Source organism: Rhinolophus hipposideros (assembly GCF_964194185.1).
Source record: "Rhinolophus hipposideros genome assembly, chromosome: 1".
Lineage (NCBI taxonomy): Eukaryota > Metazoa > Chordata > Mammalia > Chiroptera > Rhinolophidae > Rhinolophus > Rhinolophus hipposideros.
The window spans coordinates 94428529-94549891 of record NC_138047.1 but is presented as its reverse complement, the minus strand read 5'-3'; the positions used below and the strand labels follow the sequence as shown (position 1 = coordinate 94549891).

The following is a 121363-nucleotide window of genomic DNA, read 5'->3' as shown; positions in this document are numbered from 1 at the left end:
TTCTGCATCCTAATTAAGAGGCTGGCTGAGAGAAACTCAGTGATCCCAGTTCTTGCGGGGAGGGGACTTCAGATGAAGAAAAGATTGTGGACCATAAAGGCAGGCATCTGGTTCTTGGCACGGAAGAACCTGATGTGTGCCCCCAAATGTGCCTTTGGACCCCACTTGGCCCCTGGAGGCTATTTTTACCCCTCTCCTCTTACAAATCTATTTTGTTAATCTCTTTACACTTGCTGTTTTGAGTTCCCAGCCAGCTTGCTAATCAGTTTGCCTATTTGACTCACAGGGTTTGCATTTGTCACTGAGACTTAAACACACACTTGTTTTGATTTCTTTTTGTAAAATTAGAAGCATTTGATGTAATGACTCTACCTAGACGCAGCTGGTAAAGTGAGAATAATGCTCAAGTTTGCACAGTTTAAACACAATGTAGACAATAATTAGAAATGCTATCTTTAGATGTTTAGGATAAGCTTTTTCTCAGAATTGCAGTGAATTTTTTCCGAGTGGGGCTTTTCAGTGCATATATATACAGAAACACTAAAAACATAAGAAAATAGAGCAAATCAGTGAATGCTTTGGTCAACTTGAAAGACTGCAGGAAATAAACCAACTGATTTTAGATCTGGTGCTTTTGACTAAATGCATAAAATCTTTACATTCTCCATAATTTTCATGACTAGCATATGATCTAATAATTTTAGGTAACAGATTGTAACTGTTAAGTTGCTACAATATGCTAGAAGGAATGCTCAACCTATGCTTGGCCTTCAGTGATGGTGGAGAGAGAGAATGACCCAAATAATAAAGATAATTAATTGTCTCTATCAGGAAAATACCACATTTTTATGTCAGGTAGCTAAAATGATATAGTTATGATGTATGATGATTGTAGACTCCAGTAAAACAAGGTCTACAAAGGAATAGAAGTTACTTCTTTCTTTATACTAAAAAATAGCAGCTGGCTTGCTCTTTTTTTTTTTCCAGCCAATTGTTTTAAATTTAATAGGCTATCACTGGCCTCAGCTAAGTTCCCAAAATATATTCCTAGGCTCACATAGATTCCAGAAAGTCAAATTTGTCAGTATTATGCAAACATTCCCCATGTATCTTAAAAAAAAAATTCTCATTTAGTAAAAAGGTGGAATGAAATGTAAGGCAGCATATCAATATCTATCATTTTAAATTGCCTTCATGCTGTATCAACTTGTTTTATTTTTGTGAGCAATCATAATATTGAGAGACGGGTCCTTCTTAGTTTTTCTGCTTCTCATTTTTAATTAGATTGACTCCTGAGCTCTCTACTGCATCTCTCTGATCTTCAAATTTTTCTCTGTTCAGAAAGACATCTGGAAAAAAGGGAATATATTAAAGTAGGGAGTTAAGGGGAATCCTTCAGCTTTTTGATATCTTAAGTTACCCTCAATATCATTAAGAAGGAAGATTGTTCTAAATGCAGGCTTCCAGAATGAAAGTGGAGGGAAGAGGGAGAAGGTACTCAAATAGAGAACACTTTCAAAGAGAAGTAGGGTACCAAGCCATACACGGGGTTCCAGGAAAATGATCAAGCCAGGAGAAAGTCCCATTTTTGGGAGGAGCAGAAAATCAAAAGGGGCAAAGGCATGCTGTCATTTTAAAGAGCGGAGATCACTCCAAGGAACAAGTAGCTGGTCTTTGAAATTCCTTACAGAGGAGACTGAATCTTTTATGTCGCGTGGTGAATTGGGGTGCAAATGCTCCAGTAGGAAAAACACATCCGAAAATGCACTCTAACATGTGAACAACTGATACCAGAACCCCACTTTAGAACTTCACATCATGATGGTGGTGTGTGTGTGGGAGGAAGGACACAGAAGGGGAACAATGATGGGAAAACGCATTTAGCTTACTTAAGATGGCCAGCTGGGAGGAGGTTCCAGCTCAGATTAAGCTGGATGCTCTCAGGAGCCTCTCTGCTAGAGACGTTTGGGGACTGGCTGTGCAAGGGAAGAAGAAAGGGGGATGGGGAGAAGAAGGTGGGCAGCAGAGGCTTGGAAAGAAAAGGAGTTAGGGATGAGAAATGCCTGGTTTACAAAAACCAATCCATTTCCACAGTCCTTAATTAAAAGAACGACAAACACTCATATGTAAAAATACTCACCTAAAGGCTCTCAGGTACGGAGCAATCACAAGAAATGCAGTGTGTGCAAACAAGCTTTCATTAAGAGACCTGTCAGCTCTGTTTCATTTATCCAGACTGTTCTGCATTCTGCTGGCAACCGAGCTGGAAAAATAATGGAAGGACAGACACACTTGAAGAGGTAAACAAAGGTGGGAATGTTCCAGCTACAAAATAGGACAGATGATAAAGAAGCCAGCGAAGAGGAGATGAGCTAGCGTTTTTCTTAACTAACAAACCAACAAACAGCGACGACCACCCCTCCCCCCAACTCCCCACTCATCAGTAACATAATATTCTGGCTTTTTAAGGGGAAATAAATTAAACAAAAACGGACGTGGAGTTCAGAGACAATGCTGTTGGTGGCCTACTCAAGTCTATTCCCACCCCTCCTATACTTCTCAAGACCTGATTTTGTTTTCATGTTCACCCTCTTAGAGTCTGCATGTCTACGGACAGGGCCCCTCCCCAGTTCAGTGTAATCTCGATGAACCTCAATCTGTCACATAATTTCATCACCGTTGCCAGAGATTGGTTTAGACCTCGGCATGTGACAATTCTTCCCGGGGAAATGTGGCAAGAACTGGGTATTTTGCACTGACACACACACTCACACACACACACGTATGCCCGTGCACACACACACGGGGAGAAATTTCCTTCTGCTCTGAACACGTGTGTGAGAAGGTGATGCCTGGAACTGCTGCAGCCATCTTGTTAGCTTGAGGAAGTAGCCAACACTGAGGCGGGCAGAGCAGAAAGATGGGAACCCAGATTCTTCATGGATTTCTTGAATGAACCAGTCCTGGCTGGAACGCCCTACTTCTGAAGTTCTTGTTCTGCAATATGATTCATTTCGCTATTGCTTAAGTTTCTTAAACTGTGAATTATAGCTGAGAATACCTGACACAGTGCTATCTGGTGAAGGAAGGAAGAGACTGCTGCACACTTTTCACAATGACGCTTAGCACGACAAAAGAAAACCGTAAGTGATTGCTGAAACTCTCTTTAATGTCTGTGGACCAGAAGAACCATGTTGGGTTGGGATAGCAGAAGTGGGACAGTGTCACATGCATGAATGTGACAGAATCAATTCATTGGCTGCAATGCCATCTAATAACTCAAAACCCTCCCAGGCCGACTGCACACAGTTGAGGTTATTGCTCCCAACCACCTCCCTGCCCCCAGGCTCTCTGGCGCTCACGGCAGCTTTCCTGTTCATGATGGAAGAACGTGTTGGAGTTTATTATAAGCCCTGCTTGCCAGGAGGTGATGAACGGGCCCTAAAGTGTGCAGCTGGCCGACTGTGTGTCAAAGCCAGAGCTTCTGAGGGGAGAGAGTTTTCTTTTTATTATTACTATATTAAATCTGGCTGTGTTTTCCTTTGGTGGCTCTGGCGTCCTATGCAGCAGTGTTGAACATGTGCAGACAGTTAAGGCCTAGTGCAGCAGGAACGTTATTTCTGTGGCTGCTGGGCTGTGCACACTGTGCAGCTGCAAAAGTGGCCTCCCTGGAGCTGAGGGCATGAACCTGGCGAGGGGGCAGAGGCTGGAGCACAGAGGGAGGAAGGGGGCCTTGGGGCCGGGCAGGCAGGGGCAGGTGGCACTGGGGCAGGTCGGGCATCAGGACGCGGGCATGCTCCCATTCCTCCAGTGGGACTGGCCTCAGGAGAGTGGCAAGAAAGCCGCTGGAGTGTGCCTGTGGTAAAGGACTAGCCTTCTTGTCTGCACTTCCCCTTCGTTCAGCGGGAGCCAGCGCTCCTACTCGGCTGGCAGAGCGATGCCAGGAGATGCAATGTGGCAGGGAAGGTGAGGGTGAGCTGGCCACCCATGTGCATGTTGCACACCTGGGTTCACAAGCCCGGTATAAACAGCCGACGTTGAGGATGAATTTTCAACCCTTCCCACCTTGGGAGCCTCTCTTTCTCCTGCAGGAGAGTCCCTCGAGGGAATGATTCTGGTTCTCAGGGGTGTTCTGAGCGTTGGGATCGGGGATCAGGTGTCTCGGGGAAATGAACTGAGCTCAGCTCAAAGCAAGTTCTGTCATTTGATGAGCCTTCAACTTTCTGTGGTGCCAGAAGCTGCTGAGAAAAGCTAATTTTATTCCTAAGGAAAGGACCAGGTAGGGTTGACCCTCCCTCCTTTCCTACCCTTGAAGCTAGTACTTGGTTCCACAGTTCCCCTTACCAGGCTGTAACAAAGTTATTTGTGTCTTGTCTTTAAAATCTCTGCTCCTGGCTGCACAGAGGACGCAGCCTTACCATTCTGTTGGAGAAGTGAAGGGTTCAAGGTTTCAGGCGGTATGGGAAATTGGATTGGCCTTAAGCGGCTATATCTTGCCCCAACTGCACACGGCCATTGAACCTTATATGCAGCACAGGTTGAATGAGAGAAGCAGCATTTCCAGGTTCTGGCCCTCATCTCATCTCAGAAACAAAAACCAAAACACCCCTGGAGTCCCCTTCCTCCCTTCTTATCCCCCCATCAATCCAGGTCGATTAATCCTCCAGAATTACAGGCTGGAAAACTCAGCTCCAGCAGTCAGCACACAGGTCTCCACAGGGGCCATGGATTTCAAACCGGAAGCCCAACCTTCTGAGCCTGCTTAAGCCCCTTTCCACCTGCCAGTCGGTGCCATGACAGACAGTACCACACGCAGGCAGGATGCCAAGAACACCCATGATGGGAGGTCCTAGCAGGCCCTGACATGATGAAGTGGAGCGGTGGGCCCTCTGGACCCATTACGCTCAATTACACCTTTCTCTCCCGCCGCCTAACCGTTACAAAGACAGAGATCTGATTAAAAATCCCATTCGTTTCAAGCTCTTCCCATAATTTTGATCGACAACATTAAACGCTAATAGAATAACATCTTCTCTCTAATAAAACAAATGCTGACAGAAAGACGGATGCCGAAAACCAGCCAGATGGCGGACACAATTCTGTGCCTGGCCATGCTCACAGCAGTGCATCTTCGGCAGAAAGAGATGACACTGAGAAGCTTGAGGACCCGCATTTAATAAATCAAACTGTGCTGGCCTCATCAGAATATTCACAGTTTGCAACAGGATCTGTGTCTTTTCTCACTTGCAGACTTAGAGGTGTTTTAGGAGAAAGCGACTTCTGCGATCTGTTCTGATCGTAGTTCTTTATTGTCCCCAGGGCATTCCTCGTGTCAACATGCCAGGTCCCTTTCCCCTTCATGTTTTCAGAGCGCTTTGTGGGCCTCCACCCTCTGGGGTCTCCTTGCCACTTTCCATGATGGAAGCTTTGGCTTCTGGCTGGCTGGACTCAAAGGAGTCTTGGCAAGATTTGGGGAGCTCCCCCTTGGAGGCCAGGCCCAGCCGAGACAGCCCTATCTCATTCCTGTGACCCACCACAGGACTCTCTCTCCCGTCCCCTTCGGGTTCTGCAGCTGCCTGTTCCTCTGTCAGTTTCATTATTTCCCTTCCGAGCCTGTTTACTTCTTCTTCCTCAGAAGGTAACTGGGGTAATGAAGGATGAAAGTGCTTGTGTTGGTTCCCGTGGCTCTGATTTGCTGGGGAGTTGACAGCGGGCCTCCCAGCATCCTCTGGTGCTGTCAACACGTCGGCAGCGGCACAACTTTCATCTCCTTCTTGCGTCTGAACCTCCCCTGGAACAGACGGAGGACAGCATCAAACCTCTGGCTGGAAGTCAGCCCTCGCTTCCCTCTCCTCCCAACCTCCTGCCCACTGTCCGGGCCTCTGAGCTTGCAATGCGTTGGGGCCTCCTCCCCCATCCCCCCTTGCTGAAGGGGAACACAGGACTCAAGTTCAAAAAGAAAGCCGCAGGTACTTTTGTGATTACTGTGTCATTAAGGGAGGAAAAGGGAGCACCTGGGCCAGGCTCAGAATCCACCCTTTCCAGGCCCCTGGTTTCCTCCTGCCTCCCTCTCTCCAGCGGTGGCTCCTTGTGCCCATTAAATATTTAAACAGAGGACAAAGGTTTTGTACTGTCTGTAGATCAGCAAAGACCTGGGGATCTTTAGAAATGAAAAGAGGTTCTGTTTGCCTTCAGGGTGGAAAACGGAAGCAGCAGATAGGGAGGAATTTAGTGTCCCCCATTCTCCCCATTCTCCTTCAGCACCTCATTTTTTAAAAAATAGGAACTTTTAGGGCCCCTCTCTAATCTCTGGGCCCAGGGAATCTGCATTTGATTTTAAGGGGCCCAGGATTTCTTTTTCTTTTCTTTTTTTAAAATTTTTTATTGGGGAGTATTGGGGAACAGTGTGTTTCTCCAGGGCCCATCAGCTCCAAGTCGTTGTCCTTCAATCTAGTTGTGGAGGGCGCAGCTCAGCTCCAAGTCCAGTTGCCGTTTTCAGTCTTTAGTTGCAGGGGGCGCAGCCCACCATCCCATGCGGGAATTGAACCGGCAACCTGGTTGTTGAGAGCTCGCACTCTAACCCACTGAGCCATCCGGCCGCCCCAGCACCTCATTTCTTTGACACACACTGATGTTTCCTCAATTTCAAATAAAACTATATGCAAAAGCAGCTTTAAGCTCCCTCTGCTCCCAACTAAATTGGTGTCCCTAAACCCCTTCTCTATGCAATGGAAATTCTCGAGCTATAACTAGAAGGGGACAGGAGAGAATGCAGACCTGGGAGCCAGTGTCTAGGTCTCCTTTTCCTACTCCCTTGCTTTGTGATCAGGGGGACATGTGTGGCCTCCTTTTCTCAGAAACAGAGTAAAGGGCAGGACTCCCTGATGTCCCTTCCAGACCTAACAAGCAACAGTGAGTGGCTCTGCATGACTGAGAAGCATTTGGTGAGCAGACGTTTAGCACCTGGACATCTGCATTCAATATCAGACTCTGAGGTTCCCAGAGTCAAGATTTTCTTAGCCCTCAGGACACAGAGTGATGGAATATGTGGAAGAGGCTCACAGGCTAATTTCAGCTTGGGTGGAGGCCTCCAGGGGTCAGGGACACAGGAGCACTTCCTGTCCCCCCCTCCACCATAGAATCAGAGAGAAACCCCACTACCATGGGGCTTGCAGGTGTGCTTCGGGGCTGACAGCTGGAACTTGGGGGGGGGGCGCTGAGGGCGAACTGTAGGAGGGTTAGAAAGGAAGTTGACCTGTTCTGACCATGCATTTTCCTGCTCAAAACCTTTACTGGAACTTTGTCACTTGTAGGAGAAATTTCGATTTCTTTCACTTAGGTCCTTCACAAGGTCCTGCCTGCTCTGCTCCCGCTTTGCTGTGCCGCCTCATTTTCTACGGTTCTCTCACCTGTACGTGTCCTGCGACCAGTCTACACTGTCTTTCAGTGGGCCTGCACCACTCGGTTTCTGCCCTTTCTAAACTGAATCATACCACTTATTAGGTGCTTTTCTTATTAGGCTTGGCGCTCAGCATTTTACACGTTTACCTTATTCTAGAAGGTAAGCAGAGGCCTCACCTGACTCGTTCACAGTGCTTGGCCCATTCTAATTATTCAAGAATGTTTAGAAAAGTAGTTCCTCACTTCTCCATTTTTTCTGATGGAAGTATAACATACACGGAAATGCACAAATCCTAAGTCTAGAGCTCCGTGAATTTTCCCAACATGAACATATCTTGTAACCAGTGGCCAGGACAAGAAATAAAATACTACCACCACTGCCCCCTACAAACATCCAGTCTAGGCCCCCAGACTAGTCCCTTTCCCAAGTCACTTCTCTTCTGCCAGTGGTGACCACTTTCCTACTTTAGACATGAAAGATGAATTTTGCCTGATCTTTGAACTTCATATACTGAGATCATACTGTCTGTGCTGGTTTGTGTCTGTACTGATTTGTGTTTATGAGGCTGATCCACGTTATTGTGGTTTGAATGAGTTCATTTGAATGCACCGCAATTTTCAAAAAGTATTTAAGTACTGAGCGAAAGCAGGCAATTCACAAAGAAATACAAATGGATGGAAAAACACATGAAATGATCCATAACTGTTCAAAATTAAAGAAATCTAAATCGCAATGAGATGCAATTTTTCATCTACTGGACTGGCAAAAATTTAAAAGTTTGATAAAGCTCAGTGTCACTGAGCATGTGGGGAAACAGGTACAACCATGTATGAGTTGAGAATAAAAATTAGCAAAACTCTTTGGAAGGGCATTTAGGCAATATTTATGGCAATCCTAAATGCATTTACCCTTTAACCCAGTAATTCCATTACGAGGAACCTACCTATTGCTATTAGCCCAAATGTTTCAAGACTTACGTGGCAGATGCTCACTACAACATTGCTTTAAATAGCAGAAACCTGGACAGAATCTCATCTTCCACAGGGGATTCTGGATATGCTTGATGAGCTACAAAATTTTTCCTGCTGGTACACACCAAAAATTGTAGGTTGCCTCCGGGGAGCAGACTGAGGGTCAAGGCAGGAGCAGGGTAGAGAAAGGCTTTAAATTTAATTTTATATCTTTTTTTGTGCTGTTTAAATTTTTAAACATGTGCTTGCATTACTAGTTTAACAAAATAAGACACGCAACTTTCTCTCTCTCTCTGTCTCTGTCTCTCTCTCTCTGTCTCTCTGTCTCTGTCTCTGTCTCTGTCTCTGTCTCTGTCTCTCTCTCTCTCTCTCTCTCTCTCTCGGTTTCTCTCTGCCTCTCAGCCATGATATGAGGATACAGCAAAAAGGTGGTCATCTGCAAGCCAGGAAGAAGACCCTCACCAGACACTGAATCTGTCAGTATCAGCATGTTGATCTTGGACTTCCCAGCCTCCAGAACTGTGAGAAATAAATATTTGTTGTATAAGCCACTTAATTTATGACATTTTGTTATAGCAGCCTGAGCCAACACACTCAGAAATGTTTCCCGCATCTGCCCACTTTTCTTTCCCAGTGCAGACTCTCCCCATTCATGGCTTAGATTTCTAAAGCCTCTCCATATAAATCGCTTTAGGAATATTTCCCCAATAGGACTTACCATCAATCACCTCAGCCAATGAACACGTGAGCATTCAGAAAACAAGTGCAACCACTCCTGGTATTTCATAAACCCAGACCCTGGCAGGTGATAGGTATGTGGTGACTGTTCATAATTATTAGATGAATTTTTGAGGATTATTGATATACTTTAGAAAGATTGCGTACTTAAAAGTGCATAAATCTAAGTAGATACAACCTAAAACATCGACATCACCCAAATAGTTGGAATTAAAATGCAGCTTAAAATTTCTGCAATATGTAACACTATTATTATACATGTGATCCACTTTAATACAATGCCTGAAAGTATTTCTTAATAAGAATAGGACATGTTTTGAGCATCTGTTTAGTTAAATAACTGGATGTGTTTTTTGAGCATTTAGTTACTTAAAATAGTGTTTAAAGTGTTAAGAAACTTAAAAATGGCCAACCCCCGGGAACAACTCTGAGAAACTCTAGAAGAAATGAAATATTAGTGAGATCAGCTGGATGCTAAGACTGAAATGGAACTACTGAGATGAAGAAGGGTAGTAGACGTTGCAGCTCTGGTAGGCGGCAGGCTGGAATCACTGCGGAAGGAACAGTGGGTCTCAATTCTGCCAGGCAGGCTATGCCTGCTGTCCACAGCCCATACCTCTCCAGTCCTGACATGCATTTGTTTCTCACCTTCAACACAAGTCATTTTCTCTCTCTTTATCCTTTGCGATATCCATAGACAAAATCTCCGAGACAGAAGTTCAACCAAATCTACATTATACTTTCTAAAGCCTCTACGTTGTCATGGACAACAATGTATTACTCTCCTGAGAACTGTCTCATCTCAGTAAATATTGTACCTGAAAAGAAGACCATTAGTTGTACTCACAATGAAATTCATAATGTATAAATGAGTGAATAAAGCAAGCCTTGATTTAAAGAAAAAGAAATAATAACTATTCAGATCTGTTCAGCTAGGATAACGTAATTCCTAATACATTTCTTTGTTTCTAGTCTCCTGCTCTAATCCTGTTGAAAGACCTTGCCTAAAGCTTTGCTACTCACAGTGGGTTCCATGGACCAGCAGTGGTGGCACCATCTGGGAGCTTGTTAGACATGCAGGGTCCTACCCCAGACCTACTGGTCCAGCGTCTGCATTTTAAATAAGATCCCAGGTGATGTGGGTGCCCATTACAGTTCAAGAAGCACTGTAAACTTGAAACGCAAACTGACCACGCCCTTCCCCAGCTGTAAAACCTACAAAGTCTGCCACTACCTCAGAAACAAAGCCCACGCTCTCAGCCTGACACTGAATGCCTTCAATGACCCAACATCCAATGACCTTTCTACCTGACATCTCAACTCTTCTCCTAGTATCCGTACACTCCAGCCACACGGAACCTTCATGGCGTCCCAGCCCTGCACTCTACACCTTTGCTTAGGTGGTTGATTCCTCCATGACCATCATTCTTTTATGTACCCAGATGACTAACTTCAAGAGTCTTCTCTCTACTTCCACCTCCTCCATGAAGCCTATCTGATTAAATCTGCCAGAAGTAATCTCCCCAGTGTCCTAATCCCCACAAGGCTGTGTGTGGACCGCCAAGGGCAGTTAGTACTTTTTATTTTTTTACCCTTAAATTGTTACTTATTTGAGTTGGCTTATAAAAACCACCTGAAGTATAAAGTCTTACTTGGTTAATTTTTTAACTTTTCCAATGTTCTATAGGGGAGGCTCAATCAATAGCTTATTAAATGTTCCTATCTATGGACATATACATGAATCATAAATGAACATGTTAGTACATATATTTAAATACCGTGCCTTAATAAATAAAAGCAATCCTTGAATTTATGGTATTTGTTTTAGGTTGTATTGAGGCGTTTACTCTATAAGTTCTTAAAATGGCACTTTCAGTAAAAAGATTTGTAACTCGCACAAACATTTAGCTACATCTACAGTAGCTCAGAGAAGCCATCACATAATTTTCATACTAACAAATGAAAATTTTTCTAGTGCTTGTGGAGGGGACAGGGGAAACACTGAGTCAAAATGAGCAAGTTTCCAGCATAGTGCAAGGAGCTTGGTTCAAAAGGAGTAAATGATGGTCTTTTCTGCAGCTAAAGTTTTCACTGGTATCAGATGAATAAAACTCCTTCTGGAAAATACTCTTATAATATTACTTCTTCCAGGACACTTAATAGTATATTCTGGTGCCTGAAAAATTAATTAACCTTACCAGTAACCACCTAACCCCTAGACCATTTGTAGTGTTCTTATTGTGGGTCAGGTTAATCTCTACCTAATGTACATCTCAGTGAGGCTGTGGTCTAAATTACACTGGGGGCTTTTGGTTGCTGGTGCTTTGCTTGGTGCCATTTCTTTAGGTGACATTCCGCTCATGTCCAAATGTGAATTTTTTAAAATTAAAAAAAAAATTTTTTAATGGCAAGGCTCTGAGATTAGCAGGGAGAACTTTTAAGCTTTTCTTTTTGGGTATTGGGAGGGCGGAGCAATACTGTTGTCATCATTATAGGTCCAAACACAGCTATAATAAGGGGATGGACAAGGCTATAATTCTATTGTTTAGTTCTATCAAGGATATTTTTTTCTGAGAAAGGCTAGCTTTTCAAGAGCCTCAGAACCATAAAGATAGAGGGGCTAGGCTCCAGGGTTGATTATGGGTCAACAGCAGGATTTACTAACACACTTTCCCCTTTTGTTTATCCAAAAGCTATCTAAAATGCCTACCCACGTCATTACCAGGAGACAAAGAAAAATTACCGAAAATGCCACAACTGTTGAGTTATAACTAGGTCCTCTGGTTACTTGCAGTAACCAGAGGAGCAAAGTTCTGGGATGTTAACTCTTAAGCGTTAGGAATTTTATTTTCCCTTTGAGAATAGACACATAGCATTGCCATTTCCATAAAAAAAAAAAAAAAAAGATTTCTGAACTAGCCCAGAGTAGGAAAATATTACTATAAATAATAGTAATTATTCTGTGCTGTTTTAGCAAACACAATTAGTATCATTAATACTTATTATTAAAAACCATACACATATTAATGATGAGGCAATCGACTGATACAAATGCATTATGACACAAACAGCGTGGAAAGACAAATATTTTCTCTAAAACATGAAGAAACAGGAGCTCTTTGAACGAAAGATTGCTAGTTCTCTAAAAATGTGTTTCCCCCCTGCCACCCATTGGCCCAAAGGGGACATTTGTCTTCTTTTGTTAACTCGTCTCTGATGGGCTTTGTCCTCCCAAGTGTGAGCTGCTTTCAGTTGGAATTAATCAGAGATGCAGTGGTGATGAGCCCACCCCAGACTGACAGCAGCTACATAAATGCTTCCTTATTCCCACCCGGGCTCGGTGAAGGACGGTGTTGGAACAATGGGAGCTAATGATGGTACTTTAGAAGCTATCATTTTGAATCAGGCCATTACTATGCCGCTCTTGTGAAAATCAAGCCAGGCTCATGCTCCTTTTCAGTTTTGCAGGCCCGGGCCCACTTGGGGGCCCAGCAAGCCCAGAGCAGATAGAGGGCTTTGGATCTCCATGTGGACACTGGCTGCTGGCATGGGATAACCACTAGCTAAGACATGTTCCAGACCGCATCGTGGGCCGCAGTGTGTTACAGGCCAGCCTTGCAAACAGCCATGTGCTGCAGGTTGGGGAGACCCAACCTTGCCTTCTGGCCAGTGTGTGACCCACCCAAGTCAGGGGCTCTCTCCAGGAATTCTTACCGCTTGTGCTGGGGGAACCTTTCTGTTGAAATCCCAGACCTGTCCCGCCTTCGATTCTTACCATTCCATGCACTCTGATGAGTGATTCGCACAGGCTTCAAAGCACAGTTGTCCAGATGTGAGTGAGCCTCGCCAAGCCCAGATCAGATCAGTAGACCCACCCATCTGACCCAAAGACACGTGATAAACAATAATACGTAGTTGTCTGCTTTAAGTTTTAAACTTCGAGGTGGTTTGTTACACAGTAACAGCTGACTGATTCCGCTGCCTAGTACAGTTTGATAAAGACACAGTTTTCATGTCAGATAATCATAAGGGTAGAAAGGCAGGCTAGGGCAAGTCTCGGAATTGTGATTTTAAGTAGAAGACAGTTGGGAGCCACTTGAGTGTTTTGAGCAGGGTACAAATAGGATGGAAAGCAGAGCTCCAGAAGCTTCTTCTTACAGCAGCAGGATGAAGATGGGAATGAAGTAAGGAGAGTCTGGGAGGCAGGTAAATCAGGATGGAAGTCCTTCCAACGAGGTAAAGTGAACTTGAATCAAATCAGAGGTGGTAGGAATGGAGGTACAAGAAGGTCTGAAGAAAGAATTTGGCTAAAGACCAGATGTGGATGGGGAAGGAAAGCTGACAGTGTTCAATGATAGCTCTAAGGTTTCAAGCCTGGGTAGCTGAGAAGGTGACAAAAAAGGAAGGAAGCAGGGAGAGTTGGTGAGGTCATACTTGAGAAGTCCATAAAATATTTAGGTGGGAAAATTTTAGCTTTGGGAAATGTGGGACTGCAACTCTGCAAATGGACTTCGTGACGGGGGAAATATTTCGAGAATATCTTCATAGAGGTAATGGTGGAAGGCATGACTCTGAGCAAGAGAAGAGGGAAAGGTGCAGATGTTCAAGGAAAGAACAGTATTACCCGCATGCTGGGTGTATTATTAATAGTTATCTACCACTGTGTAAAAATTACCTCAAAACTTAGCCCCTTAAGACTCAGGAGTCTGGGAGCAGTTTATCTGGGTGGTTCTGGCTAATGATCTCTCATGAGGTTGTATTCAAAATGTTGACCAGGGCTGCTGTCATCGGAAGGTTTGACTGGGGCTGGAGAATCTGCTTCCAAGATGGTCCCCTCAGACAGCTGATGACTGGAAACCTCAGTTCCATACATGAGTAGCATGTAGGGCTGCTTGAGTATCCTCATGACATGGCAGCCAGCCTCCTCCAGAGTGAGAGATCCAAGACAGAGAGAGCAAGGCAGATGGCACATGCCTTTTATGACCTAGCCTTAGAAGTCACATACCATCACTTCTGCTGTATTCTGTAAGTCACACAGACCAACCCTGACACACAAGAGAAGACGACACAAGGGCATGAATACCAGGAGGTGGGGGATCGTTTGGGGCCATTTTGGATGCTGGCAACCACACTGGGGATGGAGGAAGAAGACAAGCCAAACTTAGAAAGATGGGTAGGATAGTTTAGTTGGGGAAATAAGACTGCCACGTGGGGAGATCTGGATCTCACACCTGTTGGTTCACCTGGCACCCTAAGTGGGCCTTTGATCGCTTTCGGAACACTGCCCTCCAGAAAGTATGCCTGGTAGAGAGGAAGCATTTTTCTCCATGCAACTGATTCCCAGGCCACTTACCATGTGCCATGCAATGTGCCAAGATTTCCCTGAGGTTGGCACCATCACTTATCAATAAGGAAACTGAGGCTGAATTTACTAGCTGAAGTTCTCACAGCCATTACGATGTGGGGCTGGAAAATGAACCCAAGTTGTTCACCAACTGAGCCCTCACTCAACCTCTGAGCCACCGTGCAGGGCACGCAGGGGCCATGGTTCTTCTGCCAGAAGTTCCAAACAAAGATGAACCCACGTAAGAAACACGAGGCATGACCCAACAGGGCCACAGAAGCTGTGAGAAGGGGAAGGGACTGCTGTCCAGTGAGCCCCTCCTCTGTGCCAAGCACACGCCAGGTAAAGATGGAGAAATCGAGGTGTGCTTACCATCCTTGGGGTTTGCTTTGCCCTCAGTGGGCTGCTCAACGAACTTCAGCAGTGGGGATCGCGACCTCTGTACAGTGGGGAGAGTGGGGTCGCTGAAGAGTATGGTGTCCTTGCCCCCTGTCGTGGAGAAGGGAAAATGGACGTGTTAGGTCCTCCATGGAGTTGTGGCTACCTACCCCACACAATGGACTGGCTGTTCAGTCAACAAAGCACCTTTTTCAGTCGGAGGTAACACTGTGGAAGGGAAATGGCCAGCAGGCCCTTTCTGTAGTGGGAGAACAGGAGAGTGAGGTCCAGGCCAGCTGTGTATGACCTGAGAGTCTGCTAAGGACATGGCTGCTCTCCAATGCCACTATTAAGGGGAAGCCTGACACTCATAGGGGTGAGACAATAACAATAATAACAACAACAGAGTGCCTAGGAGTGCAGGCTTTGGAGCCACACCACAGTGTCTGTGTTCTGAACTTGTTAGCTGGGTGACTTCGGGTAAGTCATTTAACTTCCCTGAGCCTCACAGCCCTCATCTGTAACATGAGGACAAATGACAGCAACCATCTCACTGGGTGGTTTTGATGAACTGATCCAGGGAAAGCACTTAGGCCTTTAGTCAGCACTCCATAAATGTCATGTTGAAATTATTGATTTAGAAGGCAACTTCCGTAACACTGCCATATATACCACATCTAATTTAATTCAATTTGGTCATTAAGATTGAATAACTCTGTCATAAGTCAGGTAGTATCAGGTCCCCCAAATTATCACAGCTAAGCTTTCCCTTAGAACATAGAGTCCCAGACCAACCACACTCTTTTACCTAACTCCCTAACTGGACTGAGAAAGTTGGAGGCCATGAGGAAATTCCATTATAACCCTAGTTGTAAGGTCATGGTGAGTTATGGAGGTGAGGAGCAGGGAAGCATGGCTTGGGGACTTGAGCCTCATGCACGCAGACACACAGACACAAAACACGTGGACGTAAAGGGATGCTGCCACGGCAGTTAGGAAAGCCTAACAGGCAGGACTGGATCCCAAACTTGGTTCCGTGCGGCCTTGGGACTCTCTTGGTGGGAATCACTGTGCAAAACCCACAAGCCCCACGGGCCACGACTCAGCCTCTGCTCCAGACTTAGCCGTCTGACTCTATGCAAAACTTGTTCTAAAGCCAAGTCGCTAAATGTCTCTGGGGCTCAAGGCTAAGGCTCTCGAGTTCTCTGACCCAAGTTTCAGTGTCAACAGAGCACAGAGTGGTATTTGTGTGATGACATCTGCCCACTCCTTTGGAGAACCAGGTGAACCTTGGACGCTTCCTCAATTTGTTTGTAACACTGTCTTCCCATTGGCCATATCTTTTTGACTTGATTTCCAAGGCTGTAGTAGAGAGTTTGCACACGTGCTTAATAAATATCTGATAAATGTCTGAATAAATGGCTGATGCATTCTGGGAATGCTGACGTCTTGCAGGGCAAGGGTGCTTGCTGCTGCCTTTGGCAGACAGAAGATGTTATCTGCAGCCATAGCACTCTGGTTTCTCTGCTATCTGAGGGTCATTCCAGAACAATAGAAATCTGAAAGGAGCTGACACTGAAGTTCTCCACCAGCATGCCATTATTGTCTCATGTGGAAAAAAATCTAGAAATCTTCAGGGCTACAGTCCGGAGAGGTTTCCCAAAGACCATCATTGGGATATTGTTAAGAGACTCACACAATGATATCAACGCAGCCAGGTCTCCCTTCGGTTGCGGAGACTCAATATGGAAATACCTTGAGGGCTTAATGGCTTCTGAGAACCCGTAGCAGATACCTCCGGGTGGACTTCTTCTGTTTCTCTTCACCAAGGCAACGGTTACTGTCCTCAAGTCTGGGATAGGACTGCATTTCTTGACCCATTGTTCTCTAGCGAAAAGGCTGGCAGCTCTCTAGCCTTAAGGGGACTCAGTAAGAGACATATTCTGCCCCTCTGTGTCCCAATTAGCCTTCCAAGACCCATGGCCTTGATGGCCACAGCATCAGAATTATGGGCAGAGTTGGCAGCTGGCTGAGATCCTCAGCCCTGCCTGTCCTGAGGACTTCTCCAGGGCGGAATGTCTGATGCCTCTCTCCAGCCACAGGGCATTATCATTTTACCATGCCTCTTCAAAAATGCTGGGACCAGCAACATCAAACCTCTCCAAGAAGCTGGGCAACAAGCATGCAGTGAAGGGAAATAGAAGCCACCACTCATCCATGTCCAATCAAAGTGAGGATTGGGGCAAAAATAAATACCTCCTGAAATGCCTGCCCGGAGAGATCATTTCCTAATCTCAAGGCAAAATGCCAAGATTTGGTTATTCTTGCAAAATATTTGAAGGATTCAAAGATCTTTTGTAGAAGGCTCCCCATTCTATTGTTTCTCACTTAGTCCAGATTCCATCTATATTGACTTACATTGAGCTCTAATCTGATGGTCTGCTGTTTCATAGTTTCACTTTGGCTTACAGGACTGGAAGATGAAGAGTGGGGTAAGGGGGTTCCATAACCCAGAGTCAAACCACAACTCATGTGTTATAGAAGGTCACACAGGCCTTTCCATTCAACTGGTGTTTGGCTTTCTGGAAGCCCTCCTGATTCCTTATAACAACACCCTTCAGCCCCTTCTTCAAAATGTATCAAGTACTTTCAACACACACATTTTCCTCCTCAGGCTGGTGCTTAGCGTGGAGAAGAGAGAAAATTAAAATAAAAAGCCCAAAGAGCCAGGCTCTGCTCTTGCCAGAATTTTTTTTTTTTCTGGCTTTCTCTTTAGAGCAGGAGCGCATCCAGGACACCTCCCTTCAGAGCTCCCCAAGCACGATTCTCCCTACAGAGGCCAGCAAAGGGCTGGGAGAATGAGGCTGACAGGTAGGGGCTGGAGAAGGTGGAGGGTTATTCCTTCCTGAGGGGTGTGGTCCATCGGCCTGCTCTCTGGCTTCCTTGACAGTGCCCCATAGCTTTTCCACCTCTTTGGCACTGGTTAAACAGTGTGGAAGCTGCTTTGCTATCCAGATGATTTCTCCATGCAGGCGGGGATATTTGTTAAATGTGTCTACTTCCCAGCCAGATCACACGTTTGCCCCAACTCTACAAACAACATCAAGCACTATGTACTGTTGCAGAGAGGGAGGAGGGCTGGAGAAGAGAGTCAAAGAAAAATCATAGTATGCTCAAAGCCCAGCTTTGTAATAATGAGGGGTTGGCTTCTTTACCCCTGCTTTTACAGTCTCAGAAGAGATTGTTTTGGCTTCTGTATTCCTCTTCTCCAGTCCAACTGGCTTTACTAACCAGTCCCCAGCTGATCTGATCTACCCCATTTCCCTCTTCCCTGAATTGTAGGACCCCTTTACAAGTGGAGTACTAAAATGAAGATCTGAACACCTGGGTTCTAATACCAGCCTCTGGGGCCTCAGGTATCATTTAACTTCCTGGGCTTCTGTATCTAAAATGAAGGGATCAGACTATATCAGGAAATGTTTTCTCTGATATATCAACTCAGACCAGGGGGTCATTTCCTGGAAAGCCATAGTGGAAAACTGTTCTGGGGACCACATGTTAGATCATCAAAGAAGAGCCACGTGATTGATTAGCAATGTCTGCCACCGTCGTGGGAAACGGCGCTGTGTAATACACACCAAGTATTTGCCATCCTTGAATGTTTTGCTGTCAACTGTCCCTTCCAAGTCTAGTATTCAACGACACTTCACATACTAACATCTTTATTACTCAACACTTAATTATGTGCCATTTTCTGCTTTCCGCTCACTGCTTGATGCATATTCACTTTGTTTCCCTAATGGCACTGTGGATTCTTGGAGGGGGCAAGGGGCATGTCTAGAATGCTTGGCACAAAACTAAATTCACAAAGTTGATGCTCACAAAGGTATCAACATATAAATGCACTGACTTATTGGAGGAGACACTCATGCTTTGAAGATGATGGTAAATAAGAAAGCTAGCAATTCTCTAAAACTACTGAGGCTCGATTCCCTCCAGTTGGCGGAAACACTCGGATTTGGCTTCTACTTAGGGAGGGAAAGAGGAAGAGAAAGAAGAGGAAGGAGGGTAAAATGGAAAAAGAAGAGGAAGAACAGTAGGAGGAGGAAAAGTGGAAGAGGAGGAAAAGAACATATTGCTTTTTGTTCCACTATTTAGTAGGTTAAATGGAGCCACAAAACAAGGAGCAGACAGAGGGACTGGTCTGATTTATACCAGAAGAAGCCCTTCCCCCTATTTTCACTGGGTTTGAAGACGATCCTAAGATGATGCTTCATTATAACATCCTGGCACCAGGGACATGTTATTGTTACATAAACTGTGTCATATCTGGGAAATCGCCACTCTTTTCCCTGTCCTCCCACTTTGTGTCTATGTGGAGGCCAGAGATTAGAACAAACATGACGATGGCATAAAATCCACTCAGCCGGGTGCCTCAGAGCTAATTTTACCATTTAATATTTGCTTAGTACTAATTGAATTCTCTATTTCGATTGACTGTTCTAATCAGGAAAGTGCAAGGCTACATAGAGAATGCATTTCTGTTTATTGCCATGCAGGGATGATATTAATGCACTGTTGATATAAGCCACAAACACAGATATTTCAAATAGAACATACTCCCAAATCCTACTGAAACATTGTAGCTCAGGCCTTCAGGCAGCAAAAGGAAGGAAAAAAAAATGTTATTGCACAAAGCCATGCTAACCTAGACCAAACAACACCAGAGACAGAAAATTGTAAGCATTCGTTCAGTTATTCAACTTCCAGCTTTTTACGTAAGTTGTAGAAATAAAACATTATGAAATTTCACTAAGTCATTGGAGAGGGGAAAAAAAGCATCAAAACTCCAGTACATGCACAGAAATAGCAATCTGCACAAATAACCAATAAATTTGCCCGACTGTGTTGAAATTCAATGCAATAAAAGAAAGGCCTTCAAAGAAGATAAGGTTTTAACTGCATCAAAAGATTCTTGTTCAAAATGGCTCATTCAAATCCCCAGGATGGCATTCGCCACTAATTAGTTCTGTTAGGTCTTTTGACAACAAGTTCAAGGAATCTCTTCTAAAAATACCAATTTATGAAACACACTTCCAGGCAACCTTAGGCGGCTAGTCAGATTTACATTAAGAAAACGTGCTGTTGTCCACGTCCCTATGGCAATTTTCATTTCTCATCCGTTACAGGGAAGCAACTGATAAGAGTCAAGGGTAGAATAGACTAATTTGTGCAGAAAGGTTAAGTAACTAAAATATGTATGTACAACGTTGCTTCCAGGGGAAGTGGAGGCAGTGGGAAATGATATATACAAGTTTCTGGAGAGTGTAAAGAAAAAGGGAATACTTAACGGGGGTGGGGTGGCGATGGGGTGATGGTGGGGTGTCTTATGAAGGGGTATTTTATCAAGACAAATGGGATGAATATAGTTAATTAAAGTAAAACAACAGTTTCCTCACACAGTGTAAAACTGTGAAAAAAATCTCCACAGGAAATTTTGATTTTCAAGCTACGTAAAAAATGGGATGGGGAAGAGTGTAGAAGGAGGTTGTAAAGGGCATTTGCATTAGAAGTGCACTTACTTTTTCTTATTTTCATTGTTAGGGCTGACAATTACATTGAACAAATGTTTGTATATTCTTACACTCATTTTTAGGACTGATGATTAAATTGAACAACTCTTTATAAGATACCTATTATGGGTAACAAAAATGAAACAATTTGCCATATTCATTAAGTTTTCTAGAAAACCGCATACAAACACACACAATGACAATTTCAGAACGTAGATTAGCAAAACTTCATAGTTAAGTAGATGAGAACTGGCATGTTTACTGTATTTTTCTGATTTCCTCCCAAAATGATGGTTTCCAAAATGATGATTTCTACGTTTAAGACACTTGTGGATTTCTCAGCAACAATCTTCAAATAAAACGACATTGAAAAGGTACACTCTTCTTTGGAAATTATGTGAGAGCTTTCTTTTTTTAGAAAAAAAAAAAAAGGAAAACGATTTTCATGAAGTTCTGCTTACCTGGAAGACTCCACAAACCAGAAACTTCCAGAGTTCTTAATTTTTTCTCCAATTCAGCCACCCGATTCCCTAGGATTCTGGAGAAGAGGACAAAACAGCAGCACAGATTAATGAGAAACCCACTAGTGCCCTAGTAGAAAGAAAATGTTTTGAGATTTAGGATATATGTGAAAAATGGAGACTGTGTGTGTGTGTGTGTGTGTGAATAATATATGCACATATATACTCTATTGAAAGTACATACGAGAATATAAAGTGAATAATTAAAAAAAATAAATGCTGCCATTCAAGTGTGTCCTCTCCTGCAAAAGTAGCTCCCCTGGAAAGCTAACCAATTATTCCACCACTGCCCAAATGTCTTACAGAATTCCTATTTGGGAATCGCTCATTGCTAAAAATGACAATTAATTGTGAATACGTTTAGTAGTACCACACCTTGATTCTTTGAGAGTGAGTCTGAGTTTAGAAAACAACCAAGTCTAACAAATAGGATGGGTGAACATACTTGGTAATATTGCTTTGAGTCAATAAAACAATAAGATCTGCCATTTCAGCTCTAACCTATGTCGTACTGATAGACATTCTTCCTTGATATCTAGCATAATGCCTGGTAGAGGTTCAAAAATGTATATGATTAAATAAATGCTTTTCTTTTCACATGGCTTCTAATTATCAACGGAGAGAATTAAAAACACACACTACACAGACATTTCAAAAGAACTCTCAGTAATTGCAAAATCACTAGAGTAAGGACATTGCTTTCCGAGGTGACCATTCTGACTCGTTGAAATATAAGTTGGAAGGTGTATTTAGAAAGATTACACTGTCCACTTGGGAGTCAAACTTTGTCTATTTGCAAAGACAGAAATGTGGAAACAGGTCTCACCTCCGTTACTCTACACAAAATTAAATATATTGGGAAATGATTTTCATAGTCATCTAAAACTTCAATCACTTTCCATTGGCCTGGAAATTGGAAAAACAGTCTTTATATTATTTGGGGGATTTTCTTGGCACTGTTGATGCTAAAATGATGCGGAAATATCCTTAACAGCAGTTTCAATCCCTTTCATCAGGAGAAATCGGAACACCAGAATTGTTCTCCTGGCTCTCTTTATATTCCAGAGATAGCTGCACACACCCACATATATGCAGAGACATGAATATGTATATATCTGCAATATATATGTGTATATAATATACATATATATATATATATATATATATATATATCTTTGAATTCATCCTTATTTTGCCTGAATTGACTTGCAGCATCTTAATTAATATTCCCTTTGAGTTCACAAAAAAATTCTTTGACCTTATTACATGTGGTTTTCTTCATCTAGGTACTTAGAGCTTTTCTTTGCTTCGTTTCCCTAAGTCTTAAATTCTGCATAGTCTTTATCAATTATTTTCAATTTTCACTCCATTTGTTGGGTCTATTTTGCTTTCATGTCTCTGACCCTTTAATAAACACCATTCTTCGTAATCTCGCTTTCAATATTTCCCTCAGACCTCCTGATCCAAGCTCCCTTTTCACCAGCTGATGGGTTTGAGATGCAATCACAGCAGTGCTCGAGTTGACGCCTGTTTTTTTAACGAGATCAGATCATCGGTATGTGGCTGCCTCTCGGAAACAAAAGATAAGGCTGAATTCTTCTGTGGGCGCTGAAGGATGCCGTCAGGGCAATGTGTGAACGCGTGGTGAAGAGACATTTGGTTGTGTTTTTACTGATGTTCTCTGATAACACAGCTATGTGTCCCAGAAGTGGGGTGAAGTGAATTTGCTGGTGTCCCCAGCAATCTACTTTCAGAGGCCCTGCCTGTTTGTCAGTGGTGACTGCTTTCTTCTTTGGCCTGACAGAGGCATCTGATGCAGGGCTGCAGGCAGTTAAATGGACCCAGTAGAACCTGTGGTCGTAGGAATCGTATCAATAACCATGGCAACTACACTACTGTTAACCCAAACAGTAAAACCAATCTTTCCTAAGTCCTGGATATGAGTCAGAGTCCACACTGAACACCTAGCAGACTAGCTCATTATCTCGTCAGACCTGACAAAAGCCCTGCAGTGTACATTGTATTAGTATTTTCCTTTTATACCCATGTATTCTAAGGAACAGAGACGTTAAGCAACTTGCCCAAGGACACATAGTTCATCTCAAAATTCTGTCTATTCCCAACGTCCAGTGCTCTGACCGACCCTACCCTACTCCTCCCATCAGAAAACAGAGGCATGAAAGTTAGGTAGTTAACTTGGCCAAAATCACATGCAGGTCTCAGCTGGTGATGAGTGTGGATTTAAAGCGAAGCCTCAGTTTGCCTCCGAAGTGCATATTCTTAACCAGTTCCCAGTAATTGACAGCACTGTGAAGCGGGCTTCTCATGCCTCGAGCAAATTCTCGTTAAAAACTGTTCATATTGAAATACGGATGTAGGCACAGCTGACTTGCAAAATATAGCTCAAGATGCTTCAGATGACAAAGAGTGACCTCCTGATGGGCTTCACACTGAAAGAAGATGGCAGGTGGTCCACGGAACATGGTGCGATGCAGCCCAGTGAGAGAAGGGCTATTTGAGTCTTAATAGCTGGCTGTGTTCACAGATGGAGATGGTAGAAGTAAGAACAGGGTCCGTTCAATTCAGTTTGACCGATTCCACAAACAAGGTTGTTGGGGATAATGAAGAGAAGCAGACCCTGTTCCTATATTTAAGGGACATAAAGCCTGGTAGGAGACAGACACATACGATGCCAGTGGAAAGCTTTAATAACCGTCTATGCTTATCTATCACTTGTTCTGTATCAGACATTACTCTAAGCATAACATAGTTATCATATCCCTTAGTCTCTTGCCACAATCAATGAGGCAGCTCTTACCATCCTAATTTTGTAGATGACGGAACTGAGACCCAAAAAGGTCAACTAATTTGCCCAGCGTGACACAGCTCGTAAGTGGAGGGGCCAGAATCAGCACCTGGGCCTGGAAATACACAAGGAGAACTGAAGAGCAGAAATGAGGAGTAAATGAACGATGAATCCAGAGAGGCTGGTAGGGACCCAGATCACAAAGCTCTTGTTGCCATATTGAGAATGTTGCGACTTATACATTGGCAATGGGGAAATATTGAAGTGTTTTAAGCAGAGAAGCAGCACAATGAAGTTTAGGAAAAGCATTCTTAATGCGGAGTTGAGAAGGGACCGGAAAGAATACGAATAGAAACAGAAAGGCCAGTTACAAGGGTATTGTTCAGGTCAGAGATGATGGTGGCCGAGAACAAGCCAGGGGGATGTAGGGAAGCCAAAAGCATGGGGAAAGAGACAATAAGGAGGTAGTGAGTTGTTTGAGGTGTTTGTAGGATATCCATCTGGACATATGGGAGAAAGGAACAATCTGGGAGTGCGAAGATGAGAGAGTAGCCTTGGGGGAGTGAATCTACTCATCAACAGAGTGGCAGGGATCAGAAGAACAGGGAACTGGAGTACCTCCTGTGTAAGGCAAGAAAGGATAGGAGAAACATAGCCGGTGTTGGAGCAGGAGAGCCAGGGCAATGTGGGGCCGTGGGCGCCAAGGGGAAAGGGCGTTCCAGGTGTGACAGCATGGTCAGTATTGTCTTCTGCTAGAAGTGGTCATACTTCTAGATGAAACTTTAGAAGAGACCACTTAGAAGATGTGCCCAGCACTTGAGAGAAATGTATCAAGACAGTGGAGGTGGTAAAATCCGGAATTCTAGCGACAAGCTTGCGACAAAAGCAGACTATGAGAAGGTTGAGGCAGTGAATTAGATGCCCTTCAAGTACTGTAGGGAATAGGAGGAGACAAGCTAGGGCAGTAGCTTGAGGCATAAACAGGCTAGAGAGGGGATTTTTTTTTTTTTTAGGATAGGGGAGATTTTAAATAAAATTTTTATTTAGCTAGAGTTTGTTTTAAGATAAGGGAGATTTCAGCATATGTCCACCGAGTAGTCTAGGAAAATCCTGAAGACGTCAGGTCTCTAAATGGATTTTCAGTAGCAGTTTCTAATAAGAACAACATCAGAGGGGATCTGCAAAGACAGAAGTAACTCTGGAACTGGCCACCACTGTGCCTCTGTCCTTGCTTTCTGGACAACACAGGGAGCAGGGATCCCTGTGTGAGGGTGCTCTGGAGAGCCAGGGCCTGAAGAAGCAGGTGGTTGTGGCTCTACACTGACCTGAAGATAATTCTGCCCCCCACCTCTACCCAGGTGGCCTTCTTTTGAATCTCTGCTCTGATCGTGACAGTTCATGCTGCCACCAAGATCTTGAATTTCCAAGGTATTTACCATTGGCCATGGGAGGGGAAGAGGAAGGCGTAGCAGGAAGGGTAACAAAAGGCCATCATGTCCTCATAAATCCACCCCCAACACTACCCCACCACTGGCAAAGTGATGGTTTGCTGGGAAGAACTGGAGAACTAAGTGTGGTGTTTAGTGAAACAGCATTTTAATATCTGCCTCATCTAGAAATGCTTTGCCATCTGTTTACAAGACAAGTGAACCTCATCTCTTCTTTAGCAATAATCAGACAACTGCCAACTCTCTGGTAACGAGTACCTCAAGCAAAATGCCTTTTAATTGAACATCTTCTTAAAATGTAAAGGCCTAGGTTTACTCATCAATTCTTCAAGATGGCTTCCATTGAACCTTCTTAAGAGGTGGGCGGTAACTGTCAGGCAGTGGAAAACACACTTACAGAACAGAATGTCTTTATTCCTACTTATCATGCTCCACCAAAACAGATCTATTTTATCAATTTTGTTATAGAAGCCTGAATCATGGGGGATAACAGCAACCAGACGAAACACAGACTCTATTCTTAACCCCCACTCCATTTATTGTATAATTAGTTTCTTTACACGCTCCTAAATAAAATATGCATTGAAAATATGAAACTTAAGACCCTCTAAGTATTAAAAACGGTATTTTAGGTACTTTATGTGCTGATATGAAGCAGTCTTCAAGAACTACTGTTGCAGGGAAAGTACAGAACAATGAAAAAATTTTTTGTGTGTATATTAGCTACTATTTGTAAAAAGCAAAAAACAAAGAAAAACCCCATAGAATATCTATATTTATTTAAATATGTATTTATGTCTATATAAGTATATGTATGTAATGCATTTGTGTATACATGCATCTTGGGAAGGATCTGTAAGAAATGAGGAATGGTGGTTTCTTCCAGGAAGGAGAATCGGGTGACTGAGAACGAGTAACAGTTTGAGACACAATAAGTCCTTACCTAACATCCTCAATAAGTTCTTTGACTTCAAGTGAAACAACATAAAACGAAGCCAGTTTTACCATAGCATAACTGACATAAACAAGAGTTAAGTTCTTACACAAGTCATCAACCTTACAACGAAATGGTGAACAAAATGACATTATTCAAGGACCTGCTGTCTATTGTCTAACCTTTTAAAGTCTGAACCACGAGATGGTTCTCAAGTATTAAATAATTGTTAAAAATGAAAAAATGCATTGAAACTAAAATAAACCTGGCAACATGAAAACGTCAATCTTTCTCAAAAGAGGTGAGAGCCCATGGAACGTGGGTTGTAGCGGGACATATTAGGGACGCATCAGGAAATCAACCCGTTAGAGAGGTGGGAATGTCAGGTCAACAGCAGTGTGGATACGGCGTCTGGCAGAGAGTGGGGACTCAGCCTGGATTTTCAGCAGAGACTTAGGTGTAGCTAAGTCTTGCAGGGAGGTGTGGGAGTGCTTAGGCGGGTGGTGGGGGAGGCTGCAGTCTGAGGCTGCAGGGTGGATGGAAGGGTCTTCCCAAGGAAGAGGTGGTGGTCTGATGGGAAGAAAGCAGAGGGGGCAGGTAGGAGATGTACAGTGAAGGCCCATGGTTAACACTCAGGAAATATATATTGAGTAAATGAATGCATGAGAACCATACAGCTTCACGACCATTTGGATGTTTGTATTATGGGAACAGGAACAAAAGGATAGGAGATAATTCAATCATCCATTCATCAAATAGTCATGAGCACCCACTGTGGGCCCAGCATTGTCCTACATACCAGGAGAGAACAGTGAGTGAGATGGACAAACATTCTGGCCCTGGGACAGCTTAAACTGAAGTGCTATAGAGATTTGTCACACTGGGTATTAGGATGGTGGGCAGAGCCCACTGAATATTCTTCAAATCATGCTATAAATGGCTACATAGCATTCTATCTGTTGGAATTACTATAATCTTAATCATTCTCCAATTAAACAACATTGGGTTGTTTCCATTTTTGTTATAAATGAATCCACAATGAACCACCTATGTGTAAATTTTAGGGTATTATTCTGATTTTTTTCATTACAATAAATTCCTAGAAGCAGACCATCTGGGTGAAAGGGTACAAGCAGTTTCAAGTGTCTTAAAACATACTAAGGAATAGATGGTCCAGTTGGAAATGTGGGTCTTTCACTTGATGGGGAGGTGGGGACAAGAGTTCTGAGAAGAGTCTGCAGCAAATGAGAGGCAAAGACAGCGGGGGGAATGTGGTCCTCCAGGTGGGCTAAGAAAAACTGAGACCTGACATCAAAGAAAAGTGGAGGAAGGTGCCTGGGGTAGAGGGAAGGGGAAAAAGGGGAGGAGAGAGGAGGGATTGAGACAGCAGAGAAAGTTGGAGCAATCCAAAAAAATGGGTTTCAAGATGGGAATGTGGATATAGAGAAATTATAGAAGAAAGAGACTCAGAAGGTGAGGTTTGGGGGTACTGGTGACCTTCTAAGGAAGACTACAGTAGAAAATGCCAGAAGAGGTCTTGGGAGGTATTAAAGCCGAACTGATCTTTCTTTCCTGTGCATAGAATCACCCGGGCTTGCTAAAGTCCAGAATTCCTACATTCCCTCTTGAACCCCCTGAATTTGTATTTCTCAATAGGCATCCCCTCCACATAATTCTAACACAGGTGCTCCCAGAATATACTTTGAGGGGGCAGCTATTGACGAAGTAGAGGTGGACTCCTTGTTCACAAGGCTTCGAATTGAGAGGAATGCATGGGCAGCTGCAGAATTGAGGAAAGGCTTTGGGGGTTCAGGAAGAGCTGTGAGTTTCTAGGTGACAGGCAGAAGCCAGAGGGGGGACAGAGGTAGAAGAGGTTGAAAGAAGAGGTCACGGGGGAGCCAGGCAGGCTCCAGAGGAGGGAAGATGGCCTGGAATAACAGGGCTGCTGGCAGGCGTGTTTCCCTGACAGGAGAAGGTGAGGGTGTGTGTGCGTGTGCGTGTGCGTGTGTGTGTGTGTAGGGGGGAGACATTGGTTTCGGGGGGGGGCAGCAAGCCTTGGGGCTCATGATGAACAGCCTCTGTTTTCTCAGTAAAAGTAAAAGAGGGGCTCAGGTCACCCACTGAGAACAGATTAGCCTTTAGAAGATCCAAGAAGGTCTGGAAGAGCCCTGCGAGGTACTTTGTAGGGTGAGGACAAAGACGGGAACGCTGAGGTTGCAGGGATTCTGCCTGAATAAAATAGATCTCATCCCTATTCTGGGGAGATTTCCCACTCCTCACCCCTCCCCTCAGACACATCGGCATTTCAGCCTCTGGCTGTTTCATTCCTTGGTTAAGATTTCTTTTAAAAGAATTTTTGAAACTTCTTCTGTCAATAAATTACCCTTGTCATCCCTTTGAGATTGCCCAGACTCCCTCCACTGCTCTCTGCCTTCTTTTATATATATCTTAATCTCCTGCGCGATCTTCCCTTCACTCCTGTCTTCTCGTTTTCCTATTTTGTTTTTATAATACTCTCAATCATTTTCCAGTTGCCTCACCAGGCCCCTGGATTCCTGATTCCTCCCTTTCTTGTGGGAAGCCCAAGCTTTCGTTGCCCGCCTCACTTCTTCCACACTTTCATTTGGGTTCCGCCTGTAGATGGTATAAGCAGGACCAGCAACATAATTTGCAGGGCCCTGTGCAAAATAAAAATGTGGGGCCCCCTTGCTCACAAATACTGAAGAATTTCAAGATGGTGGCAGCAGCATTAGACTAAGTGCAGGGCCCTTCTGAGCATGGGGCCCTGAGCAACTGAAGCCACCCCTGTTTGCAGTGTTTGCTGCTTTAAGTTATTGTTTATTTGCCATTCTCTGAACACTTTCGATTTTGCTTCTGCATTCTCTAATGGCTACTTTTACTTGAACTTGCTTGATTTTGCCCAACATAGTCAATATGTTTATAATAACCAAATAAGACATTGTGTTTTAATTATTGCTCCTTTCCACCATCTTTTTTGCTGATTTTGAAGAGTGACATGAGACTCCCTTGTAGGCCCAGCTGCCTTTGAGTTGATGCTTGGCATTCAGAGCCCTTCAAGGTCATGCTGTAAGTTCAAATGGCACTCAGGAGTTATCTTCCCTAAAGGAGACCTGGGGAGAAGTAGGCTAAGTGACCCAGGGAAGTATACTATTGAAATCACCCATGTAATATGCACGACTCAGTGAGTGGCTCAGAGGAAGCATTCAATACACAGTGACTGGCATTATTTGTTTGCCTGACTCCAGCTGATAACCAAGGTGCTGTCATAATGCAGAAATATAGTCCTACTTTAATAAGTTTCCCTCCAGAGTTGAGAGCTCTCACCCCCCTCCCTTAAAGCCTGTAGTCCCACCCAGTTGCCATCACCCCACACCTCTCCGGCCCACCCTCCACCCAAGGGTCCGGTCACCTACTTGTTGGTCTGCCTCTGGTGCTGGATAACCATGTTTTTCTCATGGATCGTCTCCAACAGAGCTGTTGCCAGAGATTTCAGGTCAGAAATGGACTGTGGAGTTGCTGGGAGACTACATCCGTGATCCTCAGATAACAGATCCTGAACTAGGTGGGATATAAAATTTACAATTCAGTCTTAAATTCATCTGGAAGGAAAACCAGTGTCAGTTCTTCCTGGATAATGATAGATACCCTGCTTCTTAATGCTACTATGTTGTATTGAAGAATCCACTTCTAGTGTCAAAAATAAAACAAAACAAAGATCAGTGTGCAGGTTAAATTGGAAATCTCATGGATTCTATCAACAATTTTTAAAAGGATGATAATCTGTTGCATGTGTCCAGTATTTTACAATTTGAAAACACTTTCATATTGACTAACACATTTGAGACTAAAAATTAACAACAATAACAAAAATCCACCTGGGGAGCAGTATTTATTTTTTCTCATTTCATGCACAGGGAAGCAAGGTGCAGATGGATTAAAAACACTGGCTGAACATCCCACAGCCCTGCTAATGACCAAGACTCTCGTCCTGCTTTATGTCAGAGTTTCTCAGAGTGTGGTGCCCTCAGTGGATAGCAAGATAAGTACAGAGATTATCCAAACTATAAAATATATTTTGTATTTGCACGTTTTTAAAAAGGGTAGATAAACTAAGAGGGAAGACCAAAAGACGACCACTTGTACTCCCACCAGACAGAAAAAAAAGAAACAGTATAAATCACTGTATATTTCTGAACACCATTTCCTATATGACTGTATGTAGTTATACAAATTTTTTCAAAACTGGGGAAAGCTCTGCTTTTTTCCACTTAACCGGATGCCTTATCATGAATAGCTCCTACAACATAAAATGTACTGGCTGCTTGGTAGCTCATGTATAGGTATATAATAATTAATCACTTCTGGACATTTCTGTTGTTTCCAGTGTTTTCTGTTATAACTGATATAGGAAGAAATTTCTTGAAGCAAAATGTTTGCACACGTGTAAAATTGTTTCTTGTTGGCTCAAAGGGGATCAGTTTAAGGCATTTCATAATAGGTTGCCAAATGGTTATCTAGAAAGGTTGTGTCAGATTTACTGGTCTGTCACGATGTTGGAGAATGGCTAACATTCCACATGGCAGTGGTAAGACTGGGTCTCGTCATTCAAACATGCTCGGTTGTCAAGGGTGTCCAAAGCTAAACTTAGATGGGCTACTTCACATTTCTATAGAGTATTGTAGTTTTCTTGTTAAAAACAATTCTAGGGTGTTCTTTTCTAGTGGAATGAAAAACAGAAGTTGCTTGGGAAAGTGCCTGGTTATTAGGCAGGCTGCAGATACAGAATTTTTTTTTTTTAAGCCACTCTAGCTCTGATTAAGATTGCCGTCTGACTGTTGCTGGTCTGCATTGCCAACAACCCAAAAGTGGGCCAGTTGAGCATGTTCAAATTGAGGCTTATGTTTAAAACTGAATTCTCAAATATTAAGTGTCAAAAGCAAGCTTTCAGCTATTTATTCCCCCAGACTGTTCTTGGAAGATCATTATTTTTCATCGGAATCGACAAGAAGGAGGAACAAAATTGCAATCAATAAATGCTTCTTTGAAAAAGGCACATGTTCCATGATAAAATGACTCAGCAGCTATGAGACTTTTCTGTTCTGATCATAGAGGCCAGGAAAAAGAGACATTCAATGAGGCTGAAACATGTGCTTGGAGATACTAAACTGGTGATCAGAGAAGGGAAAACCTTCTGGGGAGAAGAGCACAGTGCAGGGGAAGGGGTGTAAATGAGGACCAGGCATTAGGAAAATCTCGAAGGCAGTGGTTCTCAGAGGAGGGTCCCCAAACCAGCATCCGCATCACCTGGGAACTTTGTAGAAACACAGATTCTCTGGGCCGAACAGATCAATGAAATCAGAAACTCTGGGTAGTGGGGAGCCCAGGGATCTGAGTTTTTACAAGTCCTCCAGGCAACTCTGATGCAGGCAGATGTTTCTAAGAATCATCTCAGCTCCCAATCCACAAAATGCAATGTAGATTGTCAGCTCTAGCATTCTGTGATGTAAGTGGTCCCTCCCGGAGAACGAACCCTACCTTGTTTTGCAGAGAGGACGCCAGTCAGAGCACTGCTGCTGGATTTACCCTGGCCTTTGGAGTTTTTCCGTCTCTCAAGAGCATTCTAAAGCAGCATTGGGAGAAAAATAAAAACCTCTGTCAAAAAGCCAATCATGGAAAAACACCTATTTTTTAGATGCGTCCTCCAATCCAGCACAGAAAATCCCTTTGCAAACTCCAAATGCTGGCCCACCTTTGAAAATTCGGAGTCCCTGCAAAAGAGCTAGGAGGATTTTTATGGGCTTGGTAAAGAGTTTTTTGTGTTTTTCTGTTCTTTTTTATTCAAAGTTGGTGTCCAGCAGAACGACAGCAATGCGTTTGTCATATATGTAAAAGGCACTCAATGCATGTTTGTTAAATTATCAAATCTGAAGCAAGAACTCAGTCTAATATGCAAAGTCACTAGTTATAAAACCCCTTTCAAACAGACATGAGATAGAGAACAGGTTTGCTTTCACATACCAATGCTGAAAGATCGTTAGTGGCATCCAAAAGATCATTCTGTGGCTGGACTGGAAAAAGAGCCACAGTCGATTAGTGATATCTGCCATGGACACACGAAACGGAAGTGCATGTGTGCCACCTAAGTGTCCTTCCTAGAAGAGACTCTTACATTGAAATTGGTATGTACTGTATAGCCCAAGCGTGGCACACAGAACTGAATAAATGTTAAATGAACGCATATGCACATATTTCAAAATGATGTATTAATTATACATTTTTAAAAGCTGTATTCTTCTTTGGCTGCATTATATATATATATATATATATATATATATATATATATATATATATATATATATATATATATATATATATGCTGGTATAAACAAAAGTGTGGCCCCCACTGAATGGAAAGGAGGAACAGCATGGAGACTTCTGAGAAAAAAGCCAACGTCGGAAGCCAGAAAAATGAAAAGTCTCTCCCAAGCATCTAGACTGCTGTAAAACTTCACCCTCAGGAAGAGAAATCAATCTATTTTCAAAGCAGAGAAACCCAGGAGATTTTTCTAATTATAACATTTACAAGTAACATCTGCAGAAATAGATATTATCAAACTAATGGTGCTGGAATTAGACTAAATAACAGTGGGGAGAATTTAAACACTGTGTCTTTTCAGTGTGACGTGAACATTATTGTTTAGATTGTGATTTCCCAATCATTGTTTCTTCATCGCTCGGAACCATTTTCTTACGGATGATTATGAGATAAACAGCATCTGATGATAGAACGTTTTATAGACAAGCAGGGTAAGAAGCCTAATTTCATCTGGACCGAGGCTGTCAAGTGGCCACATGCAGATTCTGGGGGTCTCGGTGTGCCCTGTCCTGATAACAGCAACAGAAGGAGATCTTGCAAAAGCTGTTTTGTTGTGTTTGTTGTTGGGGATTTAACTCTTACCAGTTACCCTCATGGATTTCTTACTGGCCTCTCTCAGGGAGGGCAGGGAAACACTAAAATATCTTTGGCATATAAAAGAGAATTAAAATAGAATGACATTTAGAGGTATAATAGTGAATCATTATGGTTGTCTTCATGATTCCACTACCTTGTATTTGGCAATGTTAGATTTCAAGAGGTTGACCTCTTCATGAAGTTGCTTTAATCTCTCTTGAAGGTACCTAGAAAAAAACAGACACAACTAGAAAGTGTTTGGAGACACAGTAAAAAACATATACTCAGATAGGAGAGAAGAAAGGAAAACCACATGCCTGAAGAGCCATCTTTTACACATGATGCGTTCTCACCACCTAAAGGGAGGCAGAGAAAAGTGCGTCTTTGTGACCTCTGCTTAAATGGATGCGATCAAGGTCAAATATGCCCAAATCACAGAAACCCCACTTCAGAAGTACTCTCTGCAGAGATCCCCCAAGGGATATCAACACAGTTTTCATATAATTCTCATTAAGATGATTCCACTGGGAAAGAAGGCGGGAAGAGGCGACACCAGACATAACATTCAGTCAGACACATACACACACTGGAATTTGCCTCGGGGAAAAGAAACAGCTAAGGGAATTTCTCAATTTATTTTCTTATTCTTTTCTCTCTCCTTGATCGCAATAACAAGCAGCTTTCACTGGTTCCCTACCCTTCTCGCCCAACTAGGGAGAGAGAGAAAAGGGTACACATGTAGGCGTGTAGGTGTGTGGTACTTCTTTTCTGACTTTTACAACTAATACGTGACATTAATGTCATGTTTTTGGGGTTGTGACTTTCCTATCATTGTAAGGCAATTTTCTCAAAGGTGAATAGGGCTGCAAATAACTCCCAGCCTGCAGGCCTGTGGAGAGCTAGCATTCTGCCCGAGGGCAGGCCTGGGCTTGGCCACTTGCCTGTTCTCCATGCACAGGGCATCCACGTCAATGATACGGTTCTCATGCCCGCCCAGGATGTGGTTTAGCTCCTGGTTGAGCCTCTCCACTTTGTCCTGGTAGGAAGACCGTTCTTCTTTCACATCCTGAAGCTCATCCACAGAGGCCTGTAGGTCATGCTCCAGAGACTCAATCTGAAACCAAAGGAAGTGCCCTTACTCCAGGTATTCTACAGATGCCAGCTTTATGGCCGAAGATAGAGCCTTCCACTTGGTTGACTGGCTTTTAGAGAGCTTATTAATACCACCCGCATGCTATAAAATCACAAGCACCACACCCCGGAATACGATAAAAGCTAAAAGGACAGGGACAACTTCCTGCCAGACACTTACTATATCTAAGATAGGATGCATGCGGCAGCTTGCAGAACCAGAACCGATCCCTCACAATGGCAGCGTGCCCTAAAGCCAGAGCTCGGAAAGGGCAAATCCAGACAGTGGGAACAGCTAGTGCCTTACAAATACATGCTTTTGCAAACCACTCTAGACCCAGAAATCTTGTTCAGCTCTTCAAAAGGAATTAGCAACAGAAGGATAGTGAAGTCTTCTAGGCTCTTGTAGCTGTTCCTTAACTAGGGCTCTGTACCCATTGAGGTTTTGCCTGAAAAGCATTGCTCAGCAGTTCAGCTGAAACTTGCAAATTAAGGCCAGTTTGTCACGTTTTTTTGCCTCCTTGTCTATCCTGGGTAAGGGCAAGGGTGGTGGTGAGGGTAGAGCGGTGGGTGGGGGGTGTCTTGTTGTGTTCAGAACAAGGGCACCAAAAGTAAGAGGGCAGACCTGCTGGAAGCCAGAAACACAAGAATCAGCTTGGGAACATAGTGAAGTACCTAAGAAGGAAAAGCATTCAGTTTGTATCTCTCCTCCTCTGATTCTCATCCCAGGCAGCCCCTACTCTCTGAGCCACAGGGACACAGTCTACTCTTCTCTATTGCATCCAGTTGTGCAGACCCATGCCTCACTCCTAACAGATGTTAGCAATAACCTGTTCCTTTGCTCTCTCCAGCTGCTGCACCAAGTCTTCACGCTCATGAGCTGCAAAGTGCCGCACACCAATTTCTTCATCTCCGAGCCTCTGTTTGGCAATTGTCATCCTCAAGAGCTGCATTTTCCATTAGAGAGAGACAGAGACAGAGAGCGAGAGAGAGAGAGAGAGACAGAGAGAGAGAGAGAGAGACAGAGAGAGAGAGAGAGAGAGAGAGAGAGAGAGAGAGAGAGAAACGAGAGATATTTAAAATGAATAGATCCAAACAAAACCCCAAGCATACCTTTAGGAGATTTTTCAAGAAATGCTAGAGAAACGGACAAGACAAAGACATTTCTTGCCAACATCATGAATTAAAAAAAATTATACCATAGTTTGTACATGCCTGCACATACACACGTGTGCATGCATACAGGGTATAAGGCAATAAGGAACACAGGCCTGGGCATTTGAAGGTAGATGACCTATGCAGCATAGCCATGGTGAGAAAACAAACTGGGTTTCTTTTAAGCTTAGCAGATATTAAAAAATAACACATGCTGAGATGGGCATGCTTCCATACTCTTAACAAATGGGGCTATATTATCAAGGGCCTTAAAAATGTGCCTCCTCAATGATCCAGTAACTTTACTTCTGACAATCTGGGCTAAGAATAATCCCACACAGGGACTAGTTTTAGGAGAAAAAAGGAAAGTAGATTCCACTGTTATTTGTAGAAATAGTGGGGGAGGGGGGAAACAAACCTAGAAACAATGCTTGAAAGAGTGGAATTGTTAGCAAACTATAATTCAATGAATCAATGGTCTAGTTTGTAGCTGTTTGAAATGGGGGTGATGTGAACTATGTAATACCACAGACGTTCAGGATGACATGTTAGGTGGGGGAAAAAGCAGAGTAGTAACTTTTATATGCAGTATGATTAAAATTATACTCAGAAGCCACGTGCAAAAGAAAATAAAAAATGACCAAATACCCCAGATATGCAAATGTGTATGTTTAGGTAATGGTGAAACTGTGGATGCTATCAGTTCTTTTCTCTGTTTTATAACTTTTAAAATAAGTATGCATGGCTTTCATAACATACGTTTATTTATATGTTTTCTTTTAGTTAAAGTTTATTGGGGTGACAATTGTTAGTAAAGTTACATAGGATTCAGGTGTACAATTCTGTAGTACATCATCTATATGTCACATTCTGTGTTCACCACCCAGAGTCAGTTCTCTTTCCATCACCATATATTAGACCCCGTTTACCCTCTTCTAGAATCCCTCCTTTTTGTTTACCCTCTGGTAACCCCTAAACTATTGTCTGTGTCTATGAGTTTTTGTTCCTTCATTTGTTTGTCTTGTTCTTTTGTTGTTTTTGGTTTATATACCACATATCAGTGAAATCATAGGGTTCTCTGCTTTTTCTATCTGACTTATTTCCCTTAGCATTATACTCTCAAGATCCATCCATGTTGTCACAAATGGTACTATTTTATCTTTTCTTACCGCCAAATAGTATTCCATTGTGTAATTATACAACAACTTCTTTATCCATTCATCTATCAAAGGACATTTTGGTTGTTTCCATGTCTTGGCCACCGTAAACAAAGCTGCAATGAACATTGGAACACACGTGTCTTTATGTATAAATGTTTTCAGATTTTTTTGGTAGATACCCAGGAGAGGGATTGCTGGGTCATATGGTAATTCTATTTGTAATTTTTTGAGGAACCTCCACACTGCCTTCCATAATGGCTGCACCAGTCTGCATTCCCACCAACAGTGTATGAGGGTTCCTTTTTCTCCACAGCCTCTCCAACACATGTTACTATTTGTCCTGTTGATGACAGCCATTCTGACTGGGGTGAGATGATATCTCATCGTGGTTTTCATTTACATTTCTCTGATGATTAGTGATGTTGAACATTTTATCATATGTCTATTTGCCATTTGTATGTCCTCTTTGGAGAAATGTCACTTCAGGTCCTCTGCCCACTTTTCAATTGGGTTGTTTGCTTTTTTGTTGTTGAGTTGTATGAGTTCCTTGTATATTTTGTATATTAGCCCCTTATCGGAGGCACTGTTTGCAAAAATCTTCTCCCATTCAGTTGGTTGCCTCTTTATATTGTCGATGGTTTCTTCTGCTGTGCAGAGCTTCTAAGTTTGATATAGTCCCATTGATTTATTTTAGCTTTTATTTCCCTTGCCTTTGGAGTCAAATTCATAAAATGCTCTTTGAACCCAAGGTCCATAAGTTTAGTACCTATGTTTTCTTCTATGCGGTTTATTGTTTTAGGTCTTATGCTTAGGTCTTTGATCCATTTTGAAAAATTTTGGTACATGATGACAGATAGCAGTCCAGTTTCATTCTTTTGCATGTGGCTTTCCAATTCTCCCAGCACCATTTATTGAAGAGTCTGTCTTTTCTCCATTGTATGTTTTTTGCTTCTTTGTCAAAAATTATCTGTCCATGTTTATGTGGATTTATTTCTGGGTTCTCAATTCTATTCCATTGGTCTATGTGTCTGTTTTTCTGCTAATACCATACTGTTTTGATTATTGTAGCCCTGTAGTACAAGCTAAAGTCAGGGAGTGTGATACCTCCAGTATTGTTCTTTTTTCTTAGGATTGCTTTGGCTATTTGGGGTCTTTTTTGGTTCCATACAAATCTTATGATTTTTTTGTTCTATTTTTTTAAAAACACCATTGGGATTTGATGGGGATTGCATTAAGTCTGTATATTGCTTTGGGTAATAGGGGCATTTTAACTATGTTGATTCTTCCAATCCATGAGCACGGAATGTCTTTCCATTTCTTTGTGTCTTCTTCAATTTCTTTCAAAAATGTTTTATAGTTCTCAGTATATAGTTCTTTCACATCCTTGGTTAAGTTTATTCCTATGTATTTTATTCTTTTTATTGAAATTACAAAAGAAATTGTTTTTTCTTTTATTTCTTTTTCTGAGATTTCATTGTTAGTATATAGGAATGCAATGGACTTTTGTACGCTGATTTTGTAGCCGGCAACTTTACTGTATTCGTTTGCTGTTTCTAATAGCTTTTTGGTGGAGTCTTTAGGGTTTTCTATAGATAGCATCATGTCATCTGCAAAGAGTGACAATTTAACTTCTTCATTCCCAATTTGGATGCCTTTTATTTCTTTCTCTTGCCTGATTGCTCTGGCGTGGACTTCCAACACTATGTTGAAAAGCAGAGTTGATAGGGGACAGCCCTGTCGTGTTCCTGAACGTAGAGCAAAGGGCTTCAGATTTTCACCATTAATTATGATATTAGCTGACGGTTTGTCATATATGGCCTTTATTATGTTAAGATATTTTCCTTCTATACCTATTTTATTAAGTGTTTTAATCATAAATGGATGTTGTATCTCATCAAACACTTTTTCTGCATCAATTGATATAATCATATGATTTTTGTCCTTTATTTTGTTTATGTGATGTATCACATGGATGGATTTGCGTACGTTGAACCATCCTTGTGCCCCTGGGATGAACCCCACTTGGTTGTGATGAAAAATCTTTTTAATGCATTGTTGTATTCGATTTGCTAGAATTTTGTTTAGGACTTTTGCATCTGTATTTGTCAGAGATATTGGTCTGTAGTTTTCTTTTTTTGTGTTATCCTTAGCAGGTTTTGGTATCAGAGTAATGTTGGCCTCATACAATGAATTAGGGAGTATTGTCTCTTCTTCAATTTTCTGGAAGAGTTTGAGTAGGACAGGTGTTAGATCCTCTTGAAGGTTTGGTAGAATTCACTAGTGAAGCCATCTGGTCCTGGACTTTTGATTTTGGGAAGGTTTCAGGTGACTGATTCAATTTCCTTACTAGTGATCGGTCAATTTAGATTTTCCAGTTCTTTGTGATTCAGCCTAGGAAGGCTATATGTTTCTAAGAACTTGTCCATTTCTTCTAGGTTATTGAATTTGGTGGCATATAGTCCTTCATAGTATTCTTGGATGATCCTTTGTATTTCTGTGTCATACGTGATAACTTCCCCTCTTTCATTTCTGATTTTGTTTATTAGTGTCTTTTCTCTTTTTATCTTAGTGAGTCTAGACAAGGGTTTGTCAATTTTATTAATCTTTTCAAAGAACCAGCTCTTTGTCACATTAATTTTTTCTATTGTCTTTTTGTTCTCTATTCATTTAGTTCTGCTCTGATTTTTATTATTTCCTTTCTTCTGCTGACCTTGGGTCTTATTTGTTCTTCTTTTTCTAGTTCGTTAAGGTGTAATGTGAGGTTATTTATCTGGGATTTTTCTTGTTTCTTGAGATAGGCCTGTAACGATATAAATTTCCCTTTTAAAACTGCTTTCGCTGCATCCCCGAAATTTTGGTAGGATGTATTTTCATTCTCATTTGTGTCTATGTATATTTTGATCTTGCCTCTTATTTCTTCTTTGACTTGGTGATTCTTTGAAAGTATGTTGTTTAATCTCCACATATTTGTGGTTTTCCCTGTTTTATTTTTGCAGTTGATATCCAATTTCAAAGCCTTGTGATCAGAGAATATGCTTGTTATGATTTCAATCTTCTTAAATTTGCTGAGGCTGATTTTATGTCCCAATATATGGTCTATGCTTGAGAATGTTCCATGTAAACTAGAAAAAAATGTATAGTCTGATGTTCTAGGATGAAGTACTCTATAAATGTCAATTACGTCCATTTCATCTAATGTGTCATTTAGGGCTGTTATTTATTTATTTTCTGTTTGGGATGATCTATCTATAGCTGTCAATGATGTATTTAAGTCCCCTAGTATAATTGTGTTTTGGTCAATTTCTCCCTTTAGTTCTGTTACTAGTTGCTTGGTATATTTCAGTGCTCCCTGATTGAGGGCATAAATATTGATTACTATTCTGTCTTCTTGTTGTATAGTCAACTTTACCATTATGAAATGTCCATCTTTGTCTCTTGTTGCCTTTTTGATCCTGAAGTCTTTCATCTGATATCAGTATGACTACACCTGATTTTCTCTGGATACCGTTTGCTTGGAGTGTCAATTTCCACCCTTGCACTTTGAGCCTCTGTTTGTTCTTGTAGCTGAGATGTGTCTCTTGGAGGCAGCATATGATTGAGTTTAGTTTTTTGATCCAATCTGCTACTCTGTGTCTTTTTATTGGTGAATTCATTACATTTACATTTAGGGTGATTATTGATATGTGAGGATTTCCTATCATTCTATCTTTGGTTTTCTGGTAAGACTGTGTCTTCATTGTTTCTTTGCCTTTTTGTTGTTGTTTATTATTTCTGCGTGGTGATATTCTATGATTTTTCCCTCTGTTTCTTTTATTATGTTATATATTTCAGTTCTGGATTTTTTTGAGTGGTTACCATTAAATTTATGTAAAAGAAAGTTTCATGTTTAGAGTATTCCATTTTCTTCAGCATGCTTACTATCTACATTCCCATATTCTGGTTCAGGCCTTTATTCTCCCCACTTTGTGTTTTGGTTGTCACAAATTATCCCTATTTATGCTGGTCAAATAGCCTCCTTCAGTATTTCTTGCAGTGCAGGTCGTGTATTAGAAAATTCCTTCAGCTTCTGTATGTCTAGAAACGTCTTTATTCCTCCTTCATATCTAAAGGGTATCTTTGCTGGATATATTATTCTTGGCTCATAATTTCTCTTTCAATAGTTTGAATATTTGATTCCACTCCCTCCTGGATTGTAGAGTTTCTGCTGAAAAAATCTGATGATAATCTAATGGACTTTCCTTTGTAGGTTACCATTTGCTTTTCCCTGGGTGCCTTGAGGATTCTTTCTTTGTTGTCAATTTTTGACAGCTTCAACACAATGTGCCTTGTAGAAGGCCTGTTGGGATTGAGGTAATTAGGTGTTCTATTTGCTTCTTGGATTCGAGGATCCAGTTCTTTCCGCAAGTTTGGGAAGTTCTCATTGACTATTTGTTTGAATATGCTCTCTGTTCCCTTCTCTCTTTCTTCTCCTTCTGGTATGCCCATTATTCTTACATTGCTCTTTCTGATGTATTCAGAAAGTTCTTGTAGAGTTCTTTCATTTCTTTTAAGTCTCACATCTCTTTCTTCTTCCGTCATTTCCAGATTTCTATCTTCGATGTCACTGATTCTTTCCTCCATCTGGTAAACTCTATTTGGTTCAAAACTTCAATCTTTTTGATAAATGTTCATTTTGTTCTTTGATTGTGTTTCTGCACTCATTAAACTGCCTGTCTGTGTTTTCTAGCATCTCATTGAGTTTTTTAAGAACTGCAATCTTTAGTTCTCTGTCATTTAAGTCACATATTTCCATGTCTTTAGGTTCATTTTCTGCTCGGCAGTGAAGGCTTAAACCACTATTTTCAGCCCTCTTCCCTCAGTCTTTGCTCTGAGGTCTCTGCCGTGATCATTGGGTTCAGCTGTGTTATATGCTGCCCCCTCAGCCCTATGGGCCATAAACAGAATCCTACCAGTCCGAGTTCTTCCCTCTCCTGCAGCTGCGGCAGTTCCGGGATGCAGCGAGCTTGGAGCACTGACCTGAGTCTGTATCCTGCGCCCACGCAGCCCTGTCTCCGCACTTCTTCCTTCCCTCCTCCCCTGCTTATGCAATTTGCCCACCTTTAGGTGATTTCAGTATCGCGCCTCTTTGTCTTGCCTGTCTACTATGCAGGGAGTCATTTGTTGAGTTACAGTTGTTCAGTTTGTTGTAAATTCCAGGATAGATTTCAAGAGGCTCATTTCACAGCGTCATTTTTATGATGTCATATATATTTATATGTTTTTAAATCCTCAGGGATAAGATTCCAGTCTTCAGAAATGGAATTTTCCAAAGGATCCCCACAGAATCCCTAACTTGCCCAAACTCCAGGGCAAGCCGCATATGCAGCTCCAAACCTTCCAGGTAAGACCACGATGGGAACTATGCAAGATCCTAGGAAGATCCAGTGGTCCCAGAGGATCCCTTCTGTGCCCATTAGTGCCAAGCAGGTTGCTATTAGAGCAACTTTTTACGGTTACAGCACTGATTCCAGATACTTCTTCTAAAGAGGATATAAGCCTGATTCCCCTGCCTCCCTGTAGGGTGTGTGTGGATGGGCTTCATATATAGATGAGATCCTGGGGACAATTTTTTGCTGTCACACAAATCCATCTCAGCCCGCAGAGCCTGCCTGAGGCACCCTCTTCCTTGTTGCTGCATAAATTTTGAGGGATTTGTTGCCAGTAGAGAAAATGGCTTTATTTTCAATTCTCTGAAGGATTTAGGGGCAGGTGAGAGATAGAAAGTTAAAGGCCACGGTAGACTATTAACTAGATTGAAATAATAAATAACAGCAATGAACTTTGAAAGAGATGATGATTAAAGAAAAGTAAAGAGCATTTCAAGCAGCATCAAGTTTGGGTACTTATTTGCAAACTACTCAGTTGAACAGGACCAAATACTTATTGTACACCTTCTATTCGCTAAAGCATCAGTGGGATTAGGCAGACAATGTTCCAGGCAGCAGACAAGCTTATATGACGTCTTGACAGAGGATGTATACAGACGGCTGTACTTCATGGAAACTGATTACAGTTGAGCCACATTACTCAGGGATTCTGTATTTGAGAATTGGCACAAATTTATTTGCAATCTCAAAATCAACACTCACAGTACCTTTGAATCATGGGCAAACATGTGAGGACAAGCGCAGAGTTGCAAAAAATGTGACTCGTCCATCAGCCAGGTTCCTGAGGTTGAGCAAGATGATGCTCTGCCTCTTGTTTTAGCTCTCTACTGTACACAGGCGTCCTTTTTGTGGCCCCATTTTTTTTCTCACATTTTTGAGCTTTTTTGTTGGTGTTGTGCTGTTTAAGACGGCCCCCATGGGTAGTGCTGAAGTGCTGTCTAGTGTTCCTAAACACTAGAAAGCTGTGATGTATGGTAGAGAAAATGCACGTGTTAGGTAAGCTTCATTCAGGTGAGTTACAGTGCTAGTAAGCTCAATGTTAATGAATCAACAATATACATTAAATACTCTGACTTTAAGCAGAAACAAGACACACACAAAACACCGTTACACATTGATCCGTTGACAAAAACTTTGTGACCAGAGGCTCAGAAGAACCTCTCAATCAATGGTTGTTGGCGTTAATTCAACACCAACAGGAATCCCTAATTTGGAGCGCAGTGACGAAGGAAACTTTAGTGCAAATATCTCAATTGTGACACAGCATGGCTGCGAGAACAGCTCAGTAGTGTTACCAATCAATTATGAATCAGCACTGCTGTGGAACAGCACAGCTGTGAGGCGGACCTGGGGTGAGGCAGAACTGGGGTGAGGCAGAACTGGGGTGAGGCAACTCCACTCTGCCCTGCTCCAGGGAGACGTCTTCGGTGTTTCAGCTCCAGCCATGAAACTCAATCTTCAACCTTCGGTGGAAAAGGAAAGTGCACTCTCTGATTCAGAGGGGAGCTGACTTTAATATTGAGAGAAGTCCCCGCCCCTGGACCCTGACAGGTCCATCCTCATGCAAATGAAGTGTCCAAATCCTCACAGTTTGATTAGTCCAAAAAGCACTGTCCTGTTAATCAGAATAGAGCTGCTGTGATTGATTGGTGAAGATTCTCATGGGGGATATGGCTGCACAGCTTCAATTGGATGGGGAAATTCTCAATCCTATTGGTTGAAATATGATTCCAGGAACTCCTCTATAAGGGTTGGTTGGGATGGCAAGAACACAGTGCAGGCAGGCAACTCAGTGCAGGCCTCTCCCGGAATTGTGGCTTGCATGAGAGGCCCATTTAGAAACAGCTGCTAGGCTCTGCTTTTAAATTTGAGCCCAGTTAGCCACAAGAGCCCTTCGTCTTCGGTAGGCATCTTCTTTCTCAAGGTCGACAAATCTAATCCTGTATTTCCCCAAGGAACAGTGGTTCATTATTTGCTAATTCAGTGTTCGCAGTGAGAGTAGAGAATATAACTACAGTAAATAATGAGAATTGACTGTATTGGGGGTGGCAGGTGTGTGTGTGTTTGGGGGGCTGGTGGCAGCACTCGTTAATTCAACCGAAAGCTGAAAATTGCGTGAAAATTCTTCCATGTTGCACAATTTCTTGGTTCAGGACTCTCAGAACCCCAGGTTGGTATACAGAGAGACAAATAGCTAACCAAATAAGAAATATTTCTCAAATCAAAGGTCTAGGAACAGGTAGTCTCCTGCTTTTTTTGGAATGAGGCAACAGGAGGCCTGCAACATGGCTTTGAAAGTACGGCTCTTTTCTTGATATATGAAAAGCCAGACCGACAGCCTGAACTTTAAGTAATAAAACACCACTGTGGTTTTCCATTCACAATATGCTTCACTGAACACTTAATTTAGAATCACACAATTATGTTTTCTTAATGCCAATTAATTATTAAACATGTTTATTGAGGTCTGACAGTCATATAAGAGAGTCATCTTTTATATACTGGATGCCTGTTAAGCTTCAATAAATATGTTAACAATCATTTGGTGTTTAATGTGCATACAATATCGGCTATTAAATCTCAGACTAGTTGAAACACTTATTTTAAAAAGTGAGGCCCAAGTTGGTAATAGCTGGATCATTAGTTGGGTCTGACACTCCAGTGCAATTATCTGCAGGGGCCCAAGGAGGCCATGGCAACAGGAATGGCAGCCCCCAGGGAGAGTTCTCCTGCCTTCCCAACTAGCAGCTCGCAGGCTCTGAAGTCCCCAGCCTAGGGGTTCATGTTCTGGCTCCACAGTCTGTGAACTCTGCAACCTCAAGCATGTGCCTAAATGTCTCTGAGACTTAGGAAAATTATGACAGTAATAGTACAGCATTTGACTGCTAAGGCTTGCTGTAAGGATGAAGTGAGAGACAGTGGAGTTACATTAAATGTGCATTTAACTTAGGGGAATTCAAATACTGGGGATGCCAAAAACATGTATACAAGTAGACACTTTGGTCAACGTTGCTCAAGCAGTAGTTCGCCATAATCAGAAGTGTCTGGACTCTGATGGTAACCACTTTGAGCACCTCTTGTAATTGCAGAAGTCAAATGTGACTTGTATTCATCTTTTGTTATCGGTATATATTATTACAATTTTAATACAGTTTTCCTTTCTTAGAATGTGTATATATGTTTCTGGCACTCTGTATGTGTGTTTGGCAAAAAGATGAGGGGGTGGAAAAAGATGAGGGAGAGCGAGATGGAGAAGAGAGGAAGAGAAATAAAAATTTTAAACATTGGGTGAATCTACCCACCCCTGCTTTCAATGTCCCAGACCCAGAGGTGGGAGAATGACTGATAATTCCTTTAGGCAAAGTTATACTGTTCATATTTATACATAATATCACTGTTCGGGACCATATATCACCATGTGCCCTGAACTTTATGGACAATTTAAGGTATTATCAAGGGGAATTTGGGATAGACATAACTATTTGTCTCTTAGGTGCTCCCTTCAGAACTTAATCCTAAGGGAGAGAAGATGGGATTTCTCTACCACACCCAGCATGGCCCCTGGAACATAAAAAGCGCTCAGTAAATGTTAGCTGCTATTAGATTATTGTTACGATGACCATTACTGTCATCCTCCACATGACTTTCCCCACAAAGAACCCCACTGGGAAAGTACCACCTCTCTAAGCTGGAGCAAGCAGAGCTCCCAAGCCAACCTTATCTGTAGACTGCAGGCGATGATGTTGATTTCCCATCTTGGAAAGCCTTAGGAAGCAACTGCTCAGGGCACTTAATTCCCTCCACCACGGCCATCAAAACTCCACGGCCAGCCTCCCTGTGCCAATCCTTGAAGTGGATCAGTGCCCTGCGAGGCGCGCACACTGCCACCCATAGATGCATTCGTTTGGTGGTTCAGATGGAAATAAATGTTTATGAATGAATTATGGGTGTGCGCTGTCAGCTTATGGATGAAGCACAGCTGCGGCTGGGATGTGGCTGAGGAACACGCCTCTGAAAGGATGGGGCCAAACGGCTCTGGGGTGCCCCTCCCCTGCCCTGCCCATTGAGTCCAACTCCTCTGCCAATGTCCTGCTCAAACTCTGGTCTTGGTCAAGGCCCCCAGGTCGGAATGACTTGCTCCTTCCTTCATCTCTTCTCAGGCGTCACCCCTCGCAGCCCTCAACATTCTCTCCCCCATCTTGTTTTCCTTCGCCTGAATCCATTTTCCCCACTAGAAGCCAGGGGCAGGAGCAGCCATTATTCTCTAGGTGTTATCTGTGTTTAGATTCTGTTTCTGCTAATCCTAGTCATGTGTCTTTGGCAGCCATGTACCCTTACTGGGGCCTCAAGTGACATGTTGTTTTTTTAATTGAAAATGGAAATTATCTTAGTCCATTCAGGCTGCTATTATAGAATACCACAGGCTGGGCAGTTTACAAACAATGGAAGTTTATTTTCTATAGTTCTGGAGGCTAGGAAATCCAAGATCAAGGTGCCAGTAGATTTGGTGTCCGGGGAGAGCCTGCTTCCTGATTCATAGATGCTCTCTTCTAATGTGGCGGAAAGGGCACAAAAGCTCACTGAGTTTTCTTTCATGGGGGCACTAGTCCCATTCGTGACAGCTCTGCTGTCATCCCCTAATCAGCTCCCAAAGGCCTCACCTCCAATACTGTCACATCAGGGGTTGGATTTCAACAGATGAAGCTTACGGGGACACATTCAGGCTACAGTCAAGATACAAGCTTTCTTGTAGACAGGACAGCTATGTATGCAGCCTGTGTACTGCATGATTCCAACTCCGGGGTCTCCGTCCTCATGATGTGAAGATACAATGCAAGATTACTGTCGATGTACCTCTCCCTTTTGATGGAGAGCTTTAAAAGTGCAATCCCCAGTCACAGTTGGTATGCTTACAGTTCTTACACTGTGACTCTCCATTTGCCAGGGTTACTGGGAGGATCGGATGAAAGAATTATTAACCGTAAGGAGATGCTGGCCCTTCGTCACCCCCAATCCTTGTGTACTGATGCAAATAGCACCCCTAGGAAGAGGTCGGCACCAAAAGGCATTTATTAAACATCCATTAGCGCCGTGCAGGGCAACTTGATAAACAAGACCCTGACTATCTTTTCTTTTACTTTTCCGGTTGGTGCCCGCCACATCCTCTCCAAGTGCCCCCTGACCTTTAAAATACATTCGATACAATTGAACACAAGAGTTTAGAACGGCTCCAAGTGGGCAATTCTATTGTGTATACCAGAGTGCAAATTCCTAACCTATATAACAATAGAGTTCCAGCTTTAAACAAAAGAATTTGTCACAGACACAAAAAGAAAACCCAGCAGTCTTTATTTTCTTCCTCCCCAGGCTCTGGAGATCACCAGGCACGTGCTCCTAAGTGCGTATTGATGTTTCCCAGTTAATGAGCACCCAATTTGGGCCAAACAACCTGTTCGAAGCTTTCCTTCTACATGATACATCCAGTGGCTTTTCACTGCACTGGAATAATTGCCAAAGCCCTGACAAGGACTAACATCTAACCCTGAGCTGCTCCCTGCCAGCCTCCTGACCCCACCTCCAACCGTCTCCCTTGTTCTGCTCTCCAGCCATCCTGGCTTCCCTTCAGTGCCTAAGCATGCCAGGCTCCCGCCTGCCTCTGGGCCTTTGCACTTCCTCTGCCCTTGGAATAGCCTGCCCACAGCTCTGTCCAGGACCCACTTCTTTCGTCTCCTTTAGGTTTCAGGTAAGTGTCACAGCCTCTGAGAAGTCCTGCCTGGACCCCATCCCTGAAGCCGTTCACCCCCAAGTTGCTCTCCCTCCCACCACCCTGCCCTCCTGTCTTCACGCTACTTACAGAAATTACCCTGTTCATCTGCTTGTGCCCTCCCCACTGTCAGCTCCACCACAACGGGAACCTTGCTTGTCATTGGCACGGATGACATCATTTGATGTTCCCCACAAGTCCTGGAGGCAGACACTGTCCTGTCCCCTTTACAGGTGAGAACGCCCCGAGGGGCAGATACAGGGCTCTGCAGCCAGGTCTCCTTGCCCCGCGGCTGTGCTCCGCTCGGGAGGCCATGCTGTCCCTCACACAAGGTGTCAGTCTCTTAACACAGCAAACACGCACACAGCACTTCCCACACGTCAGTCCCTGTCCTAGATGCGTACACACACTAACCCACGGAAGGGTAACAAGCACCCTATGAGGGACTGTTACTGTCCTCATCTTCAGGTGACAAACCGAGACACAGGGATGTCAAGTAACTTGCCCACGCCACAAACTTTATACATGGCAGGGCCAGGCATGGAACCCTGGCAGTCTAGGGCTCTGGAGTTCCTGCGTGCTGCCTCTCTCCACAACAACTATGCTATGGCACAGTACCCCCACCATGGAGTGTGTCTGTGTCAAGTGCTTCGTACGACTTTTCATATTTCATCCACACAAAAGGCACACTGGCTCCCTGCCAGGCCTCTAATCACCCCAAGCTTGTTCCGCCCACCAGGTCTCCTCACCTGGTCCCTGGCTTACCTGACCACCTCCAGCTACACCTTCTTCAGATCTCCGTGCAAAGAGCACGTGAACAGCTACCCCTCCCAGGGCCACTATCAACAGTGCCCCATTCTGCCCAGGCTGCACTCAACAACACTCTACGTAATTTTTTTACTTAGCACTTAGCACCTTCTGACATATTATATGGTACAGTGGTCCCCCCTTATCCATGGGGGACATATTCCAAGGTCCTGAGTGGATGCCTCACACTGGATCATACGAAACCCTATATATACGACGTTTTTTCCTATACATACACTTGCCTTCTCACTTACAGGAAGCACTTTACATCTTCTCTTTGGCGTACCCCAATCGCCAGCATCAGTGCTCTTGCACTTCGGGGCCATTCTGAAGTAAAATAAGAGTGACTTGAATGCAAGCACTGTGATACAGTGACAGTTGATCTGATAACCGAGATGGGTACAAAGTGCCTGATAGGTGGGGAGAGTGTACAGCGTGGAGATGCTGGGCAAAGAAATGATTCAGTCCCTGGCAGGATGGAGCGGGATGGCTCAGGATTTCACTGCACTGCTCAGAATGGCAGACAATTGAAAATGTACAAATTGTTTATTTCTGGAATTTTCCATTTAATGTTTTTGGACCATGGTTGACCACACATAGGTAACTAACTGAAACTGCGGAAAGCAAAACAGTGGATAAGGGTACTGTACTTCATCAAACATAAGTCTCCACCAACTTTAAGACCCACCATTATGCACCTCTGAAAAGAATGAAAAGTGCCAGTCACAACTACACGATACCATTGATACGTCAGAGGTGTGCAAATGTGGAAATCTGCACATCTCAGAATCTGTGAGACAGGATATACCTCTTTGTTTATTTGCTTCCTGTCCAACTGTCCCCCCTAGAATGGAAGCTCCATGAAAGCAGGGACTCATTGATTACTGTCTTATCCCCAGACCATGTAGTTGGGCTCTCAATAAAGATATGGTGAGATGAATTGAACCCCTTCCATAAGACAAGTACTACCAACCTCCACTGTGCAGATGAGAACAACTGAGACACAGAGAAGTCAAGAAGTGACACAAGATCACACAGGTAGTATGCCCCTGAATTACCTTCAGACAATTCAGTACACATTGCTCCCAGAGCCACAATCTTTACAGCGTCCCACCAAGCAGTTTTAAACCTGCTTCAATTTCTTTTTTATTTTCATGCAATTTGGACATAGTGTACTATACAATAAGTCTTGGGCAGAGCTACCTTTCAGGACCGGTTCTCTACTAAGAAGTACAATTACAATGCATGGTCTATGGGGTGAACTCCCAAACCATGCTACTTTGGTCGCATGGGCCACCCAGGCTATAAGCTCACATAAGCCAGGACAGGCTCAAATAGGGTCTCTGAGAACAAATATGTCTAGTCCATTGGCCAATAAAACCTTAGGAAATGCTGCAGTAATCTGGCTGCTCGCTGAACTAGCTGAGTGTTAGCTGTAGTTCAGTCAAGATCCCAGTTAGAGGAAAATGTGATGGACCTGCAGCGAGTGAAGGGCCCTTATCACTCGTTTCAATTCTTTGTAATTAATTTCTATGATGCCCCAAGGTGAGAGCTTTTCATTAGAGTGCCCTCTTTATTTGGGTTCCTACAGGCTAGGACATCTCTGGGCTTCTTTGAAGCATAAAGAGAAACATTTACAAAGAGCTCTCTGATTCCTCATCCTGGACCATTACAGACATCCACAGCTGAGCACTCTTTTTTTTTGTTTAAACAAAGTATACTTTAATTAGTCACCTGCATGCTCAGTGGTCTGTATTTATTGGCTCATGGCTTTGACTTAATTGGTTTGCTCGCTGAATCCATCCAAATAGAGGTATGTTCACAGAAGGGCTCTATCATTTTATGGTTTTATCAATAGAGGTATGCTCACAGAAGGGCTCTATCATTTTATGGTTTTATCTTTTGAAAGCCAGATAAAACAGAGGTACTGAGAGACCATCAGCTGGTGTAACATAAAACTCATTATTAAGGGCAAAATCCCGTGTTTATATGATATCACAAAAGCAGCTATATTTCAATTGGCCAACAGAGGCCCAGGAAATTCAAATGCATGACTCTGCTAGGAGCAGTTGTCCATCTGAACCTCCTTGCTTTTCAATAGCTTACACTGCATTATGGTTCTTCTGCACTGAAGTGCCATAATCTGTAAATGAAGAAAAACAACAGCAAATGGACAAGAAAACCAACGGCTGGCACTCTCAACAGGAACATGAGTTGCTGCTCCGGGCATATCTATTAGGTGCTTATTCCACAAGGGACACACAAAATGCAAGGAAGCTTCCAGGAACTCTGCACGAAAGCTTGGTGTTGGCAAAGTCTGGAGTAGTGATAAGGAGGGCTGAGTTTTGGGGATCCATCTGCCAGATGCCAAGCTTTTCCCCACAATGTCTGTCTCTATCAGGAGGCACATACCCACTTCACTGGAAACAGTTGATCAACAGGAAGGAAGACCTTGAAAGATTTCTGGTGGAATTCTTGTACAAGAGAATTCTAAGCCAGTCTGGGCCCCTGTCGTGCTGAAGATACCAGCAACATTTACCTTTCACTGAGCATTTACTGGGTGACAGACACAATGCTTCACTCTTTACAAACACTTACTATTGTGTACACACACACACACACACACACACACACACAGAGTTGTTAAATCTCATGGTCCTTCTTTCTTTTTTTCCCACCACTAACCACTGTTTAATGATCTTACTTATCTATTTTACTTTCTTACTGCCTGTTTCCCCAACTACAATATAAGCTCTGTGAGAATGGGTGCCTTGTCTTTTTTATTCCTTGATGTATCCTCAGCTCTTAGAACATTAATCAACACATAGCAAGTCCCCAATTATGTGTTGATGAATAAACGATGTAACCTGACAACAATTCTGTCAGAGGTATTATTATTCCCATTTTATAGATGAGGAAACTGAGACCTGAAGAGAAAATTGACTTTCCCAAGGCCACGAAGACAGTAACTGGCAGAGCTAGAATATAAACCTGGGTCTAAAAATTTCCAAAGATGGACCCATTGGACTATGTAGTAAGTCCTCACTTCACGTTGTCAGTAGGTTCTTGAAAACGGTGACTTTAAGTGAAACAACTGTAACGAAACCAATTTTACCAGAGGCTAATTGATATAAACAATAGGTAAGTTGCTATGGCATATGTCTGGTCACAAAAACATCACCAAACTTCTAAATGAAGACCCAAACCCTTATAATATTAAGTACTAAAATAAATGTGAGTATACATCCAATTAAGAAAGATTATTAAAAACAAGTAAGATAATTATTTTCCAACCTGCTTATTCCAGGACAGGGTTTCAAGGGGCTGTAGTTTATCCTGGCAGCTCAGGGTGCCAGGTGGGACCCATCCCGGGACAGGACGCCCTTCCATGGCAGGGCCACCCCCCTCCCCTCCCTCCCCAGTGACTCAGACTGGGACAATGCAGGCACTCCAGTTCACCTCATGTTCACATCTCTGGGATGTGGGGGGAAACCACATCCCAAAGAACCAGAGAAAACCCAGGCAGTCATGGAGAATGTGCAAACTCCACAAAGACAGAGGCCCCAGCTGGGAATCGATTTTTGTTTTTTTCTCATCAACGGGTTATAACGAAACTGTATTGAATGAAACGACGTTATTTGAGGACCTACTAGACTACACGAGCCGGCAGTGGCAGACTGGAGCTGGCTTGTCCTGGAGTGCCAGTCTTGCCAACTCCACATTCACTGCCCTCACTCTGGTAGCCTGCTATTGGTCACGGCATCAGCGGTTACCTCATGGAAATCAGCAAAGCACTACCAACTACTGTAGGCTTCCTCTTTCGGAGACCTCGCTGGTCCACCAGCTTACGTCCGGATATTTGTGATTCACACGTGCTCTGCTAGTGTTGCCGATTGACTCTTCGTAATCCTTAAATTCTCAGAGGCCTCCTTCTTCCCCCTGGTCCCCCTTCCCTGAATCCACTCTTTGCTTAATGTCCAGAAGAGGAAGCAGGCAGACCTCTGGGGCAGGATGGGGAGCTCCCATTCTCTCAATGGGCTGCTTTTCCCACTGAGGCCCAGCACTGTCTGGGGCTTTCCACGTACTGAATTGGTGTTTATTCCTCATGGACGGACACACTGAAACCTGAACAATTCAGCACCTGGGACAAGCCTTCCCAGGGTGATTTGTGGAGGTGTGTGTCCTCCTATTTCTACAGGCCTTCTCTTTCCTGTTAACCTTTTAGAACTAAAATTATCAAGGCAGGGGAGGGTGTCTAGTAGGTTTTTCTTTTTACACCTCTCCTCTGGTTTGGATTGGGGGGTTTTCCATTCAGGAGCTCCGAGAAATTCTTGGGCACTGTTCAGAGAGATGGCAGGTGGTGTCTGATCACAGCACCCCCATGCCGTCACACAAACCAACCCCCTACCCCATGTGAGTGCTAAGCTGTATGTAAGCAAGGGTGGCAACAAATCTTTCAAGAGGCTGTTTGAAAATGCTTTATGGCATGTAGGGTTACAAGGCTCTAGCTGAACAAATGGAAAAATTAGTCTACCTTAAAATATCCAAGGCAAGTAATTTCCTATCACCTTGTTTCTTAAATGTACTTAACATCTAGAAGCTGGGCTTCCCAAATATGGATAAGGGTCATCAGTTAAAATGGCAACGTGGAGATAAAAATCTTCCACTTCAACGGTTGCTCATAAAATGATGCCATCAGCCCCCGTGTGAAAAGGGAGAAGTTAGGAGTCCGACAACAGCAATCATTTAGTATTCTTGAATTAAACAGGCTTCACCTAGCCAACGGTGGACCTTACCTCGTGTCCACCAAGGCTCAGCACTGGACCCTCTTCTCTCTCTCCATGAGGCCTTCCCAAGGTCTCTCACCTTGAGCTTGGTTGTGGTTTGATTTTTTTCTTTAATGGAAACTGTTTGCTTTGCTAGCACCTTTCTCCAAATTTCTAAACTACTCCTCATGCCACAAAGAGAGTGACTTATGATAACCAGCGTGGCAGTCAGTTCACTTATTTTCTTGTATCCTTTTTCTGTTTTTGAATCCTTTCGGTTTTATTTGTATTCCCTTTATTTATGCATTTTATTCATTCATTCACTCATTCATTTATTCCATTCCATTCTTTCAATACAGATTTATCAAATAATGTCTACATATCAGGAACTAAGAATGCTAATTCCTAGGGATACGGTAGTAAACCAGTCAGGAATCCAGCCTGTAAAGAGACTACCTTAGGGGTGGAGGGCCACCTACATGCAAGCAGAGGGGAGAGGGCAGGGCACTGTGGGCATGCAAAGAACCTGCCCCTAAGAGCTAGAGAAGACTACATTGGACCCATGCCCTGAAAGATGAGCAGGAGTTTGCAGGGCAAGCAAAGGGGAAGAGTGTTGCCGACAGAGCCAACAGCAGGTGCAAAGGCCCTGAGGCATAAGACAGTAGAGATCAACAAAGGGGCTGAAATTAGTGCTACAGGGCTGAAGGATGAGGGCACTGGTGTTTAGAGATGGGGCCAAATAATGGAAGGCCTAGCCCACCATGGCAAGAAGGTGGGACTAGATTCAGAGGACCATAGAAAGGCTGGAGCAGAGCCACAGGATGAATAAAACAAATGAAGAATGAAGGGTTAAACCATTCTCCAGCGCATGGTCACAGCACTTTTGAATGAAGGTCTCTGAGTTTCTCAAGATGTCTGGTGTCATTATCAAATGAGTAATCTGGCCTTAACGTTGATTGGGGGTGGGGGGAAGTGGGAGCATGACCGTGACTCACGGGAGGGCTGAAAATAAACCAACCCTAGAACTCGAGATGCAAATGAGAATAAATGAAATCTCTGGGGCTCACTGCAGTTGGCCTTTTTTGAGGGGGAGAGGCTGGACACTGAGATATGGGGTCTGCTGAACATGATTACACCTTCCCTGCACCTTTTGGCAGGCGAATTACTTCACAGACCATGAATATGAGTCACTAAATTCTAAACCTTGGGTGAGAAAACAAAGTTTGATAAATGCGTCTAGCTACTGGAATAAAGACCCAGAGCATAAGCAAATCATGAAATTCAGACGGTGCCAATGCAACAGAAGCCCTGGCCAGGGGTTTAGTGTTACATACACACACACACACACACACACACACACACACACACACACACATAAACACACATTCTCACATGCACACACACACCCTTCCTTTCTTTCCTTGAAATATCAGTTGCAAATGTTAATTTCTCAAATATCTCATGCCCAAAAGGTGATACAATTAGAAGTGACCAAAAGATGAGGCAGAGGTGGATTTAGGAAAGTTGGAGGTGAGGGGCAGCTTAGAAAGAAAAAGAAAAGAACAGAAGAAAAAAAAATCAGTCAAGAAGAACCATGAATTCAAAAATCACATTCAAAATGTTTCAGTATTTTGTGAGTTTATAATGTCTCCAAAATTCCTGCCGTATTTTTATGGATTTAATAGAAACTACTACACTTCACTGTATTTTCTAGAAATCCTTGCCCTGCTGTTATCACTTGAGGAAGTGACTAAGGAGGTGTGGCCTTTAATTATTGACCAATTACCTAGGTTACAGAGCTTAAATCCTTTTAATGATGTATAAAACCACACCATCTGCCTGATTAGCTTGTCCTGTGTTAATCAGAACCCCCCTAAAAAGGCATTCTCTCCCACCTCCTATTTCATGACTGGAAATAGTAAAGCCTAATTTTTCAAATGTATGTTAAATCCAAACAAATGTTTAAAGGCCGATTAAGTGGAGAAGAGGCTGTGTGAGGAAGACTTCCCACAGGCGGACTGGCTCAAGCCAGCAGTACAGAAAATCCTCTCTGATCTTTTGTTATGGAAGAGTTCTTGAGTAACCAATCACTTCCAGTGCTTTTTTTTTTTTTTTTAAAGCATGAACATTTTTCAAAATGGCGCCTTCCAACAACCAATAACTCTCAGAAACTATGATCATCACCAAAATTTGCCAAGAACTTAGTCATGTGTAAAAGATATTTCCTACGAAAGCACCTCTTCCCCTCCACGTAGTCTTCTTGAATTAAACTCCAAGGGCCGTCTCTGTTGAGAAAGGTGCCTCTGGCAAGGAGTTGAAAACAAATCTGTCTTGGCAAAATGGGAAATTATTTGTGGAGACAGAATTAAACTTTGGTAGTTTTTCTTCCTTTTCTCAATTGTACTTTTGTTCATAGCTTCAGCTGGGAGAGAGAGTACACACATTTAGTTTGGAGTTTATGAGTTCATATTTTATAATTAACGTTGCCAACAGGGGAGTTTGATTAATACCAAGCAGTGGATTTTGAGCAATGTTCCATACAAATTGCCAAATTTAGCAATAAAATAAATTGGTTATGTGAACATAATTAGTAGGATGACTACTTAAAATTCAAAACCGAATGTGAATAATTCCAAATCATCTGAGCCACAGATCCATTATTTGTATAGAAGGGGGAAAGTATAGCATTTGGGTTTTATTTTGCCCTCAACCACAATGTTATTTGCCACCAAACTGAATATAATGAAACTTCTACAATGGGCTGCGACAATATTTTAGAGCAACCCAGAAACACGCACACACACACACACACACACACACACACACGTCATAAAGACAAGAAATGCTCAACTATGAATTTTCATTGCAAATGTAAAAATGTATAACAAATTTTTCAGCAAATGCTGCATTACATTTTTTCTGATATGCTCTCCATACACCTCTAGTGCACAATTACTCAACAGAGCTTTTTCCCTTTAAATATTCACAGTACCTTATTGTCACCCTGGACTTCTCCAAGTCTTTGCTGAAGTTCTTTAATTTCTTCTCCCAAGTGTTTATTTCGGTCTTGAGAATCTCGCAATAGTTGGGCAAGATTAGCCTGGAAATATCAATACATGATGAAGTACAATCAGAAATGGAGGAGGGGACAAATGTGAGGCTTTATTAGGTTTATAGAGGCTGGCGTCCAAGACCAGCTGAACCACACAAAACACATTAGAGTAAACACATACATGAATGCAGCAAACATGCAAATCACACCACTACAACCTCATGGAGAGAAAGGAAGTTGGCCATGAACCACAATTTGGGGATATTCTTTGTTTCCAAAATGGCCCATAGACAAGTAATGGAGGAGTCAGTCATAATCTACTTAAAAAAAGAAAAAAAAACAAAGACGGGCAAGGAACTTTGTTTTCTCTACTTGATCTACCTCGGGCATCTAGTAGACAGTCCATAAATGTTTTTTGAAATGAGAGATAATATGCTGAGCCTGGAGGTTACGGTCCCAGCCTAGGGAGGAACCTGGAATTTAAGAGCTCTTTACTAAATATCTTGCAAGTGGACATAGATTTCAATTCTAAAATTTGGGCCACCAATATAGGAAAAGTTTCATTCCCTTGTTTGGTTTTTTAACTTCAAATGGATCTTGTTTAATGAACTTTTCTTGGCTACCTCCTAGCCCAGAATTTCATCTCAAAAGGAAGCAGCCAGAGAAGAGACGAGTAATGTGCCAACATTTCAGAAGTCAGGATCCAGAGGAATGCAACTGCCTCCTGGGCTGGTTTTCCAACCTACTGATTCCCCTGTTTTAGTTCCCATAATGCCGAACAGCCGGGATGATCTTTGCCAGTCCCATCTTCATAACGTCTTCCCTTCCTTAAGATTTGCCTCCTACTCAGACCCAGATGCCTCTCACCTGTGTGGGTGGTTGTCCATTAGCCAGCCTCCCCTCTGAAGCCCACTTCATCTCACACCATCACTGCCCTTTTCCCAGAGCACGTGGGCACTTTGGATCATGCTCCTACCCTTTCTCCCAAACCCGGAATTGCCGACTCTCCCCAACTATGTACATGTTTTCACCTGCTCAAACCTGTAACTTACCGTTCGATTAACCTCCCATGGCTTCTTGTTCTGTGGTACTATTTGTATTTTGCTAGCTGTAATTTGCTATAATTTTCACCTTGCTTATCATATTCTTATCTAACCTTAGCAAGACCACAAGATATGGAAAGGCAGTGATTCTGTTCTCTGTGATTCCTCAGGTTGCTCCAGAAAGTACTTGTGTTCCAGCAAATAATTTAAAAGCTTGTGATGAATAAATGAATGAAAGGAGGAGGGAAGGAAGCAAGCAAGCAATCAGAATATGACTCCTGGAAAGGAATCATTCTGAAATCAACACGGGGATTTTAAAGATTATCTTGTAGCCTCCCTTCACATTATGGCTGAAGAAACCCAGATCCAAAGACATTGAGACACTAGTACAACCATAGTGGGTAAATCTCCAAAGACTTCAATACTTTGAGGAATACTGTATTATGTTAGGTACTAAAAAGAGAATAAAGGTGAAAGAATATAAAGATTAAACCTGGGCTCACCCTTGACGCCTCACTGTGTCATCACTTATATTCCATCTATCGGGGCAGCCAGTGTGTCTACCCTCAAGGTATTCTCCCCCAATTCAGCCTCCCCCCAGCTCTCTGCTATTCCCCATATAGACCAGGCATGATCCCAGCTCAGCGCTGTTGCACTGTTCTCTCTCACTGGAATGCTCTCCCCCCAGAACACCCCTTGGCTCACACCCTCACCTTTTCAAGGCCTTTGTTCAAAGTTCATGGTCTCAAGGGGGCCTACCTGGACCCCCTGCAACCTGCCCACCTCTACCCTGGATTCCCGAATCTCTTCCCCTACACTGTTTTTTTTCTATAGCACTTATCTTTTAATACTATGTAGTGTACTTTGTGGTTTATTGCTTGCTATTTATTTCCTGTCTCCCTCTCCCTACTAAATAGAAGTTCCATGAAGGGCAAGGAGTTTTCTTTTCCCTACTTGATCTACCTGAAGCACCTCATAGATACTCTATGAATACATATATATGTGTGTGTATATATATATATATATATATATATATTTTTTTTTTTTTTTTTTTTAAATGAGAGATACTGTGCTGAGCCTGCAGGTTATGGTCTCAGCCTAGGGAGGGATCTGGAATAATAATAATAATTAACAACACTAAAACCAATGCCTAGCATAGAGTCCTGCATTAAAAAGCAAAACAAAACAACAACAAAAAAACCCACTCATCCCCAATGGCTGGATTTAACCAAGCTCTGATTTCTACTCACGTATTTGTGAACATTACCTCAATAATGCTACCTAATTTTTCAACCCCATATCTGCAAAGCTCATATCTTGTAATAGTTATATTCCAATTTTCCCAGATTTTCTTTCTCAGCAGATAAAGATTTGGTGAAGGATAAGGAAAAGTAATCCCCATTTACAGGTAGAAAAGCAAAGAAACAGGAAACTCTGTTGCCAATGGACTATTTTTGGAAATTTCTCTCAGTGGAATCATATAGGCTAAGTTAGATCCCAGGTTCTGCCCCTTCCTGGACTGGGTGACCTTGGGCGAGTTTCTTAACCTCTTGAATTTCCCCACCTGTAAAATGGAGTAAGCATACATACTTCCTGTGAGGATTGGCTACTACAACTGAATAATGACCACAGGACGTCTACGACAGTACTTTACCTACAGTAGGTGCTGGTTACAGGGTGGTAACCCCACCTTGATGGTGCCCTTCCGCTTGCCCCAATTCAGCCACAGTGAAGCATTGGGTGTGTGTGGCCAAAAGCCTCCTTGGACACAGTTGGCTCCTTCGTGATCCTGTGTCTTCGGTGTTCTTTATTCATCCATTCATTTATACAACAAATATTAATTGAGCACCTAGCACGTGCCAGGCACTGTTTTAGACTCTGGAGATACAGCAATGAGCAATGCAGGCCAAATCCCTCTCCCTTGTAAGCTTTACATTCTAATAGATGACATTGCATTATTCCAATTCTAGTGCAATAAATAAACCATAACCCTGTAGTTGGATGATCTGTGCTATGGAGAAAAACAGAGCAAGCAAAGGAAACAGTGTGCTAGGGGAAAGGGCCCCAGATGGCTCACGGAAGACCACATCGAAACCAAGACTTGAAAAAGAAGAGAGTGAGCACGAGCCTTGTGGCTACCCCAGGGGCAAATTCTAGGTGGTGGGAAAGGCACCTGGCCTCCTTCTCTTCCTCTCCCCCATTGCATTGCGAGACTGCCACTTTGGAGACGAGGTGCAGACTGATCCCAGATACTGCAGTAGAGTGGAGAGATGATTCAAGTCTTGATTTTCTTTTCCTGGTTCCTCCCCTCCATCCCGTGGCTCTCCCTCCTTAACAGAAACTATCACAAGTGGGCAACCTCTGCTTTTCCTCCACAGAGCTCCAGAACACTTACGTGGCTTTAACTCGGCACGCATAATCCCTTCCCAACAGATGGAGGGACAGGCCCCCAGGCCAAGTGACTGGCCCAGAGGAGGGAGGGAGGAGCAGCCCCAGTAGGCAGGCTCCTCTGACTGAAGGCCGCCTCCTGGAGCCAGCGGCTGCCTGAACACAGTCAGGCATCTCAGCACCCCATCCGCAAGAGACACAGCAAAATTCACCTTCACAGGAACCTGCCTTTTCTTAAATGGCGGAAGAGATGCTCAGAAAGAAATGCATGCAAGAGTAACAGTGAAAACTTAATAAAAGACAAAAAAAGAGAAAAATCTGCAATATCCTGAACCTTCCCTTTTTGAATTAATAATGGCTCAAGCTCCTCAAGTGGGTGGGAAGACCCTAACCTTCGCTCACCAACGGAACTGCAGTAACTAAAATGGTACAACTCCATCTATCAGTGGTGAAAGACTGGTTCTCTACCTCTACCCTGTCACAGACCAGTACTTTTGCAAAATGTAATAAAAATCAATTACTAGGAAAATGAACCGAAGAAGACCTCAAGACCCCAAGTGTTTGTTAGCTGCAACAGACATAACATTATGCTGGTGATTGCTGTCAAAGTCTCTGAACACTTACTCTCAACGTCTGCACTTAGCTTGTGCAGAAAGAGCAGCTTACAGCCTGGCACTGATCCGTGGGCCTCACTTTGAACAGCACTGAGCTCAGTGACACTCCCTGGTATTTAGACATTAGAGCAGGGCAGGCACCGGGTATATACCTCAGTTTCCAGTGATACATGCATGAAGCAGAGGACAGGGCTGCTTTTAGAAAGCACGATTCGGAGACCTACTGAGGTGCTTGTCAGACATGATTTGCTCTGCAGCTTGGTTGAAAAGAAATCTAGCAAAATAAAGTCAGGCGTGTCTATGGTAGTTGCCAAATGACAGTCAATCAGCATCGTATCTCCTCCAAGTGAGTTCTCAGTAAATCTACACCAGCTTTAAAACTGACCCCCAGGGTAGGCTGGGGGTGGGGAGGTGCCCCAGCTTCAAAGCAGGTGACTTGTAATTTTCTTTTACATTTCACAGGCTGGATTACTTGTCAACACACAATTCTTTTCTCCTCAGTCCTTCCACCTCCTCAACTCCACAACAATAACTTTGAAAACTAGAAAATGACTATTCTGATGTGGTACCTAATTCTTTGACATATACCTTAGAGAAGAACAAAAAAAAAAACCCAAAAAACAATAAAAAAAAGGAAAAGGAAAGTAGTACATTTCATAGGACTCAGAATAGAGGAGGAAAGTTCACGCAATTCTTTTGACCAAAAATAACACCCATGACTCACGTATTCACTATAACAATCCATCAAGCTAACATGTGGGGCCTGCTTATAATTTATCAACTATGCAGAGTGTTTTGTCTCTGTGTTATGGAGAAGGACTCCGCGACCATCAGTTTAGAATAGCAGCACTTACATAAAGGAAATGTCAGGGGAAAGGTGGCGGACCATCCACGGCTGGGAAAGATTCACAGGCAACAAAAACAAAACCTAGAGATTATTGCCTCTAAAGCTCTAGGGCACGGAGGAGCATAAATAGGAAAACATGAAAAGGCTTAAAAAGAAGCCTCTTTTAAATATTCAGATCCAGCCAGGGCCAACATTAAAGGTTGACATTTTAGCTCTGATCATAGAGGAATGCTGAATATAGTGGAATATATTTTAGAATCCATATATTTAAGTCACTCTTTTTGGCAAGAAGTGTATCTATTAAAAGTAGGATGGGGAAGGGAGTGAAAAGAGATTTGATAAAAATACAGCTGGGAGAACCAAGGCTGAACGTGTATTACAGCTCTCCATTCCGACACTCCTTCCTTTGTCCAGGAACAACTCAATCCCCGGTTATAACTGATATCTGCAGAAGCATTTCGCCAAGAACAGCCCCTGCTGTGGGAAAGGTAAGGTACATGGAAATTCTCTCTACACAGAGATGAAGGCTACAAACCCTGATAGCTGTGAAGGCAGAGATCTGGGAGTTGAGAGACCAGTGTGTATCTCGCCCCAGGGCACCCCTTTTTTGTAGAAATTCTCACTGAGGCAGATTCCTCACATGGGTAAAGGGAGCTGTTCTCCCATCTTTCTTCAAGTCCTGCTGTATCCTAAACTGGAGCTCTTGCCTCTATCACTGTGTTTCAATTCCCTTATAATGCCACAAAAAACATGTCAGAATCGTTTACACTCTAGATTCAATACATTTTTTTAAAAACTTATAAGAAGTGATGGGAGAGTCTTAAAAAACGATATATTATATTTGGCAATGACAATTACCGTGAAGAGCTCCTGTTTTCAATGATCAAGTAACTAACACCGGCTCACAAGAAAGGGATTTCAGGATACTGGTCGTAAGAGCCCTAAATCATTGAGATGGGGAGAAGAGGATCCACGCTATACCACTTTTCTCTATGATGTAAGAAATGAAAAGACGGGCACGGAGGGATAAGAATATACCGCTCCTAAATATGCCACTTTGTCATAGGATTATGTTGAGCTGAAGGCAATTGAGAATCAACAGAGTGAGTTCTCTTTCTTCCCCTTTTCTGCCTAAAAGCAGGGGATACGTTTCTCTTTGTGACAGTGTCTTGTCCTCTCTGGTACCGGGAAGAGGAGAGCAACTGCTATCACCTGAGATGGAGAGCTGGCACTGTAAACAGCCCTAACTAAAATGACCCTTATCTTCCATCAGTTTCCTCATATGTTTCCTAGACACTTTCTTATCATTTGTCATCCCTTGAAGCCCAAACCCCCTTTGTTTTGTTAAAATAAAAGCCCCAGACTATAACCAGTTCTTTGAATTTCACTTATTTTCTCTGAACTCACGTGCAGGTAAAATACTCATAAAATTGTATGCTTTTATTTTTCTCCCGATCATCTGGCTTTTGTGAGTTAAATTCATTGAACCTAAGAGGATAGAGGATAAAAAAACAAAATGAAAGAAAGTGATGACAAGTGTAAGATTAACCTTCCCACCTGGCACTCACCCAGACACTAGAAAGAGGAGTGAAAGGGGCAGGCGGGCCACCTGTTTTCACCTGAAGTTCTTATATAATTCAGACCAGTGATGGGGATGGGGGGTGGGGGGGTATGATTCAGGAACAATCCCTCAGTCATCCCGACTCTTTGTCATTTAGTACATATCCGTCCTTTCAGTAACCTAGCCATGGAAAAGTTACTCTACGCCATGGTGTAAAAATGATGTGTTACCAGGAAGCCCTGTACGTTACTTCTCAATTTGCTGACATTCAAATGAATTCAACCTGAATTCAAACATGGAAGGGAAAAAACGTATAACAGAGAGACAGGTAAAACGTTGTCCCAGGCACTTCCTCGATAAGAGTAAGGAAAAAGGAGGATGAGAGAGAAAGAGACAGAGACCAGATTTAGAAAACACTGCTCACCCACATGGTGTTAAAAAGTTTGATACCCTGGTCCCCTTAAAACCACACCTTCAATGGGGGAAAGTACTAGATGAAGGAAGAATATGTAAAAAAGACCCCACACACACAAAAAAAATGCGTGATGAAACATGAGTGTGCTTGAGAGGTGTGATTGATAGCGAATTTAATTGCAATTTCTACTCCACTGCTTTGGTCGGTGGCGACTCCTAGAGAGAAACTAGCTTTGCTGAGCAAGGGCCTCTATTCATAGCAACTGCCAAAATGATGACCTCGGCTACAGTGACGGTTTTCTGATTTACCAAAAACAACCACTGGAGAGCTTATTCCCTATATGTATTTCGGCTGTGCAGGGAGCCCTCCGTAGCCTACTCCCACCTCATAATCTCAAAACACACACTTGCAAATGAATGCATTTCTAGCCCACAGGCAAACACTCCTCAATAGGTTTGGGAGGTTGCTATTTAAATAAATGTTTGCTTAATCTTTGTCATTATGATTCTGCATCTGCCACTTAGTGACTCCCTTAACAGCTCACAAATTTTTTAGATTCATTGAGCTTAAATTTCCTTATCTATAAAATGGGGGGGGGGTAGCCAGGGAGGGGGGTGCTCTCACCTTCCTCACAGAATTGTTGCAAGGATTCAAAGGGCCTGTGTGGCAAGAGGCATTAGTGTTCAGAAGGAAGTTACTGTTATGTTTTGGGAGATTTCCCACAGGCTGGACGCTGGATGTCTTCCCAGTTTCCCTGATGTAACAGTAAAATGGTACTGTTCAGTGTGATGACAGAAGCCTCTGAAAGCACTCAAGACCTTTGAAGGAAGTTTGAGTTTCTGAGCACCAAACCACGTCACAGATGCAAAGTTACTCTAATTTGCAGTCACCGGGGACTTCAATAAGATTGATCAAGAAGACTTTTCTACTGAAGTTAAAGGTCCCCTCCCATCGCACGAAGAGTCACTCTATGCTCTGATTTCTCCACGGTTGTCACCCTGGCGCATGTCACCGTCTAAATAAGCCATCACATTTTAAGGGAAGAAAGCAGAGGCTCCCTCCTGGACCAGGAGCAATGCCTCCCATGGTAGGTCTGCTGGAAATCAAAACTGAAAAAGACAAAGAGGGGTCTGATTGTTTACTCCAGGAGTCTGCATGGGAAAATGTGCTGCAGGGACCCCGCAAAAACCCCACCTTATAAGAAGATTAACCCAGATAATTTAAATTCCCCTTTGTCTCCTTTGGAGGAACTGCTTGTTTAGCCAAAGAAAAATATTTAAAGTGTCGTTTGAGATCTTCTGGTAACCTCTGCTGCAAAGAGGTGTTCTGTGTACAGTTCTGCCTGGAGTATCAAGAAGAAATTTTCATTTCCATATCCCACGAGAAGCTATTAACTCAATCACTATTGTCATGATTTCTTCACAGTTTCTTTAACAGATGATTTGCCATTGGAAATGGAGTTGTTTTAAAAAGGATTCTAAGTCCTAAAAGCCTTGACAACTCTATTTCTAGAACTACAAACATGAAAGTTCTGGTCTGTCCTCTGAGGAGGAGACAAAAGAAAAAAAAGTAGACAAAATTTATGGCCAGTTATTAGGTAAAAATTCCTAACTCAGTTTCGGGTTCTCCATCACGCCTAGGCAGATGGCTTTGAATAAAGCACTTAATGTTTGGCATTGCAAAATAGGTTGCATTACATATTGACTATGCTTCCTCTCCACTCAGACATTCTAAGAATTCAATCTAGAACAAAACGCCTGATCACAAATGCTGTACCACAAGATAGGATTCTAGTCCTGCTCTATTAACCTACTGTGTGACTTTGGACAAGTCACAGGAAAAATTTCTAAAACAGGCAACCCATTTTTGCACTCACCATGGGACATTCACCTGTTACAAGACAGTGAGCATTATAAGTAAGCATTATCACACCAATTCCTCGTAAGAACTTTATGCATATGTCTCATTATTATGCTCATTTTGAAGAAAAGGAAATTTATTCTCAGAAAGGTTACACAAGATCACCCAGCGAGCAGGTGGAAGTGCTAAATTTGAATCCATGACGCCCATGATGTGCCTTTGAAACTTTATGAAAGATGTAACTTACCAGTGTGACCTCAGAAGATAGTTGGAAGATTGCAGCCAGCCAGCCAGCCAGCCAGGCACACATACATGTTCTCTGAAAAGCACAAAGCACTACAAAGATGGAGAATGTGGTATTGTTTCTACTTATATCTGAGAAGAACCCTCAACACATTTAGAGTAGCAGCTCTTAAATGCAGTCCAAAGAACCCCAAGGATCCACGGATGGGCTGCAGAGAGTCTGTGAATCTATAAAATTACATGCAAATTTTTGTGGGTGAGTACATGTACCATTTCTGGAGCAAAGAAAGGCTCATGGCTTTCATCAGATTCTCAAATATATCTTTGATTCACAAGAGTGTAAGAACCACTGGTCCAGAGAAATGGAAGTGAAACAAGAAGAAAGTCCAACAAGGAGTGTATCTTAGTCAGCTTGAGCAACTGTCACAAAATACCATAAACTGGGTCGCTTATAAACAGCCGACATTTCTCACAGTTGTAGAAGTCTGAGATGAGGGTTTTAGTAAGGTTTTAGTGAGGGCCCTCTTCCAGGTTCTAGACTTCCCATTGTCCTCACATGGAAGAGAGCAGAGCAGAGAAAGCAAGCTCTCTCGTGACCCTTGGAAGGTAGTACTGCTAATCATGAGAGCTCCACCCTCATGACCTCATCTAATCTTAACCAGCTCCCAGAGACCTCACCTCCTAATATCATCACAAGGGGTGAGAAGGAGGAGTAGAGTTTCAGCATATGAACTGGGGGGGTGGATGGGAAGAGGTGACACAAACCTTCAGTCTATAACAGAGTAAGCATAGCTGTCTCTTCCTGAGTCGAGAAATGAATGGGGGAAGAATCCAGTAAGGAGAGACCATAGAAATTCTTTCTTCTGCGTCAAGAAATGGAAGCCACAGATTCAAGGCCAATGGACACAAGATGTTCTATTCGGCATCTTCTTCTTTTCCAATAGATTGATCTGTGACCTTCATGTCCCATCTGTTAACCCGGCAGCTGGTTCTTGTTCCAGTGCCTTCTGCTCACACAAGGTACACTAGGTCAGGGTGCAGGCTTCTATCCGCTTCCTGTAAAATAATTGTGCCTTTCCCTTCTAATACTGGCACATGTAGGCCAAAGCTGTCTACTAAATGGAAAGTTTCATTGTAACCAGCACTTAAAAATGTAATGCCCTTAAAAACTCCCCACACTGAGTTCATGAAGCGGGCACATAAGGTGTTAGGATGCCCCAAACGCAATCACATACTTAAACAAATTAACTAACTAAAGGTAAACAAAATTTTAAAATACATATTTAAAACAGATCAGGTTCTTCATTTTTCCAAATCCTGGAACTATTTTCCTCCACTGATTATCAAGACATTTCTTCCACTACTAAGCCAGGATTTTGTGCTGGTTTGTTTGGGGCTATATATTTTCTCTCCATAACATCGATTCCCACTTAACATCCCACATATTTTAATTATTGTGTTTGTTGTCAGTTCATAGCATCCCTACTAGAATTAAGATAACAATATTATTTATGATCTAAAGCAAGACATTTTGGAGAGAGGTGCATATGGAGACAATCCTGGGCAAACAGAAGGGACGTAGTTAGTCAACCTAACTACAGTGCAAGTTCCATAAGCTCAGGGATTTGGGTCTGACTTTTTTCACCCCTGTGCCCCTACTGTCTAAATTAGCACAGGACACCCCTAAGATGCCCAATAAGTACTTTCTGAGTTATAGTGGTTCTGAGCATGAGTGTGGACTTGCAGGGGTTCACACTCTGCCTCCATCACCAGTTAATGATGTCATTTCCCTTGGGTCACTCCCTTGACCTCTATATGCCTCAGCTTCCTCACCTGTCAGAGGGCAATAATCATAATAGCACCTACCTCACATGGTTGTGTGAGAATTAAATGAGATCGTCCACAGATAGTGCTTGGGAGAGGGTCTGGCACACTGCAAGAGTGAATATGCAGAAACACTGGCTGCCATCGTTATTCTTTGTCATGCTCAGACTGTCTTAAGAAAGGATGTTGAGCAGATCATTACAACACTGTCTACCCACCACCCCTTCAACATGACAATAGTATAGGCTGCCTTGTATCTATAGGAGGCCTGGCCATGCCCAACTGACGCTGAGCCTGGCCCTAGGACTCGGGGAGCATTTTCTAGCAACCAAAGATGTGGCGTCTGTAGCCCTTGCACCGTTAGCAGCCATGTTTCCCATTCTTCAGAGAAAGCAAGTCCACAGAAAGGAATTATGGCTGACACAGAGGATGCTGGGGCAGAGGAGGGGTCTGGGACACTGAGTCCTGGTGGTAGCTGTTCCTGAGGCCTGGCTGCATTTCTGCCTCCCACAGTGGCTGCTCAACCAACCCTTCTGAGGCCCTATGAGCCGGGAACCTTCTCACTAGCCCAAGCTGCCTCAAGCTGCCAAGTGCAACCAAAAGGATCCTGATAAGGGCATACTACCATACAACTGATTTTTGAAAACAGGAACAGTGAGGAGGAATAGGGATGATAACATTTATTGATGTTCACTCTGTGCTAGGTATTATACTGAGGACTCTACTTATCTTACCTCCTTTGTTTCTTACAGCCACACATATGTTGGGCACCATATTTATTCCCATTTTATGGATAAGAAGGCTGAGACTCAGACACCAGAGAAACCTTCCCAAGGCCACACAAGTAGTTCAGTGGGTGTCATTGCTGGCTCCCTCACAGCCCTTCCATCCAAGGTGATTAATCTAAGCCAGTTTATGTACAAGGTGTGATCATAAAACACAGTGAATGTTTAAATAAAAAAAATTTATTACAGTAAAAGACACATTGCCATTGATCTCCCTCAAAATACTCCCCCTCATTTTGAGCACACTTATCCCATTGTTCTTGTCACTTTCTGAAGCAATTCTGGAAGTCTTCTTTTGTGAGTGTCTTTAGCGGCGCTGTCATGGTTGCCTTGATATCCTGAATCATTTTGATTTTGGAGAAGAGCCAGAAGTTGCAGGGTGCCAGATCTGGTGAATAAAGTGGATGAGGACACACCGTAATGTTTTTATTTGACAGAAATTGCTGTACCAGGAGCAATGTGTGACATGGAACGTTTCCATTGTGATCACAAAATATGATGAATGCTGCTGCCATCCAAAGTGCCATCCAACAGAAAAACAGGGACATTCAACATGGGAAGTGGCATGTCGCACCTTAGTAACAGTGTGTGACAAATTTCAACTTGTTTGGTGCAGTCAGTCAGATGTGAGCTATGGTGGAGAGAAGGTGTGTTTTAAAGTGTGCATTATATCATCTTCCATCATGATAACGCTCCGTGTCATTCATCGCTTCTGGTATGGCAATTTCTGTCAAATAAAAACATTTTGGTGTGTCCTTACACATCTTATTCACTGGATCTAGCACTGTGCAACTTCTGGCTCTTCCCCAAAGTCAAAATGCTTCAGGACATCGAGGCAGCCACAACAGCACAACTAAAGATACTCACAAAAGAGGACTTCCAGAACTGCTTCAGAAAGTGGCAAGAATGATGGGATAAGGGTGTTCAAAGCAAGGCGGGAGTATTTTGAGGGGGATTAATGGCAATGTGTCTTTTACTGTAATAATTTTTTTTTTAAATTTAAACATTCACAGTATTGTTTGATCACACCTCATATAGTACTCTCCTGGTGAATGTCACTAGACCAGGAATGGGAACATGTCGTACCCTGGCCCAATCAGACTGGAGGGAAGGATTTATACTCCATGGTTGGGTTTTCTGGCTCTCCTGCTTAGGGGCATCATCCTTAGAAGAAAGCTTATGCTAAGTTTAAAGGAAGCTGACATTAAAATTGGCACAGCGATAGACTGGTCAGTAAAATGCAAGATGCCAAGTTCAATTTGAATTTCAGATAAACAATGAATAATCTTTTAGCATAGCTATGTCCCTAATATTGCATGGGACATACTTTTAAACTGAAAAGTATTAATTGTCTGTCTGAAATTCAACTTCACCTGGGTGTCCTGTGTTTTTGTTTGCATTTTTATTTGCTAAGTGTGGTACAGTGGAGAGACCCAGTACATGATGACTACAGCAATCAAAGACTGCACTACCTCTGAATTTCTAGTTATGGGAGGTCATTGATTCCTTTATTGCTTAAGCAGTTTAGAATTTTTGTCTGTTGGACCCAACACACCCTATGTCATGCAGCAAGTCAGTGGTTCCAACGCAGGCAGGAAGGGTGCGGAGTGCAAGCTCACACCTCTACACGAAATCCTCAAAGGACAGAATCCCAATGCTATATTAAAAGCTACAAAGCCAATGCTTAGGACATTGAACTTTTTTTTTTTTTTTTTTTTTTTTTTTTTAGAGCTGTAAGAATACAGCTAGCCAGTCTTACTGAAATTCATCAGATTCTCTTCCGTCAATGTAAATTTTTTATTATAAAGTCACAGAATATGAATTCCCTTACACTGTAAAACTCTTTCGTGAATACTAACAAACTCTAAGATCTCGGCAAAGATGATTGCTCATAGCCACCAAAAACAAAGGTACCTAACAATTCCAGATTAAGCAGCCCAACAGCTAGACATTAATGATAAAACGTAAGTTTTATCTTCCTGAAAAGGAAAAGCAAAGAGAAGAAGAGTTACAGATGTTAAAAGTGTTATAAAGTAAAACTAGAATAATGTGGTATGACCACAGGACTGTAAAGGAAGTTCAATGCAATAGAACAGAAAGTCCAGAAACAGATCAACAAGGGTTTGTTCATTGATAAAAATGGGCATCTAAAATCTGTGGGTAAAAATTGGATTCCTCAGTGAACAATGTTGGTTATCATTTCAGAGAAAAGAATATAAATAGCTTGTGAGTTTTGCTGGTAATATGGGTTTTAAGTCTGAAGTGATTGGTGTCCATCGGTAGATGAATCGATAAAAAAGATGTGAGATATACATACACACACACACACACACACACACACACACACACACGGTGGAAGAAAAAGAAAATTAAGTCTTACCATTTGCAACAACACAGATGGACATAGAGGGTATTATGCTTAGTGAAAGAAGTCAGACAGAGAAAGACAAATACCAGATGATTTCACTTATATGTGGAATCTTCAAACAAACAAACGAACAAACGAACGAACAAAACAAAGACTCAGAAACAGAGAACAAACTGATGATTGCCAGAGGGGAGGGGGTTGGAGGGATGGGTGAAAAAGGTGAAGGGGAATAAGAGGTATAAACTGTCAGTTATAAAATAAATAAGTCATGGGGATGTAGTGTAGGGAATTTAGCCAATAACATTGTAATAACTTTGTACAGTGACAGATGGTTACTAGACATTGCGGTGATCCCATCCTAAGGTATATAAATGTCAAATCACTATGTTTTATACCTGAAATTAATATAATACTGTACACAACTATACTAAAGTATAAATTAATAAAATTCAAATGTTTTTTTAAAGTCCTAAGTGGTAGAAGCTAAATGGCAAAACAGTATCAATCCAGGGAACAGCAAGCTAAAGTACTATAGCCTCTACGCATGGTTTCCCAACAAAATTCCCAACAAGAAAGGAAATGCACTCGACCGGGGTGCCCTCTTCCACCCTCTTGGACTTCACTGGGTTTCTTTCACCCTTCACCCCACCTCAACTGCTCTTTGCCATCAGTATTTATTTCCCCACCACTCACTCCCCACAGTAGTACAAAAGGATTCCGGAAAATAAAAGATTTCTCTACATATTGTGGGGTTTCTATGATCCCCCTAATTGTTATAAGGCAGCAATACGAAAAATCTGAGCATTATCAAAGATCAGGAGTAAGTCTTACCTGTCTCCTCATTTCAGGAGGAAGTGAGGGATCTCCATCCTACAAAAAAACAAATACAACATTTTACTTAAGAAAAAACAATTGTGCTTAGATTTAAGGAATTGAACCAAATTAAGAACTAAGTCCAGACTCTTCCCACTCCTGGCCCCAGCAACCAGCAATGTGCTGAATCAAGCTCAAATACACTCTTAGAAAATTAACTATAAACTGAACCAGAGTTATTTTGGAAAAACCTCAAAGGAATCAGTTCCATTTAGGACCAAACCTATATATTTCCTAAAACTATGCAAACCCAAAACATTTTAAAAGAAACCAACTGGATTTATCAAAATTATTTTTGAGCTGAGCCGAAACTTAAACAATATTTCATTTGGTTTGAGTTGAGTTCCTCTTTTAACTAGTTAGATCCAAAGGAACAGTAGTGGGGACGCGCACACACACACACACACACACACATACACACACACACACACGAGTTTTCTTTATGGGCAGAACAATTTGGGGGGTAGGGGTGAGGAAAGGATATACTCAAAAGAAAATTAACTGAGAACTTCCAGTCCTATGAGAGATTTTTATCTGACAAGGATTCAGCTCCTCCACCTGTGTACCATCTGGGAACACAAATGCTCAAACTGGTACTCTTCTGGGTAATGCTGTCCGTAGATAAGTCAACACTATTTTAACCCAAGGAATCTATCTACTCAATTGCTGTTCCAGGACAGCTCAATGATCCCGGTACAAATGGTTAAATGTTAGTAATACTGTCAACACTTAGAAAAAAGAAGTTGTATGAGTAAGGGGAACAAAAAGCAACCATGCAAAATAGCACTGTGTCATTAGCACCCTCCAGTGAGGTATAATTTGCATCCTTAAAAGTCTTACTGTATGAAAACTTAGAGAAAACCTAAGTGCCCAGGATAAGGGAAAGGTTAAAAAAAAAGTATGGAAATATTGCTATGCAACTGTTTTTTAAAAGTGAACTAAATTTGTATGTATGGTCTAGAGACATGGACAAAATAATGTGTTGAGTGAAAAGAGCAAGTTTTAGAACATTTATACAGTGCGGTCCAACAGAACTCTGCAATGATGGAAATGTCCTGGATCTAATTGTCCAACAGAGCAGCCACCATGGAAATATGCCTTAGCAACGCAATCCAGTATGGTTGCCACCAGCCACCTATAGAACTGAGATCATGAAATGGGATGAGACTGAAGAACTGAGTTTTCAATTCTATTTAATTCTAATTAATTTAAAGTGAAATTGAACCACGTGTAGCTAGTGGCTTCTATATTAGGCAGCGTAGATTTATAATACAAATCCTCTTAAAAATACTCTATATGAATAAATAACTAAATGGGCACACACAAACACCTAGGTACATGTGTTATTTCATAGGTGCCCCAGCTAGCAGTCTGGATCCAGAATCGTGCCAACTAGCAAGTGGGACGGACGGGTTGCGGAGGAAATAGGGGTGAGCACTTTCACTTCTTAATTTTTCCACTTTGGAACTGTTTGATCCAATCCTGTTTGATCAATCCTTTTTTTGTAGAAACAGCATGTTAAACTGCCCTACTATCTTAATGAGGGAACAGGAGTGTCACCATGACGTTGTAACACGTACGATCAGCTCCCGGTATTTCTTCTTCAGGGACTGGTGGCGTTCTCGAAGCTGATTGGCCATGAGTTTGTACTGGTCCCTTTCCTGCTGGCATGTGTCCAGCTCCTTGGAGAGGATTAGCAGGGCTTCCTTTTTACTCTCCAGTTTCCTTTTACACACCAGGTACTGCAAAACAAACAAATCCAAGTGACGGGTCAAAATATCAACAGGCCTCCACTTAACATACTAGATTTAACACACACTACTGGGTTGTTTTTTTGTTTTGTTCTGTTGCCTTTTGTTTGTTTGTCTGTTTTTAGAAATCTTATATCCAGAGACATTTGTCAGTAACTGACATATGCACCTGATGTATTCTCCTCATGACAAAACCCAAATCTTGGATGTTTACAAACTTTGGCAAACTGGGATAAAATAATTTAACCGACAAATAAGTAAAAAAGTGGAATACTTTTTAAAAATTACATAGATAAATAAATAGGTAGCTGGGTCCCAATTTTGTTTTAAGAAGGATTTATATATCCAGGTAAGATTATGTAAAAATTTTAAAAAATGATATACAAAGATATTTAATAAAAATTTTGTATATTATTAACAATTAGCTCTTGGTAGCAAAATGATTTACATGTTGTTTTTTTAAATTTTGTTCTTTATGCTTTTGTGTGTTTCCTAAATTTTCTAGAATAAACCCATATGGCGTCTATAATAAAAAAATACAAAATATGTTATTAAAAATAATGTAATTGAACCACAAATCACTGCAATAGATTGCACCTGCCCACACAACCCAGAAAACATTTTCTCAGTTGAGAATTTTTGTTCACCAATGTGGCCAAGACATGTACAACTTCCATGATTCCAATGCAGGCACCCACCACACAGACACTAACTTTATGAGTTAACTATTTTAGCCACACTTTGAATTATCCCCAAACAGTCCAATATACCTTGCTGGAACTTTTCCTCAGAGTTACAGGATGTCTCCATCCTCCTTCTCCCCATTCCCTCTACTGTGAAGCACCCTCACCTGACAATCACCCACCACATGGCCAGTGTGAGCCTGACGGGAACTTCATGACTTTTATTGGCTATACTGCACCGTCTGGTGTTATTCACATATGTGAAATGTGGCACTAAATACCTTTGGAATTTGCCCCGTAAAAGACCAAATTCAGAGCATTCATGAAAACAATTTATAGTTTCATTATACACTCTGACATGAGCACTTTGTCATCATGGACGCGCACACAAAGCAGAGAGAATCAGCACTCCCGTACCATTTGAGTCAATGCTCTTTTATGGACAAAAAGCATTACTCATATATAGTGCTCGCTCGGAACTGACTTTGTTAAGTTCAATTTCAAATAAATGAAAGGGGAAAAAGAGAGTTTTGTGCATTAGCACAATTTCTTTTTTCCTTAAAAAAGAAAAGTAATTGCTTAGCTTCTAAAACAAAGAGAAAAGAAAAACCATTCTGAGACAGATTTGAGTTCTAAGAAAGGACACTTCCACCTTGGATGAATCTTATTCCTGGCAGTAATGAGGTTGGAATCCTGCCTTAAAATGTCCTGAATTTTAAGACTTTGACATCGTCTTCATGGAAGCAAAATGGTTCTGTTGCCACAGTGATTTCTCAAGAGTAAAATCCCCAACAAGTAAATATCAAAGGAGAGTGGCTCAGAAATCTCAACTGCAATGTCCTAAGGGAGGTATTGAGATTTCACAGGCAAAAAAATACCATTTACACACAACTGAACAGATCTGCCCTTGTGCTTTCAGTTCTTTGCCCGTCATCAGCAGCTTCCTTGTCACTGCTATTAGTATCGGTGGCACCAAGGCGGCCACCTTTGTCCTTTCAATTTATCGGATCCAAATCTGAGGCCCCAGAGATAATCAGTGTCTTCTGACTTTGGGGAAGAAAATCCCAACTCGTGGAAACATTGTAAGGTACAGTAGGCGAGATCAGCTGTAGCAACCGGTCTACTGAAAGGGAACAGGGAAGGACCACCACTTATTGGCAAACTGGAAATCCAAGTTCCCTGACCTTGAACTGCAATCATTTAGGGTCCAAGTGAGCAGCCGTTTCTCTCACAAGACATGATCCAAGTGAGGCCTCAGAATCTGTATGGGGCAGTAAGAGACGCCCTTCCCTTGGGTCTAAGGTACCTTGCAGAAAACAGGCACAGAGGCTTCTACTAAGAGCCAGTGACCAGAATTGAGGAGCAGGATCACTGCAGGTTGATTTCCCTCAGGGCATGGAAAACATGACAATTATGACTCCTCTAAACGGGAAGAAAGCAAACACATTCTGTATAGAGGATGGAGCCACACCAAGAAAAGGGTAGTCTTTAGAAAGCCACTGCTGGACCACTCTCTCTTCTGCTTACTATGGTCTAGAACAGTGAATTTCAAAAATTTTATTCCATGGCAATTATTTTCATCAGTAGAAGAAATCTTAGGTTGAAGCTTCATTTCTAAAACTGCTCAAAATGGGGATGCCTCCCTTGCTGTCCCCCCAATCCTGGCGTGGCCATATCAACAGGAAGCCTAGAAAAGCCTGCTCTATGTCCCCCTGGGATACTTGTGAAAAGGCAGATTGGTGAGCCCCAGCCCAGACCTACTGAATCAGAGTCCCTGGTGGCAGGCTGAGGAACCTGCATTGTTAGCCCACGGCACAGGTAATTCTTACTCTATCCACACTTTGAAAACCCAGGCTCTGGAGGCGTCCAGCTTTATGATGTCTCAAAAGTTAGAACCGGCTACAACAGTCTGGCAGGACGGGGAGACCATGGCCACCCACAAGTTCACGGTGAAGGCACGGTCTCAGAGTCATTCTGGAGATGTCTGTGCCACCTTTTGTATCGCAGAGTGGTTCTAAACAAGTACAAGCACAGACCGTATTTTACTGCATCTGGCCAAAGATCCTATATATGCAGTCTCATTAAAATAACAATAGGAAACCCTGGGGGTCTTGTGTTTGGTGGAAGGTATTGAGGAATGGGATGGAATCTCTCACTAGGATTGTAAAATGGTGACAGCTTCTCCATGTCCGATCGTCCTGCCCCATGGGAAACGCACGACAACAACAAAACTGGAAGGAAAGATAAAGGTCCTGAAGATCCTCCTGTTGGAGCTCTCAACAAGCAGCAAATTCTTGGATTTGCTCCTCAGCCTTAGAAGGGGCCAGTAATAGAACAGAAAGCCAGACCAGCCAAGTTACTGTGCTTGGGACATTTCGGCTCGTAAAGACGGATGAGTAAGTATAGATGATGGAGGAGGTGGACAGCAGAAAATCACTAGGCCGAGAGGCAGGAGGCTACCGTCCAGATGGAGGTGTAACGATGAGCTAGCTAATCGTGAACTGCTGGAACCCTGGGAAAGCCACAGAACATGAGCTACAAAACAAACACACACTGCCTGGGCCTAAGCTTCCATACTTGGAAAATGAGGAGGGTTCCTAGGGTGCCCTCCCACTTAAGGAACCCTCAGTTTTAACACCTCATCCAATGTCATTGAGGGGGAAGGGTTTCAGGGAAAGCAATGGTGGTGAGGAGCTCCAGCCCAGGAGGTACGACGCACTTCAAGCGCCCAGCAGTTTTTACCTCTGCCTTGTCTAGGACAGAGCCAGCTCAATGATTCCCCAAAACTGTCTGTGACAATGACAATTCCACACTCTATATAGCAGGGGCTTCAGGATAACTACCTGGTTAGAAGGGGTGCTGAAGCTGTGCTTGCGATAGCAATTGATGACAGAATGAGAAAAGGCCAAATGTCTATGTGATCGCCATTAGTGCCTCTCTCCAATATTGCCAGTTCTCCTTTCCACACGGTGGGACTGTCCTTCCCCATTGCTTTGGAGTAAGGCAGAGCCCTATAACTTGCTTTATCCAAGACATGAGTCCCTTCAAAGGTGGAAGTACCTAAGAATCAGCGTAAGAATCTCCAAGCCTTCTCTTCCCCTGTTGCAACAACTGTGGAAGCATGTGTTGCCATGGAGGTGCCATGGGAACAAAACAGCCTCGAGTATAGAGCCAACAGGGCACAGACAACTGCCCTGGAGCGTCCATTGAGTCCACAGAGAAATTTGTGTGATCCAGAAACGAACTTTCGTGGTGTTCCCTTTCAGAGATTTGGTGGGTATTTGTTACCAGAGCATAACTTAGTCCATCGTGATTAATACAGTCCATATCAAAGAACGGGAGGTAGGAAAATGGTGGCGGTTGTCTTTGCTGTTTGCTTTTGCTGAGTCACCACAATGACGAAGAGGATTAACATTATCACTATTACCAGTAACAACAACAAAAAACAAAGTTTTGTGACAAATGCTTTCCATGTATGATCGCCTCCAATCCTCACCACAACACAATGAGGTTACTGTGTTAGTATTATGCTCATTTTCTACATGAGAAGTGAAGTTTAAAGAGTTTATGTAATGTGCCAAGGGATTGGCAGAGTCAGAATCTGAATCCAGATCTTTGTAGAGCTAAGCCCGTGAACCACAATTCCTGACAAACTAAGCATTCTGTGCCACCCGCCCTTACCCCCAAAAGAAAATCAAAATATTCATGGAGTTGTTTACTACATTGAGTTAGTATTTCTAGCACAAGGAAGCTAAGAAAGGGCAATTTTGAATATGGGTATTTTTAGACACAGAACAAATGGGTAAAATCTTTATCTCTTCACCCAATCTCCTCTCTCTAAAACTAGTGGGCCTGCCTCTTCTTGCCTCAGATGCAAGGCCTGAAAGAAGGGGAAAAAAAACAAAAGAATCCTCAAGCATCTCTCTCCTCTTGTGAGGGAGCCAAGTAGAAGCAATAAGGTTTCCATCCATTTATAAGAAATAGGATGAAACTAGAGGACTTCAGAAGAAAAAAAAACTAGAGGGCTATTTTCTCAAAGCGGCTTGGTCTAACAGGAGTTTTCTTTAACCTGTAGTTGGTCTCAATTATTCAGTCAACAAATATTTTCTGGGTGTCTTCTGTGTATTAGGTACTGAACCAAACATTGGTCTCCTAAAGGGATACAGGGTCCTGTTGTTTTGAAAACGAAAAACATGATACCTGGATAACAAAATTTTACTTCCACAACTGCTTATGGGTTTTTCTGAAACCCCCAAAGTTCTAAAAACTGGAAATGTGTTCATAGCCTGTTAATGACCTCAGCCGATGTCGTTTATGGTCTTTATGCGTGTGAATATTTATATTTAGTGTGAATTTTCACACATTTGCTGAAGACAAATCAATGTGTTTGATTACTGGCAGCTGGCCACGCCTCTACTGGGGATGATTAAAAATTACACAGTATGCTTATTGCATTTCCTTTCAGATGCCCAAAACTCCTGCATCTGAAACATTTGGGGCCCAAGGATTTTCAAGAGGGAACCTGACTTTTATTTGAAAGTCACCCTTGCAAATCTCTACATAGTCTTGACGACATATGTGACTAAAATCAAATCTTTCTCAAATAGTAAGTGCTCAAATCCTAAGCACTTATTAGATTTCAACTTCCTCATGGAGACCAGAAAAAAACTAAAAGTACGTAATATGCAATAAATGTTCAAGCTGCCATAATGCTGAATTGCCTATTCCCACAGCTTCCTTGATTTCTTTGTTCTTTAGAATTAGCATGAATGATGGAGCTCGAATAAACCTCACAGATAACCCAAGTGACTTGCCCAATTGCAAAGAACAAGGTTCCCAGCTGCCAGCCTATTCCATAACAGTGTTTTCCAAATTGTGGGTCATGATACATCAGTCTGGGGAGCGAAATCAATTCAGTTGCAATCCTCATTTTCTTAAAAAAAATTAAAAGGATACAGAACAGAACAGAAAATATCAGCAGTAGTACTGCTCGTGCAGTAAAGGTAAGTATTGTTTCATGGAACTTTTCTTTTTGAATATATGTGTGGGAATAAAAACACATCTGTGCATATTTTCACAGATTTATGGTGGACTGCCATCTTAAAAGTTTGAAAACTACCATTCTATAATAAGCCACTCTACACATTTATTCATTCAAACAACAAATATTTAGTGAAAAGCACCAAGAAAGACAAGAGTGGGGCTAAGGGGGTGGGTTATTGGGCAGCAGGGTAAAGCTACACTGAGGAGATGATGCTTGAAATGAGTTTTGAGCGATGAGTAGGTATAAAAAGCACCCAAATAAAGGCCAGTGTGTAATGGAAATAATTAGCCAGTTCTTGGGCGTTGAGGTACAACTCTGATTAATTAATGCTTGCTCTGCCCACCCCACAGGTTACTGTGAGCTTGAAACAAAAGGTGCTATGGTAAAATTTGGTTTTATGAACTTTCTCAAAATTAAAGATTATTTTTATAGCCTTTAAAGCTTATAAAACACTGTCACGAGCACTCTCATTTGATAGTTAACACTATATGACAAGTGGGATAAATACTGTTTTTCCCATGTCATGGACAAAATACCTGAGATTAATTGTCCTTCCCAGAGTCACATAACTAACAACGCACGGTCCGCTCAAATTAGGATTTGTAACCACAAATTCCAGGCTCTTTCTACTACTCTATATTGGTACCAAATAAATTATTAGCAGATCCACATATTACCTCTAGGGTCAAATCATACTTTTAACAGGACACTCTTAGAGATAATCGTGTAACTGAAATCAATGCATTTTACTTCATAGTATTACGAGGCCTGTTTGGAAGATCGGCAGCCTTCCTGGGGACTTCTCGATGCTATATTCCATGGGCAATGGCTAAGGTGCAAGAAGCTCCCTGTAGGTCTGCTCAGTGATCAGCCAGCTCCATATCCCCAAGAGTTCTGGCTAGCCCAATGTTAGATGGATGAGAGGCTCACCACACTAGGGTCTTCACCAGCTGAATCGCAGGCACGAGATACTTTATTTTTCAAAGAGCACTTGCACACATAGTTGTGGAAGTTGTGACTCAGGCCCTAGCCCTTTTCTCTTGGCTCACTCAAATCATATCCCTATCCCCCATGGCCATCAAGGTCATCTCATTCAGTCCAGTGGCTTTCACTGCCATCTTTGTGCTGATTGATACCAGCAGCGCTGCCCTCTCACCTGCACTTGACATCTGAACATCTGCGAGGCATTCTTAAATTGAAACCTTAATCTATCCCCTTGAATCTGCCCTTCCCTGAACCTTCCCTCTTGGGAAACGGTACAAACCATGTTTGGTTTTCCAAAACCCTTGGAGACATCCTTGTCTCTTCTCTCGTATTCCCAGTCGTCATTTAATTTGTCCACAAACGCTATGGGTGCTCCCTTCACAAGATAACACGTATCCTGAATTTGAATACTTCTCACCCACTTCCACCATGATTATCCGCATGCAAGCTATCATCATCTCTTGTTTGGACTGTGGGCCTAACCTTCTGCTTCTACTGACCTACAGTCTCTTTTCCATGCAGTAATGAGAAAGATGCTTTTTAAATGAAAACAGATGGTGGCATATGGTAGCTCAAAATCCCCTATGGTGTACCATTACATTTAAAACAGAATCCAATCCTTCCACTCACCTTCCGCTCACTGCTGTCCATCCTCACTGGCCTCCTTGCTAGTCTCTGACTGTATCAAGCCTACTCCAACCTCAGGGGCTTTGCACTGTCATTCCCTGAGCTTGGATTGTGTGGCTTGTTCCCTGGCTTCATTCAGATTTCTCTTGTAAACTAATCAGAAACAGTCTCAGAGATACAGAGGAAAAACTGAGGGTTGCTAGATGGGAGAAGGGTGGGGATGAGGGAGAAGGTGAGGGGATTAGAAAGCACAATTGGTAACCACAAAATTGCCACGGGGATACGAAAGTCAGTCTGGGGAATATAATCAATAATGTTGTAAAGATTTTGTAGGGTATCTGATGGACACTTGTCTTATTAGGGAGACCACTTCAGGGATGGTGTAGATGCCTGATCACTGCACTGTACACCTGAAGCTGAAGCTGAACAATAATGAATGTCAACTATAATTACATATACATATGTATATGTATATATAATCACACACACACACACACACACACATATATATATATATATATATATATATATATATATATATATATCATCACAAGAAGTGGAGTACAGCATAAGGAATAGAGTCAGTGGAACTATAATAGCTATATACAATGTTAGAGAGGTAGTAGATTGGGGGTGGGGGGGTTATCACTTTTGGAGGGGTATAAATGTCTAACTATTACATTGTTTTGTACACCTGAAACTAAAAAAAAAAAAAAAATTCTGTTGTACTGTCTCCTTCTCAGGAAGCTCATCCCTGTCTGCCACACCCAGACTCTCAACCCCTTACACTATTACTTTCCTTCATAGCACTTACCACTTTACTTGAGTTAAATAACTAATTATTGGTTTATTTTCAACATCTCCTACTCCATGGTAGCATGGAGTTTGTTTTTTTATTCAAGATCCCCAGTGCTGAGAACAATCCATGTTACATACATAGTTGTGGCTCAATATATATGTCTAATTAATGAGAAAACTTCATATATTATTTTACCACAGCCTCAACCTACTTGGGATATGTGGTATTGTCTCCATTTTACAGATTCTTAAACTCATAGTGAAGACTGGAATGATCAAAGCCAGGCCCCTCATTCCACAGATGAGAAAACTGGGATTCAGAATGGTGAATCGACTTATCCAAGGCTGGCTGGCAGGACCCAGTGCTGAAACCTAAACTGTGATTCTTCTCATTCCAAATTCAGCACTCTCTCTACACTACCAAATTAAGGTATGCATTCCTGCTAGGGAGACATAGATGTCTATAAATTTAGAATGGTGCCTGGGACTTGTATGTAGTAATAATAGTAATTATTATAACAAAATAGATAATAATAGATGATAAGTAGCCTGGTCATCGCTCACTAATAGCTACTAACTATAGTCTGCTAAATGCTCTAAAGAGGTGCAAACAAAGCTCCCAGAACACAGAGAAAAGCACCTGAGAGCATGGCAGAAGGAGCTAGAATGGCTGAGTTCAAATCTTGGCTTTGCCACTCACTAGCTATGTGATCAATTACTTGGCCTCTGCACCTCAGTTTCCCCAATTGTTAAATGGTATAGTTATGGTATCTTCATTTGGCTGATGTGAGAATTAAAAGAATAAACACTGAAAACAGTAAGTGCTATATGTGTGCTGTTATCACTACTATTTTTATCACTAAAAGAGTGATCACAAATTGGCAAAGGAGGTACTCACAGAGTTGAAGGAAGAGGTGAACATTTGAAAGGAATCCTGAAGACCAGGTAGAAAGATTCATTTCGTTTGGGGATAAGGGAAGTTGTGACAAGTAGTGGTGATGAGCAAATAATACTCCTGGAAGAGAAACCGCCACAGCAAAGCACAAAGGTGAGACGCCAGAAGACATAGTGTCAGAACAGTGAGCAGTGTGCTGGGCTGGATTCGGTGGGAATAAAAGCTTGTGAGATAAGCTGGAAAGCGAGATAGATGGTGGCCAGGTCAGAAGGGCCTGGAAGTACTGTTCACATTTTACTCTTCTAGCAAGCAGGAGCCCTAAGGGTCTCTGAATAGGGGAGTGACATAAAACTCTTTTTAGGAAGACAATTTCATCCTGACATCATGTGGAGGGAGAGACTGTTCCATGATGTGACTACTGTCTTTCCCGCAAGTTGGACCTGGGCCAGAATGGAGGTTGCTCACATGAGGAGGGGAAGGGGGTTGGGGCTCAGGCCCCCCAACTTGCAGACACATCTCTGGATCCTGTGGTTTGATCTGCTCTGCCAGGCCGACAAAGAACGTACTGGCTTTGCTGTTTCTTAATGTGGGGTCTGTTACCACCTTGCCTAACACAATATTGTGCCATAAGGCACAGGCAACCAGATGCACTCATGGGTTTAGCCTCAGCCACAGCAGCTGGTACCAGAATCACATCAGTGGGTAAGTGGGTCACTTGGCCCAACCACACCCTGAGCTGAACAGGAAAAACCACAGAAAAATGTCCCACTTTCTGGTCATTCGGGTCCAGCCAACGGATACACACTCGGTTCTCCTTATGTCTCTGTTTTCAGTCTTTAGTCAACGTGTAATTCTGCTTATTAAGTTCATGTGTAGTGTAGGGGCCAGATGTATTTGCTCTCCTCTCTAACCCCAGAAAAGCAAGAGTCTGGTTTGTTTTCAGGAGAGATAAAGGGAAGAAAACAGTATTTTTTTAATGTCTACTATGTGCCAGGCACAATTGGGAACAATATTCATGAGGAAAAGACCTTTATTTGATTATAATAGTAAGTGCCGCAGCCACTATTTAGAGAACGTTACTATTTTCCAAACTGTGTTAAATGCTCTACTTGAAATATCATATTGAATCCACATGGCTGCTCTATGAAATGAGTTGTAGATTAGCCCTATTTTAGAGATGAGGGCAATGAAGCTCAAAGAGGTCAACTTATCCTTTAGCATAAAGGTAATAAGCAACAGAGCCAGACAGGTTTCTCGTATATCAGTTAGGATCTTTGGGTTGTAAGCAACAGTAACTGACACTCTAACATAGGAATGTATTGCAAAGATACTGGGACTCAGAGAATAGGCAGGAGGACAGAGTAGACTTAGGAACAGGCAGACAGAGAGGCGGCCTACTCGGGAGGCTGGAGGCAGGACCAGCGACCACTGGGCCTCAGTGAAGAAAGGTCCAGGCAGAGCCACTGAATCAAGTAGAGCTGAACCCCATTATGTTTCCATCTCTTTGTCTCTCTGCTCGAGGGTGTCTCCAACTGGCCTATAGCAGATTACGTGCCATCCTTTGCCTGGCGAAGAACAGGACACACAGATGGTGTTTCTCAATCTTCCCTCCAGATTATATCCAGTGGTAACACCCTCCCAATTGGGGTGCAGTTGACAAAGAGAAATGAATGCTGGGAACTGAGAAAATAACAACTGTTCACCAAAGTAACCTAGGTAGACTCATTCCATTGAGCTTATTTCTCAACCATGCTAAAAATTTCCTTCTAGTGGTTCATGGATAAAGGTTGAAAAAGAAACACTGGGCATTTAATAACAATTCCTTTTATTTTAATTGATCTTGGAGCCTCTATTGATCATGCACAGAAACACACAGACAGCGGTAAAGTTTACACGGCTGCTGTGGGGTATACACCTACCACCTGGAGAAAGGAAAAAAACCATACATCAAGTCGACTGGGTAATCAGTGAAACGTAAATGAAATAAACTTCATAAAATATGCCTAGTCTTCGGCATGCATGCTAGATATCATGACATATTTTTATTATCCTCTCAAAAACAGTTTTCTTTTGAATTGCGTTTCAATTATATTTTTAAAGCAGAGCCCGTAACTCATTTGTCGATGCTAATTCATGCCCGCTAGCAAATACCATGAAGGTAGCCTTGCGCTTATCATCTTAAGAACCCAAACCCACAATTTTCACTACTGAGTGGCTTTTATCTACCCGTTTACTGTTATCTGCAATAAAGCAAGTCATAATTGCTACAAGGAAGATCATAATAATTAAATGACTATCTGACATACTACATTACTATTTGGATGGCTTTATGACCAGATAACTGCTAAGAGAGATGAAGGTAGTAGGGTGTCAGGGAGGGGACCTCGCTGCCAAGTGACCCTCTGCATCAAACAAGTCCTTGGAGACTTTTACTGATGGGATCAGGCTAGCTCTCATTAGCCGCTGCAAGAACATGGCTTGCTAATCCAGAAAGGTTTCTCAGTGTGATGATAAGCACATATGGCTGAAGGGTTCATGTTCAGGAATAATTGAGAAATTGCTCAACTTCAGACTCACTCTTAGAGGGGCATCTTCCCCTGGTCCCTCTCTACTTTCTACTCTGTTACTGCCATCTTCCTACCCTCTCCTCTCTTCCCCACCCAGGAAGACCTCCTTGCCCATCCAATAAGCAACTCCAGGTAAACAGGATTCAACAATCAACACAATGTCTCCAACCTCAAATAAACCATGCCCTCCATTCCCAGAAGCCCTACAGTGATCTCTGGCCAGGACCATCATGACGGCCTCCTCTTGTCTCCCTACCTGTCTCGTCCAGGTACCAATCCCTTTGAAAACCACAGATTAAGTCCTGCCACTCATCTTTAAAAATGTCTTCATGAGGAGATTGGCAAACAAGAGCCCTGCAATGTGTGACTGCAGTTCACCTCTCTGACTTTCCCTGCAGACTGACCTCATTGCTACCCCACACTTGTTGTTCCTCCCTTTCTCTTTCCTTATCCTGACCTGGACCCAACACACAAGTCCCTGTCTATGAAGCCCGCTGCCACCCCATGGGCAGAATAAGAGCTGATTCTTGGCAGCCATGTGGCATTCTGGGAACACCTTTATTAAACTACCACATACTGCATCACATCCACCTGCCCACCTGTCTGCCTCGCCACAGCCTGAGGCCTCTTTGCAGTCGGGGTCATTCACCTTTGTATCTCCAGAGCTGAGCACAGCTCCTGACACAGAGTGAGTGCTCAATAAATTTCAGTTCTCACTAAACTGAAAACATGTATGTACCTTTTATACGTTATATTTGTAATATCTAGGCATATGTATGTATTTTAGTAAGATAGCCATCGATTTATTAGTAAGCCTAAATCTCTAAATCCCATTTTAGTGTCATATTTAAGGAAAAAAGTCCAGTTACATAAACTCGATGTGTATGGAGAGGTCATAGGATAGCTCCTATAGGATTATCAAAATGACATTTGTATTTAACCTCATTTTTATTGCTTAAAATGAACACCTCCCTACATGGGCATACAAGACTCAATTCGCCACCTTCATGTTTGAAAGTCTTCACCCCTCCAGATAGGCATACAGGACTGTCACTTGGAGATACACGTATCCTTAACTCACCAGTCCAAGTGTGGGCATCTACAATGTCAAATGCCACGTGGGGATAATCACACGCTGATGTGCATTACAAAGTCCTCTCGCCCGTGGCAATCCCCGCCAAGCAACACAACTCACCAGCGCCTTCCCTAGAATTCCTTTCCAGCTGAGTCTCTACCCCAGTCTCCCACCGTACAGCTTCCTGAGCATTTCCGCAACCCTTGTCTAAACCTGTGTTCACCTCTGTAGTTTTTAGATAACATTACAGCAATTTCAAGTTGGTAACTTAACAATTCTAATGCCATTCTCTAAGATAATTTTTTTTTAAAATAATCTTTCTCAGAGTCATCATGGCGGCTTGCCCTCTCCAGTATTTCTTTCGACAGGCAAACTTTGATTATTTGACTGCCCCAGGGGATGTGCTGAGGTTTAAGTTAAGTGAGATTTCAGGTAATTGGAAGAGTTTGTAATGTGAACTATAGTAGCTGGGGGGTATGTGGAATTCACTGACAGTGTTGGTTAAATGAAGTTTTGAATAAGGAAGGTTTGCCTGAATATCTATTTCAATCCTTTCACTCCGGTTATTTTTCCTTTCCTCCCCATCTTCCCAGTCTTGACACTACAAAGAATGGCCTATAGAGGTGAGGAGGAAGCATAAGGGGGAAAGGTTGGCTTGCCTTGTAGTTGGCCATAAAAGGGCTGGGAACCCCCTTCTCATTCACTGAAGAGAGCATATATTTTTAAACACTATTGCTTGCCTAAGGTGAATTTGCCGTCTCCACGTTGCTAGGCTGATCTGACCTTGCCTCGGGCCGAGATGTTGATGGTGGGGCGTGCAGTTCTGGTTTGTTTCAGAGATCAGATGTTCAGGATGGAGCACTAAAATTACCCACGCACCTGAGGCTCTCCCTTCTCCATCCAGGTAGACAGGGGCCTGGGGTACACGGGATACAGGCGACAGCTCACTCACCAATCCTCGCACATGCAATCACATATTATATAATAGTCACATGTGGCATGTAATGATAGATTCTCTGGTTACTTCATTACATGATAATTTGATTCAGTTGCAGAGGGCTTTTCTTGGGGGCTGGGTAGCAGTAAAAGCCAGGGAGCCATGGATAACTTTTGGTCAAACTGTCTTTAAAAGCTGTCAACCTGCAGGGGCTCATCTTCCCCTTGTCTCAAAAAAGAAATTACATAAAGACCCTAATATCCCCACTATGGATGAGCTACAGGACCCTCTTGCATGTCTCTTAGCTCTTAACCCCTCAGATCTGCCCCCCAAACGCCCTGGGGCAGAGGGGACCTGTAGCTGTGCTTCCACTTTATATGTGAGGTACTTTTAAAGGGTTGCATTTGCCAAACTGGGATTGATTCTGTACTGTCCTTTACAAAAGGTATTCAGGAGATACAGAGACAATGGCATCATTAGTAGAAACAGTGTGGCACCTGGGATTTAGAGTAAAATGTGGGTTTCACTGCAATCCCCTACCACTGGGCCGGGAGAAGCCACTCACCCCCTCTGTGCTTCAGTTGCCTCTTCTATAAATGATGATATGAGTAACCAGTACCATTTTTGGAGGCTACTCAGTGCTCAAACATGATTCAGCATTTCACATATATAAATCATGAAACTTCATCACAACCCCAAAAGGTCAACGTTATTATTCCCTTTTACAGATGAGGAAACTGAGGCTCTAAGAAATTTAAAAAAAAATCATGCAACTTGTAAGTGGCAAAGGTGAAATGTGATCCCAGGCTTGTCCCATGCCTTTTCTGCCACAGTGTCCTGCCTCTCTCACAGAAGAGTCTAAGGATTCTGTAAGATAGCGCATGTAAAATAAAAAAAAAGAACATTAAAAAGTACTCAATAAATCCTAAAGGCACCGATCTTAATTATCATAGCACTCAAAAGAACTGTGTCGGTGCTATTCAGAGAAAGAAAACAATCGCCATTCCTACTAAGATCCTAAGATCTGCTTTTCTGAAAACTATCTCCCTGCTGGGGTGAGTAATTCATGAGAGGGCCAGAGCGCTCAAGACGAGGATTCAACTCAAGCTGGAGCATTTGTGGAAATACTCCTGGGCTCCCATCTCTCGGATACTTGAGTCAGGTGCAGATACTCTAAAGCAAGGAGGTGTTCCATCCCAGCAGCCCCAAAAGGCAGTCATCGGCAGACTAGAGATCTTGAAATCAGCCATGCAAATCCATCACCACTTTAATTATCCAAGTAAATAGAGCTCTTACCACCATATGCCAAGATGCTAATCAACCATGATCATTACAGCTTGTGGTTCTCTCTGGATGTGAACCACAGAGTCTTCCGAAAGGGCCTCTGGGGCCCAAATTTCGCATCCAGGATGAAGGTCTCCCCAGCTGAAGCTGGTGGCTGGGAGCTGGTTTTGCCCTCTCTCTACAACTTGCTCATATTTTTCTGAGAACCGTTAATTTCCTCCTGCACTTCAGCTTCATCCTGCTTACTTTCCACCAACTCTAGGCAGTACTAATTATTAAGAAATTTTCCTCAGTGAGAACTGTCAGTTCAGACCTCAGCCTGACAGCATAAAGTTAGGTGGAGATTCATTCTGGATCACGGGTGGGTGTGCGATCCTGGTGATTCAAATCACTGGAGATTTCAGAGGACAGGTTAAATTGTCAACACTTTTTAAGGCAAGGATTCTGTCCAGGTCTCTTTCTCTGAGTGATAACAGTGCAAATGGGTTGATTATGTTAGCAAAGGCTCCCGTGAGTGACCTGAGTTAATTATGGCTTTCAAGGAAGATGGTGAAATCCTCATTGGCTACAGCTCACCAACGGACCACAAGACAATATTGGGCAGAAGTTTACTTGTTTTCCTTGACAGTCATTTTGTCCACCACCACCATTACCTCCAGATCATCACAGTTCATCAGAAGAGCATTTAAATGACAATAAAATAGGTTGCTCCATTTTACTCCTCTCCAAGTATGGAATTAAGACGTGACACTTAAAAAATTCCTTGGAGAAGGGCACACAGACATCAACTGATGCAGGTCATGTCACGCTTTGGGCACTTCTTTTTCAGTAAAGAAAATTCAGTGATAATCAGGATCACTACAGATAGTAGCATCAAGACAAAGTACTGACTATGTCATCAGGCTGACCACTTCAGAAAGAAAAGAAATTTCAGAGGCAAAGAGAACTACAAGCATAGGGAGAGCAGTGGCTATCCCACGTAAGACCCTGAACGTGGCGGTCTGACTTTTCTGGATTTCATTCCCTGGCCTGCCACATCTAGCTGAATGACCTTGAGCAAATTAATCCATCTCCTGTTGAGCCAAAGACCCCAATTCTGCAAAAGGATGACTATGATGGTATCTACGTCACAGGGTTTACGAGAAGATTAATGGAGATAATGAAACAAGGTCTTTAGCCCAGTAACCAGCATGTAGCTGGCATTTACTGAGAGGTATCTTTACCATCATCATCATCATCATCCAGAATCGTCATCTTCATGGATTCCTCAGGACTGGGTGCTGTCCACATTGTGTGGGAGGCACAAAGACTAAGTAGTTACAACAAGTCCTTGGGCAAGTTCCACCCAGCCTGCTGGACCCAGGTCCCGGATATGACCAGGGAAGCATAAGTCAAAACACAGACGGCAGACCTCCCTCTACCATGTATCGTGTATCAGGTACTGCTCTGGACATTTTACGCGCATTAGCTCATTTTGGTCCTCACAATGAGACCCCATGAGATCAGTCATGCTATGATCCCTTACATACATGTGACGTGTTGGCCAATAAGATGGAAGCAGAGGTGTCCTGTGGAACTTCTGGGAAGTTTCCTTCGGGGGATGGGCACACTTTGTTTTATGTCTTTCTCCGTCATGCAATATCTTGGTTCACAAAATGGAAAGCCTCATGCTTAGAATGGAGTGGCAGACCAGAGAAACTGAAGGTGCCTAGATCCCTGACAGACCGTGAGCTGCCATATCAGCCCTACACTGCCTACCTCCAAAGTTATTGTGCTTGACAGAGAAATGCAGATAAGTCTATCATATTTGAACCACTGTTGTTTCTGGTAGTACATTAAAATTGATCCTAAGTAATATGCCAACATGCCCAAACAACTGACATTGAGGAAAGTTGGCACCTTACAATGCCAGATATGTAACTGAGTTCACATTGGAAACCAGCAGGTGACATTGGATATCCACAACACAAAGTCTATAAATACTATATAAAGGTATTAAATAGAATTTAAATGAAAGAATATTTTCATTCTGGCTCCATAAGTCAAAATACACACTTCCTAAAAATGAGTATTTCACTGTACCAGGTTGGTTGGTTGGTTGGTTGGTTGGTTGGTTGGTTGGTTGGTTCATTCATTCATTCAGTGAGGCTGTAGTAGAGGGGAAAAAACACAGGCTTTGGAATCAGAAGATCCTGGGGTTCAAATCCCAGCTCTTGCATTACTCACATATTGTCTTACGTTTGCTGATCATCTCTCAGCTCTATTGACCATAGCTACAAAATGGTGGTAACCCTCGTTGCCTCCCAAGGCTGTGGTGAAGAATAAACGCAATTGCATATATGAAACATCCAGTATAGGACTTGGTACACTAAAAAATGCTCAATAAAAGGTTTCCCTTTTCCTTCAAATACATACCTGAACTGAACATTATATGAAAAATACTTCATGTTGTGCCTGGCACACAACAAGTGCTTAATAAATGGGAAAACATTAGAATCACTTTACTGCTATTAGTAATAATAATGCTACCAAGAGTAGTAGTAGCAATCAGAGTAGTGGTCATAATAATAGTGGTAGTAAAATAACCAAAAGCTAAACTGAGAGTGAAATGGGGGAAGTGTCCCAGATGTGTGTGGTGAATACCCACATGATTAAGACTTAACCACTCAGCATCGAGTAGGACAGTTTTTCCAGGAGACAAGTGAAATTTTTCTCAGTGTCTTCACGCATGATTCCAATAACCAAAACAACTATTTTCCTAACCCGCCAATGTCACCTGAAAAGAACGTTTCTCTGAACCCAGCTGTTTAAGCTGTCTGGTGAATTTCTCTCCTCTCTTAAAAATGATTTCTTTAAAAGAAGTGGAGGAATGAGGTGAACCAGCTGCCTGGAATTTGCTCTCCTAGAAAAATCTTTGTTCCGCATGCTAGGATGTGAGGTGCCCTTTCCAGCGCATGGTCAGTGGGACATACAGCATGATACACGTGCACTCAAAGAAACGAGCAAGCCAAGGAAGACACAAGCAGGCCATGCAAAAAAAAAAAAAAAAACAACCCAGGAAAACCTCAAGGTCACTGGCTCTGCAGCCTATTTAGTTCTATTTAGTTCTAGAGCTAACTAGAATCCCTAATGTCGGACATCTGGGCTTAGTGATAGTGGGGAACAATATTATCAGTATTTCTAAGTCAGAGGCTCAAAGTCCAACAAATGCATGGTTTGTCTGTACCGTGGAATCCTACGCTGCCATTATGACCGATGGTTATGATGATAAGGATGATGAGTTAGTGACACGAAAGCTATTCTCTACTTACTGCGGAGCAGGAAAAAGAACAAGTTATAAAAACAGCATACAGTGACAGAAGTCAGAATAATGGTTACCTGGGAAAGAGGCTGACTGGGAAAGGACAAACGGAACCTTCTGGGAATCTAGGAATGTTCTATATGTTGATCTGGCTGGCGGTTATGCCGGTACGTGCACGCGTACAATGACACCGAGCATTCACTGCCTGCATGCATTTCACGTCACACGAATGAAAAAGTAAAATGGCGTATGACATACTCAGTTTTAGAAATCAAGGCATGGGAAAATGTCTGGAATATTATACACTAAAATGCAAACAGCAGTCAGCTCTGAGTACTGGAATTAGGTTTTTTGGGGGTCTTTTTGTTTTGTTTTGTTTCTCTTTTAAATACATCTATATTTTCTAAATTTAGGGATGCAATGAATTCATGCCTATTACTCGGATATTTAAAGTTGAATCTACCATGATCCAAGGTTTTATCAGCTACTCACTTTTCTTTCCAAACCTCTCCTCATTCACAGATTCAGTCCATCATGGGCAGACCCACAGCTCCCTAAGGAAACGCTCTGTGCTGGGGGTGAAACAGGAAGAGGTGGGGAGGTGAATCCTTGGCATGATTAGATTTTCTCACCATGCTCGGATGGGTCTGGGTCACCAGGCACACCTGCCTTCAGCCTACAACAGCAGAGGTGGTGTCCTGACAGTTTTTCAAGATATGGTCACATCTGCAGGTCTCCAGGCACCACTCTCACTCAACTTCCAGCCCATGTTGAAGTCTGGCCAGGAATCTGGAACCAGACCCCAAAAGTCATTTTTCAGTTCAGTTCATGGGTTTATAGCTAGGTCAGAGTGATATGAGCAGGCAAAAGGTCTGAACCCAAGGCTCCCAGTGGGAAAAACACCTAACTTGAAGTTAAAAGGCCTACCTCCACACACCAGCTTCTTGAGGAATAATCATAAAGAAGGGCTCTGAATTTCAGTTTCTTTTTCTATAAAATGAGGACCCTCCACTCATTCTGACAAAGTGGTTATAAGGATTGGATTAGGGAATGCAGAGGAACGTGACAACATCCTGCTGGACTTTGCACCCCAACTTTTAGCAAAGTGCCAGGGACATAGTAAATCCTTTTGAATATCAGTGGAAGAAAAACAGATGTAAGGAGTTATTTTTTATTATTTCTCATGATGAGAAGATGACCATAGGAACCGAAGAAATTACACAATTTCTTTGCATGAGAGTCAACTGTGGCTGGCAGATATCCTTTGAGCAAACTTAAATTCCGGTCCAGAGCAATGTGAAAGGCTGGCGCATGTTCAGACACACAACACAGGTCAGAGCCCATTATACAAAGGAACTCTTTATAACCCAATGACTTCCCACCCACAGCTTCTGCCTAACTCTTTTCAAGCAGTATATCTAATACCATAAAATTCCAGTTTGGAAGAAAGGAAGGAAAAGAAGGGAAGGAGGAAGAAACTGACTTCTAGTAAATTCATAAATCCCTTAGCGCTTATTAAAGGAGATTTGACTTACTACCTTTAAAATATCACAATTTATATTTTGAAACTCAGAAGAGCTGTGAGACTTTGGGGGAAAGAAACGGATGAGAATGGTTTATGACAAAAAAAAAAAAAAAAAAAAAAAAAAGGATGTCCTTGTTTTAATTCAGTAGTTTTTCAATTCAAGTGTTAACTGAGAGCCCAATAGGTTTGTCATTTCTTTGAAATTTTTTTACTACACACAGGACTTTGCGCTGGGCACAGCAGGCGATTCACAAATGAATCAGCCCTTTCCTGCTCTGAGTTAACTCCAGGCTAGAAGCGAGGCAAGAACATAATTCCAACGTCAGGCGGCCAGGAAGACGCTGGTCACGGAGGTGTGCTTACCGTGTTTCCCCAACAATAAGACCTAGCCAGACAATCAGCTTTAATGCATCTTTTGGAGCAAAAATTAATATAAGACCCGGTCTTATTTTACTATAATATAAGACAGGATATAATATAATATAATATAATATATAATATAATATAATATATAATATAATATAATATAACATTCCAGGTCTTATATTAATTTTTAATCCAAAAGATGCATTAGAGCTGATTGTCCAGCTAGGTCTTATTTTTGGGGAAACACAGTAGATGTTATAGGATCGCAGAAGGCAAAGGGGCTTTCAGTTAGGGGTAAGGCAGTCGTGACCAAGCCTTGAAAGAAGTGAGAAGTGAGAGAACAAGAGTTCCAGGCAGAGGGCATAGCCTGACCAAAGGCCAGGTATATGGGGACCGGAAGTGTTTCTGTTTGCCAGGAGCATAGGACATGTGAAAAGGAAAAATACAAAATAAGGCTAGAACATCTGGTTAGAATGAAAGTAAGAAAGGCCTTAAATGACAACACAGTCTGAACCAAAGTGAGAGCCAATAGGAGCCATGGAGGTCTTTGAGTAAGGAAGCGTCACGACCAGAGTACTGCTTCCAGTCACTTGAACAGGCAATAATGAATGGGAAGGAAAACTACAAGGAGGAGACAGGAGGCAGGAAGGCCCGTGGCTGATGGAGGCACCTGCAAGAGTCCAGTGGGGAAGGGATTACTGTTACTTATTTGCCAGTAAGTGCTGTAGCTTTTCCTGAGCTTTAGCATAGGCCTAATAGGAGGCTTATTCAAAGCCCCTAACAAAGGAAGAAAGTAGACTGGTCAGCAGATGATTCTGAAGACCAGAGAGAGGTAACGAATGGGAAGGGACTGAACCATTCGAGCAGGAGATAGGACTGGGAGACAGTAAGAGGGATACAAAATCAGAAGGTGAACAAGGGGAGTGCAGAAGGGGCTGCGGGAACGGCCGGTGCTCAGAAATTGACTGAGTAGCTACAATCGTGCTGGAAGGTTTGGCCACACTGAAGACCGTTGGGAAAGAAGAAAAGGTTACAGACTGACCCTGACAGCACTCACCAGGCTGGAGCAAATTAAAAAGCAAATTGGAACTGGCTAGAAAAAGGGAGTCCCATTCCTGCCACCTCCAATATTGCCTTGGTCATGGGGTCTGCAGATGGCAGAGCAAGCAGATACGTCAATCTGTGCCCCATCAATATGAATTTTCAATGGCATCATCTTGACAGCTGGCAGCTGACACATCACCTCTCTCTGTAGAAGCATCTCTGAAGGTCTGGGGAGGGTTTTCCTACAGCCCGGGCAAGGATAGGACCGCCACTTCAGCAGTGCAGGGTTGGGGACTTTAAAACACACTCTCCCATCATCTCACTTTGTCCTCCTTAAATGAGAGACACAAAGCAGATATTCTGAGCCTCACTGTCTAAAGTGCAGACAAGTAGAGAAGACAGGACGTTTGCCCAAGACCATGCCGCTACCTAATACTGGAGCTTGATGACTTCTTAAACTCACTGCAGTCTGAGCCAGAAAGCTGGCCGGGACACCGGCATGTGCTGGGGCCGTATGGCCACACTCCCAGATCCTTCAGGGCCATGATCAGCCTGGGGGAGAGGCTGGAAGTAGGGCGCACCAGCAGGTGAGCAGGGCTGGCTCCGAGAGAATGTCGCAAATGGCAAGGTGAATAGTTTTTCTTTCCATCTTCCCTTCTCTTTATTCCCCACTTCTTTCCTTCTGCAAGTACCGGCAAAGTATCATGTGCCTGGCATTGTGCTAGATGTTGGGGACCACCCACATCTCTGAGGGTCCCCTATGCTCAGGAACCACATTACCTTGCCTTCTTATCCTGCCAATAATCCCCACATCGTTTTCCAAAATGAAATACACCATCTACTTCTGAACCTCTTGAGGCTCAAGTGGAGGAGATGATATTTGAGCTGGGCTTTAAAGTAGGAGATAAGCAAAGGCTTAGAGATGCCTCGGGGTATGGAATGATCTGGTAACAGGCAGGAGTTCTAAGGAGAGTGGGGGAGGTGGCGAACATTAGGGGATACGGGGTAGTTACTGGGGATGAAGAGGGAGCAGGGTTCACTCTGCAGACCCGGGAAGCCGTCAGAGTTTCCGGTATAGGAGTCGGAGATCACTTCCGTGCTTGGAACAATAACTCCAGTAACTGCATGGAGGAAAGACCTTAGCTGCTGCTGCAAATGCTCTGAGGAGCATGGATGAGAACCTGGGCCGTGGTGCGCTAGTGGGAGTGGGGACATGGAGTCCTTACTTGAGGACTTGTACAAAAGCAGAAGATGCGGGCCCTGATCATAATTAAATTGGTGGGTCGGATAAGTGGGGAAGAAGAATCAAAGTGATGTTAATTGAGATGAGATGGAAAAAGGGAAGGCGGGATAGGAAAGGCAGAGCCAGAGGGAGGATGACTTTATGGAGGGCACACTGAGTGTGAGGTGCCTCGGGGACATGTCCAGGGGCCACATGGAGGGATGCAGAAGCCCAGTGTGTAGGGAAAGAAGAATGGAGAGTCAGAGGCCGCACAGCCAGGTGTCAAATAGGTTCAGCCCTGAAGAAAGACCACTGGGTGCGGCAAATAAGAGGCTTGCCTTGGGTGACCTGACAGGAGCATTTTCAGGAGCAAAGAAGGGGTAGGAGGCAGACTCAGGTGGGGTGACAGTGGATGAGAGCAAGGCGACAGAGGTACAGGTACAGGAACAGGTACAGGCAGGCTCCTGTGTCCTCCTCGATCCTCGTGCCCACCCAGCCCCTCACATACACTCTTGGCAAATCAGTTACCTTCCCAACGCATCCAGGCAACTTCTGCCCTGCTCAGAGGGTACAAGCATGTCCCTGGCCACCTCCAGAATGAAGGCCACATTCAGGTCCCCAGCACCCTGTACAGATAACAGGGCATTCAAGGCCTGCCTAACAAACAACACCCGACGCCCTACTATGTGTCACCAACCAGAGCCCAAACGATTTAGGATCTCCCAGACAAGCCCTACATTTTGCCACCTCTGCCACCTCCCCTCCTTCGGACTAAAACACCCTTCCTAGGCATCTCCACTTGCGGAAATCCTGGCCCAACTGCCAACTTCATCAAGAAGCTTCCTCAATCCCCCAATCTGAATTAACTTCCCCTTACTCTGCAGAGCATGTATGACAACGTGTCATGGCATAGTGGCCTTTTCCCTACTCTCTATCACCACTGGACTGTAAACCCCTTGAGAATAATTATTATATGCACAAGGCTTTGCACACAATAGTACCCACTACGTGCCTGGTACATTGAGCGCTGGCTGACCTTCTCCCCTGCTATCCTGTCCCACTGAAGTATCCCTGGGCTGTCCTTCACTCCTTCATGCCACCCAACCAACCTAACACTGAGATGGATGTATCCTGATGACATTAACCCCCCACCAGTGTGTCCGCCATGAATGAAGCTATAGGTGGGCAGGCACATCCATGAGTCTCTTTCCATAAATGAGGATACGAAATCAAAATAAAGGCCCTGCAAATGGGCCAGCACGGAGTCGGTCCTGGGATTCCATATCAGAATCCTCATTCAGGTCCTACTCCTCTTCAGCCATAGCATGAAGCTCATCATTCTAGAATTCCTGTCTCCTACCCAACGCAGTCCATTCTCTTAGGAGTTCGCTGACTCGTGTCAGAGTTAAGATCCACACCCAGGGAAGGTCTTTCCTTTCTCAGGGAGCATCTAAGCGCTGTGAGAATGACTTTGAACCTCCGCTACATAATGCAATAGGATGAAGAGCTCCCTCCAAGCATGGGTGGTCATGGATGATGTCGTGAGGGATGTGGGTTTCTATTCCACCTTGAAGGACTAATAAGGCTGTGGTCAGGGTATGAGAATAAGGTACATGCCAGAATGCACGACAGATCAGTTTGGCTGCTGCAGCCAATTTATGAGAGGAGGAATGAGTCATAAGGCCAGTTTGAGGAGGGCCTTGAATATCAACAATGGGAAGCCATGGACGGCTTCTGAGTAGGAGAACCTGGTGTAAAGTGCTTTACTTTTTAAGGTGGCTGAATAGGTTACTTGTATAGAGGGTAGACTGGCTTGAAGATGATCTGATATCCTGAACGTGATTAAGACGTGCTACAATAAAATAGCATAAGATAATGGAAACAAAGTAGACTAGAACAGGTGAAATGAAAACGGGAAGATTTCAAAATAAAAAATCAACCAAAAGTTTCTGTTCTTGGGGACCAGGCATCCCCAACGAATGGTGCCATTTTACCTGATGGGCCAGAGAGAGACGCAGACTTTTCACTAAGCAAAGTCCTCTGCCATGAGGTACCCCAAACCCCAGTATGGTTTTAGTGGTGGAAAACCAGGGAGTGACTAAGAAATGTCATTCACTCTGGCCATTTTCATTCAGGGACTAGCCAAAGTCTCTAATCTTCAACCAATTATTTTATTCAATGTGAAAGTCAGTAAATTAATTTTTAGCATAATAAGAGTAGAAATTGTCAATTTTAGAAGCACATATGCGAATTTCCCTGTACAGGAGAGAACATGAATCCCATTAGTTAAAAATAGCAGTTGTGCTCACTTTCCCCCACATGCTAATTTTAATAAACTTACTCTGAAATTAGCCTGCCTTTATGAAGATAGCTGCTCATCAAAAATGTTTCCAGTAAGCACTAAGCTTGCCTCGTAAGAGTTCAAGTGCTCCCAGGAAACTGTGAACAATGCAGAGTTCTAAATGGAACTCAGTGTCCTCTCACCAGACTCTCACCCCCCGCAACCTTCATTACACCTCGCACCACCACTTTCTAGCCACCAATCAAGGGTCAGCTTGGACTCACTCTATTTCATCTTCCCAATCCAGTTGGCTATCAAATCCTGTAAGGGTCTTCCTTTAAAATCTTTCTTGTAGACATCCCTTTTTCTCTATTCTCACTGGTACTGCATCTTCTTACCACTTCATTCATTCAAACATCCAGGCATTTATATATTCTACACTTATTGAGTAGATACAAAGGGCAAGGTACAAATTAGTAACTAAGGTCACAAATTAGTAACGTATGTTCCCTACTCTCAAGAAGATCTTTTGGGTTCAGTGGAGAGACAAGTCGAAGGTTAATTAGAAAACTATATGATAAGTGGTATTATACACATGCAACAGGAATAATTGAGAATATTGATGGTGAGAGAAAAAAGTAGATTATAAGTCTCTCATCTTATCTTTCCCTGATTCCTGGCAAAGTTACCAAAGTTGTCTTTATTTGGTAAATAACGGCTTGTAGACGACAAGGCTCAGTGATTACTGAGTTCAGTGGAAACAAATCTATCTCAAGTAATTTTTGTCAACTTGTACTCCAGCTACAAAAGCATTCAGTGACTCTCTATTACCAGCTACCTTAGAGCACACCCTTCTGTTTTGCTTTTGAAGTCGTTTACCATCTTGTCTACCCTGGCTGTCCAACCTTTAAGTCTGCTATACGTTAACCCACTAGTTTCAGTATTTATCTGGAGCATTTCCTCAAAGGTCAACCACCAGCCCAGTGTTCACACTTGCTTCCTGTCATGATGGCCCATGCCCTCTTCAACCAAAGGGGAGGGATCTGGTTCAAGCTCCACTTCTCAGATGCTTTTTCCTACCTCAAGCCTCACCAACTGCCTATATATGTGTCTAAGACATCCTGTTCACTACTGTGCGTTGTTTTTTCATTGCCTCTATGGAGACAATGGCACAATAGTTTCCCAAAGTTTTCCTCCGCTCAGGAGTGACTTGGGGGCCGCAGAATATGATCTTACCCACACTGTGTGCACTAGAGCGAAGTTCCCCATGCCTAGAGCAGTGAAGAAACACTACATCCACTTGTTCTTCATTCACCCAAAGTAGCATGGTTATGGTACTGACAGCCAAAGGGTCAGCAGAGGCCCGAGAGGGGATCAAGGGAGGACACAACAGTGACCTCCAGTGACCATTGACCAGATTCAATTTGAAATAAGGAGATCGTGACTCAACAAAAATAGTGCAGACCAGATGTGTGCCCTCCACCCCATCACCTCTGCCAATGGCTGTGTACTATTTAAGCACCCTACCACTTAAATACAAGTTCAGGAAAGGGGTAGGCATGATTCCAGTCCAGATTCCATTCCCACCACCCTTATCATGGGAATTTGTCATCAAAATTAAGGTGTTTTGCCAAAATAAAGACGTTTTCATTCCATGAACACCTGCGTTTATGTCCTGAGGGTCATTTTCATTGTATTGATGGCCACTAAACACTTACTTGGCAGTTGGAGAACTGAACACTGACATGTATGATTTCCTTTGACCCTCACAACTATAAGTACTTTATCATTCTATCTAAAGAGGAGAAAAATGAGGCTCAGAGAAGTTGCACAATGCAGTGATTCTCCCTTTTCTGGCAAACAGCTTCCACTGTCCCAACCGCTGTTAATCCCTGTGGTTCATGCAGGGTCTGTGCACAACTCCAGGCCTAAGACAATCAGATCACTTCACTCCTGCGTGATTTCTTCCAGGGCAGATGAATGATCTAAGTGGGTCCAAATGCAATAACTCCTGGGCTTTTGTGGGATCTACTTCATAAGAGTTTCTGGATTCCCCCCTGGACTTGAACTTGAGAGGATGGGAGGCTGAGACTGCAGACAGGCATCAAGCAGACCCGGAGATGGAGAGAAAGCATCTGTCTGAGTGCTGAATCCAGCTCTGCCCAAAGTCAACCCATCTTGGAATTATTAGTCACGTCGGCCGTAGTAGTTTGCTTGGGCTGCCACAACAAATTGCCATAAACAGGGTATTTTGAACCAACAGAAACTAATATTCTGATATTCTTGGGAGTTGGAAGTCCAAAGTCAAGGTATCAGCAGGGCCATGCTCCCTAACAAGGCTCTAGGAGAGTATCCTTCCCTGCCTCTTCCTAGTTTCTGGTAGTGGCCAGGGATCTTTGGCATTCCTTGGCTTTCGGCTACATAACTCTGATCTCTGCCTCTGCCATCAGGCCTTCTTTCCTCTGTGACTTCATACTGTCTTCCCTCTGTGCGTTTCTGTGTCCAAATTTCCCTCTTCTTATCATAAGAATGCTGGTCACTGAAGTAGGAGCTTACTCTAATGACCTCACCCAAATAAGGTAATATCCACTAATACAGAGAATTAAGACTTGAACGTATTTTGGGGGGGAACAAAATTCAACCCACAACATAAGCCAATAAATTCCCTCTGAGCTAAAACACTTGGGTTGGGTTTTTGATCATTTGCATTCAGAAAGGGGTAGAGCCACGACTCACCCCCAGTTCTCAGTCAACAATCAAGACCCAAAGCTGTGCCCTTAACCACAAGGCTGGATTATATATGATTCAACCTCTCCCAAAAGTCAGTGGCTGTACTTTGGTAGAGGCCCAGGTCGACTGTCTTCTGTCCACCTCAAGCCACTGTATATATAACACAATCACGGAATACGAGAGTGATTGCTATCTAATTAATTAACCAAAACCCAAATAGTGAAATTAAATTAGGCATGGTTTAATCATAGGGCAGTAGGCTGAGAGATGACCAGGAGTTTTATCTTAGAAATAAAAAGTTATTGATTGTCCGCACGGCTGCATTTCAAGATTTCCCCCTGATTTTGAAAGATCACCTCAGGTGGTGATAAGAAGAACATTTCCCCTCCCCAGACATTTAATTTCCAAAGTAGAACACCAGCCATGTTTCTTTCACATGCATGGCCGTGTTTACTTCAGGGCCTGAGAGAAGGCTGTAATTTCAGCTTGTTACACTAAAAATATGAAAATCAAACTGATCTCTGTAGGATCGTTGTAAATGAAAACTGCTTCCTAGAGGCAAACCAAGGAGGCGGACTGATTGATTGAGAGCACAGGGCTCTGGGCAGGAAAGGCAATGGAAGTGGATCCAGGGTAGGAGGTAGAAGCCAGGACTTCTGCAGAAATAGATGTGAGAGCATCAAAAAGCCCACCCGGCTAGGTCAGCTGTCTGGTGCCATCTTCCCCAGTTCCTTTGGCTGACTTCCAAAGTCACTTTGAAACATCACTGGCCACTGACCACACTCTTCCTTGAATCCCACCAGGATGAGTACCAGACAATTCTCCATGCCAGGCCCAGTCCCACAGCTGGCCTGCTAAATAAACTTGAGTGGGCAGGAGAATGGGGAATCACCTGGGTGATTCCCACAGTTTGTGAGAAACCACACTTTGTGAGAAAGGCAAATTTGGGGCTATAACCCCCCAGGCATCTTTATGCCCTACATGTATTAGTTTCCTGTGGCTGCCATAACAAATTATCACAAACTGGGTGGTTTAAAACACAGAAATGTATTCTTTCACAGTTGTGAAGGCCAGAAGACCAAAGTCAAGCTGTAAGCAGGACTGGTTCCTTCTGGAAGTTCTGAAGCAGAATCTGTTCAAGGCCTCTTCCCGCTTCTGGTTGCTGTTGGCAACCCTTGGCATTCCTTGGCTTATTGCTGCATAATTCCCATTTCTGCCTCCATCTTCATATGGTGTCTTGGTCTTCCCATAGCCTTCTCCCTTGGATCTCTGTGCCTCAAATCTATCTTTATTTTTCTTATAAGTATACCAGTCATTAGATTTATGGCCCACCCTAAATCCAGGATGATTTCATCCTGGGATTCTTAGTTATATGTACAAAGACCCTATATCCAAATAAGGTCATATTCACAAGGGTGGGGGGAAGGGAGGTTACCCATGGGATGGGGGAGATTTTAATCCACTACAGTAATTTTGGGGAGAGACCCAAATCTAAGTGACTCTGCTCCCAAAAGATTCTGATGCAGGTGATCTGTGGATCATATTCTGAGAAACAATCCAGTTTCTGAGGATTCAGAAATGAGTAAGACACGGTCCCCTCTCTTGGAGAACCTGCTGTCTGGTGGAAGATACAGACAGAAGAACTGATGATTAAAATACAAAGTATGGCCTAAAGATCCCCAGCTCTGGAGTCAGACAGACCAGGGTTCCCACTCTGCCCCCTCCAGCTGTGAGGCTCTGAGCACATTCCTTAGCCTGTCTGAGACACAGTCTCCTTCTCTGTAATAGTTCCTACCTTATACCACTATGAGAATGAGGCCATGGAAAATGCTTGACATCAAAGATGGACTCAAGAAATAGCTACTAGCTATTGTGAAAGCAGAAAGCATGTTGCATTCATTTTCACATCCCCTAGCCCCTCACTGTGTGTCTTCCACATCCTAAGCCTTAATGAATGTCTGTGGAAGCAAAGAAAGCACACCTCTGGAGAAACGCAGCTGGGATAGGAAAGACAACTCCGGAAAGACCCACCTCAGGTTGTTGACTTATTCTACAAGCATTTTTTGGGTACCTGCTGTGTATGGTGCTCAGTGTGTAGGCCCTTGGAACAAAGAGCCAAATAAAACCCACAGCCTAGCAGGGAGACCGCTGGGTTATACAGTGCACCTCCTCCCTTTGGTTTTCCATCCTGCACATTCCATTCATTAGTATTCTTAGTGTGACTCCCTCCCAAACTATACTATACGTTCAAGAGTCTTTTGAGAGCTCAAAGAGTTCTCTCTTCTTCACCACTGAACCACAAGTACCTAGCAATGAACCTGACAAGTACCTAGCAATGAACCTGACTCCTAATAGGCATTTGATGACTTTTTGTTTGGTATAGTGAATATTCTGCTGCTATTTCAGAGTCCAACACTGGACATCTATGAAGAACCATTTCCACCCTCCGTGACTGCTGGGTATGATTCTTGAGTGGGCAAGTGAAAAGATGCCCAGAGGATCGATCTGTCCCTTGACATAAAGCCTGAAAGTTAGAGGAAATGGAGACAGGCTGTGATATAATGTATCATTAATACTGTGAAGTCAGGAGCTTTCAACTACTAGGCCAAGAGTAAACAAACTAAACTAGGGGATAAGCTGCCATCTCGTTCCTCTTTAGAAATACAATGCTTTGCACACACTGGACATTCAGTACTGTTATCAGGCTGACCTGGAGGCCCAGAAAACGATTCGAAGGGAAAGACAGTACATGGTTTCCCTTCCAACACCCCACAAGGGAAGGAAGAGCGCAAACCATTACACAAATTGCATGTGTGCACAAGAGTAAAGAAAAAGAAGCCCCATGTGGGCTTTGGGGGTGGGAAATAATTTTCAGGAGGGAGAAAAGGAAGAATTTCTAGTGGATGGTAGGTAACATGGGTAACTGCCATCACAAATGGTGCTAAGTCAGGACAAGCAACTCACCTGTGAGAAGGAGACATCAGCACTCCCTTTCACCTGGAGAAGTCAGGCAGACCCTACCAGCCTAAAAAACTCTTAGGGTGGACTGAAGAGGGAACAGCCTAGGAGTCCAAAATCGGCCCCCAGGGGTGCGTATAGCAACATAGGAAGGCATGGTGTTCTCTGCTTCCACAAATCGAATGACATGGGCACCTGTGTTTCACTCCTTTGATAAATGGCCCGCCACCTTGCATACAGTAGGCCTGCAGTACCACGTGTTCATTTAATTGAGTAAGTGAATGAATGAAGGCTACAGAGGACCGGATCTCCACCACCCACACCTCCGCCGCAGATAATTCCACCTGGCCTGGGGGGTCACCCTGGGCCCGGATTCCCCCCCGGCACCCCCTTTCCGCTTCAGCACCGGGCGTCCAATCGCTTGGCTCCAAAACAGTGGTGACCAGGAAGGCGGGTGGGACGTGGCTCCTTCTCCCGGATCCCCGGGCTTCTCTCTCCAATCCAGGACCAGGCCCTGCCTGAGGACAGGCCCCTCCCCACAGGCTGGCGCCATATGGCGTGGAAGCGAGTGGCACCGGGACAGGCCGGAACGTGCGCGAGGACCGGCGCACCGGGCGCGTGGCGCGGGGACAGCGGCCGCGGCCACCGGGAGCGCGCCCCCCGCGCGGCCCCGCCCTGGCCCGGCCCCCCGGGGGCAGCTCGGCCCCCCGGGGGCAGCTCGGCCCGGCCCACCCCGCCCGGCCGGCGCCTCGGCCTCACCTCGCTCACCAGCCCCTGCCAGTCGCTCTCGGTCCGGTCGCTGTTCATGGCCTGCTCCTCCGGGCGCGGGCGGCGGCATGGACGCCCGACTCCCCCCCCCCGCCGCGCCGCTGCCGTCGCCTCCGCCCGGGCCCCGCGAGGCCCCGCGCCTCCGACCCGCCGCGCCGCCGCCTCCTGCGGCCGCCGCGCTGTGGACTCAACGTCAGCCTCCGCAGGAGGAAGGGGAGGAGGAGCCGCGGCCGCCCAGGCCCGGCCCGGCCCGGCCCGGCCCGCCCCGCGCTGCCGGGACCCCGGCCTCCACCCTCGGGTCGCGCCCGGGTTCCTAGAGAAGGGGCAGCCCGGGTCTCAGCCCAGAGGTAACCCCTGACCCCAGCAGGACCGCCCTCCAGGGCTGGCGGCGGGGGGCGCGGGCACCAGGGTGCCCCCCCATGAAGCACATCCCCAAATCCAGCCATTCCCTGAACACCGTCAGCCTCCTGCACTGGGATGTGAGCCGCCCCCCGGCCGGGGGCTTTGCTCTGGTCTCTGGGGAACGCTGGGCACAGGGCCTGGCGTGTAGTGGATGCGCTACTCAGATTTGTTGAATGCATGAATGATTGAACCACGTGTGATGTTTTTAACATTGTTGTTCCAGCTACTAAGCCTTACTGATATTTACTTCTTAAATTATCAGCTGTCCTAAGTAGAAAGCCAATGTAAAAATTGAAAATAAAATGGTATTGAATTCTAACTAGGCCAAAATGCTCCGCGTGTGTTGTTTCGCATGTGTCAGGAAAGGTATCATCATCAAACTGAGACACCCTCGAAGAGGATGGAAAGAAAATGACAGGGCAGGTGAGGCTCACACATGAGTCGATGTTATTCCGGGTGGTTTTCCTGTGCCACCTAAAATCCTCTCACCGACCACCAATGGTGAGCTTTCCATCCCTGCAGAAACACTCCCTGTGGAGATGAGCAGGTAGGTTGAAAAGAAGTTGTGAACCCATTTGACAGGTGTGAAAGCATCACAGCCAACATTTATTTATTATTTTTAGCCCTTGTTGATCCTAGATCAACCCCATGAGATGGATGTTATCCCCATTTGTCAGATGGGGAAATGGAGGCCTGCAAAGTGTTGCTAGATGAGGGAAACAAGGAGCCAACTGCCACATATCATGAGTCAGGCCATTGATTCCCCTCCCACTCCACCCCCCATGCTGCCACACATGCATGCATGAGCCTAGCTGAGACCAGAGCTACCCAGCTGAGCCTTGTCTAATTTTCTGACCCACAGATCATGTGCTACAGAACTGTTGTTGCTTTAAGCCATTAATGTTTGGGGTGGTTTGCTATATATCAACAAATAACATAAATGGTGACACCACTGATAAAGAGCCTGGATGGCCTCAACTCTGCCTAGCAGCTCTTAAAAAGCAATAGCCCCTAGCATCACGACTTGTTGGGTCCTCATCTAAAGAAGATTCTACAACAGATTCTGACAGGCCAGGGACTATGAGAAGGAGCCCGTCTCCCAGTTAGCACATTTATTCTGTGCCTGTTGTGTACAAATATTACACTCATCTTGGGTTCAATAACACTGCAGACCAGTCTGTGTTGTGGGAACTGAAGGTTTGTAAACCTTACCATCAAGGTTTCGCTCTAGAAAATAAAAAGAGAAAAAGAAGGGGCTAGAATGCAGCTAAGGCTTCTGGTCTTCCGACCATACTGGGCCACATAATCCGTTCTCTTTGTAATCCAACTAGATGGAAAGAAGGTCATCCCTGAGCTGAACGTCTAGGGTTAACTCAGCATCGAGCCCTTGTTCCCAACAGCCTGATGTCTCATGCTAAGAAGCAAGGTACTGTCTGCCAATATATTGCCCTTTGGCAAACCATCTGGTTTCATTCTGACCTGTCGATGAAATAGACTGTAAGAGTGGACATAACTTGGTCCATCTGCCTTCCGCCACCTCCTGGTCTGCACCTTGCTATCAGCTGGCATTCAGGTGGCAAGGCATCCTGCCCCTTGCAGTTACCATGTTGAGCTAAGGCTTTCAGTACTGCTGCTCCTTGGGAGCTTTCACTCGTATTTCAGGCAGCAGAACAGAGCATCAGCAAGCTGTTGGGAGCCAAGGGATCTTACATTAGAAACCATGTACCTTTAAGACAACTCTCTGTGTGACGCCATTTCTCTTAGTTGCTTTCCTTCTCTGAAGTAAGTCAGCCAATTATTAAGGTATTTAAAAATAAAATTGGGAGTGAAGTGAATCAAAGAGTGGCAAGCCTCTTTTCTCCCCAGCACGTGGAGAAACTTCCAAGTCAATTGAAACAGCATCTCTAGTTGCCTGGGTTCTCCTTAGAGGTTTCATGCCCCATGTGCCAGCCCGAACCTGCTTCGCTTGTGGGATGTGATGAAATCACAAAGCAAGGCAATGTTGCTGCGAGCGATTCTTTTTTATCTCTTTTCATTTACGTAGCCTGACATTGAGTAATAATAATAATTAAATGCCATTTAAGCTTTTAGGCACCTATATCAGAAGGCTTCTCATCAACAGCAGCCCAGGCTGACAAAAACAAAGCTAATTATATCATGGTTAACTTTAAAAAAAAAAAGAAAGAATAATAATAAAACTGCTGACCAATGATCCCTACTTCTGAGGAAAGCAGCACATTAAATGTTCCATCTGACAGTCTATTTGCACTGGACCAGGTGAAAACCAGGTGCCCTTGTCTTAAATTTGCCACTAAGTATTGACATGTTGGCTTGGGCCTCTCTTTTCACATCCCCTTAGCTCTCTGAAAATCCTCTAGGAACCCAATTTTTCCATATATATTCATAGCCCTAGGGCTAGTTTTATGTATGTATGTGTGTGTATGTATGTATGTATGTATGTATTTGCACATATAGTGTTAGAAGAAAGTGCTTAGATGCTTCTGAGTGATGCTTTTCACTTTCAAAAGTTGAAGAGGGTTTCCGATGTAGAAACTCCAAAATAGCTTAATCTAAGAAATGGAACCAGCAGATACTGATGGAAACGAAACAAAACAAAAAAATCTCTGGAGAGATTGGGAACGAAAGGAAGACTTGAACTTGTTAGAAACCTGAGCCTCTAGTTACAGGTTTTCTACTGACTTGCAGGATGACTCTGGCCAAGTCCCAACAAACCCAGAAAACACGGGGAAAACCCTCAAGCTTTTGATACAGCTTCTCCCAACAGTATTTTCAGTTAAATTCTGGCTGCCCAAGCAAAACTGTCAGAGTTCTCATTAAAGGAAACGAAGCAAATCTCCAGGAGAGATTTTTTTCTCTGAACTATACAACTGGGGCAATATTCATTGCTACTCCTTTCCCCAGTCACTTTTCTCCTGCCTGAATTAAGAAACCCAGTCTGATGAGCCTGGAAAGAAAATGATTCATAATGATTGTGGTTTATAATGGTAGATAAATATATTTTTTTTAATTAGCTCTATGTGATCCAAGGTCCCTAATTCTTGCTCTTCTCAGAGGGGGGCCATTTTGACAGGTCCTGCCAGAAGCCCCTAAGGGCTGGTTGCTAAATGCCTTCCTTTGTTCTTGATTTCATCCAAGGGCAGAGGACTGCAGGTCCCAGAGTGCACTGCAGTCAGGCCTCCTGCAAAGCCCTGAGACCTGAGGTCCCCTGGGCCACTGGCTTCAATCTGGAAAAGATAAACCTTCCCTCTTCCCCCTACCTGGGGACAATCTGCAAAGGGCCTCATCCGTTTTTCTATCAGAGCTGGCAGCCAGACAACAGACAGACAGGCAAGGGATCCTAGCCAGCTTCCTGACTCAGAGCTTCCTCTGTCTCTTAGCCCCCTGAGCTTCTGGGCCCTCTCTCTGCCTCCAGTAAACCCTCCCTGCCCAGCAGCAAACAATCAGTTGCCCACTGCTCCCCCCAGCCCCACTGGCTGCCAATCAGTCAGGCAGCAGGGGGTGGAAGGAAGTTCCACTCCCCGCTGAACCTCCACGAGGTGCTCAAAATGACTGAGTGGGGCTGATGATAGCCTGGTGGGCTGGGCCCTGCAATTGCCATCCTGAGGGGGCACAGGCATGGGTGTGATTGGCTGGGGCATTGCGAGGGCAGGGGGTCGGGATGAGGGGAGGCGGAGGGGCAGCTCCTTCTGCTGATGGAAGAGTTCTAGGAGGGGGGACCAGAATGTCAGCAGAAAAGGGCATCTGTCAGAGAAGCCAAATAGGAAAGGAGAGGCAGAGGGAGAGTCAGGGCCTGGGGCTTCTGATGAGAGGCCAGAAAATGAAGAACCAGGGGAGAAACGTGGAAAACCTTGGACGCAGGGGTAGGTGGGAAGACTGACCAACAACCTGGGCTGATGGAAAGAGTGGAGTGACTGGTGGCCCAAGGAAGGAGTTAAATGAAAAAGAGACAGGGAAAGTCACTCGCCTCTCAGATTATTCAAATGTGTTGTACTTATTGATAATGTATTTCATTTCTTCTGCGGGGGTGGGGGGGTGGCGGATATGATTCAGCACAAATTTGATGTAAATTTATGGAAATGGAAGTGTAGAGAGGCTGCAAGCCCAAACTGCTGGCGGGTCGGCTGCATGGCCTTCAGCTAGGCGAGGTTACCACTCTCTGGACTTGGGGAGCTGAAAATAGAAGCGTCTGACTTGGGGGCCACTGGCCTCTCCTGCAGGCCAAGAGAGGGACTGACCCCGCTGCTCTGGAAAGCTTATTAAAAAGGAAAAAAGTCTGACAACTGTCTAAAATAGAATCACCTACATTGTCCTCCTGTCTGATTTTTGTCTTAGGGTGGGGGGACCATTTTTATCCAGTAGAGATGGGCAGGGGAGAAAAAAAAGAAGAGAATTAACATTATCTAGGATGTACTGAGTGCACTGAACACGTTAGTCAAGTGACAGAAATTTTGTTTTTCCTTCTGCACTATGAAAGAATAATGGAGCTTGGGGAGGGGACAGAGAAAACAATTTGCTAGAGAGGGTGAAAAGGTGGCATGCCATATAAATGGCCAGAGCTGGTAAAATATTTATCGTCCATTAGACTGTCCTTCACAACACTGGATGTTGATTTTTATCTTCCCCCCTCATACCAGGTCATGACATTTAGCTAATGATGTGCCTCTCCCAGTTGGTAGTAGCCTCTCCAGCCTGGCTATGACCCCAACAGCAAAGAGAACCTTTCGCAGTTTGGGAGTAGCCTCTCTGGGCCAGGCCTTATTCTGTGACTTGTAATTGCAATAAAACAGGAGGTTCAAGACACCAGAGACAAAGCCAGGCCAAAGGGTTTTACTGTCGCTTCGTTCCTGTTAGAGACAAATAGTCTTGCTTTCCACCAAAGCCGCAATTCCTTTCAATGTCCAAACAGTGTGGGGATCAGTGCGGCTATGGTTCAGCTGGTCTCAGGGCAGACAAGAGGTGTTTGGTTGCAGCCCCCAGCTCTGGTCTGTGGGTATGTTTGAGCAAATATTTCAAAGGATGGCAGTGATTTGCTCATTTTTATTATATCCGTGGGGCAGAATTGTTAGCCCTGGTGACACCCATTATAATGCGGTGACCTCATTCAGTCACCAAAGGGCAAATATCTCTTTGTTCTCTAACAGAAACACAACATGGCAAGTAAACATGATTTCTAAAGAGAAACTGTCAACAAGGGTGTTTACGAGCTTATCACGTCCTTGCTATTGCACCGAGTGGCTTACCTTTGGGGAAAGAGTCACATATATGCCCACATGTGACATAATGGTTGCTGTTTATTAACCCTGTTTGCTCCCATGATACAGAAAAAGTAATCTTAAAGTGATATAAGAAAGTCTGAGGAGGCTCTCTTTTAACGTACAGGGTCATTTATTCCCTTAGCAAATACTTCTTGAGCTTGTCCTACACACTGAGCAAGGCCATGGGAATTACGATCAGGCTAAGGCCCGGTCCTCTGTTCTCAAGGTTCTCAGTCTATTATCCACATTCCCCAAGCAGCTGAACACTGCAGAAATGTGGAGACATGTTCCAGAACTGGGCTCTTCAGCTGTGATGTGTCATACATCAGCTTCTTCAGGAACCAGGAATGAACCCCGAAAACTAGATCTCTTTGGTACACTAAAATGTGGTTAAAATGGCAAGTTTTATGTTATATATATGTTATTATAATAAAGTAAAAGAAAAAAACTTTGCGGGGGAGTGGAAAACACAAAAAAAGAAAAACCAGGTCTATGTGGAAAGCCAGGCAGGGCAGAAACAAAGACTTCAAAGACATAGAAAGCACGCATTGGCAAGTTTACTCACCAAATCTCAGAACATTTGAAAAAGGGGAAGCAATGACCCCTTTCCAAGGTGAAGTAAGAAGTCATCGGACAAAAACTTTGGAAAAGGAACAGTGGGTCAGAGCAGTGAGTATGGAAGTTGAGGCACCTTCACTTCTCTGTGACTTTTCCTCGTCTATACAATGAGCAGATTAGGCTGGATGACCACGAATGTCTGTGACTCTATGAAATTAAAGCAGAATTTTACCTTTGGGTGGAATTCTGTACAAAAGGTTAATGAAGGGGCTGTGCGCATCATCCTAAAAGACAACAACGTCACAGAGTATTAGAAGTAGGTGGAATCATAGCAATCTGGACCCCTTTTTTGTACAAGAGAAGAAATAGATGCCCAGAGTGATAAAGTTCCCAGAGCTTGTTAGGGACAGAGCTATGGTGAGAACCCCGAAGTTCAGATTCCCTAGCTCCTTCATCATGCTTACAAGTTGACCATATTTGAGTTTCATGAAGAACAAAATTCTGATTATTTATTACTATTCAATAAACCACCCCAAACCAGGGGCTTCAATATCAATTTGTCATCATCTCTTGTGGTTTTGTGGGTTGACTGGCCTCAGCTGGGTGGTTCTCATGTGGAGTCTCCTGGTGAAAGTCAGACAGAGGCTGGACCTGTGGTCCTCCTAAGTTTTGGCTGGATGTCCAAGATGGCTCACACACATGGCTAGTTGTCAATGCTGGGAACTCAGCTGAGGCTGTCAGCTGGAGCACCCACTCAGGTGTCTCCATGTCGGGCTTCCCACAACATGGCAGCTGGGTTCCCAAAGGGATTTGCCCAAGAGAAAGTGTTTCAAGGGAGCGGAAGTGTGTCTCAGTCCATTCGGGCTGCTATAACAAAATACCATAAACTGGGTAGCTTAACATCAACAGAAATTTATTTTTCACAGTTTTAGAGGCTAAGAAGTCCAAGATCATGATGTAGGCAGATTAAGTGTCTGGTGAGAACCCACTAGCTAAAAGGCCATATTTTCACTGTGACCTCACATGGAGTAGAGGATGAACCAGCTCTCTGGAGTCTCTTTGATAAGGACATAAATTCAAGTCATGAAGGCACAGCATTCATGACGTAATCATCCCCCAAAGGTCCAACCTTCTAATACCATGAACTTGGGGTTAGAATCTCAACATATGAATTTTGAGGGTTCAGAAACATTCAGACCGTAGCACCGTGGAAGTTGCCCTGTAAGCATAGAGTCACGTCCACCATACCCTTTTGGTCAAAGTGCCTCACAAGTCAGCCCAGATTCAGAAGAGTGGAAGAATAAACTCCCTCTCTAGATGGGGATAGAGTAGAGCCATGTCCATACAGGAGGGAAGAAAGTGATGGTCGCTATCTTTGGAAACAAGTTGCCATAGCAGCAATTGTGATTTTAACCACAAATTATCCTTTGGTACCCTGTTTGGGAAAAGGATACTGGGCAGATATTAACCAAGCCTGGCATTTTTCATCTCCATAGAATCAAAATCAATTGAATTCAGGCCTCAGTACAAACTTGTCTCTGTTTGTTTTAGAACCTACCAGTTCAGGGATCATGTAAGCCACCCCATGACATAGGCGAGTCCCTGAAGAAAAATTCAAACAAGGGATGTGTGAGGACGTTTTGTGTGGATAGGAAGGTGGAACCAACAATGACAGGCACTGGAATACTGAAAGACCCTCCATCTTCCTTCAGTATGAAAAGTAGGGAAGTAGAAAAGAGCATCTCAGCTCTGCTAAGAATAGATTCCTTGAGGGCAGGGATTATGCCATATTCATCTCTATGTTCCTATTGTCTGGGCCAGTGCACATGGTAGGTGATTAATAAATGTTTGTTGACCTCTATTTAAATACAGTTCTTCTCAATAATAATGTAAACTAGCAATTATCGAGCACTTGCCATACGCCAGGCATTTTGCTAAGCACTTGACATGTATCATCTCATCCAATCTTCACAAAACTGTATGATTATCTGTAATTATCCCAGGCCTGATATTCAGCAGGTAAAAGTCAGGAAGGCCCCACTGATTGTTGAAATATTAAAATACTTCCATTAAAATGCCAGGCTGGTAAGTAACAGCACCTCAGTGCCCCTTAAATGAGCCCCTTACCTCATACCTCTCCCCAATCCAAACACCCCCGCCTAGGAGAGAACCAAGTGTTCACTGCCAGTGAACCCCCATTAGCCCGAGAGCCCTGAGTGGTTCCTCCTCAATGGCTCCCATCCCCATGTGTCTTCTTGGCCTGATTTGACCAGACCCTAAAGGAGCAGACAGAGCCCTGGTGTAGGTGTTGCTGGCACCTCAGCAGGTACGTGCTTGGTGCCTGACTAGCCCTCCGAGACAAAGGAGTCACTCTCCTGTGGCCACTTAATGGGTTCAGCAGCCTCTTTAGCGCACATTATGGGCTCTTAAGGATTTTGAGTATCACTCCTGATTATCTGTATTTGAGAGAAAAGGAAGCTGAGAATTTTAAAGAGTTTTCAAATGACTTGACCAAAGTCCCATAGCTAGCAAGGGGTGGACCAGGACCTACTTGTCTCTGAGATCCATGCACTCTGCTATTGTGCCCTGCTACTGTGTCAGCTGGCTAGGGCTGCTACAACAAAGGACCACAGGATGGGCGGTTTAAATAACAGAAATGTATTGTCTCACAGCTCTGGAGGCTGGAAGTGTGAGACCCAAATTGGCTGTGTTGGCTCCTTCTGAGAGCTACGAGGGAAGGATCTGTTCCAGCCTTCTCTAGATGGCTTGTAGATGGCTACTTTCTCCCTGTGTCTCTTCACATTGTCTTCTGTCTATGTGTGTCAGCCTCTGTCCAAATTTCTCCTTTTCATAAGGACACCAGTCATAACGGATTAGGGGCCCACCCTACTCCAGCATGACCTCATCTTAACTAATGACATCTGCAATGACCTTATTTTCAAATAAAGTCATAGTCTGAGGTACTGGGGATTAGGATTTCAACATATAAATTTGGTGGGAGGGGAACACAATTCAACCCATAACAGCTATTTTCTTTTCCATGAGACCTCCTGCATCTCTATATAACAAAGTTAACTAGGCATCTACATAATACCTGGGTCCACTGGCTTCCCATTGAGTGCTTAACCATTCCCAAGGCATCCCCTCCCCTGCCTCAATCAGAAGGGCTTTGAATTGGTGCTACTTGGCAACATTTGCCCTGCCCCCATGCAATCCCTACCTTTCTATTGTGTCAATCATTTTGATATCTAATTGAAGGCACTGAGATAAGGTGTTTGTTACTCATTTTTATTCTTTTGCATGCTATTTCAATGCCGTTAAGCTCACTGCTATTTCTGCAGCCACTGCCTGGCACATGAAGTCAGCTCTTATCCTGTTAGCAGTTCGGTGAACTCTACAGCCCAAGAGATCCTGGACCTGTTATTCATGGATGATGACTCCTTTCTTAGTCTCTAGGAGACACTGCAAAGGCCTTTCCCAGGAAGTGCTGTGGGAAGCCTCGCTTTTAGAACTTTTCTCTCACGCGGAGCTTCGGCTGTATTCTGTGAGTGTGAGCCGGTCATCTGCTTTTCTTGCACTCTCCTTTGAAATAGACAGTAACCTTGGTCGTAGATGCAGTGTCCTCGGACTTGGAAACTCGTTGGACCGAAAATGTCTACAACTTATTTTTCCCCTTAGAGTCTCTCTCTCTCTCTCTTTTTTTTTTATTGATTTTCCATTTTTAGCACAAGATTGATCACCAGCAAAATACCAATTTACATACAAATTCTGCTAAACTCAGCATCCTATATACTTGGGACCTTTTCATCCATAAACCAATTTTTTAAAGAGAGAGATTCTATTATCAGAAGTGTCCCTGATGACATCAAGATGGCCTGTAAGGAGCAAACTCAGGAGGCCCACAGCCTGGTGGAGTGAGCTCAGCTGCTTTGTGAGCATAATATCTGTGTAAGCCAAGGTTGTAAGTGGATACTGTATGGGCAAGTTCATCTTTTGCTTACTTTTGCGGCCACAAGCCTGATCAGCAAAGCTTGGTCAGCTATCTGGCAAGTTCACTTAGTAAAATTCAACAAATGCCGTTCAAATGCCTACTGTGGTCCAGGCACTGTTTAGGTAACTGGGAATAAAACAAGAAACAAAAAGGACATGGGCCTTGTCCCCATGGTGTCTAAGGTAGAGTGACGAAGTAGAATCAAAGTTATGCAAATAATTATTTGATTAGCAAGATGGCAATGGTATGAAAGAAAAATATAAGGATACTATGAAAGCATATAAAAGGAAATGTAAGTGAAGTGTCATTTAAAGCAAGACCTGAAACACGTGTAAAAGTTAGGTGGGCAAAAGGATGGGCTGAGGAGTGACACCCAGGCAGAGAAAAAAGCATGACATCAAAAGAACTTCATGAAGACCAACTTAACCTGGACATAGAGAGGAGGAGAGAAATGACAGGTGATCAGGTGGGAGGGAGGACCAGAGCCTTTGGCATCTGAAGGAAGTTGGAATTTGTCACACAGCACTGGGAGCCTTTGGAGGGTGTATCAGGATTAAAGTGAGGCTTCAGTAACAGAGACCCAAATATACAGTGGCTTGAAAAAGAAAGAATTTAATTTTTCCTTCACATGACAGGCCTGCTCCCAAGGTCATTCAGAGCCCTAGGTTCTTTACATGTTGTGGTTCTTCCTTTACCTAAGACACTGATGTCAAGTGCAAGTGTGAAGCTGAGTTGGTGGCCCAACTGTGTTCCAGCTTGTGGAAAAGGAAAAAAGTCCTGGGTCAGCAATTTCCTTCTAAACAGGTGAGAGGGAAGTGGCATGTGTCCCTTCCACTCATATTCCTGTAGTGAGAACTCGGTAAAATGGTCACATACCATTGCAAAGGATCCAGGGAAATATACTCTTTAGCTGGGTGGCCATGTGACCATAAAAAATAAAACAGATTTGGGATGGTAGAACAGCCAGCAGTCTGACCCAAAAGCTTCTAAGCTACAAAGTAATAAGATCAGATTTTCAAGTCTTTGTAACTGAAAAAGAAATCTGGTAAGCAATACAGACCAAAATTTTCATCTTACAAACGTGAAAACAAAATGAGGTCCAGGACTCTAGTTACTATTGTTGCATGACACACCATCCCAAACTGTAGTGTAAAATGTGTCATTATGTTCATGAATTCTACATTCACAAATTCAGAAAGGGCACAGTAGGGCCAGCCTGCCCTCCTCCATGCAGCATGGGGTCTGGATGGAGAGATTCAAAGGCAGAGAGTGACTCAGTGGCTGGCGCTGGAATTAACTGAAGGTTCATTTTTTTGCACGCCTGACACGTGGTCTGGGAGGACTCTAAGACTGTTGACAAGCATGTCGATACGTGGTCCCTTTGTGTGGCTTTCTTCCTTACAACATGGCAGCCCCAGGGTATTGATTTCTCACGTGGTGCTGTGCAGTTGCACGAATGACTATTCTAGTGAGCACGGTGGAAACTACATTGCCTTTTAGAATCTATCCTTGGAAGTCATTTAACATTATTTCTACCACATTTTTTTCTGTTCATGAGTGAGTCAAAAATTTGTCCAGACTCCACCTGTTGATGGGAAGAGTACCAAGGTTACGATTCAGAGGAGTTTGTGGAATGGGAGAAATTGCGGCAGACATCTTTGGAAAGTATAATGTGTGACAGTGGCCACAGCCACTGGCCACAATACCCATTGCACATTCAAAATGAATCACCTCTCTCCCAAGACACATAAAGTTTCAACCCATAACTTCATCAGTTGTAAGTCCAGAATCTCATCATTTAAGTCATGTTCAAGTGTGGATGAAACTCCTTGCGTACGTTTTTGGAGTTTTGTTTTTTTCCAGTCCATCTCCTTAAGTATAATTCCTCTTGACCTGTACATCTATAAACTAAAGAGGTGCACATACAAGCAGCATACAACGGTAGGGCAGATGTAGAATATCTACTGTCAACGTCCCATTCAAAAATAGGGAAAACAGAAGGCATCAGTGACCGCTGGTTCATAGCAATTCTGAAATCTGGGCACAGGTTTAGATTTAGTCCTACTGTCTAGCAGCTTTTCTTTGTGGTTCTTGGTTCTACTCTCTGAGTTATCCGTCCTTTTTCATAAGAAATGACTCATGCATGCAACTGAGTTGACTTTTCATCCCACTTCTTGTCCTTAAAAAATTGGGAGTCAAAAAATTTCATTTTATCTTGTCTCTGTTCCTTCTAGCCAAAGCTAACATAGTTCCTTAAAACAACAACAACAACAACAAAAACAAAAAAACTGTATTTCTTACTATGTATCAATATATAGTCCATTGTATTAGACAAAACCATACTTACAAATCTTTTTGGGTCAGGCCCTTCTCTCTTCTGGTCCCTGGTGTGATTATTGTGGGACAATGCCCTCAAGATTTTTAGAAGTTTTATTGTTTAATGAATAGGATCTACGAGGCACACACTCAATATCCTTAGAAGGCCTTTTATCTTTCAGGAAGAATCTCTGAGTTAGCATCTTAGATCTTGCTGAGATTTAAACAAAGGATCTTATAGCCACATCTTCAACTTGTATTTTCTCAGAAGCCACTTCTTCATTTGCGATCCTTTCCTGGCTGAAAAGACTGTTCTAGGACCTTTTTATAGCCTCCAAATTACACTCGAAAGCTTAAAAATTCACTCTTTAGTCTATCACACTCCTCTTTCATTTTGTTATAGGCAACTAGAGGAAGTCAGATGGCACCCTCAGTACTCTGCCTGGAAGTCAAGTTTACAGGATTATGTAGATATATTTTTCCATTTATACATTACCACTGGAAACATTTTTGCTGAAATTTCCTCTACTACATAATAAGAATCTCCTTTCTTTCAGTTCCTAATAACATTTTCCTCAGTTTGCTTTAAACCATCAGTGCTCTTCTTGACGCCCTCAGCCTTTCTCTAACTGCCCTCACAAGGGGCTTCCAGAACCCACCTGCCACTGAGTTCCAAAGTTAATGTCACTTGTTTCAGTTTTTTGTTAGAGTAGCCCTCCCACCCCCCACTTCCAGATTCCAGATTTTCTCTTTGTATTGTTGTGAATTCCATTCTTATTTCTTCCAAACTTAGTGGCATAAAATACTATACTAAGAGATTATGTGGGTTGGGAATTCAGAAAAGGCATAGCAAGAATAGCTTGTATCTGGCCTGTCTGAATCCTCAGCTGGAAATACTTGAAGGTTGGGAGTGACTCTACAACTGAGAGTTTGGAGCCTATGAAGGCTTCTTCAATCAGTCTGATGCTGGGGCTGGGAGAACTCGAAGACTAGACTTTTGAATGGAGTGTCTATACATGGCTACTCCATGCTGCTTAACTTCCTCACAATATGGCGGCCTCAGGACAGTCAGACTTCTCATCTGGCAGCCTGGTTTCTAACGTAAATGTTCTGGTGAACAAGACAGAAGCTGCACGGTTTTTTGTAACTCAGAAATCATACATGCTCACTTATGCCACATTCCATTTGTTACATGGAAGTCACAAGCTTATGTGGATTCTAGAGGAGGGGACGTAGACTCTTCCCCCTTATGGGAAAGTGTCAAGGTCACATTATAAAGGAGTATGCAAGATTTAAGATTTTCAAGGTCATCCTTGGCAAATATAATTTGCTACATCCAGGAAGGTTATTACTGATGAAGCAGAACTGAAACTCAGTTGTTTTTATGCCCTGACTCCTGTTCTTTTGCTACACCATGCTGATGAGTCAATAGCATCATTTGCATGAATGAAGGACCTTATGTTATTAGATAAAAAAGTTGAAATATAACGCAAGAAGCCAAATTCAGTCTCAATTGAACATTCTCTATATTACAAATGCAGCATAAATATATGTTTTCCATAGCTCTCACAGAGCAAACAGCTGCATTTATTTGCGTCCAAAAACATGGAAAAATTCCAAACTACAAGCAAAGGAAAGGAACTTGAGAAAACTACTCAAACTTCTATAAGTGTAAATCTTCGTAAAAATAGTTGTAAGGTTGATTAAAGCAGGTGCTAAAACCTTCTCCTAGCCTGAAGTGTTCCACTTACAAATAACCCCCTTCCCATATAATGACGTCCTTCTCTAAGTACTACTTCTATATTTGTCTAAGCAGTCAAATATCTGTTAAACTTAAATTTCCTTATGTTAACTTGATCCACCATTCCCTCCCATCTCCAACAAACATGACCTCTCTCTCTGTCTCCACACACACACACACTCATAAATACACATGCATACACAAAATTTCCTGCACTCCCTGGAGTCTTTTAGAGTTCCTTAGATCCTCTATACAGAACAGATATAGTTTCTATAGCTATGACTTGGCTTGGAAGAAAGTCAGGGCACATACACCTGTGCCCATCCATGAAGCTGATTTTTACTTTACATGAATTCCTTCCCTTTGCCCCATGAATAAAGATATAGTCTGAAAAAGGAGGGGATCAAAGAGTCTTCATAAAATTCTCACTCCGTTTCCCCCCTCAACCATATTCTTTCTCTGATCTGGGAATCTAAAAATGTCAGGAAATGCATTGTTCCCTGTGATGTATTATTAGCAAGAGAATTCTTTGAAACAGTTCTATTACCTCTTTATGTCTTTGCACATAAACTAGGTTTTTCTCTAAAAACTGAGTTCAAATTTGATTTGCAGTGGAAATTCCTAAAGTTGTGGTAAGGATTTTAAGAGATAAAGAATGAAATACTCAATGCTTTCTGTGTCCAAAACAACATGTTAGGTGCTTTTCTAGAAATATGTATGTTGTATTGTTTTGCATAAAAGAGGTCAAAATGATACTGTGTGTAGATGGGCCAGGTGCCCAGGAAGGAGGAGGTGGTGGAGGAGAGAAGGGGGAGAGGCAGAATCAGGGAAAATGAGCACAAGATGACTTTGAAGGATGCCTAGGAATTCCAACAGGATGGGTGGTATGTGCATTTCCTAACTAACCCACTGACTCCTTACTACTGCCACTGTGTGACTTTGACCATTACTGGTCTCTCCAGCATTCTCATGTCAGCGCCCACTGCCCTTATTCTTGCTTTCTTTGCTTTAATCACACTGGCCAGGTACTCTCCCACCTCAGAGCCTTTGCAATTATGGTTTCTTCTGCTTTGAACGCTCTTCCAAAACTGTGAGAGAATAAATGGCTGTCGTTTTCAGCCACCAAATCTATGGTACTTTGTTGTGGCACTCCCAGGAAACCAATACAGATGTGCCATGGTCTGCACAGAGGAGGTGTTTTCCTGTCGTTCCTAATGTGTCTGGGAGCTGAAATGAGTCTGGAAAGAAAGGAAGGAGAAAAACAAGAGGCACAAGTTGCACTCTACGTGATGGGCTGGGCAGCATACACCCTTTCATTAGGTGACATTAGCTGAAATGAACTTGAATTTGTGCTACACTTCATCTGCCAGGTTGCTAGGGTCATGCACTTAGCTGGTTTGCCTACCTAATTGAAGTGAAAAATAAGCATCCTTATTAGCATGGTGTTCTGGCTTAATTATGGCAGCTTCTTGGAAAAGCTGAGGGTGGAGAAAACCAGTCTCAACCCCAGTAGTTTTCCGTCCCATGGTCTGGTGACTATGTTTGGTCCCATTCAGAACTGTCCTCAAGGTGATGCTTGGTGACTTCCATGTTCTCCAAACTGTCCCATGGCCCTGCTCTGCTGATTCTCAAAAGAAGTCCATAATTTGCTGCACATTTTCTCGTGCAGGCTCCCAGGGAGCGGAAATCGGCACAGGGCAGCTCATGAGAAAAGGATGCTCTCAAGGGTTCTTCTCAGAGTGAGACAGAAAGACGTCTGGGTAGATTAGGAAATTTTCCGAAATCTCTTCTCCCTCGTCATCATTAGCACTACCACCACTAACATTTCCATAATCATCTTTATAATTATTTGAAGTGGGAAGGGAGCAGGTTACCTGCTTAATGAAAAATAGATGCGGAAAAAATAGAAACTGTGCAGATAGGTGATTGAATAGCCTCTCTCTCAGAAATGCAACATCATCGTATGTGATTAGTGCGTGTTTGAGGGCTTTGGGCCCCAACAAACTGTTTCAACTTAAACTTGCTCTCTCTTCTTCTTACACCCTTCACTCCAGTTAAATTGAATCTCTGACTTCCTACCATAAAGACTCTCTGATTATCCACCTCTGTGCCTCTCTTTGTTTTGCCTATAACACCCCCTACCCATCTACCCCTCTCCCGAACTTCCAAAAGGCCTTAATCCGAATCTTTCTTGGAGCTTTTGTTATTTTCTGCCTTATATTATACACACATACATACACACATATATGCATATATACATATACATATATATGTTTCTTTTTCCTTTTACTAGATTATGAACTCCTCAAGGGATACTTTCCGTTGCATTCTTCTTTGAATCCCAAACACCCCAGCCACCAAGCTTTGAACAGAGTATGTGTTCAATCTATCTCTGCTGAAAGAGTGAGAAACTAGAAGTTTATTAACTCATTCTTTTAATAGACATACATCAGGAGAAAAAGTGTTGAGGGAAACAATAACAGATATGGCCGAGCCTACAATTATTTCCCAAACTTCTTTGCTTTCCTTTCTGGACACACAAGTAAATGGCATTGAGTTGCCTATTTTGCAGTGAAAAGAGAGCCTATCACTGAGTTTTGGCCAATGGAAAGTGAGCAGAAATGATTTATATCACTTCAAGTCCTGGCCTATGACATCTCTGTGCATGACCCTCCATTCTCTTTCTCCTTCTGCCAGCTTGATGCAGATTAGCACGGTAACCTTGGAAACTATATCTGGAAGATGACAAAGCTACAAGATAGAGACAGCCTGGGTCCTTGAATCGTCACATGGAGAGAAGCCACCTACCAATCAGGAACACCATTTTGGGATTTTGTGTAAGAAATAAATATCTACCATGTTTGAGCCATTACACAATTTGGAGTTTATTAGTTACAGTATCTAGAATTACCTTCATCAATATAACAGGGTTTAATATTTCTGGAAAAAAGTACAAAAACCATGATTCTTGGTTATCCTGTATTGTATATAAAATTGTGTATTAGTCGAGGTAGGTTAGGTTACACTACAGTGACAAATTAAACCTAAGGTCCGAATGGCTTAGTGTTT

The 121363-nt window shown here is 43.2% G+C and overlaps 1 protein-coding gene across 6 annotated transcripts; it reads right to left on the bottom strand.

Annotated features, from left to right (window-relative positions):
- Positions 1 to 3149: 3149 nt before the first annotated feature.
- CCDC149 (coiled-coil domain containing 149) lies at positions 3150 to 104331 on the bottom strand. 6 transcript variants are annotated; one of them, XM_081062380.1, is made up of 13 exons: positions 104002 to 104330; positions 72751 to 72912; positions 71129 to 71167; positions 56290 to 56397; positions 35050 to 35166; positions 34030 to 34202; positions 33243 to 33315; positions 31672 to 31756; positions 29550 to 29694; positions 20868 to 20944; positions 19454 to 19486; positions 14828 to 14944; positions 3150 to 5791 (listed from the first exon to the last, which is right to left on the bottom strand). In XM_081062380.1, the coding sequence occupies exons 1-13, from the start codon at positions 104047 to 104049 to the stop codon at positions 5358 to 5360; spliced, it is 1611 nt and encodes a 536-aa protein (XP_080918506.1). In that variant the 5' UTR covers positions 104050 to 104330; the 3' UTR covers positions 3150 to 5357. The 6 variants fall into 6 exon arrangements, with proteins under 6 accessions (XP_080918506.1, XP_080918502.1, XP_080918507.1 ...); XM_081062376.1 differs by lacking the exon at positions 104002 to 104330 and adding an exon at positions 89898 to 89965; XM_081062381.1 differs by lacking the exon at positions 19454 to 19486 and having other exon boundaries at positions 104002 to 104331.
- Between the last annotated feature and the right edge of the window lie 17032 nt (positions 104332 to 121363).

Excerpts from the sequence above, each read along its gene's own strand:
- CCDC149 (XM_081062380.1), bottom strand. The coding sequence starts at position 104,049 with ATGAACAGCGACCGGACCGAGAGCGACTGGCAGGGGCTGGTGAGCGAG. Across the intron at positions 35,167-56,289 it reads AAGTCCAGGGTGACAATAAG|CTCTTGAGGATGACAATTGC; the intron begins GTACTGTGAATA and ends TGGAAAATGCAG. Across the intron at positions 19,487-20,867 it reads TGGTTTGTGGAGTCTTCCAG|GCCTGAGCTACAATGTTTCA; the intron begins GTAAGCAGAACT and ends TGCTGCCTGAAG.